This window comes from Xenopus laevis, chromosome 9_10S (assembly GCF_017654675.1).
Source record: "Xenopus laevis strain J_2021 chromosome 9_10S, Xenopus_laevis_v10.1, whole genome shotgun sequence".
NCBI lineage: Eukaryota > Metazoa > Chordata > Amphibia > Anura > Pipidae > Xenopus > Xenopus laevis.
Genome location: NC_054388.1, coordinates 71581683 through 71725861, shown reverse-complemented (window position 1 = coordinate 71725861; position 144179 = coordinate 71581683). Strand labels below are relative to the sequence as shown.

At 37.4% G+C, this 144179-nt stretch overlaps 1 protein-coding gene across 1 annotated transcript; it reads right to left on the bottom strand.

Moving 5' to 3' along the window:
• Nucleotides 1-39227: 39227 nt before the first annotated feature.
• On the bottom strand, nt 39228-123555 carry LOC121398993 (zinc finger protein 804A-like). The gene is made up of 4 exons (XM_041578722.1): nt 123141-123555; nt 51919-52062; nt 43839-43969; nt 39228-42428 (listed from the first exon to the last, which is right to left on the bottom strand). The coding sequence occupies exons 1-4, from the start codon at nt 123273-123275 to the stop codon at nt 39410-39412; spliced, it is 3429 nt and encodes a 1142-aa protein (XP_041434656.1). The 5' UTR covers nt 123276-123555; the 3' UTR covers nt 39228-39409.
• Between the last annotated feature and the right edge of the window lie 20624 nt (nt 123556-144179).

Below are 144179 nucleotides of genomic sequence, written 5' to 3'. Positions count from 1 at the left end.
GCAGTGCAGATTATCTGAATGATACCACTTTGTACTACAGAGAGAGATAAGGAATGTGCAATTGGCGACTTTAAGCAGGAATAAAGGTTACATGAACGACTCTGATTATATTTGGGTGTCGTGTAGTTGCTTGGAATACCTCCCATTAAGCCTGCTAAGTTCAAACCATTAGTGCAATATGAAAGGGTATCAAAGGATAAACCAGCATTAAGAATGGTTTGTAACGTTACGTTTTTATAAACCGTTTAATGATGGGAATGCAGAAATGAAGCTGAGCGTATCACTTAATTAATCAGTTACAAGACAGGCCCCACAGAGCGAGACCAAACAAACCTGCATATTTTTAGAAAACTGTTAACCCCTTGCTTTCTGTCTAGCCCAGAAAAATCATGCCTAAAATAAGTCAGCAAAAAGCCCCAATGGTGAGATTGTACTCATCTTTTAAAGGAGATTGAATTATTAGTTACTTTGAGTACTAAAAATAGAGTGAATTATTAGTGACTTTTGTGAACAGAAAGCCTATGTGTTCTTTAATACACACAGTGTCGGACTGGGATGCCAGGGGCCCACCAGAAAACCTTAGACTGAGGGCCCACTTTCCAAACTATTAAACCGCCTCTCCTCAATCAATCTCTTTATTCTCCTAGTCTCTTTTCCCTACATACTATACTCCATTAATATGCCTCTTTGTTCCCATAAAAAATAGGGAATGAACATGAAACAGGCCAAATGATTAGGACCAGTCCGGCACTGAATATACAGTATTGCTATATGGGTAAATGCAATGCATCTAAAGTTGTAATGCAATGTACCATAACAAGTTATCAGAATGAGCGGATAATATTGCAAAACCTGGACAAAAGCCATATTGCATGTAAAGGACTATTGAGGTTTCAATAGTCCTTTGCCAGAATTGTACTCCAGGGTACAGACTTATTGGCATTTCCAATTTTTACCATACCTAATAACATTGGTGCTTTGTTCCAGGGGAAAATAACTGCAGAAGGAAGGTATAAATTATACTGTTTGGGTTTCAGTATGGGCAAAAGTTTTCAGTCAGTGTAGATATGGGTAGATCTAAGCAAATCATTGCAGAGCCGGTTGCTCTTGGGCAAAGATGGGAAAGAGTCCAGGACAGGTCTCACTGGGCAAAGAACTCCCACTCTCAAAGAACTGCCCCTGGGGACTAGGGTGTATGTTAACTCATTGCAAACAGCCATGTTTGTTTTCATTAGTATAATTGTGTTAGATCAGTTAAAACAAACTGGCAATTAGTTGTTATGGGTTACTACTAGCCCCAGTTAAACTTTGGCCTGTGTTGCTACATAACAATAGCCTCCTAGTGAAACCTAGAGAGTTTCAAGGAATGTTTACCACCTTTTGCTGGATATTCTACAGCGGAACTAGACACTCATGCAACCATTTGCCCCCCCCCAGAGCCACCTGCCACCTATTACCAAGATCATCATCATTGACTTGCCATGCCACCACTACCACCATTGAGCTCCATGGGAGAGAGACTTGGCCCAGTTGCATCCCCTGCCCCTTCAGTAGTTATACCACTGATACTACCGCTTATTAGCGCTTGAACAATTTTCAGTACTATTCCTAGTCCACTCTTAGGTTTTTTTCAGATTTTTCCATACATGTGCTGGAGTTGTCTAACTCGCAGTCGCTGTGGGTGTTGGGCCTTGGGAACAGAGAGGCCCAGGCCACAGGTTCTACTTCCTCAATAGCTGTAAGAAAAACTCCCTCCCCAGCCACAAGATTACCTACTGGGTGCAAGTGGCCAGGTAGTGGAGGACACGGGCAGGTGGGCAGGTGTAGAAAGGGCCAGGTCGGTGCGTGCTGGGCCCCTCCAAAGAATTTTTGTGGGGAGGGCCTGGCGCACTGTTGTTATGTGAAAAGCAAACAAAAGGAGAGCACTCACCCACACCTCGCTGTGTACCGACCTTGCCGTCTGTGCTGACACATGCACGCGCCTCCAGAAGACACACTGGAAGCTGTATCCAAAAGGTATCTGAATCATGGAGCACCAGGCAGCATTAGGGTCCTTTTAAAAATCCAATTTTATTTATAATGCATCATAAAATCAATGTTGAACAAGAGTGTACCCAGCCCCTTACTCAACGCGTTTTGTGGGCTCACGCCACTTCCTCAGAAGCACAGAGCCTAGCCTCTCCCAACCCTCTAAATAGAGACAACCCACACCTGTTTAAAATCATTAACCCCTCACATCTCCGTATTTATGTAAATAATTACATAAATACAAAACTCTCCAATTAATCAACCCCTTTGAATAAATAAATATATCTTGGGAATAATAAAGGCAAATTATTTCATACCTCCCAACTGTCCCTTTTGTGCAAATAAGATACTTTGAAACAATTTTGAGACACAAAAACACAGTTTAGATAAGGAGAAATATTTTCAAACTTTCATGACCTGCCAAATTTTGTAAACCGAATATGGTAATTAGGGGGTGTGGCCACAGAAAGGGGTGTGGTCCAAAAAATTGCTGCGCTACGTACGGAAAAAATTTTTTGTCCCTCTTTTTACTTCCAAAATGTTGGGAGGTATGCAAATTGATGAAAAAAAGAGTACATAATGCATGCAATAAATTCATATAAATATCTAAAATCCTATGTAGAAAAACAAATTGTTATAGTTAATTCATTAATATTGTAATAACAATAATTTTAGTTTTAGTATTAGTATAATAAATACATAACTGGCACCCAGTAAAAAGAAGAGAAATGAATACACAAAGGACGCTAATCTGTTCAGTCACAAAAAACGGAAAATCAAATCATACTTACCGAGATTTTCTTTTCCTAGACCTGAACATGGCAGTGGACACTTTAGGGTTAATCCCTCCTGTCTGTGGACGGAACAGGAATTAGTAGCAAATAAAAGGAGGCCCCTCCCCTCTGCCGCCATCTTTTGGACTTTTCTGTAACTCCCCCATAGAGGGTTGGGAAGCCTTGTCCACTGCCATGTTCAGGTCTAGGAAAAGAAAATCTCGGTAAGTATGATTTGATTTTCCGTTTTCCTATTCCCTTCACATGGCAGTGGACACTTTAGGGACGTAAAAAAGCAAACAACAATGAGGGTGGGAATGCAATTTTACTCATTTAATACACTGTTAAGTACTGAGGATCCAAAGTTGGAAAGACTTTTTGAGTAAAGGTCAAATTTGTAGTGTTTGACGAATGTGTTCCAAGAACTCCATACTGCTGCTTTGCATATGTCCTCTGATGGTACCTGGGCCCTGAGTGCCCAGGATGTCGCTGTACCTCTGGTTGAGTGTGCCTTAACTTTAGAGGGTACTGAAGATGACTGGTTTGAGTATGTCATATGGATACATTCTTTTATCCAATTGGCCACAGTGTTTTTGGAAGGTTGGTTACCGATTCTCGTGCCTTGAGTTATAACCAGTAAAGAGTCAGTTTTTCTTATCTCTTTGGTTCTGTCGAGATAGATTTTTAAACATCTCACCACATCTAGCGTATGCCATTTTTCTTCTTCCTCTGAGTTAGGATTCTCAAAGAATGTTGGCAGGATAATATCCTGAGTCGTGTGGAATTTGGAAATTACCTTTGGGGTGAATCCTTCACGAGTTCTTAGTATGACCTTATCTTGAGAGAATGTGATTTTGTCCTCTCCCATTGAGAGAGCATGTATCTCACTGACTCTTCTGGCTGAAGCGATAGCTATCAGAAATGTCATTTTTAAATTGACAATTTTTAGGGGTGCTTTGTCCATGGGTTCAAATGGAGTAGAGGTCAAGGCCTTTAGTACTAGATTGAGGTCCCAAGGGGGAACTCTTGTTTTAGTTGCCGGCCTGATTCTTTTAAGCGCTTGGAAGTATCTTTTGATGAGAGGATTGGAACTCCAGCGGATTCCCGAGAAGTGGGAGATTGCAGTAATTTGTCCTTTAAGGGTGGAATTGCTTAGGCTTAGGTCTACACCCTTTTGAAGGAACTCTACCACTTGAGTTTCTGAGTTGGACATGGGAGAAGAATTGTTGTTCCTGCACCATTCTGAGAACTTTTCCCAGGTTTTGAAATATTTTTCTGTGGTAGCTGATTTTTTGGCAGCTAGTAGGGTGTTTATGGCACCTTCTGACAGTCCTAGGGAATTTAGTTTGTCCCTTTCAAGCGCCATGCCGTTAGAGCTAGCTTCTCCTGATGAGGGTAGTTCACAGATTTCAGTGTTAGAAGGTCTTGATGGTTTGGAAGTTTCCAATAATTCCCCTTGGATAGGTGGAGAAGTTGAGGGAACCAAACTCGTCTCGGCCACCAAGGGGCAATCAGGATCACATTTGCTTGGTCTTGAGTGATTTTTGTAATTACCTTCTGAATCAATGCGAACGGGGGAAAGATGTAAAGGGGGCCCCAATTCCATTTTATTGAAAAAGCGTCTGTCAGTGAGGCTTTCGGGTCTCTTTTCCAAGAGCAGAAATTCTCCATCTTTGTGTTGGATCTGGAGGCCATTAGGTCTATTTTGAAGGGTCCCCATTTTTTCCAAATCATTTTGAAGATTTTTTGGCTCAGTTCCCATTCCCCTCCCTTGGGGAGAGTTCTGCTTAGTTTGTCTGCGATCACATTGTCTTTTCCCGCTATGTGGGAAGCTTTGAGGAGAAAGAGGTTGTTTTCTGCCCAAGTTAGAATAGTTGTGGTCAAGGCTAACAGATTCCAAAATCTTGTGCCCCCTTGTTTCATGATGTACCTCACTGCTGTAGTGTTGTCTGATTTGATCCAGACCGCTTTTCCCTGAATGAGAGGGCTGAATGCCAGTAAGCTTAGGTGAATTGCCTTTAATTCTCTCCAGTTTGAGGATCTTTGACTCTCTTCTGTGTTCCACCACCCTAGGGTTTTGTGGACCCCCATGTGAGCTCCCCATCCCAGACTGCTGGCGTCTGTGGTGATTGTGGTCCATGAGTCTATCTGTAGTGGCATAGGTATTCGAAGGTTCTTCTCTTGTAACCACCATCTCAAGCTTTGTAGGGTCTTTTCTGTGAGAAATATTAGTTGGTTTTGTGTTTTGGGGTTCTTGTTCCATTGAGATAGGAAATTGAAGTGGAGACTCCGAGTGTGTATCCTCGACCATCTGACACAATCTATGGTGGAGACCATTTTCCCTATTGTGCTTTGGCAGATCTTGACTGTCGTAATGGGATGAAGAATGAGTTGTTGTATATTTTTCTTTAAGTCCTTTGCCCTTGTCTTTGGCAAGCTGAGGGTCATTTCCCTGGTGTCTAAGATCGTGCCCAGGTATTCTATCCTCTGACATGGGATTATCATGGATTTTCCCCAGTTTATGATCCAGCCTAATTTTGACAGGTAATGGGTTGTAGTGGTGAGGTGAGCCAGCAATAGAGGTTTTGATTGAGCTTTCAGGAGGATGTCGTCTAGATAGGCGTAGATTTGTATCCCCATTATTCTTAGATTCGCCAAGACGGGTGCTAGGATTTTTGTAAATATCCTTGGGGCTGTGGCCAGTCCGAATGGCATGGCTGTATATTGGAAATGTTCCCCCAAGGTCTTGAATCTGAAGTATTTTGTGTGATCTGAGTGGATGGGGATGTGTAGGTAGGCATCTTGTAGGTCTAGTTTTATCATCCAATCCTTTGTGGAAAGGGATAGTGCAATTGACTTTAAGGTTTCCATCCTGAAAGTTGGGACTTTGAGATGTTCGTTTAGATGTTTTAGGTTTAGAATTACTCTGAACTCCCCATTCGCCTTTCTTTTGAGGAAAAGGTGGGAGTAAATACCTTTGAATCTTTGGTTTGGTGGTACTTTGGAGATTATTTTGTTTTGTAGTAACTTTTTTATGATGGATTTTAGTTGTGTAGTTGCCTCCTTTGATCTTGGTCTGTCTGATGAGGTGAAAGAGGACTTGGGTTTTTTTGCAAATTCTAGAAGGTATCCTTTTGATACTATATCTTTTGCCCATTCGTCTTGGATTTCTTGAGCCCAAACTGCCTTGAAATCTTTTAGTCTCCCGCCTATATAAGACAGTTGGACTCTCGCACCTTCATGCTTTATTTTTATCAGTTTTGAGGTCTCTTTTGAAACCTTGGGGGTTTTGGAAGTTTTGGCTCCTGGTTTTCCATTGTCTGGTATTGTATTTCCCCGGTCTGTATTGTCTGGCGTCCCGAAAGGAATTTTTTTGATTCCTGTTTTGAAATTTTCTCTCTCTTCTCTCTTGTGGAAGAAAGGCAGATTTCCCCGCCGAGGCTTTGGAGATGATTTGATCCAGTTTGGTACCGAATAGTAGATCTCCTTTGAAGGGCAATGAACACAAGTTGTGTTTTGACTGCGAGTCTGCATTCCAGTGTCTGAGCCACAGGGATCTTCTTGCTGAGACGGCCAAACCCATAGTTCTGGCTGCTAGTTTCACATTTGTTAAGGAAACTTCAGCGGAGTAATCGTTGGCCACTTTTATGTCGTGGATCATTTCTAAGAGTTTGTTTCTTTCCACACCCGATTTTATGGCATGTTCCAATTCGTTTATCCAGATTTTATTGGCTCTGGCAACCGTAGTATTAGCTACTTCCGCTTTGCAGATGGTTCCATTAGCCAGGTAAAGTTTTTTGAGTGTGGAGTCCTGACGCCTTTCCATAGTGTCTTTTAGAGACACCCCCTCGTCCACTGGTAGAGTGGTTCTTCTTGCAACTCTGGTGATGGCTGCGTCTACTTTCGGGACATTGTCCCATATTTTTGAATCTTGTTCCGCGAAGGGGAATAACTTCTTAATTTTCCTTGGGAGTGTCAGTTTTTTGTCTGGCGTTTCCCATTCAGATTCCATACTGTTTTTGATGACTTCATGTATGGGAAAAAGGTGGTTTCTTTTCGATGAGGATTTAAACATCTTGTCTTTATTAGAGGGAATGGGATCATCTCTAAGGTTTAAAGTCTTCCTGATTGCTTTGATAAGTGGTTCAACCATATCCAAAGGCATTTCACATTCCTCTTCCTCCGTTTCCGTATCCGAGAGTTCACCTTCTGATGTGGAATGTTCTCTTTCTCTGGTCTGTTTGGAGCTGACTCTCCCACTGGCACTGTCTTGTTCAGAGTTGATGTTGGTAAGGACTTTGTTGGTTACTTCGGAAACCATGTTGGACATGGAGTTGTTAAAGGATTCCTTCATCCAATCCATTAGGTCTGTGAATTGTTTAGAATTGACACCTGTTGCTTCATCCATGCATTTTCTGCATACTTTCTTGTTTGGCACAACAGGATCTTCACAGTAGATGCATTCCGTTCTGTGAGATTTCCTCCTTTGCTCCAGTCTATTTGGGGAACTTCTGTAGAAAAAGAAAAAGTTTCCATTTGTAAATGCATCTCTCTTTTCCTCATTGCAGATTGAAGAAAAAATGATACAGGACTCACCCCCTGGAGCCTGAATGAGAGCGTCTTAAGCTCATTACACCAGTCACTGCAAAAAAAGTGAAGCTTTTAGAAAAGGTTCCGTCCTTTAGGCTCAGCGTGTATAGAATAGAAGTATAATACTTACAGATTGCACCCTCTCACAGAACAGCAGGCACTAACACTGTGTGGCAGCAAAACGAGGGGAGAACGAACGCTGAGCGAAGAATCGCAGGCGTTTTTTCCCCGCTTCCGCATTTATTTGAATCTTGCGCATGCGCATTACCTTTCCGCCATTTTGGAAGGGTCCGTCAGCGAATTTACTGCGCATGCGCCGGTTGTGTCCGGCATTGCGGCTTACCACGCTGATAGGCAACGGATGGCCAAGGACTCGCCAGTCCCTCCGGAGACTCCCACAAGCGACAGCTCGGTCCCGGAGCTTCAGTACATGAGATGCTTTCTGCACTGGCACGTAAGGGGGGAGTTTGCAGGAAGAAAAAAAGATGGCGGCAGAGGGGAGGGGCCTCCTTTTATTTGCTACTAATTCCTGTTCCGTCCACAGACAGGAGGGATTAACCCTAAAGTGTCCACTGCCATGTGAAGGGAATAGGAAACAGGAGATCTCCCAATCTCTATTCAAACCCCCATAGGTCTCTGTGGTTTTCAGCTGATAAATCCAAAAGGCTTCCAGTCTACCTAATTTATGTTTATAGTCCCCTCCTCTCACACTGTTGTTGTGCCACTGTTCGTACTGATCTACTGTAATAGCCCAGGGGCCAACAAACAGATCATAGTGCAAACCTAAATTAGTTTGTCAGCGTGGTCCTATGGACTTTCAAATATGCCCAATAATTATCTAGCAGAGATGGGCATTTTGTCCGCTGCTGTTTTCTGCTGGATGCCAGTGACAGACAAAATGTCTTGCTGGCCTTACTGTGTTTGCTGGCAAATTCTGCTCTGCACAATACCTCTATTGTTCTCCCCTCCCTGTCACAACCTTTCTAATCTCATCCCACAGCCTTTCAATATTGTGATAATCCCTAAAAGAAGCCTAATAACCAAATCAAGGCAAACCTGAGTACCCTCCATAATATTCGGAGTAAAGAGAAGAACTGAGCTGTCAGCCTGCATGCATTCAGTGCACAGGATCATCTATACGGGACATACACACACTAAAGCTGGCCATTTACCTTTGTATCCGTCACAATCTTCCGACCTTTCTGAGTGGAATTATAATAGTACTGAGAGTGGGCCCCTGATCTAAGGTCTTTTGGTGGGCCCCTGGTCTAAGTAGGGTTGCCACCCGGCCAGCATTTTACCGGCCTAGCCGGTAAAACACCTGGCTAGGCCGGGGCTGGCTTTACAAATTTACCGGCATTGTAGTTGCCGGTAATTTAAAATACCCTTAATAAAAGGCCCTTGGCCCACCCCAATTCCCTCAGTTTTTCAGGTTTCTGTCCATCTCGCGTGTTGCTCCGCCCCTTTTGCGTCACTGTGCGTGACTCTGCACCCTTTTATGTCACATCCCGCCCCTTTTTGTTCCCGCACCCCCACTGGATGGTAAAATTTTTTAGAAAAGGTGCCAACCCTAGGTCTAAGGTTTTTGGATGGGCCCCTGGTGTCCCAGTCCGGCACTGTTATCGTTAGCCAACAGAAATCTTCCAATCTGTCCGAATGACTAAATGACCGATCGCCATGGTACAAAAAATGTTGGGATGAGCTACACGGTCTGAAAATCGTATGAACCTTCGTTTCATACGACATTATCTTTGTGTCTATGGCCAGCTTTACTGTGATTAACAATGCATTTTATCTAATAGTAAAAAAATGATCCATAACATATTAAAAGAGTTTATCTTTAGTTGTATTGTGCTAAGCAGCCTGTTAACAGACCAGCACCACCATAACGATTTAAAATCAGGCTAAAATTAATTAATTAAGTTACTTTTAACTTCTCCAGTTTATTAAAGGAGAACTAAGTCCCCTTGATAATAAACCCCCCCCCACACACACAGGTGTTAACATGTGTAAATGCCCCTAAGCCTGTAATTACCCCTCGTTGCACAATTGGATCAGCCTTATGTTGTCCACATCAAGGTATATGATCAGCATCAGCATCAACTATAAAGATTCCAGGACATAAAGGTATATCACTTTATGTGAATTAGAAAAAAAAAACCAAAGATTAAAGTGGTAAATGCTTGCACTGCACCATTCACATGAAAGGCATCCATAAAATACCATATAGGCTACAGTTCAACCACAGGGCAATTGCTGATCTGATCTAAACTAGCCAAGTCCTATTTATTGCACTCAATTGAACAAGAAGTAAACTACCACTTTAATCTCTTTGGCATAAAATAAAGCATTAGTTTCAAATTGAAATGAACTACTGATATACTGGAGCACATTAGACCCTCAGGGGATCCAGTTAAAATAAGGCATATGAGACACCCAGTGACTTATTTAAGAGGAGAATTTTGGGCCTAATACATTATATTTCCCAAACATCGCAACTCCTACAATAAAGCTGGCCATAGACACAAAGATCTGATCGTATGAATCGAGGACTGTGTGTGGAGAGTCCTGACATTTTTCGTCCGGAGGAGATCGGTCGTTTGGACAGGTTAAAAGATTTCTGTCGGCTGCGGGTAATATCTCTGCGTGTATTGCCGATCGTATGATTTTCAGAGGGAGACTGTCACTAGCTTTAGTTGGACATAACTTTCGTACAATTGCTGTCAGGGGCAGAACATCGGCTGATCTGTTGTTTTGTATTTTATTTGATCGGAATGATTAGTGGCAGGTCGGGAGATAGGAAAGTCCGATCATACGATGATTCGTACAATCGGATCTTTGCGTCTATGGCCATCTTAATGCAAACAGGAAGGTTATGTTATATAGATATGTAACAATTATGTCCAACGAGGTCTTAAAGTGCAGCAAAAATTCTTTACTTATTAGATGGGAATCTTAAAGGAAAACAAGAGATGATCTGCATTCCCTAGGGAAATATTTTATGCAAGTATTTTCTTTAATACTACCCCAGGCAACTGAAAAACTGAGGTATTAAGATTTTTTAATTGTGCATGCCAAATGAAACTTTTCATGTACTGTTGTGCAAAATATTGGAGCAGAATGCCAAGGATCTGAGACATAATAAATGATAAATGATTCTATAGTTTATTCATTAACAATAATGTTGCCAAATTCAAAAGAATGAGCTGCAAAATCCCAAGCCACTAATGTTGAATAGTGATCTAGCATTCATATGAACACATGGCTGTGAGGGTGAGGAACCTATGAGATTAGGAATCAGGGGCAAATACTGCAGTTCACTGATTGTAGAAAACTTAGAGACTTTACCCAAGGTAACAGACCACATGCTTTCAGGCACATAAATAGTACAAAGTGTGTTTAAATATGGACTATTTCAAGTTTTTGACTTGAGCAACCCACTCTCGGCTGCACTGTACTGTTTCCTACTGTGCGGGGAAATCTCTGCCACTTTAGAGCAATATCAAGTGAACAGATTTGGAAAACTAGGGTAATTAAACCATTTTTAGGTGCAAATTGCCAAGTGAAAAGACCTAAGGTTTTGGAGGATTAACCCACCCTTCATCATGGTAATCCTCCCATTTGTCACAAGCCGCAGCTGAGCAAATGGGTTAATTATCTCAGTTTTTAAAGGGAGGCCGATTTCTGTCTTTCCAGGGAACCATTCAATGTAGAAACACAGTTAAAAGTGGGCTACCAGGAATTATTACAAGGAGCCTGGCCAATCAGGAGTTTAAAGGTGCCAATGATCCAATCAGGTTGGAGACACTTGACAGATTTATAAAGTTATGTTAGAATAAACACCCTTATCAATTATTATTCTTTCCCCCCCAACATAAAACCTTCCCATTCCCCTGATAGCTAGTGAATAATTGATTCATTTTATGTAAGATTTTTCCATTGTCAGTATTTGTTTACAAGAGGGGTTTTCCATCCCATTTACTAAAGAATCTTTAAAGTTCACCATTGTTACAGCAGCTTTTGAGGTATTGAAACCCATTATGGATAGAAGACTTGGGATTTTAAGAAATATTTTGTAGCATTTTCTTGCTGTACTTGAATGAACATTCCTTCTCATGTATGCAATACAATTGCTGCTGTTAGCATGTATATCCTTATGGCTTTCAACAGGCATAATGCCCAGGTATGGACATGTCTGCATGCCTCTCCCCCCTGTTACTCATATTTCCAACAATCACAGAGTAATGTAATAAAAAGTGCAAAGTTAACTAGTAGCATAGCAACTTTCTACCTTTTACATTAGTGTGCCAAGGCCCCCCCACCCTGCAAGACCGATGACAATGCTGGAGCTCGATGGCTTGTCTGCTGGAGACTGATTTACCAAACTATGGAGAAAGATTTGTTTCAATGTTCTATCCCCTTTTACTAAGCCCATTAGATTCATTAGTACATTGCAGTATTGTTTGACTTGCAGATATAAAAGAAGTTGATAAGGAATGATATAGTGGTTAAGTCACTAGACTCTTTCATCATAGAGACATGAGTTTGACTCATGACCACCTTAATGTGGCCTTTGGCAGTTGCCTAATCTTCTTGTGCTTCGGGAAACAACACTCAGATTAGAGAGGGAAGTATTGTGTCTGAACAAACAGTTACATATCAGCTATTTAATGTGGAACTTTATAACGACATGCACTGGCGTTACCATTTCTAAGCTACAATCTGAATTACAAATTGTTATTATTCATTTTAAAATAAACTCCGTTCATAATAAAAAGTATATACTGTAAATATCTGAGTAGATCTGTTAGCGTTTGTGGGAATCTAATTTGGCCATACTATTTTGGAATATAACACGGGCCTAAGCAAGTGCATCGAGAGAAGACAATATCAATGCACTGATGCTGCCCCTACCCAATGCAAATTTCTAACCTGCCTGATATTGGTTGGCAGCCTATTTGCCAGATAATGGTTGGGTAGGCCATTGGAAGGCCCACATACCAGCCCAGACTGCAATGCAATGCCAAATTTCAGGAGCACTCAAGGGCAGTCAAGCTCCTACCCATGATCACCTGCTGCAGGCTGAGGGCAGGGCCGCTATTAGAAATCACGGGGCCCCGTACAACAAAATTTTTGGGGCCCCCTGGGCCTCGCCCACCCTCACGCCCAAGCCCCACCCCATATCCCGCCCACTCCACATCACAGTTAAAAGACCACACAGACATCAGCGCCTAAAAAAGTACCCCCCCCCACAAGTTATAAAAAGCTATTGATGGTCAGGGCCCCCTTATAATTAAAAAAAAATGAGGCCCCAAAAAAATGTAAAAAAAAAAAATTAAAACATTTTTTTTTTTAAATCTTAAATTTTCTTTTTAAAAAAAAATTGGTGCCAGGGCCCCCCCTTACAAGTAAAAAAAAAAATTGGGGCCCCAAAATTTTTTTTTAAAAAAAACATTGGTGGCAGGGGCCTATAGAATATTAAAATAATACATTGGTGGCCAGGGGATTAAAAAAAAAAAAAACACAAACTGGTGTTCAGTAGAATTGAACTCAAGGCTTCAGGACTTTAACTTCGCCTCCTTTCGTGATTTCGGGTCTTTTCCCCACTTCAGGACTTCAATTTCGGCTGTTTTCGTGACTTCGGGTTTTCGTGACTTCGGCCTCGGCTGTTCGGCACGTCCGCATTCGGCATCCTGAGAAATGGCTGCATGGCCAAGGGGGGCCCGGCTCTTTCAAAAATGCAGCACTGCCGGGCCCCCCTTCAGGCCCGGGCCCAGGCCACTTGTCCCCCCCTGATGGCAGCCCTGGCTGAGGGTCTATGAACTGAGCTACAAATATCTACAAAAACAAACCTCAGCTATTGTGACTACCATGTCACCAATACAATCATTGTTGAAAGAATTATCTCACAAATTTCATTGAAATAAAGAGTAGCAAAAGACTGGCTGATAAAGGCGGCCGATTCTGGCTGTCTTTCTACTTCAGCAGGGGGGGCTCATGGGTGACCCACAATTTCAACTGCAACCTCAGATTGCAGCAGAGTTACAGAAAGCCAAACAAGGGAACCTATTTATGCTGTGTAAAACCAAATCTGCCAAAAAAACAGTGTAAAAAGCTGTGTAAAATAAATGGTGAACTTATGAAGGTGTTTGATATTTTACTCCATAACAACGCTAGATTTTCGCCATTATTTTATACTGCTTCAGACCTACTCAGTAAGTTCTGCCAGAAGTTGCTCAAAGAAAAAGCAAGTAAAAACTGCATTTTTACGTAATTTTTTCTCCATTTTTATATGGCGATGCCTGGAGGTGTGTGTATAATTATTCAGCCATTTTTACCACCACATAATAAATCTAGGTGAGAAGAGGTGTGTGCTTTAAACCCACTATACCTCCCAACTATTCAGTTTTCCGCAGAACAGTCGTGATTTTGACAACTCAGTCCACAGTCCCAGTTTTCCCTATTTTCTCTTTGATTTCCTGCACTGATGCAAGAAAAAGCAAATACAATGTTTCTGAAACTTAATTAAAAAAGAGGCTTTTGGCAGAGAGCCCAGAACACTGAGCACCTGCACTTAGATACATTGTAACTATTAATATTATTTATTATTACATTTTCCCAATTTTTTTTTAAAAAAATCAAGATTTTCACGATTTTTTCATCCGATTTTCAAGATTTTTTCGTATTTTTAACCCGAAAACTCCAAAATCTTTGGGTTATTGCACGAAACCCAGCGCACATCAAAAAGTCACTTCTCCCAATCTCTCCTCTGCAATCTGGACTGGTCTGAGATGCCTGATTTTCAGATTCAGACTTTTCCATCCTCATGGTTTAATAGATTCAATTAATTAGATTGGATTTTTGCATTCAGAGTTTAGTAAATAACCCCCCTAGTTCTGGCCTGCAAGACTGGCAGCTATCTATGGCTACTCTGAGCCTTTATAATATTCTTCTTATTCTTATATATATATATATATATATATATATATATATATATATATATATATATATATATATATATATATATATATATATATATATATATATATATATATATACACACACATATATATATATATATATACATATATATATCAAACAGGGGAAAGTTGTGCTCACCACTAGTTTTTAAAATCATTAGGCGGGGGTGCAATGAGGGTGTGACCACAAAAAACATATAGACAAATACAAGATTCCTCTGCACGCAACCCATTATCAATATATTTAAGACAGCGACATTTTGTGCATACTGCTACTGAAAAATGCCTTACCCTTTAAACAAAACAGGGATTGTTTGTCCATATATTGCAATATATTTAAGCTGGCCAACTACGTCAAAGTCATCCCATATCTGGCCAGTCCTATGCTCAATTCTATGGTTTAATTATACATTTTATAAAAGGGACGAATACGTTTTACCTGCAACTTACTAGCTGCTTTCAAAGTAAAACTCCCAAACTTGGCTGCCCTTTTATTAGACACCAGTGGGATCACCTGACTATAGTTGGAGGGGGTGGGAGCTACAACATGGAGCTGGTCACTGGTAAAACGTATTCGTCCCTTTTATAAAATGTATAATTAAACCATAGAATTCTTAATGAATCAGATGAAAATTGAGCATAGGACTGGCCAGATATGGGATGACTTTGACGTAGTTGGCCAGCTTAAATATATTGCAATATATGGACAAACAATCCCTGTTTTGTTTAAAGGGTAAGGCATTTTTCAGTAGCAGTATGCACAAAATGTCGCTGTCTTAAATATATTGGTAATGGGTTGCGTGCAGAGGAATCTTGTATTTGTCCATATATATATATATATATATATATATATATATATATATATATATATATAAAACTAGGGAACCACAGCCCACCAAATGAGATATAGAGCTTTGATATCCTACCTATCTTTCATAATTATTTAACATTACAACTCACTAATAAATGCAATAAGAAGCAGACAAATCAGACAATGTTTTTAATTAGTAGTAGTGTTTTTTACAGTTGGAGTAGATGGTCCTAAATCACAGAATTATTGGTGACCAGCATGACATCTTCAGTGCCTATTTTTCCCATGAACAATATTTTCTGGGGTGTGGTTACAGATTACATGGACCCTGATCTGATGAGAGGCCTTAGGGGCTTATTCCAGGTGCTTGTGATGTACAAATCAAAGCTAACTGCTAAAGTGTAAACTTTCCACACTCGCATTAAGACCTGGAGGGAGAGGCCCACGTGTATTTGAAAGACATGGTGAGATCTGTGCCTGGGCACGTCTGACTTAGCAGAGATGTTTTTTTATCCTTTCTAATGTCTGTACAGTATGACAGCACTGCCCTATCGACAAGGGAATGTGATAAAGACAAAGTGAAGAGCAAATAATACTTTTTAAAGGCTACATCTTGTTTCTGTAGCACAAGAATGTTTTTTTTGGGGGGAAGAAGATTGTTGGTGTGTGAATAGAACCTTCTTTACATGACAAAAAGGATTATAGTGTGTGACCTTGGGCTGATCCCAGTGTGCCAGCTCATTCTGAAAGAACTCAAGGCATTAGCTAATAGCAAAGTCCACCCTGTATGTCCCACACACACTGCTTTCTTTACTTATTTCCTTCACTTATACAAAATGTTAGGACTTAAATCAAACTTCAAAGAAACAAAGGTCAAAGGGTAGGACAATTTCCCATACGGGATCCTTCAGATAAAATTTGCTTTTTGTAGCTTGACAAATTTACCAACGTCTGGTCAGTATGGTCTCAGCTAATTGTGTGAATAAGAGGCAGTCATTTATTTCCTTCTGTTCCTTGATGGAGTTCAGTTAGTAACAGCCTTTATCACTCACCATCTTTTATTTATCCAAGCTTTTCAGATAAATCTCAAGTGAAAATGACTTGACATCATGCAGTAGAAAAAATTGTGAATATTTTCACTGTGGATCATGATCACGGTCTCCTAGTTCCAGCTGAATTAAATTTCCCAGTATGCAGTGCTGGTATTCAGGAGCTCGGTTCTGTACTTTAAGAAGTTGAACAGTCACTGATTGGAAAACACTAGGCTAATATAAAGAGGGGGATTTATCAGTACCCATCACCAGTGTCGGACTGGCCCACCGGGATACCAGGAAAACTCCCTGTGGGCCCAGGTGTCAGTGGGCCTCTTGCTTCTAAACATTTGGCCTATTTCATGGTCATTCCCTACTTCTTTTTAGGAAAAAAAAAGGCTTAATATTGGAACAATAGAGTATAGTATGTAGATATAAAAGACTTGGAGAATAAAGAGGTTTTAGGGGCACCCAGCCTATAATTTTTTTTGGAAGCACTGAAGCACTGGGGACACACAGTTCTTGCTCTCCTAATCCTCCAATTGAAACCTTTTATGGGGAGGGGGAGCATTGATAGGACCCTTTGGCCCTGTGGTGCTCAAATCAGAAATCTGTGCCTGTATATCTGATACATACTCATTTGCTGCTACAGATATTTTAAGGATTATAGCAGTGTGAATAGGAGGACAGCGTTTGATATGTGTAACCTGGCCACAAAGGGAGCTTTGACCCATGACATAAATAAGAGTATAGCAAGAATTATCATTAATGGCTAAAAGCATCAGCAAGTCAGGTAGTTGCAGTAACCAGTAGCATACTGGTCACATGTCACATGTCTAATGAATGAAATAACTCTCTTGAGCCTAGACAAGTCATCCTGACTCAAGATCTACCATCCCGCAGAGCTAACCCAAGTGTGTCCTGGCTTCAGAATTGCTCCTCTGCAAAGCTTGTACTAAGTTTATATTTTTGTATGTATATTTCAATACATTAATACAATTATTATAATAATAAATACAGAGCACAGTTACATTAATGATTAAGAGCTAAGCGTACAAAGATACAATAGGAAAGATAACTGTGCCCTGTAGAGCTTGATTTTATTCCATTTAAATTGCTAGCTGCTATATACCTAAAAACAATTAGGCAACCAACTACATGTTTAGATTCCTCTCCTCCATTTCCTAAACCATGTGCTCTACCTTTACCTGGTGCCCAGCTTCAGGGAATTCCATGGCAGTGTTATGTGAACTGATAACTGTCTATAACATTCTTTGTCCATGTGCTATACTTGTGTTCAGCTTATGGTGAGGGGCACACAAGTTTTATCGGTTATTATCGGTTATTAGAACTGCCAATCCCATCTAGGGTTTTCTTGAGAACAATGTCATACAAGAGTTTGAGACACTGTCAATCATTTTACTTAGTTTTCCTTGCCATCCCTCTTATTTTTATAGATCAGATATTAACTGGGAATTATAATATGATAAATACATTTAATGGACTTACAGAAAGAAATGAATAGCTGGATGTTTTCCCTTTGTGATTATTCAAAAAGGCCATTGTAAACTCAATTATTCAACTGTAGAGTAATCGGAAATACTCTACACTGGGCAATGTATAATAAAGAGACAGTCATTTTCCTCTTCCAGTTTCTCAAAACCTACCATAAAATGCTTGAATTGCTGTGTACTCTTTCCTAAAGGTCAATTACCCCAGTGGAACATCTCATCCATCATCCTTCTTGGATACAGCCTGAAGGCTCCCATTTGACATCAAGTCAAAGAGCTCATGTACCAACATTACAAAACTCGCACAAGTACAGAAAGAAATGGAAACCAATCACACATATGCATTTATAATTCTTGTTATATTAGACTAAACACTACTAATTGGTAAATTTGCTATAAACGCATCTTTTAACATCTGTTTAGACCAATAAAGTTAATTCCTAAACCCAGTGTAGCCTGCAGAATATATCTGAAGCCTTATAAATCTCGCCAAAATATAAAGGAGAAGGAAAGATTAAAACTAACTGGGGCTCATTTATTAAAGCAGCGCAGCGCATAAGTGGACGCAAAAGGTTGTCTGCGCCATCACAAGCGTGATCGCTAATATATTTGCGTGATATTGCGCATAACACAGAGCTTTTGCGATGGTTTTGTTTATGCGCATTGCGCAAAAGATTGGGCATTTATGTCGCAACCGATGCCGTGGTTGTTAGGGGCGTGGCTGTGGGCGTGGCTACAATGCGCTTGCACTGCGGCCGTCGCAGATTTGCGTCTGTATATGTGCAAAACTGCACCCGGTCAACAGCACCACAATTTTTACGCCTGCCTCTTCGTGGCGTAATAGTAACGCTCTTCAAAATGCGCATTCCTGCCCAGCTGCGCTAGTATATTCAAGATGAACAACCCTTGTAAAGTGCATATTAACCACGCCTTCCACCCAACATGTTTATATTGACCAAGGTTCCTTTAAGGGTATCAGGTAGGCTAAACACCTTTGCAACCAAACAAATATTAGCACAGAAACAAATGCAGATGCGTCTAAGTGAACGCAATATGCGCAATATGTGACGCAACTAATTAAAGCAGCGCATTCATACATGAGCACAACTAATCCTTACCTTTGCGGTATCTTCCTGTGCGCACAATTTATTATAAGCACTGCGACAGCTGATACGCAGTTTCACACGTCGCACCTGTCTTGTGTCTACATTAGCGCACAAATCGCACTGTTAAGGTATCGTGCGCTACATTATTAAATACTCGCATGCGCTGGGCAAATGTCTGGCCACTGCGCTCTTTTTAGCGCTGCGCTGCGTTAATAAATGAGCCCCAGTAAGCCTTATCAGAAAGGTCCAACTTAATATATCAGTAAACCCTCAAAGTAATGCTGCTCTGAGTCCTCTGTCAAAAAAATAAAATAATAACAAGGAATAAAATACCAGCATAAATAAATGCATTCAATCATATTGGTGTTTCCCAGTTCATGAATAAAAAATATTCCAGTTCCTTCTTGCCTAATATCTCTTTTATTTATTTACTTTTAAAATCTCTGTGTTTTTACAGGGTTAAGTAAATGCCAATCAGATGTTTGCTTCACCTGGTGCCCAGTAAGGGCGAAGACACACAGAGCTACTATTTATTATTATTAAGGGCAGAGACAGACGCGAAGATTTGGGGAGATTTAGTTGTCCGGCAACTAATCGCCTCTTCTTCAGGCGACTATTTTCCCCAAAAAGCCTTCCCGCCCACTTGTATCTAAATCGACAGCGGGATGGCACTCGGAGCGCTTTGTTTTCCGAAGTCACCCAAAGTTTCCTCGTGAGGCAACTCACTAGCAGCTACTTTTTGTGGCTACAAAATACCCTGCCATATACAATGCTGAGAAATTGCCTCTGCTAAAACGCACGTCATGACAAGTAGCTGCTGCTAGTAGTTCTGTGTGTCTTCACACCTGCAATAAGGGTAAGGCCACACTGGGCATTTTGAGTAGATTTGGTCGCCTGGCAACTAATCGTCTCGTCTTTGTGGCGACCAATCTCCCCGAACGCCTTCCCTCACTCTGCGCCGGCTAACGACTTCAGAAAATGAATCGCCGCGAGTGCCATCCCACTGGTAATTTTTCATTATAGCCGTGGGAAGGTAGGGGAAGGCAGTTCGGGGAAATTGTCGCCCCGAAGAAGAGGAGATTTTGTTGCTGGGGCGACTAATATCCCCGAATCTGCCAGTGTGCCCTTAACCTTAGGATATTCCGAACAGGGAGCATTAGTCATCTGAATAGTACTTGTTGTAATAGCCATGTTTGCTAACTTCATCCCTAAACCTTGATGATTTTTGTGTTTGGACAGGTTTAATAAAGACATTTTCTGCACAGATTCCTTCATAGTATTGAAGGGCCAGTTCTATAAATAATACCCTATTATTATATTATACTACAGAATAAATGCATTTCCTGTAAAAATACCTCAGGATACCTTGCAGTTTAAATGTAGTGGCAGTTTCATGAACAATACGAAAAAACACGGAGAATAATATGATGCCAATTTCATGTACCCGTGGAAGAATAATCACAATGCCAATTTTTCCAATAACACCCCAGAATACAGTACATGGTAGAATAAATGCAGTGACAACTCCATGTATAATACCATCATTTTTGTTGTAGAAAAATAATTGGTGTTGGTTTGGGGGGACTTTGGCTTCTCAAGTCTTTATTAAAATCTGAACAGATTGGAAAATAGTGGAGCATCTCTCAGATGATGTGGGATATTATACATGGAAATTGTCTGGGATACTATGGAAAATGTCTTTATTTAGCGTGATCAAATGCTACTTTACAAACTTTACAGGTTCATCAGAATTTATGGATGAGGTGAGCTAATCTGAGCGTCTCTCAGGCCTGGTAGAACCATTCTGTAACTTACTTAGAATAAAGATATGGGGGTATATTTATCAAAGAGTGAAGTTAGATATTGCCACAGTCCGCTAGAGTGAAATTCCGCCACTCTCCATTCATTTCTATGGGATTTTGAAAGGCATATTCACTTTCACTCATTGATAAATACTCTTTTAAAAATCCCATAGAAATGGGAATGGAGAGTGGTGGAATTTCACTCTAGTGGACTGTGACAATATCTAACTTCACGCTTTGATAAATATACCACATAGTGTCTACAAGCTCCTTATGAGTTGATGATTTCTTGTTTTTTGAGGAAATACACCTACAGGGGAAGTAGACAGCTGCCTCAATTTTAGGATTCAAATTTCCGAGTTCTCCAGCTAGGTCATCCCCTACCTAGACCATCTTGGCCCCCCTCAGAATAATGAAAGAAGTCAGATCTGCTGTTCTTCATTGGTCTCCTGTGCTCCGGCACCTTTCTCAACCTCACCTGTTTCTGGTAAGAATTTTCTGGTAGAGGAGCTTAGGTTAACCACCCCCATCTATGATGCCAGCTCCTATGAAAATGTCATATAGCACAGTTAGATCAAGTGATCACAAGCAACTATAAAATAGAGGATTATGGTTACCAATAAGAGTATAATTGTAACATTTCTGTTAAGTCCATAACAGGTGTGTTTACATGACCAGCCAACCTATTAACTGCTCTGTTAAAGCCTAAACATCTGTTTTATTTGAGTGTGTAGCTGTTTTACTAAGGCCCAACAAGATTTTGTGTGAATTTTGAAAATTTACCACATTTTCATTCATCTCTAGACAAACCAAAAGGGAAGAATGCACATACAACAGTATGGTCTGTTATAGGCTGAGGCCCAGCAGCATCTCAGATGCATATCCTTCTTGTTTTTATAGGAGACATTAGCACTAATGGGAAACACCATAAAACAAAATTAAAACAAATAGTACTGCTGACTTAAATTATCCTATACCATCACCACAAATGGTACTGCTGTCATTTTTACAATCATACATTCCAGATAATTAACTATGTAAACTTGAGACTTTACGAAACTGGCTGCAGATTCTTTCCACTGAGACACACTCTCCTTATCGGAGAATGAAAGTTTAACAAAGAAGTAGGTTAATAATGTTACAGATTATGTTTTGGGGTTCAATACCAATCCAGGGCAACCACAGCACTTAATCAGGGAAGATCTGCCCTCCAAAAATGCAGTAACTCCCCATATTTCTGCTGATTTACTGCTGTCAGTTATTGATCTTAGGGTCCGAACAAGATACTCAATATATATTATATATATTGTCACAATATATATTGTCACAATATAATGGCTAAGGATAATTTACTGCTTTATGATTTTCAACAACCCTAAAACGTAGCATCTCAACAGCTGCCCAGAGAACACTGACTTTGTAGGCTTGAATCATTACTTTTATAGAGATATTGAACCTTTAGGCTGGTGCATATAAAATATGGCATTTCTATCCATTTTAATTTTTATAGTTTAGGTATCCTTTAAACTGAACATGTATTACCAACCACTGCAAATTCTCCATCAGGGTTGATACTCCCCGATCCACCAGGATCAGGGCCGGAAAAGGGTATTATAGCGAGGAGTATAATGAATCTAAAATCCATAAATTAATTTTAAATATGTAAATAGTAAAAAAAATTAAGCAGGATAGGGTGGGACCCTATAGGGTGGCGTCAGTTGGTTGATGAGAACAGAAAAAAAGCAGAGATTCTGAACTGTTATTTTTCACCAGTCTACACAAATGAGGAACCAATTAATGAAGTTACCCTTCTTAATAGTCCCAATTCTAGTAATGCAACCAAAGATGCATGGTTCACTCAAGAGGAAATTCAAAAGAGACTAGAACATGTAAAGATAAACAAATGTCGGGACTGGATAGTATTCATCCTAGGGTACTAAGCAAGCTTACAAATAAAAAGCGGATCAGCGCCTATGGCAACAGAGAAACCAGAAACGAAATATGGTTCCTCTGAGAAACTTGAACGTACTACACCATATTTTGTTTCTGCTTTCTCTGTTTCTGAATTTTTTGTCCTAATAAATGACTTAATACTTTTAATCTACTTTTGTTTTTGAACTTTTGGAGAAACCCACCACTTACTTTTACTTTCCAATTGTGAAACACACCCTTGGACTGGAGTGGATTGTGGGATTCCCCTGACTATTACTTTAAGAACAAACTGCCTAATATACAAGGTGTGCTGCCTTTGTCTAACTAATTTTACTATGGGTTTAACATGCACCGATTGTTAGTTTTTTTGCTGTTTAGTTCAGGGGACATAATTACTCTTTATAAGAGGGCATTATAGATAGCTAGCAGGAGATCTATTCTTCCATAAAGTGGATCATTGGACCAGAGGCCATCCCTTTAGATGAAAAGAGCTTTCATTTGAAGCAGTGTAGGTGGTTCTTCACAGTCAGGACAGTGAGGTTGTGGAATGCATTGCCGTGTGATGTTGTGATGGCTGATTCAGTTAATGCCTTGGCTTGGATGATTTCTTGGACAAGCATAATATCCAAGACTATAGTAATACTAAAATCTACAATGAATATAGATATTGGTATATAGTTTCAGTGTGTGTGTCGGTATTTGCACTGGGTTTTCATTTGGAGAGGTTGAACTTGATGGACTTTGGTCTTTTTTCAACCCAATTTAACTATGTAACTAGGGGAAGGCAGAGTAGGCACATATCTAAAGTTTGGGGGGCACCAGGTATGTACCTTCCCTGTTGCTTACCCCTAGTTCGGCTGAGCTGAGTTTGTGCTCACTTATTGGCAGGCTCAGCTGCCTATACATGCTGAGATAGATCCAGACTGACATTCAAAATAGGCCCTGGTTTTTAAAGTACACTTACAGCAGCCCTTCTGGCATTTGCCAGAATCCACAGCTTCCAGTCCGGCCTGCCAGATGTATAGTCATCTTTAGGGTACATGCAGAGGTTCCTTAAATTCAGACATTCATCCTTTGACTGTAACTTTATTGTGTGCAATAACAACAAAGCTTTCCCTAGAATTAGATTTCCTAGAATATTATATTTGTCCTGTTGTTTTTCCCAAACTTCGTACGCATGTAGCGTGCCAATGCACACCTCCCAACTGTCCCCCTGATTTTGATCAGCTCGCAGTCACTGCTTTTTGACGCCAGAAAAAGATACAAAGTTTCTGAAACATAATTAAAGAAGATGCTTTTTGGCAGAGAGCCAAGAACACTCAGCATCTGCACTTAGATGCAGTTGTAATAATTTGTAACAATTTAAGATAATCAAAGATTCAATTGTAAAATCTCTTGGGAGAACTGAGACTCACAGCTTAAAGGGCATTTTCCCCTTCATTAGCAAAACTGTTATAACACATGGCCGTTAAATCTCAGAAATGTGTTCAGACATTCATAACCTGCCAAATTTTGTAAAATGTATATGGTAATTAGGTGGTGTGGCCATAAAATGGGCGTAGTCAAAAACGTAGCTGATTTTTTTGTCCCTCTTTCAATTTTTTAAATGTTGGGAGGTATGCCAATGCACTATGGGACACAAATACTTTTGTAGATATGTATATAACTCATCTATTCACTGTGCTGCGTAACCTGCCATTGATATTCATGATATATGAAACTGCTATATATATATATATATATATATATATATATATATATATCAAATTTGTAGACTTCTTTTTATGGCAATGGCACCCAAGCACCTAGGGTGTAGTTTTAGTGGGGGCAGCCCTTGGGTGCCTATATGGTAAATAAAAAAGGCACACAAAAAGAATCTTCATGTATGCTGCCAGATACTTGCTTTTAAATCCTGCAGTGGAACTGAAGGAGAGAACCTGTCTCTGCTGAGATCAGAGCATGCAGTTTGCCAAGTAAAAGTTATTGCTATCTATTCAGCTGAATGTAACACATTCCTAACGTGAAAATACAGAACAGGGAATTAACACTTTCCTAAACAATTAGTTAGTACTAATAGTTTTTTATTGGCATCTAATTACAGGGTGTGTCCAATTGTGATCTACTACCTTGCCTTAGGTGTAGGGGCTGGGAAATAACTACAGTTCTGCTTGATATGTAGGCTACTTATATTTTTGAAAGCTGGATAGCATTTTACATAGATTATCCTGGCACATTGAACCAGGCTCAAAGGTTTTTTATTTCACAAACGGACCCTTTCTATTGGCAAAGATGTGTTTGTCATGTGGTGATTCACAAGATGAAATCAATTGAGAGAAGAGGGTCTTGGAGTGGATGAGATGGGGGCACTTGTTAGGATGAGGCCAAAAAGTGACCGTGATCAAATAAAACATGGGCCTCTGGGGGAGAGTGAACTTTACCCCAATTACTGCTGCTCAAAGCAAAACTGAAAATGATGTAACTCAGTAACAATACCGTCTGTGATTGTCTGAACTTTTATTGGGTTCCGCTCAGGCTGTGGATTTGTTCTTTTAACATTGGGAGGAGCACAGACACAGCTTAGAGTTCTGTGTTTTAGTTAGACACACTGATGTGTGCAAGGAGAGAAGAGATACCGTCTCTAATTAAACTAAAATAGTTGGATGTCAAAAGGAATCACATAGAAAGCTGGGATTCTAATGAACAGATTTTATTATTCCTGACTGGAAATATGAACTTCACAGGGGAGAATTATGCAGTGTCGGACTGGGATGCCAGGGGCCCACCAGATAAACTTAGGCTGAGGGCCACTTTCCAAACTATTATACCTCCACACCTCATTCAACCTCTTTATTCTCCTAGTGTCTTTTCTCTACATACTATACTCTATTCTTCCATTATTAAGCCTCTTTGTTCCCATAAAGAATAAATAGGGAATGGACATGAAATAGGCCAAATGGTTAGAAGCAAGAAGCCCACTGACACCTAGGCCCACCAGGAGTTTTCCTGGTATCCCGGTGGGCCAGTCCGACACTGGAATTATGAGACCAATTTGCCACATGGATTTTAATTACACTTACCAACAGTCCCGGCCTGGGATGCCAGGGGCCCACCACAAAAACTTAGGCTGAGGGCCCACTTTCTAAACTCTTATAGCTCTTCTCTCACTCAACCTCTTTATTCTCCTAGTCTCTTCTCTCTCCATACTATATGATATTCTTCCATTATTAAGCCTCTTTGTTACCATGAAAGAGGCCAAATGTTTAGAAGCAAGAAGCCCACTGACACCTGGGCCCACCGGGAGTTTTCCTGGTGTCCCAGTGGGCCAGTCTGACACTGCTTACCAACTAAATGTGTTAGACCTGATCTGCAGAGTGTAATTCACAGTGCCAGAAGCACAATTATTGTACATTTTCAATAAACGTTGTAGTGGGGAGATAGACAGTAATGCAAGGTTTGTACAACGTCGAGTAACCTCAGCAAAAATCAATAAGCACAATTTACAGGTTTACTGTTTTAATGAAAACATATAAAGCCTAATTATTATTCACAAGCAGTGGCATAATCAATGTTCCCTCTAAGGTGTGTGCTTGTATACGCATACACAAATTTTGAGGCCAGTGAACACAAAAAATTATGGTGCGCACAAAGAATTTTGTGTGAAAACACCAAATTTTGTATTCATTTTGACCTGAGCACAAAGTTTTTAAAAACTGCGCGCACACATTTAAAGGGATCCTGTCATGGGATAACATGTTTTTTTCAAAATGCATCAGTTAATAGTGGTACTCCAGCAGAATTCTGCACTGAAATCCATTTCTCAAAAGAGCAAACTGATTTTTTTATATTCAATTTTGAAATCTGACATGGGGCTGGACAAATTGTCAATTTCCCAGCTGCCCCTGGTCATGGGACTTGTGCCTGCACTTTAGGAGAGAAATGCTTTCTGGCAGGCTGCTGTTTTTCCTTCTCAATGTAACTGAATGTGTCTCAGTGGGACATGGGTTTTTACTATTGAGTGTTGTTCTTAGATCTACCAGGCAGCTGTTATCTTGTGTTAGGGAGCTGCTATCTGGTTACCTTCCCATTGTTCTGTTGTTTGGCAGCTGTGGGGGAAAGGGAGGGGGTTGATATCACTCCAACTTGCAGTACAGCAGTAAAGAGTGATTGAAGTTTATCAGAGCACAAGTCACATGACTTGGGGCAGCTGGGAAATTGACAATATGTCTAGCCCCATGTCAGATTTCAAAATTGAATATAAAAAAATCTATTTGCTCTTTTGAGAAGTGGATTTCAGTGCAGCTCCTTCAGTCTGTGCCCCCCTGTAACCAGGCCCCCCATGACCACGCCTGATTGCAAGTGTAAGTGAAAAGCACAAAAATATATACAAATCTGCTAAGGCCTCAAAGTTACAATGCTTAGTGCTCCTAACAACTTGCAGCAGCACTAACTTGTTTGTCCAGCCTGTTCTCATTAGTGATGGGTGAATTTATTCACCAGGCGCAAATTTGCGGCGAATTTGTGCGATTCACGAACAAATTCGCAAAATGGCCGCGAAAATTAGCTGGCGTCAAAAAAAATTTAGCCGGCATCCAAAAAATGGATGCCGGCATCAAAAATGAACCCCGGCATCAAAAAAACGGACGCCGGCGTCAAAAACGGATGCCGGCATCAAAAACGAGACGCCAGCACGGTTTCACAAATTTTTTGCAGTTTCATCAATTTTGTGGGAAATATGTGGGAAAAATGGCGCAAATTCGCCCATCACTAGTTCTGATAAATTCCATGTAAGTGAAAAACTTTGTAATTATAGCCAGACAGAAAGTGACATGAGTTGTGTCAATAGGTGCTACTGATTTGTGCCAAGTGAACTGGATGCCAATGTTGTAATTAACAGCAAGAGCCAGAAGTGACACCCTTGCAACTCCAAACCTGTGGACACTATTGGGGGTTATTTATTAAAGTCCATTTTTTTTCTGGTCAGTTTTAAAGAGGAATACATTTTTCGTAGAAATTTTTTGTTTATTAATCCCAGAGGCAGCTTAAAGTCAGAATAAAAAAGTACTCCATCCCAAACTTGCCAAGATCATGTAGAAGTCAATGGCAGATGTCCCATTTACAATTGGAAGATATCCTGATCAGCCATAGATTTCGTAATAATTCAAATAATTTGTAGTTTTCAGGCAATAATCCGAAAAAAACCCAGTTTTTTCAGGGCGTCAAATCCGAAAAAAATTGTATGATTGTGGGGTTTTTTTCACCATTTTATGGTCTTTTAACTCGCACCTGATTTTTTTTAGTTAATTATTGTTAAATACAGTAAAAATGTGAATGGGAGTTTGGTCGAAGTGGTTTTAAGCAAATAATGATTTTTAATTTTGCTAAATAACCCCCTATGTCTATTGAAAACTGCAAGTAATTTCCCAACAGATACTTATTTGCATTTGTATTGGTTCATTAAAGATGTTCTGGAAAGAAATGCTGCATTGTGGGTAAAAAAAGTGATTTGCTACCAAACACTTTGCATCTTGTGCCATGGTCAATAACGAGGCTTTTAATTGGTTGCGAAGGGTTAGTAAATCTGAATTAAACGTTGCCTCTGTCAATGTAAATGGGGTAATATAATGTAAAGTTTCATAGAAATCAATCACGTTACCATACAAACAAGTTGTCAGGAAATGTTATTTGCTGATTGGTTGGTGTGGGTTACTACACCTGGTGCAAACTTTGTTACTTTTATTACATTAAGGGGCAGATTTATCAAGGGTCGAAATGAATTCAAGGGAATTTTCTAAGTTAAAAAATTTGAAATTCTAAGTAATTTTTTGGATACTTCCACCATTGAATAGGATACTACGACTTCAAATTTACTTCGATTCGAAGTAAAAATATTTAGAATATTCGACCATTCTATAATCGAAGTACTGTCTCTTTAAAAAAACTTTGACTTTAATACTTCGCCAAATTAAACCTGCTGAATTGCTATGTTAGCCTATCGAATTGCTATGTTAGCCTATCGTTTGATCGATCAACCGCCCGATTCGAAGGATTTAATCGTTTGATCGAACAATTTTTATTAGATCGTAGGATTGCCAAATTCGATGAAAAAACTTCGAATTCGATATTCGAATTCAAAGTTTTTTAATTCGATGGTCGAATTTTGAAGTTTTTTGTACTTTGAAATTCGACCCTTGATAAATCTGCCTCTAAGTCTCATGTATTTATTAAGCTTAAATTGAGCAGCTACAGTATATAGAATATCCCCATGAAAAACATAGGGGCAAATTCACTAAGGCGCGAAGCGCCGAACGCTAGCGTTAATTCGCTAGCGTTTGGCATTTTCGCTACTGCGCAAATTCACTAACGAACGCTGGCGTAGTTTCGCTAGTGTTACTTCGCAACCTTACGCCAGGCGAATTTTCGCTAGCGACGGAACTACGCAAATTCACTAACTTGCGCAGTGTACTGAACGCTACCTTTTACGCTAGACTTCCTTCGCCACCTCAGACCTGGCGAAGCGCAATAGAGTAGATAGGGATTGTTTGAAAAAAAGTCATTTTTTTTCTAAGTCCCAAAAAACGCTGGCGTGTTTTCTACATGATGGCTGATAGGCTGAAAAAGATCGAAAATTTTTTGGGGCTCCCCTTCCTCCCCCCTACATTTCCTGACTCATGGCAACTTACCTAGACAGTGGGCACATGTGTAGGGCAAAATAAAATTTTTATTTGGTGATTTGAAGGTTTTCTAGGCATTTGTAGTGCAGATACGTGTTCCTCCATTGAAATTTGAATTTGGCGCCGTATGCAAATTAGCCTTCGCTAGCGTAACTTCGCTTTATATAGCGAATCAACGCTAGCGCAACTTCGCAAACTTACGCTACCCCTGTGCGCAACTTCGGATTTCAGTGGATTTGCGGAGCGCTGGCGAAAATTCGCCTGGCGAAGTGCGGCGAAGTTGCGCCTGGCGCAACTTCGATTCTTAGTGAATTTGCCCCATAGTTATTTTACTTAGTGCCTTTAAATGTTTGTTTTCTGACTGCACTGTGGATCGCTAACTATCTCCCCTATTTTCTCTTAGTTTCTACATCTTTTGGATACTCTGATATAAAAATGGTTAGGGGATGCAATGCACCAAGGAGTTTGATTGTCTGAAATAAGATTAACAAGCAGCAAAGCATTTGTTTTGTAGATTCTATCAAATCACACAGAATAACCTAGCTAAATGTATGTTACAACTTTAACATTTAGCACAAGCTCATTTGCTCCCTTAAACAATTATCTATCATGGAAATGTTCCTGTAAATAAGATGAGGATTCCTCCCCTTTGCCCTATAGCTAGTTTGCTCTATATACTAAGCTTTCCCCCCTCCAGCTTTGTAGCATAATATTGACACAGCTTGCTTCAATAACACTTTCCTCTCTAATGTGTATTTTTATGGTTTTCACTTTCACATTTGTAACATCCCTATAAGGACCCCTCATCTTCCACTTAGAGCAGCACCAGGGAATGTGGAAGATCTTCACATTATTTTCAGCTCTTGTGCTGGGTCAAGTCATTTCATGACTCGTATGAATGAAAGTCATTGATGTCTTCCCAGTCATTTACTGCATTTTCCCCCCTTACATTCATATGCCACAATCTATATAACATAACCTTTATCAATGACCATCCTGGTTTTACAACAGATCTTTGAGTACCAAAAATATATTCATTATTTAACTGCTGACTATACATTACAGTAGTGCTTTCTGGCATAATTCTGCTCCACCACTACAGTTGTGTTCAGAATAATATCAGTGTGTTTAAAAAAGTCAATAAAGCTCAAAATCCTTACAATAGCTTTTATTTCCATAGACGCAAATGTATTGGGAACACTGCACATAGTTACATAGTTAAATTGGGTTGAAAAAAGACAAAGTCCATCAAGTTCAACCCCTCCAAATGAAAACCCAGCATCCATACACACACCCCTCCCTACTTTTACATAAATTCTATATACCCATATCTATACTAACTATAGAGTTTAGTATCACAATAGCCTTTGATATTATGTCTGTCCAAAAAATCATCCAAGCCATTCTTAAAGGCATTAACTGAATCAGCATCACAACATCACCCGGCAGTGCATTCCACAACCTCACTGTCCTGACTGTGAAGAACCCCCTACGTTGCTTCAAATGAAAGTTCTTTTCTTCTAGTCTAAAGGGGTGGCCTCTGGTACGGTGATCCACTTTATGGGTAAAAAGGTCCCCTGCTATTTGTCTATAATGCACATTCTATTCCGAGATAAAACATGAAGAAAAATGTGTTATTCCTTTACAGAAATTGAAGAAAAGGGAATAGCAGTGTTTGCATTCTTCTTTACAAACTCAAACATTCACTGTATAAACTGAAAAATGTTTCAAGATTTTGCTTTCCTTTGAATCACTAAACTAATATTTAGTTGTATAATCAGTGTTTCTGAGAACTGCTGCACATCTGTGTTACATGGAGTCCACCAACTTCTGGCACCTGTTACATTTCATAATTCTTTTGCATTTTTTGGTTTTGCCTCAGAAACAGCATTTTGATGTCACCCCACAAGTTTTCTATTGGATTAAAGGAGAATTCAACCCTAAAGTTAAAAAAACCCCTACGACACTACCCTATAAATACCCCCTCCCCCTAGCCTTAGTGTTACCCTGGGCAAATGCCCCTAACCTTTTACTTACCCCTTGATGCAGATTGAGGCATGGAGTTACCAGGGCAACATGACCTCTTCAAGTATTTTGATGTATTGCAACTTATTCATGATCCCTGGTATGTGATAATAGGCCCCAACACCATAGTATGAGAAACATCTCCATATCATGATGCTTGTGCCACCATGTTTCACTGTCTTCACACTGAACTGTGACTTGAATGTTGGGGGGGGGTGTCATCTGACAAACTGTCTGCTGCCCCTAGACCCCAAAAGAACAATCTTACTTTCATTAGTCCACAAAATGTTTCACCATTTCTCTTTAGGCCAGTCAATGTGTTCTTTGGCAAATTGTAACCTCTTCAGCACGTCTTTTTTTCAACAATGGGGCTTCAAAGGGGCTTCTTGCCGATAGCTTGACTTCACATAGGAGTCTTCTAACTGTAACAGTATCACAGGTAACTTTAGTCCTTCTTTGACCTTCCTGGAGCTGATCACTGGCTTAGTCTTTGCCATTTTGGCTATTCTTCTATCCATTTGAATGGTAGTTTTCCGTTTTCTTCCACCTTTTCAGGTTTTGGTTTTAATTTTTAAAGTATTTGAGATCATTTTAACTGAGCAGCCTATCATTTTCTGCACTTTATATGTTTTTCCTTCTTCAATCAACTTTTTAATCAAAGTATGCTGTTCTGAATAATGTCGGGAACAACCTATTTACTCAGATTTTCAGAGAGAAATGCACTAAAACCAGCATGGACAAAATTTGCTGCCTTTCTTTCTTAAATAAGGGCCATAATTGTCACCTGTTTTTCACAGAATAGACAACCTCACTAATTGAACTCCACACTGTTATTATTTTGAACAAGCCTCAATTAATACTTTAATTACACAGAATCATTGGGTCTGGTGGTTTTCTATTACTCTGCTACACCTGCTAGTAAATTATTTGCCATATAGAAATATTATTTCTACCAAAAACAGTGATTGATCAGGTTATTGATGTTGACTGCTATTATTCTGAATGTAGGAAAAATAACTGCTCGCCAACAAAATTGGATATTGCTCCTATTTTGTACTTCTTTATAAAATTCAGAGGGTTATGCCTTTTGAAAGAAAAGATTATTTATTTGATAAATTCAGTTATTGCAAAACAGGTATACAACCTCAGTTGATCTTCATATGCTGGTAATGGGAGAGAGAGAGAGCAGTCCTTGATGACAAAATCCTTTAGAAGAGTTGCTCCTTGTTATTGATGGTTTTCTCTCTCTGATCTTCTTAGCTTGAAGGTCAGTTTATATACTTTTTCAGTCCAATACAAATGCATTGAACACCTCTAGATCCTCCCATCACTTGTGGTTAAGTCCATATTAGTACTTTCCCAGAAATAGGTTGTGGTAGGTTTTTTATTTTCTTCCAAAGTTTCTACCCCTCTTGGGGGCAGTAGAGGATTACTTTTGGCATATGTCCAAATGACCATTCATTAGGATAATGTAAATGGTGTCTGATATATAAAACAATCACTCTTTCTTAAATGAATATACGTAAATTATCACAAAACCTTATATGTTCAAAATACATCAAGAGAAAACACCCCTTTCCTTATTTATATGAATAATATATATACTATTATTAAATGAGAGAAAACATCAATACATGTTTTTTCTGTACAAACTCTTTTGTGACCAGGCCATGCATCACAGTAAAAACCAAATATAGTTTCTCCTTACTCCTTACCTAAGACAGCTGTCCTGTCATTTAACACACACACACTCTACCATACAGACCATGAATAGATCTACAAGAATGTAAAGGAATGACCCTAATCCTAAGAATAGGGATTCACCAGACTGATGACCAAGGTTTTTAAATGACAGTGTCTCCTCTAAGAGCCAAGGATACTATTGGAATTAGTTCTTGTTAGTAAAATGTATAATTAAAATATAACAGAATCTTACACTGAACACAACTGTACATGCTGTTGTCCTGTTGTAATTCTAATTGGATTCTGTGCTCCATGGATACTATACATACTATTTGCAGGATGACACTTTTAGTTTAGGGTCATATGGCAAAGATTGTACATTTAATTAAAGTGTCCCATATTGAAATAAGTGTCACTGTTGTGGCCAGGCAGCTAAGGGAGAGTCAGCTGAAATATTCTGTCATCACCTTGCTGTCCCTTCTGTGTGCCTTAGTGCAGATGGGGTGATGCTGTTTTTCAAGCAATAATTATAGCCAGCTTGTTCTATCAGGAGCTTGTTCTGTAGCCCTCTGACCTCCTGCAGCTCATTCCTTCCTTACAGGCAGATCTGGACTGAGAATAAAAATAGGCCCTGGCATTTCAAGTACACAGAGGCCCAATCAGCCCACACGGAGGCTCAAACATCCCCCACCAGCCCACTAAATAGTGACTGTCTATGGCACACTACAGCAGCCCCTCTGGCATTTGCCAGAACCCACAGATTGCCAGTCCGGGCCTGCTTACAGGTAAATGTACTTTCCCACCTAAGAGCAGGCATTCAAATTTCCTTGAACAAAAAAAAATAATGTATCTTTGCTTTCAAGGCCTTTGAATTTTAATGATACAAACAGTTGCTTTAAATACAAAGAAGTCTTCTCTTTTCTAAGGCTGATGGGCACACAGCCAATGAGAGTCTGATTTGTCTTAGAAGCCCTGGTAAAATTTCTTATGTTACTTCTGTGGTTCTCAGACTCATTTCCCATCTCAACATATCTCACATAGGACACCCCAAAACTTTGAAAAATATGATTAATGTGACCTTTGCTGTAGTGACTTGGTTATCCACTTACAAAGGGCTGGCCCATGGAGAACATGGTCATGCTTAGCAAACAATGCACATAGCTTACTCACAGTGAGAGTTTTGATTAACACATCCATGCCAGACATCTGGTTAGCGGACTTGATCACCTGAGTACATAAATGTAGGCGCACATATTAGAGGTGCTACCCTGTGAGCCTGTGGATACAAAAGAACTATGTGAAGTGAATCTAATATAGTCAGCTGAATTATATTTATTTTTGTAGATGACATAGTTACTGTCCAAGTTGACACACACACACTCCAATGCTTTTAACCCATTTGCACTTGGGTACCATCCTGATCAGTTGAAAGATAAAATAAGCAGAGTAAATTGTTCTATAGGGTCCCAGATATATAGTTTAGATTAAAACCAAGAGGGTTTAATCATTTTAATATAATTTTAATGATAATTTTAATATTTTATTTGATGTGGTAGGGGTAATCTTTTTATTGATATTTTAGATGGTTCAACTTCCATCAGTCGCCAACAGTAAAAATTGTGGCCTAAAAAAACACCAATTTACCACCTGCGGCACTCCTGAAGATGAAGTTACTGGGAATCACTGTTTGTTTCAATAATGTTAGTTTCCCTGCTCTGCAGCTTTTAGTGTTGGAGTACTCCCGCTCCAAGTATATAGAAATCTGTAGTAAAAGAAATAAAAGCGCAAAGAGACAAAGGATCTTTTCTAAGTGCAGTATTTAGTTTTAGTTCAACATATCCCTGCATAAAAAGTTACACTCACAGGATAAAAAATTTCAATATTGCATATAAATTTCTTATCTGTCCGTATGTGTCCTTCTCAGGACACACACAGAGTGGGACTGAGAAGGACACATACGGACAGATGAGAAATTTATATGCGATATTGACATTTTTTAATCCTGTGAGTGTAACTTTTTATGCAGGAATGTGTTGAACTACAACTAAATACTGCACTTAGAAAAGATCCTTTGTCTCTTTGTGCTTTTATTTCTTTTACTACAGTAAAAATTGTGGGTTACCTGCAATGCCAAAAACATTCTGCGAAGCTCCATAAAATTGCAGTTGAATCGATTTAACGTACATCACATGACTCATGACAAAGAGAGTTCCTGCCCATGGATGAAGCTCAACTGAACATCCTGGATTTAGGAAGACAAACTGATGCTATGATTTGAGGCCATATATTATTTGGGCATGGTCATCGAAGGACCCATTACATGGGCAGATAAGCTGCTGTATGGTGTTCTGTTTTACATGTCAAGAATAGTGATTTGGTACTTAAGGGCTTGGCTACCTAACATGGGATAAGGAGAGATGTCCACCCTGAGTAATGCATGCCCCATGTGAGTAGCAAGGGCCCATTCTGATTAGAATTTACCATAACCTCAGGTCTTGTCAGAATACATGTGGTAATGACTTTAAGCAAACAAAGTTACATAGTTGAAATTCCATCTCCCAAGAAATAGATGAGATGTATGTCAGTGCACCACCTGTAGAAGAATAACCTAGACATTGTTGATACTTGTCTCTAACAGATCCTTCATTAACAAGCGCAAAGAACACTGCTTATTTAACACTGGAGCTGAACAAACAGGTATCACAAGGTTCATTCAGAAGCAGTGCTCTCACAGAATAACTTACCAGGGGAAATTCCGAGCACCCTCACTTAACAGCTGCCATGGGTCCAGGCTGAGTTTCCACACAGGGGCCGTCTGCATCACAATATATAGGGCAACCTACAGTATTTCATAGAACCAAGTTGGGATGTCAGCTGTGGCTTCTCAGTGAATTGCTCTGTTTAGTATGTCTCAGAGGCTCTCCAACCACTGAAACTTTGTGCTTATTGAGGTATGGGCCCAATACTGGGTGGCTAAGCTGTCCTAAAAGTCATTGCAGCAGTCATGACAAAAATGTGCTAGGAATTGGAGTGTTGATGCTAGTTAGGTTTGTTAGAGAATAAAACTAAAGTACAGATTGTCACAGGAGCATACTTGAAGCCAGCATAAGGATTCTACAGAGTGGAGCTGTAGGAAACTGACAGAAGGGCTAAGACTGAGCTACATCTTGCCCAGTATAGAGCTGGGGCTTCCAGTGGAGCTTAATCCCTATCACGTTCACACATAAATAGTGAGGTTAACCTCATCAGTCAGTTAACCTGCACAAGAAACACATACACAGGAAGAACATACACTTTACAGATGATGCCCAAGTTAGAATCAGCCTCAGGTCCTCAGTGCTGCAAGGCAGAAGTGCTACCCACTGGGCCTCAATCTTAATCTTTAATTTCAGAAAAAAGAATTCCTTATTACAGGCTCACTTTAAAATGTAAAAGATTTTTTTTTGTTGTTAGCATAACAAAGTCATCACTTTCTCTTGATAAAATTATTAAAAAATGTACTTTTAGCAATGCTTCTGATGTTGGTGTCGGTTCAGTTGTAGTAATATATGGTGCTCCCCAGTGGTATTTTTAAGTACTGCATTGTGATCAGAAATATCCTCTTTTTAGAACAGACTTGTGCAGCAGCACTTTACAGAGATTATACTGTACATCAGCCCCTGCCCTAGTGGAATTTACAATCTAAGGTCCCTATCATATTCAGAATCTAGGGTAGGGTCAGGCAACCTGCCTGTATGTTTTTGGCGAATTTGAGGAAACAGAGTATCCCAAGGAAATCCAAACAAATACAGGTAGAACATTCTTTCTTTCCTCTGGCTTTGGATGTTGGCAAAGATAATTGCATCTATACAGCTTCTTGAAACATGCACCTAGTGCTGGTTCAACCTACAATTTGCAGTGGAGGATTTCTGGCAATGTTTAGTCTGCTTAACAAAACAGCTGAACTAAATAAATGAAGATGTAAGATGATACATGTATCACTTTGCAACTATTTAGACCACATATGACCATGACCAAAGGTCCAACAGGCTTAGAGCAAGGTTTATAGTATCAATTGTACTTCAGCTCATGGTACGTTTTTATTTATTGATCTGTAATGTTGCTCACAAAACACTGATTAGACACAGATACTATTTGTCAGTTTACAAACCAAAACGTTACATTTGTTCTGCAGGAAAGCTATATTGTGTGGGATTTTACACAGCTAGACAGAATCAATTACAGTTTATCTACACTGGTATGTAACGTACATCTGGAACACACTTTGATCATACAGATGTCGCCCTGGTCATTAAACTCTAAATATCCTTTGGGTGCACTGTAATTGTGCAAATGGTACTCACAATGACTGAGAGCTGGTCTTTTGTTCACATGCATGGGCACCATCTGGTAGGGGAATAAGTGTTACATGTAAGCAAAACAATAATCTATTTCCTGTATGAAAGAAAAACATCAAAATAGTCTTTCTTTATTATTAGTGAATTGAAAATCAAGGTTACTATGCTGTGGACAGTGATAAAGCCCATGTCTATTCACTGTTACTATATGTACAATCTCTCCCTACTATACCTGCTATCCCACAGTCCCTTCCCAAAAGCTATTATCCCCACTGTTACTATAGGCACCATCTCTCCCTACTATGACTGCTATCCCACAGCCACAGACCATTCCCAGAGTCTATTATCCCACTGCTTACTATAGGCACCCTCTCTGCCTTCTATACCTGCTATCCCACAGTCACTGTCCCTTCCCAGAAGCTATTATCCCCACTGTTACTATAGGCACCATCTCTCCCTACACTACTTGCTATCACACAGCCACAGTCCATTCCCAGAGACTATTATCCCCACTGCTACTATAGGCACCATCTCTCCCTACTATCCCACAGCCCCTTCACAGAGACTATTTTTGTTTATTTACAACACCATTTGGAGCATATTTCTCAGAGCATTGTAGCTTTTGGGCGGGAAATATGGTTGTGGCTACTACTTACTGCCAAGACAAGCTGGTGTACAGCCCTGGTACAGATGAATGCAACCTTTTTGTAGATGCAATTGTATTGCCCATTTTTGCAGCTACTTCTACACTAGGCCTTAGTAACATGACATAGAACCAACTTTAGTATCTTACTACAGTTTGTAGTTGTATATGTCTTTTATTAGTTAATAAGCTCCAATGTTACCCAGCTGTATCCAACAACTCCATCTCACATCTTCTTAAAATCGAAACATTGGTGCCATGATTACTTGGTTTTGATTGGCTCCTGCCGTAGAGAGTACTGTGTGAGCAGCTGCCAACCACTTTGCTTTTAAGAGGGTCAGAGATGGGGCTATTATATACATTAGGGAAGACTAAAGCCTACCTAACTATTAAATGAACCAAAACTATATATCATGTATATATATATATCATGTATATATATATATATATATATATATATATATATATATATATATATATATATATAGTAAAGAATGGACCCGCACTCCAATGTTCTTAGTGAAAAAAATGATGTGTTTTATTCACAATGCATATCCAACGTTTCGGTCCACGCTGGGACCTTTCTCAAGGATGAGAAAAGGTCCCAGCGTGGACCGAAACGTTGGATATGCATTGTGAATAAAACACATCATTTTTTTCACTAAGAACATTGGAGTGCGGGTCCATTCTTTACTACATATGCAAAAAACTTGACCAACGCACCCATCATCTAAAAAATCCGGTAAGAGTGCGCTCACCGCAATTGACTTTATATATATATATATATATATATAAATTTATATATATAACAGCAATTGAAGATAAAAAAAGAAAAAGTTTATTGATCCAATGTTTCGGTCCCACACAAGGACCTTTTTCAAGGAAAACCTTGAAAAAGGTCCTTGTGTGGGACCGAAATGTTGGATCAATAAACTTTTTCTTTTTTTATCTTCAAGTGCTGACTTGTAAAATCCTGTGAGTGCCATCACTTTATAATATATATATATATATATATATATATATATATATATATATATATATATATAGTGAATAAAGTACCCCCTCTTGTAAAATATAAGGATATTATAAGTTACCGAGGAGTTTCATGACCATATAAAAACACGAGGCCGAAGGCCGAGTGTTTTTATACAGGTCATGGAACTCCGAGGTAACTTATACTATCCTCATATTTTACAACTGGGGGTACTTTATTAATTATAATACACAAATTTTAGTGAGTCATGTGACAGAAATGACATCACTACTCACCGTTTATAACTGATGACATCACTACTCACCGTTTATAAGGATATAATTTACAAGATATTCATGGCTTTTGTGTATTATATATATATATATATGCAGTGCTGATGTCATTTAGTACATGATTCTAAAAACAGCCTAAGGGATGGGAGCAATTAACATTTGTCTGTAGCTGCAACAAAATTACATTTTCAAATGTTTCACAGGATCAAACAACTGACAATTAAAAAATAGACTGCAGAGGAATAAGAGAGGGTTGTGGTATATGAAGAGGAGGCAACACAGTAGTGTGAGAAATAGGAGGAAAGGGCAAAGGCAAACAGTGGTGGATTGGTGTGGGCACAACCGGTGCTTGTGGTAAAGAGAAAACATGGTCCACAGGACATAGTCTAGCCTGTCCTGTAACTTGGTATAACGGAACTCTTGAATAGGCCTGAGAGAGAAATTGATGTGGAAAATCCACACTGGCTCTGTTGTCAGTGGAAGCGGCTGCAAAACAAGCTGCAGAAAGGACAGTAACGTGATGGTGTGTGAAAGTGCGTTGTACCATGGTTGATGTGGTAGAGCAAAATGGCTGTTCATACAAAACAGGATATAACGATGAACAAGACTGAGCGGCTGTCGAAGGAAATACAATTTTGAGTTTACCTGGAAAAACACAGGGCTGCAGTTTATGTCTGTATCCTGCACATGGATAATGTTTTTTAGTATAAGGATGTAAAGGGAAGCTTTTGGCATGGGGTAAGCTGACATGGGGTCGGAACTGCCCTGTGTGATATGACTGATAGTCATTGGGTATTTTCTTAGAATGGTATGCCTGCTTTGTGAACTCTAGTGCAGCACATTTCATACAGCTCCTGCTTGAACCGGGCTCCTTCCCTGTTCTTCTGTTTGGTGACAGTGACTGTTGCTCTTGTGCAGTATTGCTGCCGTGGGAATTACCTTGTTTTGCACAGGGGTCATTTGGAGCCTCAGATATTCTTTGTTTTGAAGTGATTTCATGTTTTGTGACAAGATCAGCAATGTGAACAGCCAATAAGCATTGAGCTTTATTGTCACTGATCGCCGGGAGACCATCCCATAGTTGGGCTGCCGTATTTTCTTTGCTTTTATTTATGTTGTTGAGGCACTTTGCTGACTTGAATGACATTTTTTGCCACTTGTGGTAAGTCTCTAATTTTCCATTTGTGTATTTTGGAAACTTATGCTCAAAAGATCTGCATAGGGTTCCATTAGCACTGATATCTCCTTTGATCTTGCCCACCAGTTTTCTATGTATAGCCTTCCATAATACAAAGTAATTTTGCTCAGAGAAAGTGATTTGTTGAATGGATAAAGAGAAGGGTTTCCACAGTCTGTGCTTTTTACATTGTATTTTGGGTTCATCTATAAAAGAGCTGTGTTTTCTTTTTAAAGTCAATCTACGTTGGGTATCAGCTTTTTGATGACTTGAGCTTGCTTTATTTGTTTTTAGGTTAGAAATTTTACATGAATATATCACATTTTCACAACCATGTTTTATTGGTGCCATCCCCAACTGGTAGCGTAGAGATGCCATATTGTTTTGTGAGAGGTTTTCAAATTCTGCTTTTCTGTTAAGAAGTCTACATTGTGGCTTCATCTGTAATGCTGGTGATCTGTCAGTGGTGGTACCCTCAGTTTCTGGCATATGCCTAAAAGGTATTCGATCATCTATTGAACCAGGAGACCCTTTCAAATCTACATATCGAGTACTCAAACTATTACAAATATTGACTCCATGATTGTTCATAGACCACCTGTGCCTATATTTACATTTCAATGACCTGCCTGATTTCTCTTGGGAATCATGTTTGCACCTATATTGCCTCATTTTGCACTTATGATCGTGTTTTTTGCATTTTTCTGTCTTGTTTCTGTTGCACTTCGTATCCAGATGATATATTTTGTCTAGGTAACTGCTGGAAATATGTTTTTTATTTCCATTGACAAAACAAATGACTTTATATCTTTTCATATTCCCTTCTGGTTCACGTGAAATGGAATTTCTATTAAATTTGGTATTGAAACTTTTATTGGTAATTTTTTTCCAAGTTGGACACAGCAGATTACATGGGTGAGTTCTTTGTACATTCTTAATGTTCTTCTGTTCTACCTTGTATTTTGACGCTCTGAAATCAAAGTAGAGTGGGTTGCAGCTGTAAGAGATGGAGGGTTCTGTGCATGTGTGCATTAACATTTCAGAAGGCCATTGAAGAACCGTCGAACCATCTTTACTTTGCACAGGAAAAAAAGCATGGCTTGGTCTTTTAAATGAGCCATCCTTTCTTTGTTCATTTGAATTAGTCATGTTATCACTTGACGGGGAAACAAAATGTGACACATTTTTGTTTTCTTGATGCCTGTTTTCAGATTGATTTACTGCAGTGTTTTCATTTTGTTGTGCTTTGTTTGGAACAGCAGACTCATCATAATGAGTTTCTTGAATGGTGACCTCTGAGTCAGTTGTCCTAGATTTGATGTCTATCACAGCAAACGTATCCTTAACAACTTCTTGCATACATGTTGTTAGTTTAGAACAAGTCATTGTTGCTGCAGCCCCGGAGACTCCACTATATTGAGGCACTTTTATATGGCAAATATCTGGGTCTGGGAATACATTTACTACTGACGTAAGCATCTGTTTCAGGTTCTGGTCCTGCAAGCAACACACTTTGTTTGAGGTTTGTTTTGATAAACCCGTTGTTGCATGTTGGTCACTGCTTGGGAAGAGAAACACTTCTGCTGCCAGTGCAGACTGCAGTTTAGAAAGTGTGGGTTCAATTTCATGCTTGTTGTCCAAAGAATGATTTAGAGAAACGGCTATGGATTGTTGAGTATTGCTTGGGCATTGGAGTACATCAGCTGGCAAAGCCGACAGAGCAGTGAAAGACTCAGGGACAAATCTGCTTCTCCTTTTTAAACGACGTTCAGCAGAAATGTCATCATTGAATTCATAAAAAACAGCAGCAGATGATTCCAGTTTTATTTGTGCCTTTTTAGGAAAAGCAAAAGAGAAACTAAATTTGTGCCCTTTTTTAGTCTGGCGATCAAAGTGTTGCTTGGAATTTTCTGCCAAAATCATAGGCATTACACTTGTTTTTTCATGGATGCTTTTAAAACAATGACCTTCAGACTGGACAAGGTCATCTTGAATATCTCCATGTATGTGGTTTTGGATGCTAACAGTTGTTGACTTGAACATGGGGCCACTTCCTGGGGCACTATATAAAAGAAGAAAATAAAATTATGATAAAATATTAAATATTGTATATAGAGAATAATATACCCCCATTTGTGACACATAATTATATTTGAAGTCTCGGAGGAGTTTCATGATCATAAAATGGACAACCCAGTTACACCATTATACAATTATTCCCACAAAAAAAGGCATTTAGTTCATCAACCGAGTAAAACAAAAATGAATGAAGTGCATTTTATTACACTTCATTAATTTTGTTTTACGCGGTTGATGAAGGAATAGTGGGAGTGATTGTTTTATGGTGTAACTCTAAAGAAAGTGATTGTCAGTTTTGTTTTTCAGAATCTTTTACTGAACCATAACCGTGTGAGTCACACTAACTGGGAGAATTTTTCAATAAGCTACAGAAAATGTTGTTTGTCCTTTTCCCCCAACTTTCTGATTTTAACCATGATCATAAAATGGCACAAGGGTGAGTTGTTTTTTTTTACAGGTCATGGAACTTCTAAGTGTTCTCATAATTTACAATAGGGAGTACATTATTTTGTACAAAAAGTTATAGTGAGAAATAAGTAAGAAATAAGGTTGAGCTTGAGGGACTTTTGTCAGTTACTATATTTTCTATTAAATTAATTCTTACAGCAAAAATTGTTTAATATCCCCCCCCAAAAAAAAAAGAATTACAGAAAGGCTCCCCTGCACCCAGTATTAATTTTCTGAATTTGTTGATAAAAAGAGAAAGGGATGTTTCAGTGTGCATTGCAGTATTTAAATATTACCACCAGAGGGAATGCAATCTCTTCTTTAGTTAAGAGAACCAGAATAACAAACCTCTGCCCAAAGCACCATGATTCTATTAAAGCTTCTGTAGTTAACTAAACATATACTGAGTGCTTAGCACTGAATGGCAGCACACTAGGATAAACCTCAATTGAGTAAGAGTTGAAATGGAGAGTCCAGAAAGAATGTACCTGGATACAAGTCTACCTCAACTAGTAAGAAAGGGTAAATGTGGATAAAGGTTTTACTAGGGGATGGCAATATGTGAGGTAACCCCAGTGCACTGGATTGGGCCCCAAACAACTAGATTAACCAATGAATTGGGATTTTTCTTCAACTGTATTAAGGATGCACCAAATCAATTTTTTTTTTTGAATATTTTTTTCTCCAATTACAAATTGAGAAGAAATACCACCCCCAAAATGGAATAATCTGAAATAAATTGTCACCTGTGGTTGTCTGGTGCTTCAAAATGATGTGAATTTTGGTTGAGGACTAGAGATTCCGAGCACTTTTTGCAAGATTCAGAGCATCCCTATATTTGATTTCAATGCTCGTCTATGAGGGCTTATTTAATTGGCCCAAATGATTTGCAAACTGGAAACATTCCTTATCTTTTTATGCAATGCCCATTCATGCAATATCTCACCAAGTTGCTTCTCTCTTGAGATGCGCCGCACTGTGTAGCTGGTGCAGATACTTTTTCTGTTTTCTCTCATGTTTCCGCAATTTGGATGCCACATTTCGGGCAAATTCCCTCTGTTTTAGCTCCTTGAGCCTCTGTTGGGAAAGTTGGAAGAGTGTTTGTGAAACCTCTCTTTCTGAGAGCGATCATAATAGCAACAGAAAATCAGTTTTTAACCTTATTATCACCTGCTTCAACTGGTTTTTATTTCCTTTACATTTATATCACCCCATACCCACTTCTGCTCTGTGTTTTCATGCAGCCAATGCCTAAAATTGTAGGAAAATTCTACCTAATCAAAAAGAAGCAGAGATCTTTGTTCAAGGGCACCTATCAAATACAAAATGTTTAAATCCAACCAGAGGTGCGGATTAACAGGACCCACATTTCAAAAACAGAGAAACATTGTTTTTCTACCAGAACAGGACCCACGCGCTGGCTTGGGTTTATGCATAAAAATACTATTGTTATCTCCCTAATAGAGTGTGGGCCTGTACTCTGGTGGCGGAAACATTTTCATACATTAGGTACACTTTAGTAATCAAACCCAGAAGCTGCAAGTGCTAACCCCAGCCATGTGACTTATGCTATGATAAAATTCAGTCACTCTTTACTGCTGCACTGCATGTTGGAGTCATATCATCCTCTACCTTTCCCGCCGGACGCCCATCGGCAGAACAATGAAAAGGTAACCAGATAACAGATCCGTGATACTTGCATTGCTAAAAATGTTTTCATCCCTCTAGTGCTGGGTCTTTCTTAAAGCACGTTACCAGGTAAAATGACCTGAGATGGCACACCAATATTACAACTAAAAAAATGCATTTATTGGTTGCAATCTAGTAATAAAAAGAATACCATAATAATCATGACAGAATCATTTTAAACAAATGCAGTGTACATAATTTTGGAAGCAAATTGCTATTTTTTAAAATCACAATGTTGCATTTTCCCATCAGTGCTGGCTGGGTGCCCTAGGCAATAAAGAGCGCTTAATATCCAGCACTCAGTGGGGGAGGGGGGATAAGGCCCCAGACTAGGAGTAGGTGACAGAAGAGATATGTGCCTTGAGTCACCCCCCAGCTGCACCCTTGCCATGTGCTTCTTCTGCCTACCCCTAGTTTCGGCCCAGGTTTCCCATAATTCCACTGTAACTGGAGATGTTCCCATCTGAGTCATTAAAAAAATGTAACTGTGTGTATGGTAGCGAGTTGGATGCAAGCTGTGGCTAACATTTTCAGAGTGGTGATTGCGTCACTTCCAGTGCTGGGCACTATAATTTATGTTTGTTATAAGGAACTAGATTGTAAGCTCCACTGGGAGCAGGGGCTGAAGTAAATGATGTATAAATCTGTAAAGTGTTGGGTAAATCAAAGGTGCTATATAAAGGATAATGATAATAATGCATGTGCCCATATCTGAAGGAAAGTCATTACTTGGTAATGGTAAAGCCGGAATTCTAACTTTTTCCATATCACATTGAGCACTGGATGCCAATTTTTCATTTCAGTTTATAAGGTAAGATTAAATGTATTAACATGCTCCAGCTCAGATTAACATCACAATATATCTATATAATGTTTTGGGGACCCAAAGACATACATAGGGGTGAAGTTCCAACACCCTTGCCATATCTGCCAGCATCACTGCCATGTGATAATGGCCATATTGGTTGGTGGGTGCTTAATATACTAGAAGTCATGGAGGTAACTAAATAAGGGCTCTGTTCTGGATAATTAACTGCAGATTATGGCAGCAATTAATCAACTAAGAAATGTGAGAGAGTAAATAATTTTAGGACTGCATGATACTAAATGAACTGTGAACTGATTAAGTGATTAGGGATTATGGGGTTTTGGGGGGATTGTTGAGGGATTTTTATCTGTGAGTTGATTAATGTGGTTAATGAAATTAGGCACTAATCAATGACTTGTTCATTAAGTGATGATTAATGATCACATATTAGGAACTGTGCATTGTGCTGACTGATGACTTTTTTAGGTTAACAGTTTTTTTCTAATTACAACAAAGATGATCTTAAGGGACCCTTTTAAAAAAATATGTGTTACTATAATACGTTTCCAGCCAAATAATATTTACTGTATAAGCATACTGTCATTAGCATGACTTCATATTTTCTTTACACACATGCAATCTACAGTAGATCTACTTGAATACAATGGAAAAAGTCTAAAAAAGGGGTCCCATGACATAATGTTTCCATAACCAATTCCTTACTATTGCTCCTTTATCCACACAATGCATGTTTACTTTTGCCGAAGTACTGGGGCATGTTTTGTGGTTATCTGTTTACAAGGTATTTGATCAAGTCATAATTAATCACACTGATTCTATGGAAGTTGCTCTATTACTAACCTTGAATTAGAATCCCTTAGACAACGGGAGCACTAGATGTTGTGTATGGGAATAGTGAAGTGTTCCTTCAAAGAGGCAAGCAAGGCAGTATCCAACACTCTTATGTGTCAAAGTAAAAAATACAGAAAAGGAATGTTCTGTGAGAACATTAAGATAAATAATCAGAAGCTGTACCCAAAACATTAATGTGCCACTTTGAAGAAATGTAAGCTGTTTGTTCCCCTGCCCGCTATTTGCTAATTTTAAGCATTTTTCAATAAAGCCGCATATATTTTATCATATATTTTATCATATTGGTTTGCACCCGCACTTGACTTTTTTCCGGTTGAGTCCATCATCGCCTGATTTGGACCGTTAGAAATGTAACGACGTGAAGAGACTGTTATGTTTTGGGTAGCTGAGGATGAGTGGAGTATAACGGTGCTTTATTAGCAGTCTCTCATGCAGCCATTACACAACACTTACCTTCACTTTCACTTTTAAGCTGTATAGAGTATGCACAGTATAAGTCTGGGCACAGTGGCATCTACAGGCCATTTGTATAAACACCACATATTCCCCCTATAGTAGGAAAGCATTTGGGCAAATGTAATTAACAACAACAACAACGCATCTTAAAGCAATAATATACATTATTCACATCACACAGTCCTGGGTCCATGCAGGTAGTTTTTTGATTCTCTCAGTACGCCTTATAGGTTCACTTTCTTCAGGCCTATTGCAGTTGACATCAGGAGTAGGAAAATGTCCTTCATCAAATGGAGCTTCTCCAAAGTCATATCTAACAGGAGCAAGACGACTTGTGTCCATCAGACAATTCATATGTATATGGTCCTCGCTGGCGTCTCACTTCAAGTGGTGTAGTAAATTTAGATTGTCCTTGTTTCAGTAATCCTGGTTTCTTAATTCTGACTAAAGATCCAGGTTGAAAGTGTACTTCTCTTGCACCACGTTTTCTGTCAGTATAAGCCTTGCATTTGGCTTGTTGACGTTTCACAATGTCAGCAGTAGATGATTTTGTAGGCACAAAATGTTGTGGGAGTTTGATGTCTGCAACATGTAACTTAGTGCGCATCTGTCTGCCATGTAATAATTCAGCCGGAGATGATTGGGTTGTTGCATGGCGTGTTGCTCTGTAGTTATGTAGGAACTCTGTTGTAAATACTTTCCAAGATTACCCAATAAGATTTGCTTGTAGTGCTTCTTTCAGACTTCTGTTGAATCGCTCGATTTCTCCATTTGCTTGTGGGTAATACACTGAAGATTTCCGATGCACCATATTCCTCTCTCTCAGAAAGAATTTAAACTCAGATGAGACAAACTGTGGTCCGTTGTCTGATATTAACTCCTTTGGATTACCTTCCCTGCTGAAGACTGTAGACAGAAATGTTATAACTGTAGCTGATGTTATATGAGAAACAAATGCAATTTCAGGCATTTACTGTAATAGTCTATCAAGGCTATAGCAAATCTGCAGTCTATAGGAGCATCTGCAAAAGGACCGACAATATCAATAGTAAGTTTTTCCCATGCTGAATCAGGGAATGGTACTGGTTTTACATCCGGTTTCAACTTAACTTTGTGTACAAATTTCTTTGCACAGCTCAGCAAAGTGTTGCTTTGTGGTGAAATTTTAGCAGTACCCTTATTCACAATTTAAAAGTCACATTTTGCAGTATTTGATTCAAATTGTACAGTCACTGGCAAGCAACCAAGCACAGGGATTGGATCCTTTAAGTAACTGACCAGTTTCAGGGCAGGTGCAACAAGCGGATCTTTTGCAAAGTATTTCAAGAAAATATCCTTTGGTAGTATAGAAACAGCTGAACCTCAAGCATCAGGTTAATGGAGTGTCCCTTGTCAGCAGAAGCAGTACTGACACATATAAGCTTGTCTGGAATAAATGTACCAGCTTTAGCCACACTAAATACTGTGACATCTGTAGTAGTGACTTCATGAACATCTTTAGCAGAACTACGGCAGATCTTAGCAAAATGTCCAACTTTTGTGCATTTGCGTCACCGTACCGTTTTTGCAGGACATGTAGCATAATTTGCAGTGTGTTATGTTGAACCACAGCAAAAGCAGTATTTTCTATTTGTATTTGCTGCATGGTTTTGCAGTGTAGGTGAATCCCTTTCCTTAGCACTGTATTTTGCCTGTGACTGTGCATTATTAGGCCACAATGTTGAATTCACAATCTGTACATTCCCAGCAGTTCCCTGACAGAGTTTTAGCCTCTGCAACTGCTGTTTCAATTTGGCTAGCAACTGTAATAGCCTTTGCAAGGGTTAAATCCTGCTCTAGGAGCAGTCTCTCTCTAATGCTGTCTACTATAAAATATTCTATATGAAAGTTCCTAAGAGCTGGCTGACACTTGGTGATTCTCTCTGATGAACATGTGACTTCATGAAACTGGTCTTTTACTCATCTTAAAAAGCATCTTGTGAACTGCTAATGTAGGAGCCTAAGAGCCCCAGAGGCTTCTATATTAAAATGTGATCATTTTATTGGGCCCTAATCTATATGGTGCAACTGGCTAATAAAAATAAAAATATTGGCTGAAGCAGCCATAAAGGAAATAACATTAGTAGTCCAAGATGCAGAGCATGTTTAAGATGTAAAATTCCTGGCATCCCCTAAGAGAAACAAGGCCTAAAGCCTAGGTGGGAAAACATGAGACACTTCTGCTTTCTAAAGTTGCCCAAAGTTGTGTTGTGAGGAAACATTAGGAGACTTCAGAAAACGGAAGTGGCGCATATGTTTTCCTACTTGCTATTTATATAATTGCCAGTCAGAAAGCTTTTGCAGGAGATTAGTTGCCACAAAAGACAAGATTTATCACGGACAACTAATCACCTAGTGTGCTATAGCCCTAATGGCCGATAATATAAATATATTTCAGTTATTTACTGATCACGTTTCCCTAGGAAAACCTTGTTACATGGAACTTGATTACAAAGAACCTGCTGGGTCACATCTCTGTGCATGTAATTATAGTTTCATAATCATAAAAATTATTATGTTTTGTTACTTTAGATAATTGCATAACTGTAACATTCTCCCCATTCATTTGTTACATTAATAAAGTGTATTAGACTTTCAAATAGAGGCCAACAATCCACTCAATATCAGCATTATTAAGGAGGGTCCATAAGTTTAGCATTCATTATGCCTCATCTGCAGAGCTAACATTAAACAACCAAATAAATATGAGATGCTTAAGGTTTATGTAATAAATCTGTGTGCATCTCGGTTAGTAAACATATAAAATCTGCTATCTGGAAACGTGTTATCCAGAAAGCTCCGAATTATGTAAAGGCCATCTTCCATAGACTTAATTTTAGTGACATAAGTCAATTTTTAAAAATGATTTCCTTTTTCTCTGTAATAATAAAACAGTAAATTGGATTTGATCCTAACTAAAATATAGCTATATATACTATATATACTATAATTTAGCCTTTTTGGAGGCAAAACAATCCTATTGGGTTTGATAATTTGTTTAGTGGACTTAAATTATGGAGATCCAAATTACAGAAAGACCCCTTAGCCAGAAAACCCTAGGTCCTGAGCATTCTGGATAACTGGTCCTATGCCTGTACACTGTTCTCACGTTTCCTCTATAATAATGTAGAAAACTCCCCTCCCCAGATGCTCTCCTAATTGAGAGCTAGTGGGGAGCGACGAAAGATTGCAGGTAGCGGGGGCAGTAGGCCTGGATTTGTGGAAAGGCCACCAAATTTCCCATGTGCCAATCCCCAATCCTCCAGTCCCAATGAAAATGATCACAAATAAAAGGGAGGGGACAGGGACAATGAACGTCAGCGGGCCTAGGTTTGTAAATCTGGCCCTGGGGGGGAGGGCAGGTCAGGGGTGGCTGTACGTGCTGGGCCCCTCTTAAAATATTTTTTTTGGCATGTTTTTACACCAATGCAAGTAAGAAAACATTGCATTATGTTGATTTGCTCACCAGAAGACTTATAGGGGGTTATTTATTTACGTTAGAATTCCCAAAACCCAAAAAATACACGTTTTTTTTACTATAAAATCTAAATTTTTGGTGAAAAAAAGAATTTAATTTTTCGGGATTTATTAAACCTCGAGGATGGAAAAATTCAGAATCTGAAACCTGCCAAGGTTGTATAAGTCAGTATCCAGAAATACTGATCTGTGCTAGGTTTTGTGGTTTTCTGGCAAAAATCTGGAAAAATTTGATTTTTCTGGCGAAAAATCCTTTAAATTAGTACAATTAGAATTTTGGTACATTTTTCAAGATTTTTTGAGTTTTTACCCGAATTAGAAATTTATGGAAAATGTATTGGGAAATAACCCCGTGCAGATTTGGTCGGAGTATATTTCAGAAAACAATGAGATAAATTTGGACTTTGATAAATAACCCCCTTAGAATATGAAATGTGAAATCAATGTGTACAGTATGATATCCCTCACCTGGAAACCTGCTATCCAGAAAAGTCTCAATTATGGGAAGGCATCTCCCATAGGGTTCATTACAGGCAAAAATGTCAAATTTTTAGAAATGATTTCCTTTTTTCTCTGTATCCAGAAGACCCCAGATCCCAAGAAATCCCAATTATCTTCTTTGCTTTATCTATTATTGTTTAAAATGTATATATGATTTACCTTTTTATGTGAGATTCTTTGCCAGGAATATATATTCATAAAGAGATTAATTAGTGTTATCTTTTACATTCCGTCAGCTTTCTTTATAATTACTAACTAGGACATACGTTTATTTTGGGAAATAAATGTGGAAATCAATACAAATGATAAAAAAAAATATCCTCTCTGGTTTATAAGCAATAATATCTTTCACAGGTTGCCCTATGTTTAACTCTCTATTTCATGCTGTGGTCATGGAACCCAGCTTGCTTTCCAACCAATACTTAAATGAAAATATGCAGTTGTGCTTGTTAATTCTTACGGGCTTGTTTCTTAAATGGAAGATCTCCGTTGGACAAGTTTCCAAATATAAACAGCTTCTGTCACCAAAGACACTTTCCCTGTATATCTTGTTTGTTTAAATAAAACAAAAACTCAGCTCTTCAGAAATAGTAGCATCCACTATAGCAGCACACTGATGATCCGAAATTTCTCTCACTATCCATCAGCCATTTTTCAAAGTATTGAATAGCACTCCTGCGGATATATCCATTCAAGTATTCCTACATGCTTTATATGTGTAGAGAACCATGATTCCAATTTATTCTGAAGTTCCTTCGGATATATTCCTTTTGTATAGCTTGGCACAGTTGTGATGATGATTGCTTCATTCACTTGAGTGGATTATTTTGGCCGGTAATTAAAACATCAGATATTCACTTGATCACTATTTGGTGTCATAAATCCATTTCTAGTACTTTACACTTGCGTTCATAAGCGAGTCTTTATGGAACTATAGCCAGCCTGGACCTGATGGTACTTTCAGGTTCCTTTTATGGGTTGCATCCATGGTGGACAGAAATGACTTGCACCAAGAGAACCTGATGCTGATGCCATTATCGATGCCGCATACATATACACACTGAAAGTTACACCATCTCAGAAACTGTGAATTTTTAATAGTCACATACAGAGGGGAATAACAATAAATAACATCAGTGTTCTGACAATGAAATTGAGAAGGCATCATGGGATAAACAAATACCTGCTTGTGTGCATGATCATATGAATTGATGTGGTTGTCAAATTCCTGATGCTTGTGGTATTGCTTGTCACAAAGGTCACAATAGAAGTTGGCTTTAAGATCCTTGAGTGTTTTTGATCTCGTAGTTTCCTTTTCTGCACAGTCCTTGAGCAAACAAATAGAGATACGTCAACTTTATATTTCACATCCGTTATTAAAAATGCTGTTAGATAGTTGATATATTGATCATATAAATAACAACAATATCAGTGCATTTGATCATATTATTGCATGCTTAGTTTACGTATTTATTGTCTGTTCACTTTGGCCTTGAAGAACACTACATTTGGTGCTAAATATGATCAAGTTTTCAGCTGGGGGTGACATAAAAATGCCGCAAAACAGCCATTGAAAACAGTGCAATATTAACCAGTTCACAGAAATCAATCTAGATTACTTACACGTCTATAATATTTTATACAATTTCAGTCACTTTTTTTCTTTTAAATAAATTTAATCCATTTCACCTTTTATTTGGAGCGTACATTTCTTAAGCATTAACAAAGCAGAGTGATGTTAACCCAATTTTTCAGTGTTGTACAATATTAAAGGAGAAGGAAAGTCGTTAACTACTTGGGGTGCCAAATGTTAGGCACCCCCAAGTGAATATATTTACCTACCTACTTACCGGTGGAAAACTGCACCAGCCCGGGTTTATTCCAGCGAGCACCACGGAACGCTTCTCTTCCGATGTCCGATGTAAATACATTCACTTGGGGGTGCCTAACATTTGTCACCCCCAAGTGGTTAACGACTTTCCTTCTCCTTTAAATCAAATGTGTGTAATTAATTGTACTTATTGTAATTAAAAGAATGCTGAGGTAAAACACTAAATATACATAAAGGAAATGACTGTAAGCGCAGGTTAATTAGCTTCCTGCTGAAATTACACTTTAGTTCTTTTGATAGTTCATTATTATTATTATTGAGTTTCTTGCAAATAGTAGCTGAAAGCTATTGACCGCTAAAGGAACCTATTATGCTGGTGTTAAAGTTTGGCATGCCAACATGCCTCCCCACATCCTACCCCTCTTGAATCAAGCACTTGATTCAAGGGTCATGCTGCAGAACCCTTTTCTTTACTGTTGTGTTGCTTTCTGGCTTGTGTAGGGCTGATACCTGTCCAGTTTTTGAAGGGCTTTTCGTGTCCAAAATGACTGTCTGTTTTTCCAAATTAGGAAAACTGGGCAGAAGTTCCTGAGATTGACGCAGCGATTGGCCGATTTCCACATCAAAGCCCAGCCCCCAGATGGTACAGTCCCGCCCCCATACATCATGCCCGCCCCCTGTGTCATGGCCCGCCTCCCCCCGGAGTTCATTAGGGGAAAAGGTGGCAACCCTAGGCTTGTGTGAGAAAGGGCAAGGAAACCATGCCCCTCATGAAATATTCACAGTTATTACTACAGGTATCAAGGAGGTTTCAAGACCATAATAAGGCACAGGGCTGAAGGATGAGTGAATTCTAAGGTGCCTTCTAATATCTTCATTATTTCTTTTATGATTTTTATGGTGTTGTTCTAAATTACACTGTTTACATTCAATCTACCATATACCATTTTATTCCTGAACCAATAAGTGTTGATGTATTTTGAAATAAAATTGTTTTTTATAACAGAATCACAAAAGTATCTATGAGGCATGCAACATTCCCAAGCATTGTTTATATCAGATATCACTGTGTGTATATATAGCTATAATACACAAAAGCTATGAATATCTTGTAAATTATATCCTTATTTATAAACGGTGAGTTCTGATGTCATCAGTTATAAACAGTGAGTTCTGATGTCATTTCTGTCACGACTCACTGAAACTTGTGTATTATAATAAATAAAGTAGCCCCAGTTGCAAAATATGAGGATATTAAAAGTTACCTCGGAGTTCCATGACCTGTATAAAAACACTCGGCCTTGTGTTTCTATTTGGTCATAAAAACTCCTTGGTCACTATATAATCTACAGTCTGGTCATTTCCCTATGGGACCAGACTGTACATAATATCCTTATAAACGGCACGTTCTGAAGTCAGAACGCGCCGTTTATAACAGGGGCCCCCTGGCTGCCGACTTTGACGCCGACCCCTCGCGAACCCCCCCACAAAATGTAGATTATAATGCATAATGTACCCCCTACTAGAAATTCATAAAGATATCAGAAGTCACCTCGGAGTTATGTGACCTGTATAAAAGCACTCGGCTTGCGGCCTCGTGCTTTTATATGGTCACATAACTCCTCGGTGACTTATAATATCTTTATAAATTACAGTAGTACATTATCCACTATATATTTTACAGGTTATTCTTATTATAAAAATACAATGTAGATAAGGAGACCTGATAAACAATGGTATCTTTTTCCCTATAAACAGCACAATAATCCTGATTAAATTTAAATTGATTGATTTCTCACCATCGCTACTTTAATGTTTATAAAACACAAAATAACATCAGTGATAAGATATATTTTATTATGCTAATATTCAATCAATTATCAAGCATAATTTATGGTTTAGAAAAATATAGAGTGAGAAAGCAACATTCATCGCCTCTAATCATTATGCCGAGTGAGTAGTGCATTTTCAAAAAGCACTTTACATTTTTGCGGATTTCTAATATCTTCGAATTGTTCACCCGTCACTGACTAAAACTGCCGCTGCATAGAGGTAGCACAGCAGGAGCACCAATGAACGTGCAGCTCAGTCTCTTTAGTTGGAAACCATTATGTTCTCCTTATAAGATAAATAGATCACCGCAATCTTAGCTTCTGTTAAACATACGATTTTTGAAAGGGTAAGGTATAAAATTTGCGTCATATGATAAATGAAATAAAAAAAAATGTATATATAAGATTTTGCAATATATATTTTTTGGCTAACATCTAGAATGCATTTTTATTTAACTCTATGTAAGGACAGTACCAGTGGGACACTATTAACCAGCAGTTCAAGAAAATGAGATCTCCTTGAAAAACTGTAGGGGTGCATAGTGAATTTTCTAGACTGCTTCAGGCAGGACCATGTCCAAGATTGTAGATATAATATATGTGGCGCAGCAGATAAAAACAGAAAATCATAAATAAGTTAAACTGCCTTCTCCTCCGAATGACAATGGATATTAAACTGTTTCCATGCTGCTGTCATTTATCATTTTTAAACTGATTGTGACTGCATGTTGTTTCCAAGTAGGAAGTCGGGAAAAGTCTCACCGAAAACAAGCTCAGCAGGGAGCATAGATTTCATTTCTGCCTCCAATGAATATTTTCCACGCATGCAGAATTGAAGGTTCACACAAATAATCAATGGGAGTCAAAGCGTCACGTTGTAAAAGTGGAAAATACAAATGCTTAGACATTTTTAGTGTATTCGTTTATGTTCTGAAAGGGGAACAAAATCTACACTGCTCTTAAGGCAGCCATACATAGACTGATCCCATATGATATCCGAGGCTATATAAAAGAAGAGGCTAAAATAAAAGAAGTTAGGGTATAGGTAATGAATGAAAAGTCCGACTGTCAACAATTCGAAAAATTTGAGGTTTTTTTTTTACTATAAAATCCGACTTTTTAGTGGGGAACAAAACACATTTTTTTGGGGGGATTTATTGAAGTCCGATGCTGCAAAAAGTCAGAATCTGAAAATCCGGCATCTCAGACCTAACGAGGTTGTATATAAGTCTATGGAAAAGGGCTCTATCCTATTTGGAAGTTTCTGTGGTCTGCTCTGGAATTAGCCCGAAAATTCAATTATTTTGGACTTTTCGGGCAAAAAAAATGTATGATTCAGGAAAAGTCATAAAAAAAATTCCTTCTATATTTTTTGTACGATTTTTTGGGGTATTTTTCCCAGACCGATTCATTTGTGCTTTTTTAATAATAAATAAGATCAAATCACGGATTCTAGTTTGGTTTGACTTTTTTAATTTAAGTAATCAGATTTTTAATTTAAATACTTTGGATTTTGATAAATAAGGCCCCCCCCAAGTTAGTTTCTGATAAGCTAAATTTAGAGGAACAGTAAAACCAAAAAAAAATAGTTTTAAAGTAACTAAACTATAATGAAGTGTTTCCCTGCACTGCTGCAACTGTGTGTTTGCTTTACAAAAACTACTATAGTTTATGACAGGGGTCCCCACCCCTTTTTACACATGAGCCACATTCAAATGTAAAAAGAGTTGGGGAGCAACACAAACATGAAAAAAGTCAACAGTACATTATTATGTAATTACTTAAAATACTATTATTTTTGATGTTACTGTTCCTTTAAGTTCAGTGTAAACATAAACAGATTTGCCTATAATATGTGTAAAGTGATTGGATACAGTATGACAAACTACGAACCTCCTGCCAAATGACTAATTACCTAACAGTTCAATAGAATTATGTTATTTATCAAAAATTTGTTTTAGAGAGAATCACCTCTAGTTTTATCTTTGTAAAGCTCTTGTAGAATATGTCAACACAATATAATAAAATAATAATGGTATTAATTAATATTAATGGTAATAATAATAATAATAAATTAAGCATACTGTATATAATATCAGTCAAAATAAAACAAGACCTTATAAGATTTAATGACAATAATGGTGTTGGGCTCTTCTCGATAGATCCTTGTTTCTGAAACCTAAAATTTCTTGTGCTGTAAATAAATTTGATTCCAAGATTATTTCTATACAGAATGTGAAAATATACAATTACATGCAGGTTGCCCCATTTATGATTAAATACTGAACACTATAATCATACCATACATCATACAATTACATAGAATGTGGCTTATGATTGAACGCCTTCTCAGGATTACAGCATTTACCAGCGAACACAGCTGCGTTGATATTTGATACATTTAACCATAATTGTAAACAATTCAAAAGTGAATAATTCATGCCCACATGATACCAATATAATATTGCTACAATATGCAATTATATTTCATGAGGCAAGCATTTGGTTTGAAAATGCAATAAAAGATTAACAGATCTAAAATTAACCCGTAGAGTAACATCATTACACATCAAAGAGACAAACGCTTGGGGGAAATGGCAAAGACTTGGCCAAAAGGAAAATATTCACACAAGCAAGTAAACAAAAGAGTCTTCTTGTGCTGTCTGCTACGCTGCAACTTCTATTCAATCTGGAAAGTATAGCCCTTACACATATAACCCTGAAGCACAGCACAAGGATCTTATTTATAGACAAAATAGCCCAGGCCTTAAAAATACCTATTACAGCAGAATTTCACTCTTGACCAGGCTAGACCAATGTAGGCTGAAGTCCCAAGGGCACACCAGAGAAACTGACCTCCAAGGCCCCAATGCCATAGACCAGCCTTCCCAGCCAGTAAATTGAGTATCCCTAAGATCAATCTAAAATGGTTTAAAATGTTATATTTTGCTCAGTGTGACAGGAGCAATAAACTGAGCTAAGAAGCATCAGAGGGCGCTTACTGCTTCAGTAAATTAAATCTGCTGACTATTTGATATGCAGTATGGGATCCATTATCCAGAAACCCATTATCCTGAAAGTTCAGTATTACCTGAATGCCATCTCCCTTAGGGACAAATTTACTAAAGGGCGAAGTGACTAACATGGACAAAAAAAATCGCCAGCATGGCGTCATTTTGGTACTTTGTCGATTTACTAGTGGTTGCTGGCGTAACTTCGCTAGTGAAGGAGATAGCGGTACTTCGCTCCCTAATGCCTGGCTAATCTGGCGAAAGGACGTAACAACACAAATTCACTAAGATGCAGATTTTACTGAAGGTTACCTCTTGCGCCAGACTTGCCTTCGCCAGCTCAGACAAGGTGAAGTGTAGAGTAGATAGGAGTTCCTAAAAAAATAGTTGAACATTTTCCTAAGTCCAAAGAAACGCTGGTGTCTTACCTTTTTCAGGGTGATAGGCTGAAAAATAGTGTCTTTTTTTGGGGGTAACCGGCTTCCCCCCTACATTTCCTAACATATGGCACATAAACTATACACTGGGCTCATGTGTAGGGCAATATAACAACTTTATTTTATTAAGGTTTCCCGGGCTTGTGTAGTGTAATGAACTTGCTGCAACATATACGTCCATAGAACTTTAACTTCCTGCCGTATGCAAATTTGGCAACGCTAGCGCAACTTCACTTTGCTTGGCACAGCAACGCTAGTGAAACTTCGCCAGCGTTTGGCGCCCTGGACGCAACTTCGGATTTTAGTGAATTAGTGTTGTCCTGGCGAATCTACGCCTGGTGAAGTGTTGCGATGTGAGCGAAGCCGTCGCTGGCGAATTTTCGGAGGTTAGTGAATTTGCCCCATAGACTGCATTTTAAGCAAATAATAGCAATTTTAAAAGAATATTCCCTTTTTCTCTGCAGTAATAATACAGTACATTGTACTTGATCCCAGATATGATATTATTAAACCTTATTGGTGGCAAAACTATCCTATTTGGTTTAATGTTTGGGAGGCACATTTATCAAGGGTCAACTTTTGAATTGAGTTTTTTAAACTCCATAAATTCGAAATTCGACTAGTCATAATTTATTATTAAAATCAAATTTTTCCAACTCGGGACAAATTTAAACGACCCGATCGAATTCAAACTTAATTCAAGTTTTTTCTCCAAAAAACTTAAATGTCAGGAAGGCTGCAAACATCTCCAAATTGATCCCTGGACCTCTCTCATTGACTTAAAAGGCAATTTGGCAGGTTTTAGGTGGCGAATAGTCGAATTTGAATTCTTAAAGGGCCAAAGTATGATAAATCTCGAAAATCTAATACGAATTTCATAAAAAAACTTGATTTGAATTTGGATACCTCCCTAGTCGAATTTGACAGTTTTGACATAAAAGAATTCAAATTCAAAATTTCAATTCAACCCTTGATAAACTGAGGTATTTTTTTAGTAGTTTTAAGGCATGAAGATCCAAATTACAGAACAATCCCTTATCCAGAAAACCTCAGGTCCCAAGCATTCTGGATAACAGGTCCCATTTTCACTTGCCAAATTGTTGTCACTCCTCTCCTCTGAAAGACTTGTTTGCTGGAAGTTCACTTTAATAGCCCTATATAATATTTTTTTAACTATAACAAAAGAATTTCTTAAATCTGTATTTCTGATATTTCTGCCTTATCACAGCTGGGTATTTTCTTTTTTTCCAGACACTAGCCTTATAGTTGATATTTACTGCACTTTCAAACACAGCATGCTAAAAGCAAAGCAAATAATATTAATAAAAAAAAATAATAGTAATAAAAATAGCAAAGCAACTTTGAGCTGAAAGCTATTACCTATAAAAGGTAGCACAGCATGTTTTTTTTTCTTCTACAGATTTTGCTTTTGGGAAATTGGGAGATATGTTTTGAAAATATAAATATATGAAGCAAGTGAATGAAATCCAGACATAGTGAAATAATCAGCATTTATGACATTCTGAAGACTATTATCAAGAACATGCTGTCCTGTATCTATGATCAAAACATACCACAGCTACATCACTAAATGATTATAAATCATAATAACAGCAGGGATTCCCTCCAATTAATTGTAATATGCATGTGATATAGAGATTGGTTAGTTTGCAACATAGCCTTATACAGATATTGGACCTATAATCCAGAATCGGGCTTTCCAGATAAGGGGTCTTTCTGTAATTTGGATCTCCATCCCTTAAGTCTGCTAAAAATCATTTAAACATTAAATAAACCTAATAGTATTTTATGCCCCAATAAGGATTGATTATATCTTAGTTGGTATAAGGTATTGTTTTATTATTAAAATGTAAAAAATATGTCTATAATGGTGTCTATGGGAGATGGGCTTCCTGTAATTTGGCGCTTTCTGGATAACGGGTTTCCGAATAACAGATCCTATACCTGTATAGTTAAACATGTGCATGTATTTATATTGACACAGGCCAATGTGCTGTCATATTGCTTAAATGGCAAGAAAAATGTAATTTAATTTCAGTGCCCCTTGTTATCATGAAGGAGAGTGTGTTTAATGGTGAATCAAGAGTCAGAAGGCTACAAAGTATGAGAGAAAGTAAAGATGTCAAGCTTGTCAGAAAACGTTTCAATCATGGCCTGTTATGCCCAGAGCATGACCCTCTAAACTACCAATTATACCCTTTTACACCCCAGCTGTATTACTTGCTTCACACAAGTTAAACAAAGATACAAACACCAGTCTGACATACCTAGTATAAAGGCATACAGTAACAACAGTACTATTAACTAAAGCATTACAGGGTAAATCATGCATGTGACCAAGACCTGCTTTTTGTGCAGGTTGGACAAGTCCAGAAACACATGCAAAATTCATTTGAATTGTCATTACAAACACTTGCAAAACCTTGTCATATTCAACTGCGCAACATTGCACGAATACGGCCATATCTTAGTTCAGAATCAACCAAAACACTTCAGTCTCTTATCATCTCCCTCCTTGATCTGGAACTCTCTGCCGCAAGAATGTCAGACTTTCTCCTTCTTTCCAAACCATTTATTCCCTGTTTGTTATAACTAAGGTAAAGCACTGCGTATCTTGTAGGTGATATAAATAAATGGTGGTGATGATTAATCATTTTCTGGTTTGGCCAATATAAAGGCCCAATAACAGTGTAAGTGATGGAGTGGGAAAGTTCGGTAGTGAGGAATGATGAACATGTTGGAGATAAGATAAAGTTTAATTAGCAGACAAGAGCACTGGTCTCGTTTTCAGGAGGGTGACGTGTAAAAGAGGTAAAAATAAAATAATTTATTTTGATTATGTAAATAGTTAAACTATTCTACAGTGCAGCCAGTATGTGGTGCAAAGCCCATCTGTGAGCCTATATAAGACAGGGCCTTGCTGAGACATCTCCTCATTTTGGCCTGTAACATCAAGAAGCAGGAGCAGCCAGACCCGTGGGAAGGTTGGTGAGTACACTTAGTAGTGAAAGATAGAGAGGGCAAGTGAGCATGGACAGCCTGTTGTCCCAACAAGGAGTAATAGTTTTGGTTAGTGCCCTGAGGTGTTTGTACATCAGAGAGGGAAGTGAGTGTTCAGGAGTAGGTTAAAGGAGAGCCTACATGAGAAGCTTGGGCGTGTATGCAAGGACACAGCAGAGACCAGGGGTTATAGTCCATTAGGCAAGGGAGCCCCTGACACAAGCCATGACATAGGACACAGGCCCTAGAGGCTTCAGTGGGGAGAAGGCTGTGGTGTACTTGAGTAACTGATTTGGTGTGAAGAATACCCTTCAGGAACCAGAGCCCCAGTCTCACTGTAAACTAAACCCTGTAGAAGGCTGCAAAATTTATAAAACTTGTTTGAGTTCATGGCATCCAGTGAAGCATTTCCTTCTACAGCAAAGGCCTAGCTCTATCAAACATCTACGTGACAGAGGCCTACTAGCCACGAGGGGTCCTGTTATAAACATCTATGCTGGAGACAGTGATTCAGGTAGTGGCACTCCCTGTGTTGGATGCCCAGCATAGCCTGCAAATCATGCTTCCATACAGTCCAGAAGTCGTTGAATTACATGAGTATAATCAGATCGAAATCCACAGCGATGTACCTGAGCTTATGTCTATTTTCCACAGGTTGATCCATGACTCTTTGTATTTTTCCAATTAGAAAACCCTCTCCTTATAAGTTAAATTATCAGCTTGTTATATAAGAGAAGTCTAAACAATTAGTTATATGCAAGCAGAATTTTATTTGTTAATATCTCTGTAAATCAATTCCCTTTTGTACGTACAATCTTTACAGCAAATATCTGCCCAACCTTGCTGGAAAACCTTTCTGTCTGCGATGATTTTGAAATAATTTCACTTTGGTTTTGCTCAGTTAATCTGTAATTAGATGGGTTTTATATGTCGACCACTTTCATTATTTACATTTATTCGCTTTAAATCTCTTTAGAAATGGATTTTCTCAGTAAAGCAGAGTCATCACTTTGCAATTTGCATAATTTACAGAAAGATAAAAATATCGGCTTCTCACTTTAACTCTATCGTCACTCTATGTTATGAATAAAAAAAGAATAAAGCTTAGACCAATCCCAGTCCTCCACTTTACAGGGCAATGTCACTTTTATAACAACATTCTGCTTTGTTTTGACCAAATTACAAACCTTTTCCTCTAGTCCAAGTGCTCTGAACCTATAGATCAGTACTTGATGATGTATCATAAGCCCTCTTAATAAAATCAAATTAAGGGACAGATTTATTAATGGTCGAATTGAAAATTAGAATTTTTGAAAAACATTTTTTATGGGTTTTATGGTCAAAACTGTCAAATTTGACTAGGGAATTATCCAAATTCAATTAGAGTTTTTAAAAAAATTCAAATTCAATTTTCGAGATTGATCATACTCTGGCCCTTTAATCCTTTCGAATTTGACTATTCACCACCTAAAACTTTACGAATTACTGTATAAGTCAATGGGAGAGGTCCAGTGACCAATTTTAAGATGCTTATAGCCTTCCTGACATTCGAGTTTTTTTCAGAGAAAAAACTTGAATCGAGTTTGGTCAAATTCGAACTGAATTCGATTCGAGTTATCGGGTCCGTAAAATTTGTCAGAGTTTGGCATATTCGATTTTTTTTTAGAAATCTCCCCCAATGGAATTTCGTGTAAAAAAACTCACATGAATTAGAAATCCGACTCTTGATAAATGTGCCTCTAAATGTAAGCATTTTAAAATCTTTGGCACAATATAAATCTATTGCCTTATCTTTCCAGCATAATCTTATAAAGGTTAATCATAACTGTAAGAAACGTTTTTTTTTTTACCAAATAAGATATTATGTGATAACTTTAACTGCCATTATGGGGCTTTTACTCTTTGAAATCACACTAACATACTCTTTTTCACATTGAGCAATAGCAATGGAATTATCTCCCCTATAATCGTACTTTTTCACACCTCAAAACATATGAAAATCAAAGAGGCGTCTGATGTTTCTCTGGTCAATTCTAAGCAGAGCAAAATCACAAGACTTTTCTTTTCTCATGAAATTCATTTTCAGCCCGCTGTAGTTCGTATCTGGTGCTGCGGTTTCAAATATTTTGCATCAGAAGTTTAAAACTGCTAATATTTTGAAAGCTATAAAACATGTATGTAAATGCATTTTGAGCACTTTTTACAGTTATCTGAAAAGACTTTACATATCCTTAAATTCCTCAGAAGTGGTTACTTGAACTGGCACTTTATAGATTAATACCTTTTTAATTATTTCCTTTTTTGACTATTCTGGTACATTTTGTCAATTATTGTTCTCTTTACTCCTTGGCTATAATTTTCTCGGCTACAATAAAAAAAAAGCCTGGTCATCCATTGTCTGTCTGTATGTAATTCTCCTTTAGCTGATTTGATAGCTTTTTCTGAGAGTTTCTGAGAGGAGTATCCCTGCAATGGTATTTATTTTATATTCTCTTTATAAAATTCTCACTTTGTGTCTCAAAGGTCTTTGTGCCAATGTATTCCCTTTAATGCTTTACTGAGCTTTCTTGTTCTCTTTCAGTCTGTATTTTTGAACATATATCAAATGATCTCACATTTTGATGGCCATTGTATATTCATTTAAATGGACAATTGACACTAAATTGGTTTTTATCTTACAACAACAAATCCAAAAGATGTCAGTTAATGGGTAGACAACAGTGCACCAAGCTTTGGTGAGCTCTCTAAATGTCTTTTTTTTCTTTTTACTTAGATGCTTTAAGCACTTCAGTTATTTTTGTTGGTTCTTTTATCATTACTGCCTGGTTCTACCCATTAAAGTAGCATTTTTTATTTCCAACATCCACATCCTCCCATGGTATTGGCTTTAAAAAAAGATTTTCATCTGCACCAACTTTTCTATCTGTCCTGTGGTGTATGAGGTGACATATCCTTTTATTTTATTGTCTATTTATTAGACTCATCCAACTAGGTCTCTTTAAAGGAATTGTTTAATGTAAAAATAAAAACTGGGTAAATAAATAGGCTGTGCAAAATAAAAAAAGTTCTAATATAGATAGTAAGACATAAATGTAATGTATAAAGACTGGAGTGACTGGATGTCTAACATAATAGCCACACCATTACTTCTTTGCAGCTCTCTTGGTTTCCACTGATTGGTTACCAGGCAGTAACTAATCAGTGACTTGAGGGGGGCCATATGGGTCATAACCGTTTGCTTTTGAATCAGAGCTGAATGCTAAGGATCAAATTCAAATTCACTGGATAGTTATGTCCCATGTGGTCCCCCTTAAAGTTGCTGACTAACGTCGGGGCATATTTATCATGCTGTGTAAAAAAAAACCAGTGGGATAATACATCATACATCAACAGGCGTTACCGTCTATAAAACCGCATCAAGTTTGTATGCGTTTTTTCTTGGAGTAACTTCCACCAGAAACAATGTAAAATAACAGCATTAAATCTGGCGTTCACATGGCATGAAATAACACACACCTTGATAAATACGCTTATACATCGTTTTTTGTTTTACACAGCATAATATATATGCTGGCTATAGACTTGCAGATATACCTTCAATGTCGGAAAAACAATCATGCGTGCAATCTCCCGACCTGCCACTAACCTTCAGTTTAAATAAAGTGGTAAAAGAACAGATCAGGCGATGTTATTCCCCTGACAGCAATTGTATGAAAGTTATGTCCGACAAAAGCTGGTGACAATCTCCCACTGATATCGTCAGATTGGCAATACATGCAGAGATATTATCAGTAGCCAACAGAAATTTTCTAACCCGTCCGATTGACTGAATGATCGATTGCCATGATATGAAAAATGTAGGGATACTCCACACAGCCCAAAAATCAAATCTGTGTGTCTATGGCCAGAATAAGTTAGAGAACTGCAAAGCAGGAAGTTGGATTCTGGCTATTATGTTAGCAGTGACGGAACTAGGTGGGGGCGGGCCATGCAGTCGGGCCCCGCCCCCCACCCTCGTCCGTGTGGCGCTGCAGCCGACTCCAGCCATCGTGACTGCCGGGGGGCCCTGCGGGGGTGCGGGCCCTGGCCCAATTGCACCCCCTGCTCACCCAGTAGTTACGCCACTGTATGTTAGACATCCAGTCACTCCAGCCTTTATAGATACATTTTTGGCTAGCTATATTAGAATTTTTTTTTGCACAGCCTATCTATTTATCCAGTTTTTATTTTTACACTGAATTGTTACTTTAAAAGGTAATTAAACCCTGTCAGAAATGCAGATTTTTATAATCTTGTTATAGCCCACTGCTATCTAAAAGAGATTTGGCCAATTTAACTTTTGTGAATTGCAAGCACATTCCACCTCTTGTGAATTCTGGACAGAAGGAGTTTAACAGGTATTTCATACATACACAGTGGTGGTGTTCTGCACACTTGGGGGTGTATTTATCAAAGAGTGAAGTTAGAGATCTTCACAGTCCGCAGAGTGAAATACTGTCTCTCTCCATTCATTTCTATGGGTTTTTAAAAATGTATTTGATAAATAAGCCTTTAAAAATCATATAGAAATGAATGGAGAGAAGCTATATTTCACTCTACAGACTGTGGAGATCTCTAACTTCACTCTTTGATAAATCTACCCCTTGGGTGGACTTTTTTGCTCTTGTTCGATTATCAGAACTATTATAAAAGTAACCATATATTGTCACTGATTACCTTGTACAAATACAGACATGCAATAATGAGGCTGAATGTTCTAGATTTTATTAATGTCAGTCGGCCATCATTAGTGTATATTAAGCTTTTTTAATCTTTTCTCACAGCAGCATGAGAAGCAATATTGATAGGCATCTTTAGAAGCTCACAGTGCATTTTATAAACTTCCAACTCAATTCAGATATAAGAGCTTGTTTAATTCTCAAAGACCCTTTGGGCAATAAATCCATTTTGGAAAAATCTAATGAAAGAACATATGAATATACTGGGAGGAGAATGCATTATGATAATCTTCCATTACCAACAAATGTTCTTATATGCTTGTGGCATATTGGCCAGCACACAAAACATTATAGCTGTATGGACGTGAATAGATTTGAATTAGTGACAAGCTAAAAAAATGGCTTGGAATGTATATAATTTACTTTATTGAATAATTTCAGCTGCTGAGGCTAAAAAACAATCTGCTATTTTGCTATGGTCATGTATAATACATATCTACATATAGAACACAAGCAATAAAAGCATAAAAACGGTCTTCCCAGCATAACCTCAAACATGTAAATTAGACAGTTTTTCCCATAAAGTGACCAAACGTTCACCATGCATAGTAATCCCCTTCACCATGCATAGTAATCCCCAGCCCAAATGATAACTGCTCTCCACTAGCAAAATGTATTTGCTTTTTTGGAATTGCTAAAAAGTATCCAACAGGACAGTCTTGAGTGCAATCAGGGGAATGTTCTCGATTAGGTCGATTATAGGCAATTTTAGACTCCCTTAAGTAAAAGAAACTATTTTTCCACTTTTGTTTAAAATGGAACCACCATCGTATGCGGATTGCTAAATAAAATACTTGAAAATGATATCCCTGAGCTCCAAATTTCCTTACCTGATTAAATATACCATTAAGGACCCATGGGTTGAGTCAGGCTATTTAATTAGCTGTTTGGCAAGAGGTACTTTAGGGGCCATAAGATTTTGTCCCAAGCCCTTGGCTAATTGATTTGGGTAAACCCTCACCTACCTAGGTGCAACAAAATAAACACAATAAAAATACTTTCTATCCCTCCCTAACGGTACAAGCACTCAGGTTTCATTAAATGGTGCCCTTCAGCATCAAGAAAATGATTCAATTTCCAATAAACTGGTTCTATGTGGGATGATAATCGGGTATCCAGTTAGGCATAACATATTACTCTCCCCCATGCCTACATAAATATTCAGTGCTCCAAAACCTTATAGAATTAAAATTGTATTAGGGAAGTAAATAGTTAACTTTGCAACAGACTTAATCCCAGCATCATCCACTTTCTAAATACTGAAGCTCTTGGTGAAATGAAACTTGTACTTATTTGCTATTTTCTTGTCAGGAACATGTTTTAAATGACTGATGAGTGTTGTTGCCAGCAGGGGATTCTATCTTGAACATATTAACTTGCCAGTTTTCTTTTAAGAGTGGTACGATCCACTCACAAATGTGATACAATAGATGGAGAATAAAAGAGAATAGGGCAGGCATTTAGAGAAGGCACTGGAAGATAAGTGGGGAATGAGCCATCGGAATGGACCTAAGACAATATGTCACAAAGTGTTACAGAAAGTTGCACTTTCATTAAAGTCTAAAGCTGTTTTCTATTTGCAGTGCCAGTTACATTACTGGGCATTATTTAACATCAGGGATTGCAGACCGTTGTGACGATTATTCCAACAACAAAAAACATCTATTTTATTTTCAGTGCAAATGCGGACTGAGCAGAATTTAGATATGCATCCGCTGGTTAGCTAAAGTACTTTGCTTCCCCTACAATTTTAATTTGGACTGCAATTATGAAAACAAACCATATATGTACTGTACACAGCAAAGCTGACATTTTAAACACACTTGTTTTAATCAAAGAAAGCATTACTGTAAGGCAGAAAAGAAACATTTTGGATCTCTTGCTATCAAGCAGATTGGACTTAAAAGTGATGCTGATGCTGAAGCTGTAAATTAAAGGAACAGAGTTAGCATCATCAAAAACAGTGCACCCCCAACATTTTATAAAATCTACACCAGCACTTCTTTTCCTATGGGGCCACAATCCTTTGGTCCTTGTCTATAGGCTGAAATGTGCATGTAAGGAGTATAACTAGATCAAAATATAAATATAAAGTATTTTTCAAGGCAAAAATATCAATGTCTCAATATAGCTGCCCCATGTCAACTGTAATGTCAACAGGTAAGTATTATTGTTTGTCTTAGAAAATATAAAGGGGGAAATGTAATTAAACTGTAACAATACTAAAAGATGAACTACAACCCACATAAAATATAAGAAGGGGAGTCCAGTAGAGGAATGGTAAAGGGCCCTTGAAAATCAGAAGTGCTTGAAGGGGCATAATCATAGACTGAGCCTGGTGTTACAATGTTTGGGATATAAAAGGGGACTTATCTGGCTATGAGGTAGATTTAAAGGAGAAGGAAAGCTACTGAAGCAGTTTATTGCCAATAGATTAGCCACTATAGTGCAACCTAAACACTATATTTATTCTGCAGAATGCTTTACCATACCCGAGTAACAGCTCTAGAAACGCTCTCTGTTCGTTTAGGATAGCAGCTGCCATATTCGCTTGGTGTGACATCACTTCCTGCCTGAGTCCCTGCTCACTGATAGCTCCGGGCTCAGATTCCAGCAGAGAAGGGAGTTGGGAGAGAGGAGCAAACTGAGCATGCTCATGCCCGGGGCAAGGAGGTTTAAGCTGAAGGCAGGAAGTCTGATACAGAAGCCCATGTGTACACAATTGAAGGAAAGAAATGTGGTGTTTCTTTTGACAGAGGACTCAGAGCAGCATTACTTTGAGGGTTTAATAGTGTATTTATACAGCAACAGCTAGTTATATCAAATTAAGTGGCAAATTAAATAGTCTTAACAAACTGGTATATATATTTTAGCAAATATTGCCCTTTTACATCTCTTGCCTTGAACCACCATTTATTGATGGTCTGTGTGCTGCCTCAGAGATCACCTGACCAGAAATACTTCAACTCTAACTGTAACAGGACGAAATGTGGAAGCAAAAGACAGAACTTTGTCCATTAATTGGCTCATGTAATCTAACATGTATGGTTTGTTTGGTTTGTTTGTGAGCACAGTGAATCATACGATCCCAGGGAGATGCCCTTATTTTTTAAAATGGCAGTTTTCTATTTATGATTACCCAATGGCACAAACTACTTAAAAAAGTATATTATGAAAATTGTTTATTTAAATGAAGACCTACATTGTTCAGGGGTATAGTTTTCCTTTAAATTCTTCTTCTTCTGCTACTTTTTCCAGTTGTTAGAAGTGGGTGTTTGGAGTCTGGCCACAAAAAGAGCTGTAGCTACATGCAGGAAATGAATGCTTCAAACAATATATGTACCTTCCCAATCATTATCATGCAAGGATTAGTGAGAAATGTAATTAAAACTTAATTTAAACCACAAATTCTTTGGATTATTGTACGAAACCCAGTGCAGATCATGATGTCTTCCAATTGACTTCTACTGACCTCGGCAGGTATGAGAAAAAAAAATTCCTTTTAAATTATGACCAGAAAAAATCGGACCCTACCGCTCACCCTACCTATCCATTGGATATCTCTATTACTTTAGTACAGTGTATGTCATTCATCCTACCTTTAAAGAAGTGCCAGGTGAGGAAAGGAAAGGAAAAAGTTCTTCTTGATTTTAAATGCATGTTATAATTTAACCTTACTTCCTTAAATGAGAAGGATCTAGGGGTTTTTGTAGATAACAAGTTGTCCAATTCTGGGCAGTGTCATTCTGTGGCTACTAAAGCAAATAAAGTTCTGTCTTGCATAAAAAAGGGCATTAACTCGAAGGATGAAAACATAATTATGCCTCTTTATAGGTCCCTGGTAAGGCCTCATCTGGAGTATGCAGTGCAGTTTTGGACTCCAGTCCATAAGAGGGATAAGAGAGAGAGTGCAACAAAATTGGTTAGAGGGACGGAAGACTTAAATTATGAGGGTAGACTGTCAAGGTTGGGGTTGTTTTCTCTGGAAAAAAGGCGCTTGCGAGGGGACATGATTATACTTTACAAGTACATTAGAGGAAATTATAGACAAATAGCAGGGGACCTTTTTACCCATAAAGTGGATCACCGTACCAGAGGCCACCCCTTTAGACTAGAAGAAAAGGAATTCCATTTGAAGCAACGTAGGTGGCTCTTCACAGTGAGGACAGTGAGGTTGTGGAATGCACTGCCGGGTGATGTTGTGATGGCTGATTCAGTAATGCCTTTAAGAATGGCTTGGATGATTTTTTGGACAGACATAATATCAAAGGCTATTGTGATACTAAACTCTATAGTTAGTATAGATATGGGTATATAGAATTTATGTGAAAGTAGGGAGGGGTGTGTGTGTATGGATGCTGGGTTTTCATTTGGAGGGGTTGAACTTGGTGGACTTTGTCTTTTTTCAACCCAATTTAACTTTTTTCAACCCAATTTAACTAACTATGTAACTAATTTTAGTTCTTCTATAACAATTGCAGTGAGCAAGGTATAGTTCTACTCTACTATCACTTTGCTAGATGGGGTCACTCACCCAAACTATTGCTTTGTGAGGCTAAAATTATGATTATGAAAACCAGATGCAAATACTTTTAAAATATGAATATTTATTGTGGGGCTTTTACAATGGGCAGCCCAATTAACAAAAAAAATAAAAAACACACTTTTCTCCATGCAAACCTAATCCACTGAGTGACATCCTGATGGAAGTGCTCTTTGAATCAGCACTAAGAGGTGCCTTTTGTGACCCTTTGACCCTGGATGGAATGAACTCTATGTAAATGACCTAAGATTGTAAGCTTCACTGGAGCAGGGACTGATATGAATGATGTATAATTTCTGTAAAGTGCTATGGGATAGGTCCGTGCTATATAAAGGAAAATAACAATATGGGTAGATTTATACAGCTTTAAAATAAATGTATCTATTTTAACTAAGCAACATTTACTACACAATCAATAAAATAATATTGATCTTAATAGCTTCCACAGAAGCAAATTAAAAAACTTTTGATGAACCTATAGTGTGAATTATTTTCTTCCCAACACTGATATGCTGCAGTTGTGAAGATGGAAGATGTTAATGATTTTAAAATGTTGTCTTACTCACAGCAGCCTGGAGCAAATATATTCTCTTTAGATGAAGCTTGTTGCTATCTATTACAGCATTCATCACATACAAACGTGCTCTTCTGTTTTTGTTAAGTGAAAAAGGCACATAAAGCAAATGGAAGTCATGCTCAGTAGAAATGACTAAAATTATATATTACAGAGTGGGCACACAATGCCTGAAAGCTTATTCATGATACTTGATGAAAGGTGCAGGCACCACAGAAGATTAATTTGCTTGGTGGGGGGGGGGGCTCCTGGCTGCCTTTATTTTTTTTCTCTAGTGTTGGTGATTGCTTGATAAAACCCAGTATTTGGCCTACAGATCACAGAAATGCAGGCCAGCAGGAAGATTCGGTGGCACAGGACTTACTAGGGGAATGCAAACATGAGGTATGTGCCCTGGGCAACTAGTTTAGCCAAGTGCCCCTTCTTCCTACATCTAGTTCTGGCCCTGATGAAACCATAGTAATATAGCGACAGTCTGACATGGACTTCCCAATTGCAATCTGCTGGACTGATCATATGCTGGCAGAAAGCTTAGAAGATGTAAAATTGCTTGAGCAATCATAACAAAACATAGACTTCATATCTTGGCACAATTTATGGCTCAGGAAAATAAAAAATAATGTTAACTTACCTTGTTAATTTGGGTTCCGGAATACAGAGGTAACCACTATGCTTTTTAAATTACATTTTGTAAATATACCCAAATGCAATAAAGCAATAAATAAGCACATTTGTTTTTAAAAATGACTTGAAAGAAAGACTTTTTCCAATTAGATTCTATTATTTATGAGTGGCTGTTTTTCTAATATTGAAGTGTAAATTGTAATTTTTCACCTTCTAAGGCAGCTCTGGGAAGGGGGGGGTCACCGACCCTGTAAACTGTTCTAAATCCATACATTTAATTGAAACATTCCTTTTCTTTGCCCCTGCTGAGCAGAATCCCTGAGTTTCATTAAAGGCAGCTGTTGGAATACATAAAATAGTTGCTAATACTCCAGAGATGCTGCTGAGAAATGTATCAACTAAATGTTGCAAAATTTTTACAGTTCAGAATCTGCACCTGAATTACTGAGCTGCCAGACTGAAACACCAGAGACACGAACGTTCAACTTTAAACTTAGATTTTGGAAAAACAGAAAAAAATAAAAATGGAAAGTAACTGTAAAAAGTCTTATTCTGGTAAACTATATGAAACCAACTGAACTGGAAAAAGCATTGGACGGTAAACAACTCCTTTAACATAAGCGATTTAATTAGCTGATACTATTTCCTCTGCAATTCTCAATAAATGCCCAAATTGAGTGCAGCCTAAAAGATAGCAAATAACACGTTAAGCTTATAGAAGATGCATTAGCAGAGAAAAGCTTTTAACGGATCGGATACAAATGCTTAATTACTGAATAGTGTCGAAGTGCTTCTCTTTTTTGTTCTAACTGGAATCTGATTATTTTGGTAGGTTTTGGTTACACATTCGCACACTACTTAAAAAAAAACACCAATTGATATGTACTAATTGCTTCATGAGCATGCAAACTGAAGAAAGTTTCCAGATACTCTTAATCAGTCAATACTATTGCAACAGAACAGGTTTCATTAGTGTGAGAAGCCATTTCCTCCAATACATAATGCATTTCTCATTTAGGAGCACTGCTCTGTTAATAATGATTTTCCGTTCTGTTATGCACAATAAAGAAACACGTTTTTTTCTAGGAAATTCAAATGAGAATAAAATAGCAATATAGCAATTATGGTTCTTAACCACTAACTCACTCCAACCTAACTGCATCCACCCAACAGCAGAAAAGTGCAGCGTTCCACTGTACCTGGTGGCTAAAATCAGAACAAAACCCTAAAAAAAAATATAGAGAGAAATTCCATATTTTATTTACTCAACTTGTTGTGTCAGCCTAAAGGTATAGTAATGATCCAGGCTTACAAAGTTATCACAGGAGCTCTCCATCTCTGATCTGGCGGCACATACACTCTCAGTGTGCTCTGAGCAGCTGTAGAGAAGCTAAGCTTATGTTTTTTTTCTATTAATACAGCATATTGTGAGTTAGTCCCTAAGCTCAGGGACAGAAGCACCACAGCGTTCCACCAACCAGAAGCATAATCATCATCAGCATTTTGCACAGTTCTTTTGTGATTTTTTTTGCAGAAGGAACAGTGGTACTGATACTGCCCCCAACAAGCATTTGTTACACATCCAGACTTTAATGGCATTGTGAGAGATCCCAAGAGCGTAATAGACAAAAGAGAACCAACAGGGCCCAGTGCCTCTTGGAGCTCAGTATGGAGGGTCAGCACCCTCTACAGAGGTCCCCAACCTTTTTTTACCCGTGAGCAACATGCAGATGTACAAGGAGTTCGGGAGCAACCCAAGAATGAATAATGTTCCTGGAGGTGCCAAATAAGGGCTGTAATTGGCCGTTTGGTAGCCCCTATGAGGACTGGCAGCCTACAGGAGACTCTGTTTGGCATTACACCTGGTTTTTATACAACCAAAACTTGCCTCCAAGCTAGAAATTCAAAAACAAGCTCCTGCTTTGAGGCCACTGGGAGCAACATCCAAGGGGTTGGAAAGCAACATGTTGCTCACGAACCACTGGTTGGGGATCACGAGCAACATCCAAGGGGTTGGAAAGCAACATGTTGCTCACAAACCACTGGTTGGGGATCACTGCTCTAAATATTCTATATAAGACGAGACGAGATACTGGCACAACAAAGTATCTGTGAATAGGAAGAACCCCTGTTTTCTTAATCCATAAATCTGCAACATTTTGGAGGCGTTACATACCATATACTTTGGGAGTTCTGTACATATTAGTTAGTTAGTGGTGAAAACATTCATATACACAGTATGATGCTTTTTCTTTCTAAGGAGATGAGGGACATATGATGCAGTAAAATAGATGAAAACATTGCAACATTTATACCATCTACTAACTTTGAGAATGTAGTTGGGATCAGAAAGATATCTGCATATTCAGCTGTGTTGAATGGGCCAGAATGTGTATATTCCAAAAATGTGTTGTCTTCTGGGGTCAGTTTACTGTTAGGGATTTTTTTTAACCTTGTAATCCAAAGTTTGAATATTTCTGGCATCCCAGCTAAAGTTATAAAACCTACAGTTTTAGGTGGGGGGTGCCTCAAATCATTGGAAAAAAACAAAAATCAAATCAAAGCTGCAGACTGTGCATATTTGTGCTTAGTATTCTTTAATATACTTGATGTATTTACTGACATTATTTGCAGTCTATAATGTCACCCAGGGGTATTAAGCAGGATACTTTGGAAATCTACACTACAACAATTATGATTTCTAGAAATTATATGGAACCCACATTCAGTTTAGGAAAATCCATTGTCCATACAGTTCAACTCTATTCTCAAAAGTTCATTAAGAGTAACTTTTTACAATTATTTGGTCAGTTTCGTTAGTCTTCCTCTGCAGTAACAGACAGATAAGACCCCTTCTTATCTTATTGTTTTCCTATGTCTGTCCTTTTCCTAATAGATTGTAAAGCTCCCCATAGACGCCATAGAAGCGACGATTCTTCTTGCCGAACGACCGATTTTAGGGAAGCCCGACCAATGCTTCGAAATTATTGTGCGGTTAGTGGGATTCGAACGATCGTACATTTTTTGGCCGACATCTGTCAGGAAATTGATCGGCTAGGTCAAAAAACCTTTGTCGGTCCCAGTGCAATCTATCTATGTTTGCAGGGCCAAGCAGGCAGCTCCCCTTTGTTTTCCTGGCAAATTGGTCTTTTTAGTTGATGGTAAATTCGTACGATCATACAATCGTTCTGAGAAAATCGTGGTCTCACGATCAGGATCTGATCTTTTAAAAATCTCAACATCTATGGCCAGCTTAAGAGCTAGGGGCAGGTATCTCACTCCACCCCTATATTGAAATTATTTTCACAAATTTATAACTGTACGTATTTGTGTTTATGCCTTGTAAACCACTGTGTACATATTTTGTGCTATAAAAATAAAATACAATGCACAAGCATCACTCCAAACAACCTTCAACTCTATGCCTGATGTGCACTGGTGCAGTGAAAATGTCTGTTTATTCTGATAGACAGCCTAGCTGGAATTATTTCAGATGCAGGGTATATTAGCTCAATGTGATGTACTTTGTCTACTCTCCCGAAACAGCAAATTTTCAAAAGAATAGTTCTACTTACACATAGTTACATTAACACTGCTAACGGAGTGATATTTTTATGATAGATTCAAACACATGTTACTCCTTGCTTCATTAAATTAGGAGAGATGGGAGAAGTATTGTAGTTAATATGGAAAGGGGGAAAGACAAATAAGGTGTACTATATTGAGCCTTCCATTTGTGTCACAAAGCTGCTGGGCTGCAGGCAGTTTTCTGCTGGAAAGTTCAGTTGCTCCTTTGCACACCATGTGTTCCTTTTTTTAGAATATGCAATACTTCATTGCTATGTACACAGAGCTAACACAACTTTTTTCCACTTGTATAATTAGTAAGGACATACTTCGTGTCCTTTTAAAGGAAAAGTTAACCAAAAAACAAACTTCTAAGGAGCGATTGAATCTAAGCATCTTATGATTCTCTTGAGAGGCTTGGCCTCTGTCCACTCATTAATACTTTGCAAGAACCATTTTTGTGCCTGCCAAACATACTTCCACTGCCCAATGCATTTTGCATGAGTGCATGAGATATAGGGGCAGATTCCCTAAAGGGCGAAGTGACTAACGCTAGTGAAGGAGATAGACGCTAGCGTTACTTTGCACTCTGTCAGGCGAATTTTCGCTCTGGCGAATGGACGTAACTCCACAAATTCATTAAGATGCAGATTTTACTGAACGTTACCTCATTTGCCAGACTTGCCTTCGCCAGCTCAGAACAAGTGCAATGGAGTGCATAGGACCTATTTCAAGGTCCCAAAAAACGCTGGCGTCTTTTCCTTTTTTCTGAGTGATAACCTGCAAAGGTCCATAAATTTTTTTGGGTAGCCAGGTTCTCCCCTCCATTTTCTAACATATGGAACATAAACTATACAGTGGGCTGATGTGTAGGGCATTATAACAACTCTATTTTATTTATTAAGGTTCCCTGGACTTGTGTAATGTAATGTATTTGCTGCAACATTTTCGTCCATGTAACTTAATCATTTCCAGCCATATGCAAATTAGGCAATGCTAGCTCATCTTCACTTTGATTGCCGAAGTAACGCTAGCGTAAATTCACCAGCTTTCGGTGCCCTGAACGCAACTTTGCACTTTAGTGAATTAGCATTGTCCTAGCGACAATTACGCCTGGCGAAGTGTTGCGATGGCTGCAAAGCTAGGGAATTTGCCCCATAGTTCCATCAGATTCCAGGATCATTTGAAACCCATAACTCTTTCAGACTCCTTCTTTTGTGATAATAAGACAGTTCCTTGAGTTGGCAACTCTATGTCTAGGTCATATGAAACTGGATTCAACCTTAATGGGGCAGTATGGAAATATGTATTCCCTTTCAAAATGGTTCTCCAAAACTACCCAAAGAAGAATCTCTCTTAACTGCTCTACAATGACTGCAAACCAACAACCACAGTTCTTTTAGCCAATACACCCACAGTTGTTTAGCCATCATTTACATTTAGTATAAGATCATATTCAGAAAAATAATAAGAATGCCATATCAGCGTCTTATCTGCAGCATGTTACATTTCCATACCTCCCAACTGTCCTGTTTTAGAGGGACAGTTCCTCCTCTTTTGACAGCTCAACCCGCAGTCCCTCATTTGTACTGAAAAGTCCCGTTTTTCTCTGCACTGAACAGCCAGAAAAAGAAACAATGTTTCTAACTTAATTGGCTTTTGGCAGAGAGCCCAGAACAGCCGCAGCCGCTGATAAGATACTTTTGTAACAATTTCAAGATAAGCAAATAACTAATTGTAACAATATATGATAACAGGTCCCTTGGGAAATGTTAAACTCACAGCTTAAAGGGCAATTCACCTTCATTAGCAAAACTAATAACTGATAAAAACACAGAAATATGTCAGAACTTTCATAACCTGCCAATTTTTGTAAAATGAACATGGTAATTAGGGAGTGTGGCCACAAAAATGGGTGTGGTCAAAAAAAAATTGGTGCGCCGTGCACGACAATTTTTTGTCCCTCTTTTTATTTACAAACTGTTGGGAGGTATGCATTTCTATGTGCATAAGATCAAACCATCACTTAACTCTTAATAAAGGGAAACAGAAATACAATTCACAACCTGTATTTTTCGGTTAGTCAGGCTCTTGCTAGTGACAGCAGATCAGCAACATCCTATATTCTGATAGTCTGTAGGAGTTATTTAACAGATACAGCTGAGCTGCCAATTACTATCTACATTCTTGTTTCCCTCTACTCAGTGCCAAAAATGTTCTGCAATGTAGCATGCCAGCCAATTTAACTTATTAATGCACTGATGTTTGAGTCACTATAGTAAGTATAAATCCTTAGTAATTTCTTTTTTTGTAGCCAGCAGTAATCAGCTAATTACATTTCTTAGTGCAAATTGACAGACTTGACACATAGGTGCGCTAGTGCCAAAAATGATATTGCTTTAGTGCATAATGAGTTATATCAGTGATGCCATAGGCCATTTTAGCTTCATTATCCCAGAGTAGAGTGTTGATCTATTTATGGTGTAGTAATATCATCCTTGGAATATATTAGAGCAAATTGTGCTAAGACCAGTGAGCTGCTTCCTTAAATTTAAAATAATTCTGAATCTGATTTGAAAGAAGAACTTTAGGTAACAGGTTAAAAGGTTACATGTTTGCACAGCCCTTTACACAAATACACCCCCCCCCCTGGTACCAATTTAATTGGATTAACCACTGTTGTTATGAATCATACATAATGCAGGGATACATACTGAACATTTCAGCACCCTACAGTTCCATACATGTAGGCAATTGGCAGAAAACTCTAACAACAGAATATAAAAATAAGAAAATATATAAGGAAAAAAAATAAATAATATATACAGTACAGTTATGGGACCTGTTATCTAGAATGCTTGGGACCTGGGGATTTCCGGATAACACATCTTTCTGTAATTTGGATCTCCATACCTTAAGTCTACTAGAAAACCATGTAAACATTACATAAACCCAATAAACTGGGTTGGTTTCCAATAAGGATTAATTATATCTTAGTCTGGATAAAGTACAAGCTACTGTTTTATTATTACAGAGAAAAACAAAATCATTTTTAAAAATTTGGATTATATATATCAGTAAATGGACTCGCACTCCATGGTGAAGTGAATAAATGTGTCTTTATTCTTCAATGCATATGCGACATTTTTCATCCTTGAAAAAGTCCCTAATGTGGGCCGAAACGTCGGATATGCATTGAAGAATAAAGACACATTAATTCACTTCACCATGGAGTGCTAGTCCATTTACTGATATGTTCAACAAAAAGTTGACTAACGCACCCACATTTGTTCCAGTCCGGTAAGAGTGCATACGCTGCATACAAGTTATATATATATATATTTTAAAAACTAGTGGTGAGCACAACTTTCCCCTGTTTGTTATAGTTATACAGAAGCAGTGACCAGCTCTATGTTGTAGCTCCCACCCTCTCCAATTATAGTCAGGTGATCCCACTGGTGTCTAATAAAAGGGCAGCCAAGTTTGGGAGTTTTACTTTGAAAGCAGCTAGTAAGTTGCAGGTAAAACGTATTCGTCCCTTTTATAAAATGTATAATTAAACCATAGAATTCTTAATGAATCAGATGAAAATTGAGCATAGGACTGGCCAGATATGGGATGACTTTGACGTAGTTGGCCAGCTTAAAGATATTGCAATATATGGACAAACAATCCCTGTTTTGTTTAAAGGGTAAGGCATTTTTCAGTAGCAGTATGCACAAAATGTCGCTGTCTTAAATATATTGATAATGGGTTGAGTGCAGAGGAATTTTGTATTTGTCTATATGTTTTTTGTGGTCACACCCTCATTGCACCCCCGCCTAATGATTTTAAAAACTAGTGGTGAGCACAACTTTCCCCTGTTTGTTATATTTATATATATATATATATATATATATATATATATATATATATATATATATAATTTTTTTTATGGACAAACTTTCAAATATGTATTGTGCAGGCCATTTTAATAGCCCAAACCCTTTACCCCCTAGAACAGTGTTTATAGGAACTTTTAGGACAAACCCACTTGCAGGACAAACATTTTGGCAGGCCCTCCTTAATTCACAACGAGTTTACAGATATATGGAAACAGTAATTTATCAGACATTCAGTTAAAATTCCAATTATAGAGAGCAAATTAATGTTCATCCCAAATTTTACCTTAAATGACCTTCAGACCTAGCAAATAGCCAGTCTCCCAAAATCTGAGCCAAAGTGGCATTAGGACTGCCCATCATTTAACCACAGCTCTGGGCCCTTGAATGAATAAAACTATAGACTAGTTGGCATTTGTAAGGGTTGAGAGACAAACAAGGACAAGGCAAATGACTGGGATGCAAGAGGCTGGATGTTCAGAATAATGAATCTGGCTGAGATCGCTCTAATTATTTAGTTAGCCAAACAGAAAAAAAATCAAAGGATATGAACGTATTAAACTGTAAGTAGGAATGAATCCTAAGATAACAGAGTGCTTTCACTGGGATAAAGGGAATCAGTTTAAGGTTGGGATGAGTGCCTGAGTCGACTTGAAATAGGTAGGCCTTGTCCCTAGTTAACTTGTAGGCCTGAGAAATTTCCAAAATTAGTGATTTTCCTTGTGTGAGCAGTTACAAGTGTGAATTGTTAATATATATTTGGCCAATCCCTTTAAGATCGAATTCTTTTAATTTTATGCTTTATACAAATATCCATTATTATCATTAACTAATTTTATCACAATATGTTTTCGCTACAATATGAGTAGACTAAATATGGATTGTGTTGGACAAACTTTCTACCAGTTGTTTGAATTAAACAATTCTGTACAGTTTTCTTTTATCTGCTATGTTAACATGAGCCTTCCCTTTGATGGCTACACAGTAGCTTATCAACTGTATATACCTAGGGATCCTGTCATCGGAAAACATGTTTTTTTTCCAAACACATCAGTTAATAGTGCTACTCAAGCAGAATTCTGCACTGAAATCCATTTCACAAAAGAGCAAACAGATTTTTTTATATTCAATTTTAAAATCTGACATGGGGCTAGACATTTTGTCAATTTCCCAGCTGCCCTGGTCATGTGACTTGTGCCTGCACTTTAGGAGAGAAATGCTTTCTGACAGGCTGCTGTTTTTCCTTCTCAATGTAACTGAATGTGTCTCAGTGGGACATGGGTTTTTACTATTGGTCTACTTAGGTCTACCAGACAGCTGTTATCTTGTGTTAGGGAGCTGCTATGTGGTTACCTTCAAATTGTTCTTTTGTTTGGCTTCTGGGGGGGAAAGGGAGGGGGGATATCACTCCAACTTGCAGTACAGCAGTAAAGAGTGATTGAAGTTTATCAGAGCACAAGTCACATGATTTGGGGCAGCTGGGAAATTGACAATATGTCTAGCCCCATGTCAGATTTCAAAATTGAATATAAAAAATCTGTTTGCTTTTCTGAGAAAAGGATTTCAGTGCAGAATTCTACTGGAGCAGCACTATTAACTGATTTGTTTTCCCATGACAATATCCCTTTAAGTTTCTGAAGCAAATTCCCAGTACAAAACATTTACTGGTGCAGGATAACAAAAATTATATGTATGTTAATAAAAAACGTTTTAGGCCAATGGTACACAAGGTGATTATACACCCTTGATAAATCTCCTCTTCTACCGGCGACTAATCTCCTCCAAATGGTTTACCACCGGCAATTTACAGTATTGCCATTATGTTGTTACTGGTCCTTTATTTCTATTGTATCTTCCCTAAAACATGGTATTCTGTAGCACAAGGAGGTTAATAAATGTTAGAGGCATAAAAAATTAGCAGCAAATATGCTGAGTCAGTGCCAAAGACATTTCCAACGTCAGCTGATAATCAATGGTTCTTTGCAGCGGAATATGGTATAGCTAATTGCATTGCACTAATAGGTAGCATTATCTGGTACTGAAAGCACAGAGTTAGCAGGAAAGCCACAGGTATCAATAATGTTGGATTAGTAAAAAGCAGTCAAAAAAATTAGCAGATTGTATTGAAAGTTGCATTTCTGCATATTCAGAAACTAAGACTAAGCAATTAAGTTTTATATTGTTTAGCCTATTTTGATAAAAAAAAAAACGTTGGCACACATATAGCAAAAGGCTTTTAAAAAGTATACATCAAGATGTTCAGCTTATTTTACATTATTTTACAAATATTTTCCTTTCCAAGCCACATGCAACACCCCCTGGGCTGTATCTAATCTTAGAAGAATATGGAGGCAAAAATGTTGTTTTTAAAGGGGAAGTTTCACTGTTCTAAGAATCCATTAAACTGTACATTTAATAAAGCTGTTTAACAAATAGGTTTTATGATTGTTTTTTTACAATCAAGTGCCCCAGCATGCTCATTATGTGCATACATTTGACCTGCTTCAGGCCTGCATAGTGGCACCAGTAACATAGTTTAGGAAACCACCTTAAGGTGGCCATACATTGAAAGATCCACTCATTGAGTGAGGCCAACTTTAGAGTTTATATGTGTGATTCTGGTTAGTTTTGTTGATTTTATTGTTCCCTTTGTATCTGTGACTATATAGGGCAGTGGGTTACAGCTATAGAAAAGCATGGCAGTGTCCATCATTTAAAGGAAAACTATACCCCCAAAATGAATACTTAAGCAACAGATAGTTTATATCAAATTGAATGACATATTAAAGAATCTTACCAAACTGGAATATATATTTACATAAATATTGCCCTTTTACATCTCTTGCCTTGAACCACCATTTCGTGACTCTATCTGTGCTGCCTCAGAGATCACCTGACCAGAAATACTACAACACTAACTGTAACAGGAAGAAGTGAGGAAGCAAAAGGCAGAACTCTGTCTGTTAATTGGCTCATGTGACCTTACATGTGGTTTGTATGTGTGCACAGTGAATCTTACGATCTCAGGGGGCGGCCCTTATTTTTTAAAATGGCAATTTTCTATTTATGATTACCCAATGGCGCATACTACTAAAAAAGTATATTATTATGATAATGGTTCATTTACATGAAGCAGGGTTTTACACATCAGCTGTTTTACTCAGTATCTTTTAATAGAGACCTACATTGTTTGGGGGGTATAGTTTTCCTTTAACCAGAGTTGCAGAACTATATAGGACATAAAAAAAGCTTTCACCCCAAATATCACTCTAACCAGCGGCGCAACTACCAGGGGAGCAGGGGGTGCAATTGCAACAGGGTCCGCTCCCCCTGGGTCTTGCCGGAGTGCTAGCCACAGGCAGTGGACTATTTCACTGGCACATCCACAGTTTGTAACTCTCACCTCCCCAGCCCCCCTGCGTACTGCTTCACTGGGTACAGTTATCTCCAGGGCTCTTCCCCCACATCTCCTTGTGCAACTATTTTTAGTGTGGGGAGGTCTGGCCTAGGAGCTGCACATACTGGGGCCCCTTATAGGCTGGGAGAGTGTGGGGGAGAGGGACCTGTTGCTTGTGCAGACAGTGAGTCAGTGTGCAGTGCACAAAACAACTAGAGGGAGGCCACAGGCACATTTTATATATTACTTCTATGGGATTAGGCAAAAGCACAACTCCCAGCACCAGAGGATTGCTTTTGGGGGTGGCTGGATGCTGGGAGTAGTAGATCAACAGCAGTAGTCTGTTCTTTTTTTGTTTTGCAATGCCTTGCTATGTTACATATTTATACGAATGAGAGTGAAGGTTATAAAAAAGGTTAAAAGTCAAAGTTAAAGTGAAGTACATATCATTTATTACGTTTACAATTGGTCTACAGAGCTGTCAGTTTGACAATAATGGAGGGATCTGCAGCACACATAAACATTATGCAGACAATTTTGTGGATGTGTCCTATGGGAGTAACAAATTGCATCACAGTGCATGCACAGACCCTGTCCCCGTCACTCAGTGCACACTGCACATAGGCCTTGTAAGATAACTAAATGCTTACTAGGGTAATACCTTAGCATGATGGGAGTCCAAGAGAAGGAAACCAAAACCGTGTAACGCCTGAGGAAAAAGGGGGAGTTGACAGATATGGGCCTAGTTAACCAAAGCAATGAATCCTCAGGTAGAATTTATCGGTCAGCTATTTGTACATTTGGATGCTAAGGTGGATACATTCTGTGCAATAATAAAGCAGACAGCTTTGAATAGCGACAGTGCCATTCCCATAGCATTCTAGTTAAACAAATATTTTTGCACTTCTTTACATCCTCGCTTTTTTTATCGAGTGCGTTTTAACAGCAAGATGACAAGGGCTTTTTTTTGGATTTTAGAATTGTGAAAAATGTGCATTGTGCCATTATAGGATTTAGTAACATTAACAATAACCAAACTAAATTCAGGTGACTTTATTTAAAGCCGTGATAAAATAAAAGGGTTAATTTGTAGGTGTGGTTGTGCTAAAAAAAAAAACCACATACATTGTGGACAGTCCTGCAAAAAACGGGACAGTTGGGAGGTATGTGTTTACAGTATTTTCCTATTAACAGTAATAAACTGCATATTTTTTTTCAATTACATGGGATTGGCCATTTTTTAACAAAAATATTTCCGTTTTCTAGAAAACATGTTCTCATAATGCTTTTGTGTCCGTTTCCCTGGTTTCCTACATTGTAAATTACAAATTACATAAAAGACCCCCTTAGAATTACAGAATAATAAAATAATAATTTACATGAGCACCACGGTCTAAGCATTTCTAATTCCACAACATTTAGAAAGTATAGCAAACTATGTATTTTAATACATAAGCTTTTTAATAATTTCATAGGTTGAATGAATTAAAGAAACAGTTCAGTGTAAAAATGTAACTGGTAAATATATATACATTAAGGGGCATATTTATCAAGGGTCAAATTTCGAATTGAAAAAACTTCGAAATTTCAAAAAGACCAACCGAAGTGAAGTCGAAGGTTTTTTTGGGTAGAAGAGGTCCATATTCGGCCGAATTCTAATTGTATGATCTAAGGAATATCACATTTGATCGAACTCGATTCAAAGTTTTTCCCCCAAAAAACGTTGATTTCTCAAAGTCCACCTATTGACTCCAAATACCGTATATACTCGAGTATAAGCCGACCCGAGTATAAGCCGAGGTACCTAATTTTACCTACAAAAACTGGGAAAACGTATTGACTCGAGTATAAGCCTAGACACAACTACAGCCCTGTCTCCCAGCAGCACACATTCCGCCAAAGCGACCCCCCAGCCATCAACCGGACTTCTTTGCAAAGTTGATGGTGACAGAGAATTGCCAAACGGATTACTGTGTGCATTGTCCCACTACCATGTGCAGAGGGCGCTGTGTGATATTGCCATCACTGTTAATCCTTCATATAACCAACAGAGGGCGCTGTGTGATATTGCAGTCACTGTTATTCTTTCATATAACCAACAGAGGGGGCTGTGTGATATTGCAGTCACTGTTATTCTTTCATATTACCAACAGATGGCGCTGTGTGATATTGCAGTCACTGTTATTCTTTCATATAACCAACAGAGGGCGCACGGTTATTCTTTCATATAACCAACAGAGGGCGCTGTGTGATATTGCAGTCTCTCCCCAAGCGAACTGTTGGTATAGGAATGATTAAAAGTGACTGCAGTCTCAGCTACTGCCCACTGACTCGAGTATAAGCCGAGGTAGACTTTTTCAGCACATTTTGTATGCTGAAAAACTCGGCTTATACTCGAGTATATACAGTAGGTACTAGGAGGTCCCCCATAGGCTAAAACAGCACTTCGGCAGGTTTTAGATGGCGAATGGTCAAAGTTGAAGTTTTAAAGAGACTATATGATCAGAGTATATGATCAATTTCATTATTCGAATTTCAAAGTTTTTTTCAAATTCGAATCGAATTTGGACTATTCCCTAGTCGAGGTACACAAAAAATAGCTAGAAATTAGAGGTTTTTAACTTCAAATATTCACCTCAACCTTTGATAAATCTGCCCTAAATTTTATTGATTTGTGTTTGGATTTGATTACATATTTAAAGTGGGGAAATGACTCTACATGGTTTAAGATACACATACCTTTCATATATATATAACTTTAACTGTGCATCGCAAGGGTTGGACTTGCAGTGGAAAAATTGGCTTCCATTTTTATAATAGAAAAGAATTGTTATTCTACATTGACATTCTAAGCACAAATAAAACCCTACATCGATGAAAGCTCATTATACTTGATTGCGTTACTGCATTGCTTTCACAGACTGCAGTTTTATACCTGTTTTATGTATTTAGTCAAATAGAAAGCTAAAGAGTGAAAGCATGGCTGCCGAACAAAAAATATATAGTTAAGCGTCATAAAAAAGTCTTTGAGTGCTTAAGGTTCTGTTCATTTAATGAATGCACAGCACCAAACTGTTGACAAGAGATTTATTCAAGTGTACCCTGACCATTCTTGCATGAAGTTTTGACTAGACTATAGATGTAAAACCCAGTGCCAGTGTAAATCCTAGTGGATTTGTAAACTCAACACTTCAACATGGAAGGGCTTACTAAGTTGCCATAACTGTCTGCCCTTTAATCTTTCTGTGCATTATTTTAACATTTTGTATGATCCTTATGCCACATTGACAACTAACGGCCAGGTTATTTTGAGTTTAAAGTCATGTGTTTTACTAACATCAGTTGCACAGATTAATTTAAAGTTTTTTCCCATTTTCATTACATTTGAGGTTTGTATGCTAGCTGGGAGAATCCACTCCATTGTCACCAGTACTGCAATAAAGTTATTATTTCTAGCACCTGTGTTTCTACATTAATTCATCTGTTCTAAGAATCCCAGAGAAAGAAAACATCATTTATCTGTTGCCTTGGTTGTAAGACATCTTCCTTAATAAAGTTCCATTTTCTATTCTAATAGCCTTCAATATCTAAAAGTTAATCTGCTGTAGAGAGTTGTCCATCATATTATTTTGTGTATTGCAAAAATAATAGAGTCCCCTTCTTGCAGTGACTATAAATTCTTTTGTGACTCTTCATCTCCCTGACCCAAATAGTTATACCGTCTCAGTTCTCCTAAGGGTAAGATGACAGGAGCCAAATGGATGAATGCTGTCATGTAGCTGTTCTTAAACTGGGACAGAAGATATTGGGTGGTATTTGTATAGCTATAGCCAAAACCCCTAGGTGCATTTTAAGGTCCCAGATTCTATTTTTGTGTGACTGTCCTTAATTGGTGGTAGCAAATATGTTTGGACTTTCAAATAATTTATATTACTGAATACATATTTGCCAAAGACTTTTGCAGATTTCAGCTGCCTTAACTACAATACATATAATGTTATACATAATACAAAGAGTAACATGGCAGGAGCCAAAAGGATGGAGGTTTCTAAAGGTCAAATAAAACAAAATACATGGATAAACATGGATTCATACTACACTATTTGGAGGCAATGTCAACACACAAACACTTATGCATGATCTCACAGAATTATGTCATTCCCTATATAGATTCCCAACATGAATAAAGATAATATGGCAATTTATTGCAACATTTTACACAATTCTGGCTATGTCCAATGAAATTACTAGAAGAAAGAAAAAAGAAGAAAGTAGTGCAGAAAAATACTGTACAGGTTGTAGACTTTCTTCTTCAATGGCAATTTCTATGCAAGTTTATTTGTAGCTTAACAGTTTTTTACATGGTGTATGGCAGTGTAAAAAGCAGGACTGTAAACTATATTGGTGCACCACTTTTTACACTGCCTTTAGATTTATACAGTATATCTTATAGTGCAACAAATCAGGTCTGCAATAAGTAAGTGCTGTAAAAGCCACTAATTGAACATGTGTTATCAAGGTAAAAAAGACACACATGGACTGTTCAGCCAAGAACTTGAAGACAATGTCCCATGTCTTCTTATACTGTGCTTCCCAAAGGCATTCTTCCAATACAAAACATGAATATATGACTGTCATGGGAAGTGGCAAAGTATGACCTGAAAGGCCATGACTTTTTTCCTATACAAGGGTGTTCTTTTACTAGCCCAGTTGGTACCTAACGCCATTGTTAATAATATAAATTAAAAAAAAAACTGATTAAAAGGTGAGCGCACAAAACTTAGACATAAAACTTAGACATAACCCTAATGCATGACCATTTGCCTATTCAGACTGAGACAGATGATTCATTTTCATATCCTTGCTCCTTTGATATACTTTCCTTTTAAACACATTATGACTAAATCATTTCCCACATGACCAGTAATACAAAAAATGTAACGATTCATTCTCTTTGACATTCTGGCTTATTGTCTTGAGCACGTATTTTTTTAAAGTTCGAGTACTATTTTTATTGTAGTGTGTTTTCTAATTCGCCTGGCTGTATGCACAGTACCAGGGTGTAGTATCATGTTAACCACTGATAAAAACCATAAAATATAGTTGGAGATACCTTTTATTGCCTAACTTAATTGATTATAATATGTCAGGGGACTACTTAAGTGAAAGGCTTGCCAATGTTTTCCCCCCTCCTCTGTTACATTTTCTGGATGTATATAGATTTATATACATCCAGAAAATGTGTTGCTTTGACTTACCCATTAAATTTCAGCTGCATTATGTTAATAATACTTTTAAAGATAAACACAATCCTCTAACCCTTATATATCCTTATTAGATACCCAATGACCCTAGTGATATAGCTAAAAAATTGAAAACTTAAAACACAGTTTAATCTCAAATAATAAATAAATAAGTAATGGCTGGCCAAGTGCCCCTAGTTTTTTATTGATATTAACATTCTGCCATGTATAAATAATCATGATTAAAACTTATCTGTGGTGCCCAGTGAGGAACACAATTCACCTCCAAAATCAATATCCATTAAGCTCATGACTGTTAATGGTAGCATTCATTCATGAAAATGCAGCAATAAGATCATCATCATTATATAAGATGATTATTAAAGGGAGCACATAGGAAAATTAATCAGAAACCTAAACATATCTACACATCAGATAAGATTGGTATAGTAAAAAAAAAAAAAGTGCTGTAAAAGCATAAATGTGTCCCGTTTACTGTCCCATATCCACCTTTGGCCCCACGGTCCTCTCAATGCCTTTTTGATTTGAATTAATCTGTTTACACTTAGGGGCAAATTCATCAAGGGTCGAATATCGAGGGTTAATTAACCCTCGATATTCGACTGGGGAATGAAAATCCTTCGGCTTCGAATATCGAAGTCGAAGGATTTTGCACAAATACTTCGATCGAACGATTCGAAGGATTTTAATCCAACGATCGGAGAATTATCCTTCGACCAAAAAAAGTTAGGCAAGCCTATGGGGTACATCCCCATAGGCTAACATTGGGTTCGGTAGCTTTTAGGTGGCGAACTAGGGGGTCGAAGTTTTTTCTTAAAGAGACAGTACTTCGACTATCGAATGGTCGAATAGTCGAACGATTTTTAGTTCGAATCCTTCGATTCAAAGGTCGAAGTAGCCCATTCGATGGTCGAAGTAGCCAAAAAAACACTTTCGAAATTCGAAGTTTTTTTTCTTCTATTCCTTCACTCGAAGTTAATGAATTGGCCCCTTAAAGTGATGTTGACACAAAAAAATTTCTTTTCAAAATATTAACCTACATTTAGGGGCAGATTTATCAAGGGTCGAATACCGAAGTAAAAATACTTCGAAATTCGACCATCGAATTAAAATACTTTGAATATCGAAGTCGAAGGATTTTTCACCGAATTTGGCCATCGAACGATCTATGTGTAAAGACTTAGAAAAATAGTCTAGAAGGTCCCCATAGGCTAACATAGCACTTCGGCAAGTTTAATTTGGCGAACTATTGAAGTCGAAGTTTTTTTTAAAGAGACAGTACTTCGATTATCGAATACTCTAACTATTTTACTTTGAATCGAATTCGAAGTAAATTCAAAGTCGTAGTATTCTATTCGATGGTCGAAGTATCCAAAAAATTATTTTGAATTTTGAATTTTTTTACTTCCCTCGAATTCACTTCGACCCTTGAAAAATCTGCCCCTAAAAGTTACCTATTGGTCATGCTGATTTTCATGCCGTTTTTCACTGCTAGTTCTGCTTTTGTAAGTAATTGTTACCTGAAGTTCTTAAACCTGACTGTTTTGCCAACCTGACTGTCCCTTCTCAACCTGTCAGTTAGAGTTTCTAATGCCAACAGACTCCTTCTGCACAAATATGGCAGCCCACTCATAGAGGAACAGGGTAGTAAGAAAGGTAATGTAAAAGCATCCGGCAAATACTTTTATGGCAAAATTATAAATAGCATTCAAAGACAATTTTATGATAGATATAAAAAAAGGTAATTTGCTGGTGTCAGTATCTCTTTAAGATGATAGCACAGACTTTTTCTCACTATATTATTTTAAAAAATTTGCCCAAACTCCCAAACCAGAATCCCCTTAAGTATTTTTGAAAAAATTATGCGAGAAAACAAAATTTGTGCAGCAAACTAAATTGTGCGACTTTTTAGATTTGCACTCGAATTGAACAACTTTCGACAACTTGAATTTATTGGATTATAGAACGAAAACCAGTGCAAACAGCCTGAAACTATTGTGAATCCAGAAGGTTAAAAACATGTTACAATTGTTAAAGGGACCATCTGCCATTGGCTTCTACATAAAGGTTTTGGCTGGATTCGGATTAAAATTTTTACCAGCTTCAAAGCATAATAAAATTTGAGTTTTTTTATTTCCTCTAAAAATTTCCCCTTTAAAAACTAGACCAGAAAAAATTGAGGTTAAATAAATAGGCCCCTTAATGTTGACTAACTCAGTTTTTTCTCTGGCTGTCTTGGATTGTTCCAGAAGTCATGCCTTGTTCTGATTTTGTTGCCCTGTGCCCCAGCCCAGCCTTAGTATGTGTCTAAGCCTGTGATGCATGTCTCTGAACCTGTTTGACCCAGCACTGTGTTGTGTGAGACACTTGATGAGGGACACTAAGGGGGTTATTTATTAAAACTCAAATTTTTCTCAATGTTTGGCAAAAAAGAAAATTGGACCAAACTCCCAAACACAAATCCCCTTTATTCACTAATAAAAGTTCTTGAAAAATTTGCTGAGAAAAAATGTTGCAAAAAAATTGAGCATCAATGCGAATCTTGTGACTTTTTCGAACTAACTCTCGAAAACGAAAACTCAACTTATCGAGTTATCGCCTGAAAAACTTGAATTTATCAGATTATAGAAAAAACTGTGAAAACAACCCAAAAGTCTTGAGTATACTGAAGGTAAAAAAACATGTATCAAAGGTTAAAGAGGTCACCTGCCATTGACCTTTACATGATTTCAACAGGTTTTAGCTGGAGTATTTTCGGATTCTAATTTTTAGCAGCTTCAGAGCATAATAAATCTCAAAACAATTTGCGGTTTTGTTTTCCTCTAAAAATTTGGATTTTTTTTCTCTTTAACTCATCCAGAGAAACTCGACATTTAATAAATAGACCTGTAAATGATGCTGTATAATGGTATGTGTTCAAAACTTATCATCAAACTTTATCATTTTGTTTCAGAATATTGTCCAAGCTGCATTTTAGATATAAACCAATGTCATGAATATTAAACACTGGTACCAATGTACTCCAGTACCTACATAATCATATAATGAACTAGATCAACTAGTTTCACTTATTTTATCAATACTTATATATATATAAAAGGTAAGTAAGGGTACTTAAAGGATGGACTGGTGTTGACTGAAAACTACCACTACTAGATCAAAGATGCCCTGCCAAATACAATTCTAATTTGCACAGTATGGGAGACACATTCAAAAAGTTACCTGTCTATGTTCCCTTAAGGCAATTTTCAGTTAAAATGTCAGCACAAAAACTCTTGCATGGGAGCCTATTTTTCAGTTTCACTTTGCATAAGTAAGCTTGTCTTCATTATTTAATAAGATGATGTGCATTTGTAGGTAGGGAATTTGAGCCCTTGAGGGCCCATCAAACCTTAACTTTGAGACAAACATGCAAATGCATAGAGATAACGAAAAGCTGTCTCACACAGCTCCACTATAGTAATTTTGTTTGCCTCTCTGCTTCAACCTTCAACCTTTAACTTCAAATGTTAATATTAATAAATATTGGAGGCGTACTGAAGTGTTAATACTTACACACCACCAAGATTAAAGTATGATTAACAGAATGTGAAAAGTCAATAGTTTTAGCCATTAAATCCCATCATTCAAAATATTTATGAGACAAATGTAAAATCTGTTGAACCAGGTCAAGCATCCTAATGATTTAAGTCTGTTTAAATGTCAAATTCTCTCTCTCACTGCACTGGGAATATATCTTTCTTTCACCGCCAAATGAATTACTTATGACGGAAAGCGAATCTAAAAAGCCAAAGATCTATTCAGTGTAAAAATTATCATTATATCGATTCCCAGCAACCCACCTGGGTCACGTCAGGCACAGCTGGCTAAGGGAAAATATGTCTTATTTTTTACAAACTATCAATTACCTAGAATGTAACTTAAATAAATGACTTTACAGTGCAATAAAAAGGGTTGTGCTTACTATGTGTTATAGAGAAGCTGCCATAAGAGGGAAAAAAATATTTCTTTATCCTAAATGGCTCACTGGTTTCATCAATGCACTTTTCTCTTATTTTGTAAAATAGATGTGGTGATCTAGATGCTTTCTGAATTTTAAACAAGAACCAATATTAAAGTTGTATCATAGTTTAATTCAAAATTAGAAGCACTGGACCATATTTTAAATGGGATAGTTCAACCACAAATAGTTGTATCCATTTTGTGGAATTTACAAATATTATGTATTTACTGAATAACTTTGGAGGCCTGTATCTAGCAGGTAGGCCTCTAGTTTGTTAATGTTCCTGTATTTCAGATCCCAGCATGCTCAGACAGCCTTTGGCTACCAAGAGACTGGAAGCTAATGGTTACTGGAGTCTTGTTCCCCATGCCTAATCATTCCTTCCCATGGAAGTTGAGTTACCAGGCAACTTTCTAAATCCTCTCACAAGTCCTCTATTTTCCTTGTACTAACTCTTATCAAAGTTGCCCAACTGGGTGTGCACCCATCTACTATCAAAAGCAGAGGACTATGGTTGCTTACACGCTTCAGAATAGAGTTCTTCAGCATTTATAAGATCCATGGGAAAATAAGAAGCCTTTATTGTGTTTAGACACTGTTCTGCCTTTCCATTTTTGCCACAGGTCTCTGATTGCCTTCACAAACACAGCAATGACTACATTAGTCAGAGCTAAATTGGTGAGGGGTGGGGGAAGTGGGATGTGGTGTAAGGACAGTGCTCGTCTGCACCACCTAAACAATTTTTGTGTGTGGAAACCCATGCCAGGGGTTTAAATGAAACATAGTAAAAATCAAAATGTACTTTAAGTAAAAATCACAACAACATTGCCTGCATCACCTGAGCTCTGCTCTTTGTGCCAAAATCTCTGGTGCTTTCTCCAGGGCTCCAGTTCCAAGTGAGCACTAAGGGACATGATCTTGCATCGGTGGCATAACTAGAAACTGTCATCCGCCTGCAAATTTTGGAAGTGTCTAGCACACAATGGTGCCTCCTTAAGGTGCCTCCACTCTTGCACCTTCCTGCCACAGGTAATTTGTGGCTGGCAGTGAAGTTTTATGTTAGGGAGGGGCTGGAGAGTGTGGACTACAATACAACAAACCCTGAGGTCCAGCCCCCCTTCCTGTAGTTACACCAGTACTGGGGAATAGAAAATGAGACGCACCTAATTGCAGATTTGGTTAAGGATTTCGAGCAATCCAAGTGGCTGCCCAAACTGAATACAAAGCCTTTAAATTTTACAAAAGATTTCCCCCTTGGATTATGCTATTTGGCATTTATAAATTTGGATTTGCATTTGGTTAAGGATTTGGTCAAAAGATCTGCCACTCATCCAAATCCAGAAAAAGTGGATTTGTTGCACCCTAAATATTGGATCTTTCTAAATGATGGGTTTCCAGATTATAGATCCCATAGTCTTTACTGAGAAAGATTTCCTAGTCACATAATTGCCACCTCTGTGGAAAACAAATACTGGGCTTTTGACCTGGGCAACTAATACTGAAATAGAGACTCACTAATACTACTACTATAATGTAACAAGTTAGTATGACTTTCATTTCTGGAGCAATTAAGAAAATGTTACTTTTATATGTATATACTACAGGTATGGGACCTGTTATCCAGAATGCTCGGGACCTGGGGTTTTCTGGATAACGGATCTTTCTGTAATTTGGGTCTTCATGCCTTAAGCCTACTAGAAAATCATGTAAACATTAAATAAATCCAAAAGGCTGGCTTTGCTTCCAATAAGGAATAATTATATCTTAGTTGGGATCAAGTACAAGCTACTGTTTTATTATTACAGAGAAAAAGGAAATCATTTTTAAAAATTTGGATTATTTGGAAAAAATGGAGTCTATGGGAGACCGCCATTCCGTAATTCTGAGCTTTCTGGATATCGGGTTTCCGGATAAGGGATCCTATACCCGTAGAAGGTTATTTTATATATAAACAATCTCTGTTTTAGCTGAAGTTTTCCTTTAATAAAAGATTGTACATTCGTTATCCATACATTTTTTTTGCACTTCTTTTATTTCACTCTGCATGAGTGAATCACAAAATCAGTGTAACAGTTGCCTGGACAGATGGAGTCAATCAAATTGTTTCACTTTGGGCATGATCCAGATTTTTAGGTTGAGTGATGTTTTAACCCTTCTAATTAAGCCAAAGATAAAACCCACCTAATCTCCTTCTGTATTTGCAAATTTCATGCAGCTGTTTTGCTCAGGTTTTTTCATTAATGGAATATTATTGCCAACTGCTCCGATGTGGAGTGCACAGCCTTGCGAAATGTGCAGAACATCTATTCAAAAGTCTAGCATTTTTACAAAAGAATTATAAAATGATGTAGTCGACTAAACAAATTAAAGTATTTACACCAACATTAATCCTGCAAGAGCAGCAGATGATAAATGAATTGGGTGATAAAACTCTAAACAAAAGTGTTTGAGTCTAAGAGTTCCCACATTTAAAAACTATAATTTTTTTATTATTGCATGTATCACATTACTACAATAAAATCCATATTTAAAGGGGAACTATCGCGAAAATTAAAGTTTAATATAAGCTTCCTCATACCGAAGTAAGAAACTTTCTAAATACAATCAATTAAAAGCTCTGCATTGTTTCTGAAATAATCACGTTTATATTCACTACTCCTCTCTCTATATCTGTTTTTCTTCATTCTGTCTTCATTCAGCAGTTGGGTATCATATGAACATTTTTGGAAGGAAGTTTAAATGGTATATTAGTATGGAGATCGGAGTTCACGGGAGCTATATCAGCAATATCCATCCATTTCGGAGTAATTGTTCCAACTGTGCATGCGCCGCACCACCAGTCTCATTCTCAGATTACCAAAGACCTGGAAGATGGCTGCCGTGAACTCCGATCCCTGAATCTGCACCGAGGGGTAAGTAAAAATTTAGGGGCATTTGCCTGGGGTAGCAGCTAGGCTGGGGGGGAGGGGGTCGATGTGGGGTAGGTGGTGTGAGGGCTACTCACCCTGGTGGTCTAGTGGGCCGACGGGGACACCCGCCGCGCTCTCGGCGGGGATGCCCGCCACGCCGGTCTTCCTCCTCTCATGCGCCGGTTCTCTAGTGCACACGCACCTCTGCTAGAATTAAAGGCGCAGTCGCGCTGGCGTGATAACGACAGCATGCATTGGCGTAAAATTCAAACACCTTAAAAGGGGAATCAGTGTGTATAATCCTTGCCTGTTAGAGGATCTGTTCCTAGTGTGTTTCCTGGTGCCTCTGTGCTGTATAGCTTCTGTGACCCCTGCCTGTTTTTGGAAAGATTCTGACTTCTGTAATCCTGACCCTGCCTGGTAACCGACTCTTCTATTCCGTATCCCTTCTGATTGATCTCCTGGTTTGACCCTTGCCTGTTTAACTCCGCTTGTACTCTGCCTGCCCCAACCCAGCCTGATCTGTCTACGATTTTCTGTCTATGCCTTGTACCGTGACCCATAAGACTTTGCATTACCGTCATGCCCCTTTGCTCGTTCAGAACTCTTAGCTTGGCACCTCACTTAATAAGACCTGGCGGCATCCAATTAGCCGAGGGCTCCTCCCGAGGTGAAAGGCTGCTGTTTAAGGCGGAATCGAGAGCCGAGAACAGGGTGCTTAGCATTGGTTCTGAATTTAGGGTGCTGAACATGATGGGGGAGGGGTAGGGTTTTTTCTAATAAGGGGGTTGTTTCTCCTTTAAGGAGTTAGGCAGCATATATGTATATAAAGGGGAAAAATGTGTAAACTCACTGTCAGAAATGTAGGGTTTAGGTGCCAAGCCACAAACCCCAAGCCATAGGGAGTGGATTAAACAGGAAACTTATTTCAACAAGAATGAGCAGGCACTCAAAAATTCCAACATGAAAGGAAAATAGGAATTAAAAAAGTACATTTTTATTTAACTACATGTCCTTAAAAGCCTTACACTTTTCATGCCAACTTTCAGTTAGTCATAGGAGCATAAGAGTGCCAGTTGCCATGAAACGTGTAAAGCTTTTAAGGACATGTAATTATTTTGTTACTTCTATTTGCCCGTCACATTGGAATTTCTTAGTGCCTGATCAATTATGTTGAAATAGTTTTTTTTAAATAATTTAGCACACCATACCATGGAATGTTGAATTATATTATATCCTCTGAAGAGTTTATGCAGGTGCCAAGCCCAACATATTCTAATTACAGCACTGCTCCCAATTCAGTTTCAGAATTATCGTTAGACTTCAAAGAAGTATTTCCCATCAAACTGAATCTGACTCATAGGGCTCATTTGCATCCCCATAGGCAATGAGCAAAGTGCAATTTTGAGCACAATTGTTTTTTTCCCCCACAATGCATTGAATCCAGTATCATTGCTTTCAAACGGGGGTGATGCACTTGCTGCAATTGTGCTGTGCCTACCTCAGTTACATCTGAGCAATCACATTTCATTGCAAATTGGACACAATTTCAAAGAAGTCTTTCTGCTATCAATTCTGGTGTTCGCTGTGCAAGTGATGCATGCTGAAAAATCCACTTTGACCACTGCACAGTGTATATAATTGCCCCTGTTGCTAGCTTCAAAGCTGCTTAACAGCTAGAACTGTTTGCCCTTGGATCAAAGAGTAACCTGAAAATGTAAATTCCAAGATTTTAAGTGTCAGGTCCCTTAAGCTGGCCATAGACGCAAAGATCCGATCGTACGAATCAACGTACGATCGGACTTTCCCATCTCCCTACCCTCCACTAACCATTCAGATCAAAGTCTTTACCATTCCGATCAAATAAGAACAGATCACCCAATGTTCTGCCCCTGACAGCAATCGTACGATACTTATGTCTGACAACACTAGTGACAGTCTCCCACTGAAAATCGTACGATCGGCAATACACGCAGAGATATTATCGGCAGGCGACAGAAATTTTCTAACCTGTCCGTTCGACCAAACGAATTTTCTGTCTATGCCTTTCTCCGACGGATGAAAAATGTCGGGACTCTCCACACATGGTCCGAAAATCGTACGAATCCACGATTCGTACGATCGGATGTTTGCGTCTATGGCCAGCTTTACAGTGGCTGCTGTAGAATTAACATTTAAATCATTTAAATCTACAGCTGCCAAGCAGTTTTGCATGCAATCTCTTTCCCTGGCTAGATTAAATGGTTTGGCAAATAGTCTTAAAGGACATGTAAAGCCTACATTTTCCTACCATGTATATAATTTGGGCATATCTTCGCAACCTAAGCCACAACATTTGTATTTCATATATAGCCGCTTTCAGCCGGAAGCCATTTTCCCTCTGACACATCATCAGTAACACCATCTGCAAACAGGACATGTATGCTGTAAAGTTCATGCAATGCAGAATTCAGGCTTACACAGGCACAGCATACTATGATAAAAAGTTCTGCTTGGGTTGAGCACTGTGATGGTTAAGCTGTGCTCAGAAGAGGTGGTTAGGAGAAAATAATAGGATCTAACAGCTAGTTTCTACCGGAACCAGCAATGCTGTCTCTTCATTGGCTGTTAGACTAGAGGGTGTGTTTAGTAATCTGAGCTGAGAAGAACTGAGCATGCTCATGAGCCAACATATAAAGTACATTCCTGAGGGAGGGGGTAGAGTGGAATACCAGGTAACTTTAATAGAAACTGGCACAGGCCTGGAACCCACGAAGTAGTAAAGCCAGAGTCAGATAGTAAAAGGTTAAAAAAGCTAACATTTTATTTTTCCAAAAATTAAGAACCAAGGCCTGACGTGTTTCGTGTCTACCAAGGACACTTAGTCATAGGCGTCAGGCCTTGGTTCTTAATTTTTGGAAAAATAAAATGTAATTTTTTTTAACCTTTTACTATCTGACTCTGGCTTTACTACTTCGTGGGTTCCCGGCCTGTGCCAGCCTCTTTTGAAGTTTCCTGCTATTTTGCTCCCCTTGCTGAAAGTCTGGGGTAGAATGGGTTAGGGGAGGGTTAGAGGAGGAGAAGGATTTCTTAGTGATTAAGGGGATGCTGCAGCCTTACTGTTAACCTTTTAACAACCAGAGCGGCAGTTATCTAAAGATTTCAAAGAGGTTGTTCACCGATTACATTTTTGTGAAGGGGGTTTACATGTCCTTTAAAGTTTTTCTTCACCTTTAGTTATTCTTCTTAGTAGTGCTGGTCTCTAAGTACTACAGTTTACATTCTGAGGGAGTATATGTTGACCAATTTCGTATGGATTATGAGGCACATTTATCAAAGGTCAAATTTTGAATTCATGTCAGATTTTTTTAAAATCCTTTAAATTCGAATATACTCGAAATTCAACAGGGAGTGATTTAATTAAAAAAACAAATATCTAAAACTCAGCCAAATGGTACCGATCCAAAAATTTAAATCAAACTTAATTAGAATTCGACCAACTTGAATTTGCGTTTTTTCTCCACAAAAAACTCGAATGTCAGGAAGGCTACAAACATCTCCAAATTGGTCACTGGACCTCTCCCATTGATTTATACATGAATTCAGCAGGTTATAGGTGACAAATAGTCTAATTTGAGTTCTTTAAGATAAATCTTGAAAATCTAATTCCAATTTTTTTAAAAAATTTGAATTGAGTTTGGATAATTCCCTAGTCGAATTTGACAGTTTTTACCATAACAAAATTCGAAAATTTGAATTTTCAATTCAACCCTTAATAAATCTGCTCCTATATGTTTGTGTACTTCTCATACTCTTCATCAAGCAGTATAGTAAAAAGCTGGATTGGGAGAACTTTTCCAATACAATAATTAACCCAGTTTTATTGGCTGTTTACCTTTTCCAGAGCATTTCTCAGCAGTGCGGCTGCCTTGTAAATTCTACTGTGCATCTGGGGAAATCTTGGAAGAGATAGATGATTTCCCAACAGATGCACAAGAGAACAAATCTGCTTTCTGTAGTATATATGCAGGAAGACATTGCTTCCGATGTGCTGCAACAGACACTATTTATGCTGATCTTGGTTAAAACAAATCACATGGTAAGACTTCTTCAGAGACAGCTGGATGAATATTACAGATATCAATACTGACTCCACTCTGCACCATACAGGAGACATATAACATGAAACATTTAAAAAGCAGATTGAAGCCTCTTATTTAATCCCTGTGTTTTGTAGTGTTTCACTTTTATAGTACAGTACTGTCAAAATGTATATTTATATTTTGCATTTAAGATTGCCCTACCCTCCTGTTAATTTCAGGACAGTCGCTTCGATGTTGTTGGTTCCCTGTTCTATACTTGCCCTGGAATGTTTATGGTACTTTTATGTGGGATACAGGTATATCATTTATCTTAAATACTTGGAATTTGGACTTTTCCAGATAAGGAGTCTTTCAGTAAAGAAGAGCCCACTAACCAACATATGTAGTAAAAGGCACTACATCTGCCCAGGAGCAGTAACTCATAGCAACCAATAAGATGTTTGCTTTTAAACAGGTAACCAGTAAATGTTACCTTCTGATTGGTTGCTATGGGTTACTACTCCTTACTTAGTGGCTTTTATATAATGCCTTTTATTATATAACCCCCTAAGACTTTTTAAAGGTGAACTAAACCCTTAAAATGATTGTAGTTAAAAATGCCATTATTTACACTGAACTTATCGCACCAGCCTAAAGTTACAGCTTCTCAATAGCAGCAATGATCCAGAACTTCAAACTTGTCACAGGGGGTCACCATCTTGGAAAGTGTCTGCAACACTCACATGCTCAGTGGGCTCTGAGCAGCTGTTATTATCCAGCAGAAAATGAGGTTTGTGTAATATAAGCTGATGTTACAAAGCGGAATATGAAATTCTGATTATACCGTAATTGCACTGTTTTTTGAGCTGACGTAGTATTTATCTGTATTAATTACTAATCAGCCTTATATTGTGAAATTTATATACTATGTGTACTGTATATTTTGATTTGGTCCCTAAGCTCAGTAAGTGACAGCAGCACAGAGCATGAGCAGTGAATCAGCAGAAAAGAAGATGGGGAGCTACTGGGGCATCTTTGGAGACACAGATCTTTACTGCTAAAGGGTTGTGGTTGTCTTGGGTTGGAACAGTAAGCCAAAACATAATGTACAACATTTCTAGCCTGCTTCTTTGGTTAAACTTTAGTTTTCCCAAACATTAAAGAAACTAATAGGATTGGTTTGCAATTGATATGGTTGTATGCTAGTTTACCTAACAATGTACTAGTAAGTGAGAGGGGGGCAAAACTGGCAGATCAGAGGGGCCATGTGGACACAGCAGCAGGGATTGGAATTATTGGAATGTGGCTGGGAGAATTGTGGCTGCAAATGTGGCTGCAGACTGTGGTGCAAATGGGTTGGTGGGTGCAAATGGTATGCAGAGAACCTGGGGGTTGAGGGTGGGAGTCTTGGCTGGCAAAACTAATTGGCCCAGATCTGCACATAAGGCATTTTCTAAGGTATGCACTTTCCAAACTACATTGTCACCTACTAGACATGATTGTTTCATAAAGTACATGAGAGCCCAACTTAAACGTTAGGCATATACTGTACCTCTATATCATAGCTGAAATGCAGTGCAATACTGAAACAATTCTATTTAATAAATTTATCATACCGATTCATTGTAATATAGTCAAATATTTCTATTTGATAATCACATTTCAGAGATGCTCAAATCACCACTTATCAGATAGATAAATACAACACGCTTAAACATGGTAATTAGTGGTTTTACTGTTCTAATTATTGACTTCTAAATAAACGCTAGCAGACAGCTTTCCTGAGATGGTGGCAGACAAGTTCCTATTTAAGAAGCAGAGCATCTGCTTTGACTAAATAGTTCATCTAAAACAAAAACATATTCTTTGATGTCTGGGACATAAAATGTCCTGGTCATTATTAATGCCAGCTCATCTGGATAAACAGGCATCAGACTTTTACTTTTTTACATGGACAACTTGAAATTTCTTTCCTTTTGATTAGTCCTGCACCATTAAAACTAACTGACAGCAGCTCTGTGGGGATGAAACATATATTTAATCGTTATCTCTACTCTGTGTAGTAGAATGTACAATATGCAAACGTTGTAGGCAACTTAAAGGGATACTGTCATGGGAAACATAATGCATCAGTTAATAGTGCTGCTCCAGCAGAATTCTGCACTGCAATATGTTTCTCAAAAGAGCAAACAGATTATTTTATATTTAATTTTGAAATCTGACATGGGGCTATACAAATTCAGTCAGTTTCCCGGCTGCCCCCCAGTTATGTGACTTGCACTCAGATAAACTTCAGTCTGCTGTACTGCAAGTTGGAGAGATATCACTACCTCCCTTTCCCCTTCCAGCAGCCTAACAACAGAACAATGGGAATGTAACCAGATAGCAGCTCCCTAACACAAGATAACAGCTGCCTGGTAGATCTAAGAACAGCACTCAATAGTAAAATCCAGGTTCCACTTCGACACATTCAGTTACATTGAGTAGGAGAAACAACAGCATCCTAAAGTGGCTCTTTCTGAAAGCACATGACCAGGCATAATGACCTGAGATTGTTGCCTACACACCAATATTACAACCAGGCCCGGATTTGTGGTGAGGCCACAAAGGCCTAGGCCCTAAGGAGCACTGGTGGACTAAAAGCTCCCCAGTCGTTCCGCAACTCGAGATCACGTGCACGATGGAAATTTTTGCTACCTGGAGGCTGGCGCGAGGACCATTCGGCACCGTGTGGGGGTGCACGCTTGTGAAGCGTCCGGCTAGGGACAAAAGGCCTTGGGGCACTGTTACTTCAAATCTGGCCCTGATTACAACTAAAAAAAGAATTTACTTGCTGGTTCAGGAATTCAATTTTATATTGTAGAGTGAATTATTTGCAGTGTAAACAGTGTAATTTAGAAATAAAAACGACATCATAAAAATCATGACAGAATCCCGTTAAGCTTTACTGTTTCCTAATATTTCAAGGTGCAGTACATTTTAAAAGGAAATTAAATCACATTTGTTCAGAATGCTCATCTGAGCCATTCTCAAATATTACATTTCAAATAGTCAGTTTTGAATTGTTTAATTCATATTCACAATTTAATAGTGCCAAATGAAACTTACTGCTCAGTAGCTTCTCTCTGAGGGCTTCTAGACTGTTGCCTGCAGGATAATTAAATATGCAGGAAGCGTCTCCAATGAGATACCTCACTGTATATCGCTCAGTTGGTCCCTGAACTGCAATTATTTATCAAGGGAAAGAGTACCTAGAATGTTTTTAAGAAGCAAAACTGAAAACTGGGAGACGGGGTATGATGACAGTTGTGTGAAAACTTGGCCTGCTCTAGGTCCAACCTAGTACAAAAATAATAAAGAGTAACATCAAATTTTGTGAATAGTAAATTAGATCATGTACTCCATTCCTTGTATGTAGCTGGATGGATGTGGGGGGAGGAACTGGTAACTTAATATTAAAGGGATACTGTCATGGGGAAAAAGTTTTTTTTCAAAATGAATCAGTTAATAGTGCTGCTCCAGCAGAATTCTGCACTGAAATCCATTTCTCAAAAGAGCAAACAGATTTTTTTATATTCAATTTTTAAATCTGACATGGGGCTAGACATATTGTCAATTTCCCAGCTGCCCCAAGTCATGTGACTTGTGCTCTGATAAACTTCAATCACTCTTTACTGCTGTACTGCAAGTTAGAGTGATATCACCCCCTCCCTTCCCCCCCCCAGCAGCCAAACAAAAGAACAATGGGAAGGTAACCAGATGACAGCTCCCTAACACAAGATAACAGCTGCCTGGTAGATCTAAGAACAGCACTCAATAGTAAAAACCCATGTCCCACTGAGACACATTCAGTTACATTGAGAAGGAAAAACAGCAGCCTGCCAGAAAGCATTTCTCTCCTAAAGTGCAGGCACAAGTCACATGACCAGGGGCAGCTGGGAAATTGACAAAATGTCTAGCCCCATGTCAGATTTCAAAATTAAAAATAAAAAAATCAGTTTGCTCTTTTGAGAAATGGATTTCCGTGCAGAATTTTACAGGAGTAGCACTATTAACTGATGCATTTTGAAAAAAATTATGTTTTCCGATGACAGGATCCCTTTAAGGCCCACCTGTCAATTTTTGCTGGTTGGACTTTTAAAGGGAAAAAACACAATCTTTTCATAGAAAAATATGCAAAATTTTTCAAAATGTATTAAACCCTGATGCTGTTAAAGTCCAAATAAAAAAGTACTCCAACTCAGACCTGCCAAGTTTATGTAGAAGATAATGGCAGATATCCTATTAACATATTGAAGCTATCCTGATCTGCTGGATTTCCTTCAATAATCAGAAGATTTTGTGGCTTTGGGCATCAAATACGAAAAAGTCCCAGGTTTCTGGCATCAAATACTAAAAAGTCACAGTTTTCGGTGACAAATCCGAAACATTCGTACAATTCAGATTTTTTTCACGATTTTATCAATTTTTTTCCTGCACAAGATTTTTCTGAAAAATGTATTGATAAATGAAAGGGGGTCGTCAGTGCAGATTTTGTTGGAGTAGTTTTCAGAAAATAGTGACAACTGAATTTTGATAAATAACCCCTAAATCTACTAAAAATCATTTTAACAATAAGGAGCCTATGGGATTTTTAAAAGCATATTTATCAAATAGTGAACTCCATTGATAAATACAACTCTAAAAACCCCATAGGAATGAATAGAAAGTGCATCAGTTTTTCTATGGTGAGTCCTAATCTGTCCCTAAATAAACCAGAAGGATTGTTTTGTCTCCAATTAAGATTAATTGAATCTTAGCTAGGATCAAGTACAAGGCACTGTTTTATTATTACAGAGAAAATGGAAATATATTTTAAATGCCTGAAGTATTTGATTAAATTGGAGTCAAATAACTTGGATATAACTTTTTAAATAATATATATTATTTTTAACAACACAATTGTTTGCTTAAAATGGACACTGTAGGATATGGCCTTTTGTTTCGCCTACAGTTAACGCCCACACAATTTGATATTTTATGCAACACATTCAGGGATTACATTCAAATCTGTTTTACTCATATATAAATGTAAATTGGACATGCTTACTGTTCCTGGATAAAAAGTGCATAAACTGAAGGGATCAAAACATAATTTTACCTCTTTATAGGTAAGGCCTCATCTGGAGTATGAGGTGCAGTTTTGGGCTTCAGTCCTTAAGAGTGACATAAATGAGCTGGAGAGAGTGCAGAGACGTGCAACTAAACTGGTTAGAGGGATGGAAGTCTTAAATTATGAGGGTAGACTGTCAAGGTTGGGGCTGTTTTCTCTGGAAAAAAATGCTTGATAGGGGACATGATTACACTTTACAAGTACATTAGAGGACATTATAGACAAATAGCAGGGGACCTTTTTACCCATAAAGAGGATAGCCATAGCAGAGGCCTCCCCTTCAGACTAGAGGAAAATAACTTTAATTTGAAGCAGCGTAGGTGATTCTCCACAGTGAGGGCAGTGAGGTTGTGGAATACACTGCCGGATGTTATCGTGATGCCAATTCTGTTAATGCCTTTAATGGATAAGTAAACATTTAAAATAAGTGAATGTAAAATTAATGAGGGTGTTATTCTAAGCACTTTTGCAATGTACATTCATTATTTATTTTGTCTTAATTCCAAGATATTAAAGGATACTGAAAAGTTTCACTAGGAACAGAACAATCAGGAACATTTCTCATTGAAATGAATGACAGATGGCAGTCACTTATGCTTTTGGTTCCTTGTCAACTGAAATAAGAGAAAACCCCATGTGACATAAACCTTGTATCTTTCAGATTGCCAAAGTTAAGGTGGCCATACCAATATTATCATAAGAAAGATTTTTTGCACAAAGCAACCGATCTCGGTAAAAAGCCTTGGATATCAGTCGCCTCTTCTATCAGGCAGGACTGAAAATTTTAAAAGGTACCTAAACATTGTAATGTAAATGCTGAATTGTCAGATAGAGCTAAAGATTTTTTTTTGTTTTTACCTGCATATCTGAAGATTCAGCTCTTAACTTTAGTAGAGTGGAAGAAAGATCTTTCGTATGACCAATGGCCATGGGAAAGATCATAATTGTAGCATGTATGGCCACATTTAGATTCCATTGTAGCAATTCCATTGTATCACATTTTAAAAAGAAGGGATCAGTTCCCTTAAAAATTGATTCCTAATTCTGTATGCACAATAAATAATTTATACACAACCTTCTCATCTCAAAAAATGGGTCTAAAATCTGCTTATTGAATTGGGCAATTTGCTTGGATGTTATAGCAGTAGCGGAGAGACAGAAAAAAGCAAAGTATGATTTTCATTTCTTTTTTCACATGGAAATTTGTTGGGGCTCCTTCAGACATTGGTCAAGGCAGATGTAAAATTAAGTCTTTATGTGGAACAGGGCTAACCACGCTAACAGAGCCTAACAGAGTCACTGGCTGTTCCAATTGTTGATCCAAGGTCAACTGCATGGTGGCACCAGACTAGACCTATCACATGCATGGCCAAATCAGGTAGATAACAATTGATGATGATGGCCACAGCAAATCACAGGATATCCCTATAACTTTTGCTTTGTTCTTCTGCATGCTCGTACACTTTTGTTTCTCTCTTTTGCCTGCGCATACACTTGTTGACATTACTTACATGACTCCTGATAAATGGCATCTAACATCTAAAACATAGATTATGATGTATAAGAATATATATCTTTATCAAAGGGAAACACTGTAGATTTATTTTACAGTTATTCTGTTTTTAAAGTTCTGTCTGGCTTTAAGCATTAATATTGAAAATACTATACACTGAAAGAATTCTGTATCTTCATTTAAGAAGCCACATCTGGGTAATGTAAAATCCCACACCACTTTTCACACAACTTCATAGATATTAACTTTATAAATTTATGCTTGTGGGGATCAGATACAATTTTATTAAATCCAGTTAAATTGTTCATGTGATTTATTAGAAAATGAATAGCGATTCCCAATGGATTTAGAAACCAACCTACTGTCCTTTAAACTTAAAAATTATTTTATTCAAAATGGAAGATGAACTTAAAAGTCAACTATAACCATGAAAAAAATGTTAAATACTTGCACAGTATTTACCAAAAGAATGTCAAGCCCCTATAAAATAATGTCAGCCGGTTATTCATTGGATTTATGAAATTATGAGATTTTGTTTTATCATTTTCTCTTCTTCTTTTAATCCCTTGAGGTTGTGGACACTTTGTAGTCAATCCTGATTTAAGATCTTTCTTAACAATTGATTTAAAGTTCATATTATTTGTCAATTACCAAAATAATTAGGCATATAGTTATTAATATGGCTATTATGCTGTAAAACATAGATTCCTTAATGCTTGTATGATGACTTAATTAATGTAATATCTGAAAATGTTGACACAAATCTGTTTACTCCATACATGAAATTTCAGAAAGCTATAGTGCAAATATTTTACAGAAGTATTCAATATGTGATTTAAAGACATAATGTATAGAAAAAACACAAAAGTACAAATTAACAAATCATGGAAATTATACATTAAAGTTATATGGATTAAGGGCAATTAATATAAAATAAATCTGTGTCTACAATTATGTTGCTATTCAAACTGTTCCAACCCCATTGTTGAGTTTATTAATTTGGGAAAAGAGATAATAGAAGATAGATTAATGATTTCCACTAGAAGTTATTATACTGCATAGGCTGAATGTAGTCTATTTATACCACATTGTTTTCTTTAACAAGAAGCAACGATGAAAAAAATCTCCTATTTCATTATTTATGTTTAATTACTGTTTCCATTATTCAGCAGCTACAATCTCTATTGCATTTTTCTTTCATAAAAAGTCTATGAACAGTAACTAGAAATACCTCTCATTAGAAGGCAGTCGAACAAAAAATGCCATGGTTGAAAAATATGTAAATATGATAAGAAATATGTTCATGAGGATTATTGCTTGTATCCAAGCAATTATCTAATTTAGCATTGAGTCATGTACAGTATTTTAAATATAGCTAGTTGTCCAAGTCTAGTTTAGTCCTATTAACATTTATCAGTGAATATTTTTTGACCTTTATTCTTGAACCTTGCTAATGCTAGTGACAACAACATCACCAACAGTTCCCACCAATCTCTTATCTGTATACAGAGGGATTTGTTCTAGGTGAATCTTGCCCTATTCACCTGGAACAAATAATACAGCATTTTCATAAATCACCATGGTGTGCTATCTCAACAGAGCACTGCATGTTCTTATATTAGCCAAGCAACAAGCTGCGACTTAGGAATCTATTCACTATATACTTACAGTATAACCTGTTATAACCTCAATCAAGTAATAGATTGAAAATGTAAGCTTTCATTAAAGCCAAACTCCCTTTTGTTGGTCCCCAGTGTATGAATCCACTCCTTTTAGCTTTGGAGCAATTTATTGGCTAAATTCTCATCCCATCCATCTCCATGAACACAATCTCCATGACCACCCACTACTCCTATACATTCTTTACTCAGCTGGCATTCATGGTTTACATCTTATTTGTCTGACCATTCCTTTAAAGTTGCCTTCTCTAACTCTACTTCTACTACGTTCCCTCTCTCTGTTGGAGTTCTTCAAGGCTTTATTCTAGCCCCCCTGCTGTTCTCGCTATATACTACTTCGCTAGGAAAACGTATTCAGTCGTTTGGGCTTCAGTATCACCTCTATGCTGATGACACTCAACTCTACTTTTCTACTCCTGACCTCTCTCCTTCTGTCCTTTCCCAAGTTACAGACTGCCTCTCTGCTGTCAGGTATAAAAGTAGTTTTAATTTCCTATATGTTCAAATATCTACAATCTACAATATCTACATTTGCAAATATAGGTGTTAAGGAGCTTTAGCATCATATGCAGGATGTGCTATAGCTAGTTCAACATCTCTCAGCCTCTTATTTCATATTCACATTGTTTTCACATTCAGTTAATATAAATGTTACACTGCAAAAGGGGACTTGGATAATTTATCAAAATCGATTTAAAAGATAAGAGAAGGTAATTAGCCAACTTTGGGGTTATGTAATAAAATGTGCAAGGTCCAATCCCCCATATTAACCAATCAACATGTTACATTTACTGGGCATCTGGGCAAATATCTCATTGGTTGCTTTAACTTGGCAAACTTTCCCCTAAAATCCCTGCCATTAATGAAGAAAGTCCAACATTTTGGCCTCAGCCAATTAATACAAACATACAATGCTATACAAAAGAACAAACATTACTGAGAAACAAATTTACTGTGCTTCTGTGGTCACAATTTTACTGTGCCTCATAAAAATCTTTATATATAGTTAAATGTTTAGTTAGAAAACCTGTAGAAAATCAAATCATTGCAGCAACAGCAAATAATACATTAAAGACCCTAGTTGAATAGCTGCAAATATCAAATTATGGTGCTAAATACACACGGTAGAAACTTCTAAAGGTCAATGATTTTTTTAAGTGATATTTAGATGTATACCCAAAAATAAATGTTCATCTTCCTGTTTATTCTGCTCTTTCATTTTCCATAAATCTCTGCTGTTTTTTTAAATTTAAAAACATGCAAGAACTTATTGTTGTAATATATTTTTTTTTTCCAGATTTGATATACAGATATAGAAACTGTTATCCAGAATGCACAGGACCTGGGGTTTTCTAGATAAGGGATCTTTCTGTAATTCAAAACTTTATACCTTAACTCTGCTAAAATGTATTTAAACATGAAATAAACCCAATAGGATTGTTTGTCCACCAATAAAGATTATTTATATCTTAGTTAGGATCATCTACAAGGTACTGTTTTGTTATTACAGAGATAATGGAAATATGTTGTAAAATTAATTATTTAATAAAATGGGGTCAATGGTAGAGATCTTCCCGTAATTTTGAGCTTTCTGGATAATGGGTTTCCAAATAAGGGATCATATACCTGTATTTGCAAGGTGATGACTAATAAGACTGAAAGATATTCAACTCTTAACATTATATTGTTATACCATTGCAGAGAAGAGAGGACAGAGAAATGCAAAGTGGGCACTTCATCTCGTTACCAAAGCTTGAACATACATTGGCAGTGCTCAAGAGTCAGCTTGTCCCTCCAAGGTTGGAATTTGAAAATCTTAAGCCTTTGCACTTTCACTCTAGTGGCGGAACTTCACTATTAACTTCAAAGAGTGAAGTTAATAGTGAAGTTCCGCCACTAGAGTGAAATTCCGCCACTCTCCATTCATTTCTATGGGATTTTTATAGGCGTATTTATCAAAGGGTGAACTTTCACTTCACCCATTGATCAATACGCCTTTCAAAATCCCATAGAAATGAATTGAGAGCTGCGGAATTTCACTCTAGTGGCAGAACTTCACTCTTTGATAAATTTACCCCACTGTATGTAAATTTGTCTACATATTGTTTTAAATATTGTCCCAAATGCAGTAGAAAAGGAAGCACCTGGTAAATTTCTATTCCAGATGTATACTCACATGGGTAAAAAGACCACTCTTCCCTGTAATCAATTCAGTCCATAGTCCTACTTGCATATAAAGTGAAAGTGGCTTTTTAGAAAAAAAAACAGAGGTCATGCTAGGTAAGGTTTTTTTTCCTAAATATTTAACCAAGGTGCATTATAGCCATTCTAGTTGAAATTCTGGCAACCAATACTTATGTGATAAATAGCCTTATGTATACAAGCACATAGAGGACTTTTCAAAGGAAAGAATATGTCTTCCACTTGAAATGGTGATTTGCAAATTGTTGGACTGTTGGCTATTTAAGTGGATGGGGAACACACCCACACTTATGGCTAGAGCTGGAATGAAGGTTTACTTGCTGTCCTTGATAATCCTAGAAGATTAACTTCAAGGCCAGATGTAGTAATATTTGTGGTCAACTTTCATTTGCTGCCTTAGATATTTTGGAGTTATAGAAGGACACATTATACAACATCTTCAATGCACACAGGTACCTTCCAGCTTCTTCCTAATACTCTCCACTACCTGGAGCTTGCCAAACAAGTCTGGGACACTAATTTGATGATTTAAATCCTTCTCACTATATCCTTTCCTTTTAGCAATACAGGCTATAAATGAATTGATTCAATTTTGCTTTATACTTCAAAACTTGATTGTCAGAGGATTTTCTTACATTGTAATAGAGACGTGACTCAGAAAATTCCTTGTGTGGCGGCACAGTCAGCTCGGTAAATGAATTAGTAGTGGCTGATTTGACAGTGGAAAGCTGCCAATTAATGACAGAAAGATTTCCGGCAGGTACCTAAAAATAAATGAAAGCAAATTGCAATTTAAAAACATCCCTTAAACCTACTCATAATAAAGTAACAGCAGTCCAATGATAAAGAGTCACGCTCTCAACAAGCCATGACAAAGGTACAGGGAAGTATGAAGATATTTTCAGCACCAGTGTGTAATGTTATGCATAAAACACCTCCACTCTGTTGAGGACTTTATATTAAACTTTATCTTATGCAGTGACATGGAAAGTAAAGCCCATAGCAGGAATCAAACTGTAACTAAATTTATTAAGGATCTATAGCAAAGCATAATTGATACTTGGAGTTCTCCAGTTTAAACACGTTAAAGGCCATTTTGTGAGATATATTTAATGAGTATGTCTCAAATTAAAATATTAGGAACTGGAGTAATTACACTGGCGTTCTTAATATTTTATTATGAACATTTTTAAAAAGTAGTCTTTACTCAATATTTACATAACTCCCCCACAGCTGACCAATCCCTCAGAAAACAGAATTTGCAAGAGAAACTAGTGATCTGTGTCACCTGCAATAAAAGAGTATGGAGCATTAAAAATGCAAATTGGCTTCATGGTGGAAATCACAAAAGTTCAGAAACCATGACCTTGGTATATAAGTACCATGATCTCCAGTGATCATCATGGAGGAAGATTCATTAGAGAGTACTGTAATGTTTATTTTGCATAGTACCAAGTTTGTGTAAATCAAGTATTCTGTTATCATAGACAAGCCCTGTGAGGCATACTTAATGTTCCTTTGAATTTATAGGCATGCCACAAAGATTACTGGACTGTAGTGATAATGAGATGCAAATGATGTACTAATGATCCAAGAATTCAGTGATGTGGCTTATATACATTAAAAGCCAAGACATACGTCTTCATTTGAGATTTACATGTATATTGGACAATAAGGCTTACATATACACATTTCTAGCTTATAACAAACACATCTTAAAGATAATGTCAAGAAATTGTTTTATTTCATAATTTATGACTGTTTTCATTTTAACATTATTGGTTAACTTTCCCTTACTCTCTCATCTGCTGTAAAAGTACATCTAGCAATTTTCAAAAATCATCCTTATCATGTAGGTATGATAAATAATATATGGTGCAGCCTTTCCTTATTCTTTCATTTCATGTGACACTCTAGATTCCATTTATTTTTAATATTCATGATTAAATAGTGTGAAATGTTCTATTATATAATCAAACAAAAAAAAGCTATTTAAAGGTTATAAAATGTGTTTGCCTTCATCTTTGCTTTGTAGATCTTCATTTCAATTGAGATTTCTAAATTAGATTAAGGTTCCATGACCCTGGACTCTGGTCTAAAGACTGCTGCTCTCAGTCATAAAGCAGTATAGTACAGGTATGGGATCATTTATCCAGAAACCCATTATCCAGAAAGCTCCGAATGACGGAAAAACATCTCCTTTAGACTCCATTATAATCAATGATTCCAAGTTTTTAAAAATTTTCACTGTAAAAATAAAATAATGCCTTGTACTTATAGGAAGCAAAACAAGCCTATTGGTTTATTTAATGTTTACATGAGTTTATAGAAGCCTTAAGACACAAAGATCCATATTACTGAAAGATCCGGAAAACCACAGTCCCAAGCATTCTGGATAACCAGTCCCATACCCAGACGTGTTTCAGGGTCTGAGGCAGCAGCCATGATGCCACCAATGTTTTTTTTAAAATATCCTTTGGGCCCCATTTTTTTTAACTTGTAAGGTGGGCCCTGGCGCCAATGTTTTTTTTTTAAAATATTCTTTGGAACACCAATTTTTTTTTAACTTGTGAGGGGGGCCCGGGCATATGCATATGCAAATTAGGGGTAGGAAGGGGAAAACATTCTTTACTTCCTTGTTTTGTAACAAAAAGTCATGTGATTTCCCTCCCTGCAAATATGCAAATTAGGATTCGGATTCGGTTCGGGCAGGCAGAAGGATTCGGCCGAATCTGAATCTTGCTGAAAAAGGCCGAATCCCGAACCGAATCCTGGATTTGGTGCATCCCTAGTTCCTAGTGCAAGGTCACTTGAAATAGAAGCTTAAGTGGAGCAAGATGGTGCCCAACAGCCCACTGTGCTGCGGCAGTACTGGAGGTTGCAGTGGAGATGGCAGGGAGCAAGGCCTCCCCAGGGGTACTAACTTATATAAATATCTTTAGTTCTCCTTTGAACATTTTTAGCACAAATAAAAACATTTTAATTTTCATGACAGTATAAATTAAACCAACAAAGCAGTGTCATATTGGTATTTAGTCTTATATTAATACATATTAAACAACAGTTTTCATTTATTACTTAACCAAACAACATCACAAAAATTACTCTAAAATGTATGCACCCCCAGAGCAGCACTACACAACTTTTACAATGCTATGTTTAAAGAGAGAATAAATCTGAAACCAGAGCTTTCAACGTGGCTACATTTGAATCAACATTAAATATTGCCATCTGCAGAACTGAGACTGTTGTATACAGCAAACACATCCATAAAAAAAACGATTTCACTGAAGCATGGAAAATTGTTTCCATTTAAAATGCACTTGTCAATTGTCACACAAATGTAGAGACTAAAGAAACAGGAATATTGCACATTTAACTGCTGTCATTTTGGCATCATTCCTCTACATTTCATAAATTGTCTTGGAAAAAAATGTCAAAATGCAGTCAACATGAAAGGATTTTTTTTATCCAAAGCATTAAAGAAACACTTTAACAGAACAGTGACACATGCATTGAGAATGAGATCAGAAGTTAACCTGGAATTGCATAACCCTATAAATGCTGCAGATTTGTTTTGATACAGATCACGGAAATCAGAGGTGGCATATACTATCATCACATTTTGCAACGCACAAGTTTTTCTGGATCGTGAAATACATTACTAACAACTGATAACCTCACTAATCAAGTTTTATATGGATGGATTTTACAGGTTATTTGTGGCTCTTCTGCATTACTCACATCTGTAGACCATTAAAGGAGACATGTCATGCGAAAACAAGAATATATCAGTGCATTATACTCTTTAAAAGTAGTGTTTCTGGTTTATTTATTGAAACTTTCTGCAAAAACCATACTAATCTCACCCATCTGTTTCATTTCCTGTTGCCTCCTTTCCCAGGCTGTGCAGGGGAACCAGTAGCACTCAGCACACTGCACTCTAGTATAAGAACCAATCAGCTATGCTGACCTGATAGGAAATTGGACAACATTTTGGGGTATGCATGTTATTTCTCAAAATGTATTGAACACCCCATCATAGTTTTGTAATTTTGACCTAAATGAACCATTCATGTCAACTGCATTCAGTCTAGACTCTGAATGAAAAGAGTTAATGGTGAGCATACACTGCCCAAGGTGAGATACAACCTTCCAAGAACAATTGCTAACAACAAATAAACATTATTAGTGCAATCTAACCACATAGGGAAGCAAAATTGCAATGATCTAGGTCAGGATAAAAGGACCAGAGAAAAAACACAAAATCATGAGGGGGCTATAACAGAGAGTAAGGTATCAGTTACTCCCCAGAGAGGGAGGGCTGTGGCTTGCAGAATTATAGCTTACTACTGGTATGTGGATGGCATGCTGTTATGTGGATCTTCTCTCTTAAGAACTTAAATTCTGACTTGGGAGGAAAGAAATGCTTACACTCTTATTTTATATACCCAACCAAAAGAATGTATAAGGGGGTGTCCATAGACAGTGCTGATGGTAATATGTATCTAATAGAATAGATGATATCCATTCTTCTTTTCTAGTCTTTGCCCCAGTAGCCACGGACTTTGTATTGTAAGGCATACTTCCCAATTAACAGGAGGGACTGATGCACACTCCTTCTGTTTATCCTTCCTGTGAAGCAAGCTTAGCAATTGGTTACTTCTTGGTTATTGGTTACTAGGTGGTAGACCATTTTTCAGGAGAAAAGCTACCATAATGCGTGGAAAACTGATTCTATACAGATTTATAAATAGCACTGTCTTGTGTGATGTATTCTCATTAAAGTGGCAACTTGGGAAATGTTTCCAGTAATATTTCAGTATAATGTCAGAGAAGCATAAATGGTTATCATAAATAACTTACGTTATCATAATAGCTTAAGAAACCCATTATAAGCAATTGTTAACCTTTACCTTTCGTGTGGGAGTATTAAATGTGCTCATAAATGTTACCAGCATCTACTGCTTAGGATCTTCTTCTTAGCAGAAGCTGTTAAAGGGACCAATGTAGTACCTTCCAAATGTTAGTGAATCCCAAAGGGGAAGTGCACTAAGCAGTAATTAAAAGGGCAGTTTTTTTTTTTTTAAAGTATACCATAAATAAACCCTAATTAACCAGACAACTATTTGTCTACTTCATATAATTTAACTAATATTTAGGTTTAAAAATGTGTTTATTTCATTTTTTTCTCGCTCATATAAACCCTGTAAGCTACAGGAACCTTCTACACTGTTAAACACTGTATACATTTCTCAGCAGTATCAGATAAATTCCAGTAACTACTTCATTAATAGTAGCAAGCGCTCTGTGACACTGTATAGTGTGGGCAGCATGCCCAGCAGGGGCTAAAAGGGCAGTACGCCCTCTTTTTTCAACATGACGGTAATGAATAGAGCTTAACATATTAAAACATATTTTTTTTTACCTTTTTTGTTAGTTAATATGAAAATAAACAATATGAATATACCTATTTGTAAATTTGAAAATATGCTTGTAAAAATATGTTTGTATTTTTTTTTGTTATTTCTTGCACTAAACAAGGCAGAAGGCCGTAGCTGGCTGAAAAAAAAGTCAATCACTGATTGGTTGCTATGGGTATAAATTCCTTCTTCCTCTTTCTTCATGTGGCTGCGCATGCAAAGTAGAACGAAAAGCTGAACTTAAACTAAAAAGTCGGCTATTTTGTTCAACTGCGCATGCGTCTGCCCCTGGAAATTTGAAGAAAGAAGAAGCCGGAAGAGGATCGCTCTGTGGTGCTCAGTGGTGCAGTTTTCTGCTGATAAGAGCACTGACCCGGGGTTTCAGGTGAGTCAATACAATCACTTGGGGGTGCCTAACATTTGGCACCACCAGTGCCAAATGTGCCCAAGTGCACAAGGCCTTTCCTTCTCCTTTAAGCACCTGACTCATAATTCCAATGCCAGGGTCTGACCCATTACCATGGCCTATGTAGGGGAAGTTATATACTTTTTCCCACCTTCCAAACTGGAAATTACGCAGGCCAACAAAGCACTTGTTTATGCTCTCTGGTAATGTGTTTTGTACCTCTTTTTCAACAGACCATTGCAGGAAACATGTCATGTGTTTAGTGTATGATCTTCTTCATGATTCTGACTGATTTGGCATTTAAATGGGGCCTATTACTATTTTTATCCACTGAGTAATTTAGAATTGCTTGTATAATATTTTTTGAGCATCCAGTATCCTGGCACATGTTTGTTACCTAAAGGTAGGTATGACATAAAGGCAATATACTAGATTTAAACCGTAAGCAGACACAAACACATGTGCAAATAAAAGAAAGATTTACAGAAACAATCCTATGCTCACCTATTTATATCATCTAAATAAAAGAGTATACATACAAAATGTTTATATAAACACATGGGGCTTTACAACTCTCTGAAGAGAGTAGATACCGTTCAAGAAGTAGAAATTGTGCAGTTTGCTTTGATTATCCTTAATTAAATGATAGCATTGCTATAATGGTTTGATTTATGCTAATTCAAAATGCTTTCCTTCAGGCAATGTATTATCTACACCCACAAGTAAAAAAAGTCAATTAATGTATTTAGTTTTTGTCTATGTAAAGGCTATGAGGAATAAAACCTTCAAACAAAATCTAATGCATTAAAATAGCTGATTAAACAATCTCTGTGCCATGCTGTACATTTATATAGTGAAACAGATAAAAGACATATTCTGACATACTCCATGTTACGCCTGTCATTTATTTAGCAAGGACAAAGGGTTTGCACTAAACCAGTTGAAACACCTTAATAAAGGATGACAAAGTTAGCAATAGCTGGTCCCTGTATTCTGGCAATTCTGCCCTTCCAGACTAAGTCAGGAGCTTATTGGATAGTGCATGGGGCTAAACTGACAGCATACCCAGTCTAAGGGAGGAACTCCACAATGCGTTTGGTTCCGACACGTCACCATGTGACGAAACGCGTGCAACGTGTCGGATGTTGTGAAGAAACAGGAAGTGAAGGAGAATCGCATGTAAGAACTACATTTATCCGACTGTGTTTTCATCCGACAGTTGGATAAATGTAGTTCTTAAATGCAATTCTCCTTCATTTCCTGTTTCTTCACAACATGCGACACGTCGCTTGCGTTTCGTTGCATGGCGGCGTGTCGGCACCAAACGCATCGTGGAGTTCCTCCCTGACGGGGTAGTGTGTGCATAATTTAAGAGAATGTAATATTTTTAAACTTAATTCTGAATGTAATAAGCAATATCTGTCTGGCTGTGTAAATTTCCTGTACAGATATGGGATCCGTTATCCAGAAACCGACGAATTACAGAAAGGCCATAGACTCAATTTTATCGAAATAATCCATTTTTTTTTTAATGATTTCCTTTTTCTCTGTAATAATAATATGGTACCTTGTACTTGATGCGATCTAAGATATAGGCATGGTATCTGTTATCCAGAAACCTGTTATCCAGAAAGATCTGAATTATGGAAAGGCCATCTCCCATAGACTCCATTTTATCCAAATAATCCAAATTTTTAAAAACAATTCCTTTTTTTCTCTGTAATAAGAAAACAGTAGATTGTACTTGATCCAAACTAAGATATAATTAATATTAATTGGAACCAAAACTAGTCTGTTGTACACTTAAGGTATGAAGATCCAAATTATGGATACGTTATCCAGAAAACCCTATGTCCCGAGTATTCTGGATACAGATCCCATACCTGTATTTTTGACTCCTGAAACAATGCAATGGAAGTGCACAACATTTTAACAGCCAGCCACTGCTTTCAATAGTAGAAAATATATTTAGAAATGAGGTAAGTGTAAAATCATTGAAACCATTGAAACTATTGTATATTGGTAAATTCCTTATAATTACATGTTTTTTAATATGCAAACATAACTTTTTTTTGTTCGAGTTCCCCTTTAATTTGTTCAACTAAAAGAATATAGGAGTGAGCCTATACTTGCCCGGCAAGATTTTATACCCAATTAATAATGAGTGGAGGGCACACCAGAAAAGTTCAAAGATTAGTTAGAGGTGCAGAAACAAGTGTTACCCCTACCTCAGGTAACCCACATTACTGATTCATCTGCATGTTTGCACACTCAAAACAAAGACAATTTGGCAAAGAAGGTGATTAAAAAAGTCAATTTTTACTATTTGTTCAGAAAAACATTTTATACAGACAATGCCTTACAAAATCTGGCATGATTTAGACAATATTAAAAAGTAGCAAAGAGTATTAACCACCCATTAGTTATATGCAGCAAAAAAGAAATCAGCAAGGGAGCGGATACACCTACCAGAAAAATGAGAATGACCCCAACGTTTCGGCACCAAGGCCTTTGTCAAGGGGATTCGAGAATTTTGTAAGGCATTGTCTGTATAAAATGTTTTTCTGAACAAATAGTAAAAATTGACTTTTTAAATCACCTTCTTTGCCAAATTGTCTTTGTTTTGAGTGTGCAAACATGCAGATGAATCAAGATTTTATACCCAGCCAGAAGATATCTGTATGAACCCCATCACATATAATGTAAAGCCAGAATTAAAGCAATGGACTGAATAAATTAGGGTTGGAAAGATTTAATTTGCAGATTAAATGGATAAAATGGGTATTATCATTAGAATTTATTACAAACCTTCCTGAATTAGTGAGGATTATGAGGCTATTACAGACATAATATCAAAGGCTATTGTGATATTAAACTCTATAGTTAGTATAGATATGGATATATATAATCTATGTGAAAGTATGGAGGGGTGTGTGTATGGATGCTGGGTTTTCATTTGAAGGGGCTGAACTTACTGGACTCTGTCTTTTTTCAACCTGATTGTTGAAGTGCACCTGGTTAGAGCAGGAACAAATTTGGTTGTGGGTGCAGATGATGTGTGGGTCCAGCCAAACAAAACAGGTCTTAGTCTTGCTATACTGTCTGTCTCTGTGTTTGTTGAACTATACTGTTTGATTTTTATTATACAGGTATGGGACCTGTTATCCATCTCAAGACCTGGGGCTTTCCAGATAAAGTATCTTTCTAGAATTTGGATCTTCATAACTTAAGACTTCTAGAAAAGCTTGTAAGCATTAAATAACCCCAATAGGCTGGTTCTGCTTCAAATAAGGAATAATTACATCTTAGTTTGGGTCAAGTACAAGGTACTGTTTTATTATTACAGAGAAAAGGGCAATTGTTTTTGAAAATTTGGATAAAATGGAGTCTATGGGACATGGCCTTTCTGTAATTCAGAGCTTTCTGGACAATGGGTTTCCGGATATAGGATCTATACCTATACTTTTCTTTAGGTGCTCTTGTGCTATACATTTTACCCAAGGTTATTCTGGGTATCAATGTCCATCCAGCTTCTAATCTCACAGTAGCAAAGTGTTTATATCAGTATTTATTTGGATGTGTTGCTTGTAGGTATTCTGATTCCAGCTGTATAGATCTGCTGCCACTTAATAAATATTACATTATATTACTTGGAATACTTGTACCTTTCATGTGTGGGTTGTCCATCCACTGAAAGATATTACTCAGCGAAGTTTGATACGGATTAGTATAGATTTTTTGGACAATTTCCAGCAAGCATCATATTCAGAAAGGATTTGTGGCTTGGTTAATGTCATACAGAAAGATATGTCAGCAAATTTTGATATATTTAGTATACGACAGTCCGGAAATTATGTCGTCTATTGGGTAAGAGCGCTGTGCTGAACTGTTTGGACCTCTAAAGTATGTTTTCACTAATGCACAGTGGTAAAAACCATAAAAAATCTTAATGTAAAGAATATAACTTGTGTTTTTCCTGTTAGGATAAGTGTAAATTACCCAAGTTATTAAGCCTGTGCGATACTGTGCTTATTATATAATTGTGCCATTAAAAACAGGTAGAAGGATGGATGGATGCATCATTAATTATACAATTTTAATATGGCGTAGACAGGAGTTTTTTTTTATTAGGATTAGGATTAGGATTATTTACATTTACCAAAAATGCAAAGAAATAAAGAGAAAAAGGAAAAGCAAATAAGACAAAAGAAAATAAAGGAGAAAGAAAGAATTAGAAATTAAAAACACTTTACACTTCAATATTATAAAAAAGGATCACAAATAAAAAAAATAAATAAAAAATAATTGGAAAAAAATCTTTATTTCTGATGAACTATCTGAAACCAACTGAATAGGAAAAAGCGTTTGAAGGTGAACAACCCCTTTCACCCAAGTTCCTCAGGACATTTAAACACTTCAATTGACAAAAAATAACCTACCCTTATGTCATGCAAATAGTCACATCTCTCATGCTTTTTTTTCTAAAATATTTGTACATTTAAATGTTACTCATTTACAAGTGTACTTGCTCAGTAAAATTAGATTGTACTCTCTCATTTATATAGTTGAACTTTGAGGTTACACCTATTTTACTATTTCTGAGCACAATGGTCCTTAGTGAAAGAAAAATGTTTTGAGAATTCAGAATAGAAGACTGAATAAATAATACTACCAGAGAATAAAAGAATCATGCACAAAGTAAAAGTTGTGTTAGGTAAACAAAAATATAAGAAATACATTTTATTATCTTATGGCACATTCAGTACATGATATTATAGAACAATGCAAATATTTAAACATATATATTAATATTAGAGGTGCGCTGAATCCTCTTTTTTGGAATTCGGCAGAATCCCAAATTTTTTACTCAGGATTGAGTGAGCGAGTGGTAGAAACTTTTGCATGTTTGCAACACATGCCAAAAGTAGGTGCAAGGCCAGCTCGTGTGACAAATCTTGCGCTTTTTCTTAGGCTTTGGATTTGAAGTTTGATTAAAAAAGAAAGCCTAAATCCTGGATTCAGTGTATCTCTAATTAATATATAATTGCATCTTGATTACTTTGCCCCCTATTAATAAATAGTGAAAATCATTTATATTTTTAATGATCATATTTTCAATTTGTGAATAAGGATATACAAAATCCACTATTTTGAGGTTTCATGAAGGATTTGGTGAAATCCCAGACTGAATCAGGGCCCTAATTTGCATATGTAATTTAGGGTACGGTAAGGTGTATAGCTATGGTATAAGTATAGCTATGGTCTCTATAAGTCCGAAGAGAAATCTCTGCCATTTGTGAACCTACAGCTGCACAGGTCATTCTGAGCAGGTGAATAAAGCATACAAAATGGCATATTGAGACATTACTGTGCATTTCCCCAATGTGGGTATATTAAACACAAAATAAAAAGGTGCTGTGGTATGGTAGATGCTGATAACATAGGGAATACATTCAAAGAAATTAGGCTATTTTAAAAATATGGGCATGTATAATATATAGTAGTGCATATAAAAAAGACAGTACCGGTACTTTATATAGCACATCAAACAATATGTAGGCTGTATAGGTTAACAGTGTTTTGGTTTTTTATTTTTTATTACTGCTGTCACTGTCTGTGTTTCTAGAAGAAAAGAGGAAATGCATAATGAGCCACAAACTACTTCTGTGCAGAGTTGCACAGTAAAGGTTACAAACAGTTATGGGAAGCTAATGCATTGGTATGATAAATTGATTCTATTTAGAGGTGAACCCCTGCCAACTAATACATTTCACATGTAGCTATTTTATATTAAATTTATATTTCTTGCATTCTGTGATAACTAAAGTGCAAAATCTCCTTACGGTAATATATATATATCTATATATATATCTATATATATATATATATATATATATATATATATATATATATATATATATACTGTATATATATCTATATATATATACACAGATATGTATTTGTGTGTGTATAATATAATTTCCAAGGGACAGGGGATATTTGGAGTTTGAGGGAGGCCAACTCCTTGGGGAGTATGGGAAAAAAGTTCCCACACAGTTCACTACTAGATATTTTTTATGCTGCAGAATATGAAGTCAGACTGACCACGTGAATGCAACTGAATAAAAATTGTACGGTACTGGTCCAAAACGATACTGCACAGATGTAAAATTGTCCATTGACAGTAATTTTTTTTTTATTGAAAAAGTAAGCTAATCACAAAAAATATAATAGCAGATACAGTTATATAGGATTTGCACCTCTATCCATTTTCCTGGCAGTTGCAGAACCCAGAATCCTACAATCTACCTCATTCTGTAACAATCCGAGCAGTAATGTAGATTCTGTAGTCTCCTAGAATGCAGCAGCACTGTTCAGTCCACCACTTTCTGGTGAGGTCTGTACCACTTCAGTCCTGGCACTGATTTCTCTGCAAATTTGATTTGTCACTTCTACTGAACAGTTGTCTCCAATTGTGTTGGCAATGTAACTTTGCAGTGTTGAACATATTGCAAATATCCCTGCTGCAGGGCACAGAATCATCAAAGCTGCCTTTTTAATATATACTTGTCCCCAAATTTCAATTTGCCAGTTAAAAAAAAGTTTCTGTACTTCAAAGCTGACACTGCCTCCTACATAACTAAATAGAAACATGGTGAAAATGGAATCCATATAATAGACTTCTTCTGCCTTCAGATCCAACAAAGTAGCCCTGTATGAGCCTTTCCTTAGGTCCACACCAATTTCACTTTGGCTATAGATTCGATGCTTGCTGCAGCCTGTGTGTCAAATTGATTTTCTCGAATATATAAAATGGGAAGTTGAGGGAGGTAAGTGACATTGACCTCATTCCGAACTGCAGATTAATCCCAGTGCTCACAAAATCCAAAAGCGTGAAAGGTAAATTCAGTGCCTGGATTAGGCGGAAATGTCACACACACACAGGAAAGAAGTGGATAAATTAACCCCCTAGCAACAAGTATAGGTGCAGCATATGTATTTTGTTTCTTAGCAATAAATGATGATGCTTTGCTACAGAAACATTTTTGTAACAAATTGCAGTGCGCTCGCTTTTTACACTATCAGGCTCAATTATTAACTCCAGGCAAACTTGCACCTGGGCAGTTACTCACACCTCATGTATAAAAGCACAAAGAAAAGAGCTGCCATCCCCACCACAGGCACTGAAAGCATTAATGCTTAGGAGAAACAATAATCAGTGTCAGTTTTGGTTTCCCCAATATCCCATGGGTCGCTTGTGAAGGAAAACTCTAAATAAGTACAAAAGCATATAGATTATGGATAGATGATAGATAGATAGATAGATAGATAGATAGATAGATAGATAGATAGATAGATAGATAGATAGATAGATAGATAGATGGGTTGTAAAATCCAATTAAGGTCTAGAATCAGCTCAATCATGTATGCACCCCATTTTCATTACCATCAACTTTTATTTTCAAGGTTATCATGGGGACCTGCCCTAAAAGCACAAAAAAAAAACATTTTCAGGTCCTGATTAACAGGTTTAAAGGATAAGTAAACCTTTGAAATAAGTGAATGTAAAATTAATGAGGGTGATATTCTAAGAACATTTGCAATTTACATTCATTATTTATTTTCTTTTTATTCCAAGATATTAAAGGATACATGTTCCGTTAATATGAATGAATTTTGTTCCAACAACGCCACCTACTGGTCAGTTTCCGACCACTGACCACCAAGTAGTCAAGGAAGTGGTCAGGAGAAAGAAAGAGGCTGCTCTGATGTTCTTTTGTTAAGGAAAACAATTAGAAACCTTTCTTAAATCTTTCCTAAGCAGAACATCAGGGCAGCCTCTTTCTTTCTCCTGACAACTTCCTTGACTACTTGGTGGTCAGACTGGTGGGAAACTGACCAGCAGGGGTCATTGTTGTAGCAAAATTCATTCATATTAACAGCACATGTATCCCTTAATATCTTGGAATAAAAAGAAAATAAATAATGAATGTAAATTGCAAATGTCCTTAGAATAGTCCTCTCATCAATGTTCCATTCATTATTTGAAAGGTTTACTTATCCTTTCAGAAACCTTGAGGTAGACAGGCAGATACAGTCCTACAGACATGCAGATTGATAGACTGACAAATTCAATCTAATAAATAACACAATTGCTTTGTTTCTATCCATGCTTAAACAAGGTACCTCAGTGCTCCATAATCTTATATGTTCTTTACCTCTCAGCTGCGACTGCGACTCATCAGGTAGAACAGGCTACAGGCTGACTATAAGTAAGAAAGGGTAACATTTCCTACCAGAGTTGTGGAGTGAGTGAGCGGCCCCCTGAACACTCCCTTGATGTTCCTGAAGTGGCCGTTGCTGAGGTGGGAAGAGCTGATGACAATGTAGTAGCACTCCATGGAAAGTGATGCGAGGGACGTCAGGCACATGTGTGGCCGCCTCCGCTAGTGCCAGTAGCAGCAGCAGCAGCCTGAGAGTTATTATACCGGAGCGCCGCGTCGGTCCATTGCAACTGATTGAGCCAATGGGAGGGAGGCGCTTGGGCTGCAAGAGATTCCTGTCAGGATGGCGCTTATGTCGCACGCTGCTCTTATTTGCTGCTCTTTTGTACAAAGTGAGAGCGGCGGAGCAGCAATTCAGTCTCTGCACATAAGAGCAACAGAGAGTTTCCTCCCCCCAACAAAACTCAATTTTCTGTATATATATTCCAAATCCATGTAGCATCTCAATCGTCTTCCCCATTTCGTCTGCCACAGCATTTGCTACATGGCTTACACTACTGTGTTGTTATTATAGCCTGTATTCATTATAAATACCCAATGAGAATTATCCTGTAACTTACCCTGCAACACGTGTCCTGTATTTATGCTGAGAAAAGTCTACTTGCACTGCTGGATGATATTTTTAAGGTGGAACAGAATATACATAAGTAGATGTATAAATATATCATTTAGGCAGGTTAAGCAATGAGACCACACTGAACACACAACAAAAATCAATCAAAGTGGCTTTGTGTCTCAAGTATGCATTTCAACTTCTCTTCATGGTTCCAACTGGGCAGCACTGGACTTGAGTCTAAATAAGGCCCTGGCATTCCAAGTACAGAGAGGTCCAAATAGCCCCCCCACAGCCCACTAAAAAAGTGATTGTCTATGACATCTTACAGCAGCCCCTGTGGCATTTACCAGAACCCACAGATTGCCAGTCCGGGTCTGCAACTGGCCATCCATACCTCTTGTACCCCACGGGCAGGTCCGGATTGAGAATTAAAATAGGCCCTGGCATTTCAGGTACACAGAGGCCCAATCAGCCAACCCAGAGGCCGAAACAGCCCCCACCAGCCCACTAAATACTGAATTTCTATGTCACTTTATAGCAGCCCCTCTGGCATTTGCCAGAACCCACAGATTGCCAGTCCGGGCCTGCCCAGGGGTGGCAGAATCTTTTTGCACCTGAGGAGAAGATTTACACCTTAGTTTATGTTTTTCAATAAGCAATAGCCCACAAATAATCTGCGTGCCTTCTTCTCTTTTCATTGCTTGGAGGATGTATTTTGTCAGGGCCCTGGCTGGAATGAGACAAATGAGCTGATTTACTAACATTGATTCTAAATTGTACAAGCTCAATTTACCGATAGCAACCAGAAATTAAATTTGACTTTACATTAAATGAATGTTTTTGACCAATATAAGCACGTAGTGATGGGCGAATTTATTCGGCAACTGAGAACTCGCGGTGAATTTCCGCGTTTCGCCGCCGGCGAAAATTCTAGGAGCCCATTGACTTTAATCGGTGTCGGAATTGTCGCCGGCGTCAAAAATATTTAGACGCCGGCATCAAAATTCACATTAACCTATGCCTATATGAATCCAGGTGATTCTACTAAGCCCAGTGTCCCCATCACCCCGGACAAATGTGTATTCACCACTGCCACTTAAACTAGGCATGGTTGGGTCCGGTGTCTATATAGAAAAGATGTCCAAGTCTTACATCCTAAAATAGAATAAAAGTTGCTACAAGTATCAGTTTTAGTACTAATTCTACTCCACTTCTAGTAATCAAAAGGTGGCAATTATCTTTCTGCTGTCTGAAACATTTGGTTTGCCAGATAAACATTGCTTTAGTACTTTATGTCCATCTCTATAGAAGGGTAGGAGAGCATATGCCTGCGGTAGCTCACAGTAAGATTTTATGCAAATTCCCTTTGTGGCATTCAGAAGCTTAGGCTCTCTATTTATAATTTACAAGATTTGCCTTAATTTTCTTTATTTAACATTTGAATAGAACATGAATAAATGATGGAGATAAGACATAGTGTGGCATACAGTAGGTGGAAGGCCCTGCATAAGAAAATCAATAAACTTTTTGCCAAGTCATTGACTTCACAGCTACTATTATTTTCGTTGCCTGCCAAGTAAGTAGCACACTGGCAGCTATAATCTCAGCTCCACAAGAGTCTCTGCTAAAAGGAATGCTCGCTAAAAGGCATTAAAAACGTTTCTTTGACTTCTGAAGAAATAAATGGCAAGTGTAGCTGAACAGGACAATTGCACAATCTACATAATTCATAGCATCCACATAAGTGAGAAAAAATAATGTATAGGGTCTTTTTCCCAATAATGCCTTTTTCTCTTAGTAGTTCAGTCTGTGAATATGAAAATGCTCTTTTACTTGGTGTAATGTACTAAAAATCTAGCTGGGAACCTCGCTGAAAAATACAAATAATGCCAAAAAATGCACTTTTTTTTTAAATAATAAAAACTGAAACTTATATTTGCTTAAGGGAACAACACACTGCATGGGAGCTCATCACATTGAGAGAGGAGAGCAAACAATCAACTGCTACCGGTAAAAGCCAATCCACTATGGTCAAGTGGTCAAACATAAAGGATCATCGGAAGGGCACTTGCGGCTTACAGCGACATATGCAGGACCTGTAAATATGAGTGCTTAGCTAAAACTCACAATTTATTGGAAATTCTGGATTAAACCATTGCTGGATATAAACAAATAAAACGGCTGGGGGAGAGCACGGCTTAACGTGTTTCGTAACTGTGCTAGTCACTTCCTTCAGAAGCCAACACGCCCTCTGCGGAAAACGGGCTTATATAGCCACATATATAAAATCATTGGTTAAAAAGATTTATACACAATCACACAAATTTGAAGTATCATATTAGATGTTGAATACAATAAGTGTGAAACCATGCCATGGTAAATATTAGATAAACCGATACTGTTAATTGCCGTATAAACATTGTTTATCTAATATTAACCATGGCATGGTTTAAACACGTATAGCCAAAGTAACATTCATGTTTCATGTATAATCTCCAAAAAGAACCAGCAACAACGGGATATTTGTAAAAATAAAAAAGGTTCATATATATACACGATAGAATAATAGCAGTTCAAAATCCTTATAATAGCCTTTATTTCCATACTCACAAATGCATTGGAAACACTGCATATTCTATTCCAAATCAAAACATAAAGAAAAATTGATTACATTTGTTTTATTCCTTTACAGAAAGTGCAGAAAAGAAAATATTTGGCTTTTCAAAAAAAATAGCAATGTCTGCATTCCTCTTTACAAACTCAAACATTCGCTGTATAAACGTAAAAATGTTTGCTTTCCTTTGAATCACTGAACTAAAATTTAGTTGTATAATCAGTGTTTCTGAGAACTGCTGCACATCTGTGTTGCATGGAGTCAACCAACTTCTGGACCTGTTACATTTCACAATTACCATTACCTGTGTTACATTTCATGACTGTTGGGTTTGTTGGTTTTCTATTACTCTACTAAATCTACTAGTAAATTATTTGCCATGTAAAAATATAATTTCTACCAAAAACAGTGATTGATCAGGTAAGTGATGTCGGACTGCTTCAACTGTATATGTGCCTAACAAAAGCAATTTTACTCATTTTACAGAATAAGAAGAGGTGGTGGCAGTATAATGGTGAGAGGCTTCTGTTAAAATAGAGATAAGGAATAGAAGGTACTGTACAAAATACAGGGAAATGCATTTCCACCTCTTATATAAAACATTTTCTACATTGTAATGATCCAAGAGACAAAACCAAAGGTAATTAGGATTAGCTCAATTACAAGAAGGTGAATCTCCTCTTAACCTCTATAATGTGACACTATTTTAAAACTGAAGAAACCTCCAACTAACTTGAGAAACCTGAAGTCCATCTGACTGTAAGACTGGACCAAAATCACTCCCAAACAGTGTGAAAAGCTGGTAATACTTACCCCAGAAGACTTAAGGCTGTCATTGACTCTGCAAATCATTAGGAGTTGGGAGCCTGAATGCTTAAAGGAACAGTTCAGTATAATATTAAAACTGAGTAAACAGATAGGCTGTGCAAAATAAAAATTGTTTCTAATATAGTTCATAGGCCAAAAATGTATTCTATAAAGGCTGGAGTGACTGGATGTCTAACATAATAGCCAGAACACTACTTTCTGCTTTTCAGCTCTCTAACTCTAAGTTATTCAGTGACTTTAAGGGGGGCCACATGGGACATAACTGTTCAGTGAGTTTGCAATTGATCCTTAGCATGCAGCTCAGATTCAAAAGCAAAATCTATCACCCATGTGCCCCCCCCCAACCAGTCACTGATTGGTTACTGCCTGGTAACCAAAGCCTTTATACATTGCATTTTTGGCTAACCAACTGTATTGAAAACATTTTTTATTTTGCACAGACTATATATTTACCCACTTTTTAGTTTTATACTGAACAATTCCTTTAAGCAAACAGCATATTTATGTTTTTATTCTTCTTAAGATTTTTCCAGTGTAAAATAATCTAATAAATAAAAAATAAATTAGAGTTGTAGTGCTTTTAAAAATCATCACAAATAATAACATTTTAGTGCAGATTTGTTACTCAATTCAGTTCCCTGTTTGCCGTATGTAATCTTGCTTGTCCTGCTGTCGCTCCATAGAATATATAGGAGATTAAATAAATGTGCAGCCCAGCTCTCTTCCTATTTAGCCTTTATGCTAGAATTATTATTGTCTTTTACATATATAGTGCCAATGTATTCCGCAGCCCTCACACACATCAGTCACTGCCCCAGTGGAACTCAATTCGTATCACACACACTATGGTCAGTTTTATCAGAAACCAATTAAAGGAACAGTAACACCAAAATATGAACATCTTTTAAAGTAATTGAAATATAATTGTACTGTTTTCTGCACTGGTGTATTTGCTTCAGAAACTCTACTATAGTTTATATAAACAAGCTGCTGTGTAGCCACGGGGGCAGCCATTCAAAGGTAAGAATGGAGAAAAGGCACAGGTTACATGGCAGATAAAAGTAAAGCTCTGTAGTATACAATGGGATTCTACAGAGCTTATCTGTCATCTCCTAGGTATCCTGTACTTGAATGGCTATACAGCAGCTTGTTTATATAAACTATAGTAGAATTTCTGAAGCAAACACACCCAGGGTTGAACTGGGGGCCCGTGGCCCATCAGGGCTACTCCTTCAGGGGCCACAGCAGCAAAGACTCCTCGGTCCCCCACCCAAACCACAACCCTTTTCCGTACCATTTTTTCCTGCTTGTAGCTGTGACCAGGGGCCGGGAAAGAGGTTATGGGGCAGCTGTAAGAGCGGGTCTGTGCTGACAGGGCCCAGTCAGAACCTGAATACACCAGTTGTACTAGTGCAGGGCAATACAATATCATATTTTGGTTAATTTAATACACTTTCATTTTTTGATGTTACTGTTCCATTATTCTGCCTCTATGTTTTTGGCATGCAAGAGGAAACTGGAGTTCCAGAAGGAAACCTACACAAGCATTGGACTTTTGTGAGTAAGAAGGACAAGGTAATATATGTTCAGCAAGAGCCAAATTAATAGAAGTATTAAAAATGTGCAAAAGCAATGCAAAATGCATTTCAACACAAGTCCTATTCCTTGGGCACATGTGAAAGGGATGGTTCACCTTTAAGTTAACTTTCAGTATGTAATAGAATGGCTAATTCTAAGCAACTTTTCAGTTGGCCTTCATTTTTTTCCTTTTTATAGTTTTTTAATTATTTATTTAAATGTTTGCCAAATTCCTCAAGGAATATGACACGCAGAGGTTTATATTTTTTTCATAGCAACCCTTAATACTGCCCAGGTTTTCATCACTTAAGTCCTTATCACCTACTCTGTTAACAAACTATTAATACTTTGTGACTAGGGAATTTCCTAATATTACAACTGTTCCATGATTCATAATTCATAAAAAAGAAAAGAGAGAAACCCATAATACATATTTTGCAGTATGAAGCTACAGAATTGACTTACACATTTAAAACATTCACAATTTACAATTAGCATCATTATTCAACATTACGAATTGTCCTAATATCCCACCCATTTAAATGTGCTTAAAATTTTCTGCTAAAAGAAACTTTGGTGCTCTAATGATCTGATCAACATTCTGTAGACTGCAGCTATAATAAATGAGATATACCACATAACTAGCACAATAATTCATACAGTATATCTCCTATTTGTAACTGGGTAATCCATCACTTGATATGCCAAATAAACATCAATGTTTTCTACATTTATACATCTTATTTGATTTCTAAACTTCTTAAACCACAAATTACTAATAATAACCTTTTTCTTTAATATATTTCTGGTTGCAATAAAACTATATACTCATATATTTTCTAGATACTATGCGATGTCTCACCAAATGGCCAAAAGATGCAATCTGCCTTGTGGTGACACTATTTATCACTCCAACAACGGGCCAGATTCAAATCAAACTTTATTTTATGATTTATCGTGTGAAAACATATGGGCAAGATTCAGTTTGAGGAGAAAAAAAAACCTTTAGTTTTCATTTTCTTACAGACTTCAATAGAGTTTTCATGTAATACACAGTGAGATAAGTTGTTCTTGTTGAATTGCATTTGGTTCTGTATAAAAATCTCGAATTTAAAGATAATACTTTCTCATCTAAATAATCTGGCCTAATATGTGCTACTGCTCCTTCTGAATAACCCATAACCCAGTTAAACATATTTCCAATCTCAATATCCTCAATATGATAACATAGAAAAACATTGCTGTCCACTTTTTTTTCTATAGTTCCTGGATACCATATGTGGCAGGCTCATACAGAATAAATGTCAGGACAGCAAGGGGCATATTTATCAAAGGTCGAAGTTCGAACTTCGAATTCAAAAAGACCAATTGAATGGAGTTCGAAGTTTTTTTGGGGTCGAAGTGGGCCGTATTCAGCCTACTTCGAATCATACGATCGTACTTCGAATCGTACGATTGTACTTCAATCGTACTTTGATTCGAAGTTTTCTTCAACTTCAACCTTCGATCTCCTAAACTCCCCCAATTGCCTCCGTACAGGTTATAGGAGGTCCCCCATAGGCTAAAACAGCACTTCGGCAGCTTTTAGGTGGCGAATGGTCGAAGTTGAAGTTGAATTTTTAAAGAGAAAAAAAAAATTCGACCTTTGAATTTCGACGTTTTTTCAAATCGAATAGAAGTATGTCTATTCCCTAGTCAAAGTACATAAAAAATAGTTCGAAATTAGAAGTTTTTCACTTCGAAACTTCACCTTGACCTTTCATAACTCTGCCCCCAAATGTCTCTTAAAGGAAAATGGCTTTTATACAGCCAGCAGCAGTAGACGATTTAGCACAATGAAATAGCCTTCTGCGGCTGTAAAATACACAAAAACACTTTTTCTCTAAGACTCTCTAAGGCTTACCAGCCAGGAATTGAAAGCCACCTAAGGATTATCATATTCAGCTGGTCAGCCTTAACTGAGACAAAAACTCCAGCAATGCATTCCTGGAAAATAATTATGGATTGGCTAATTGATATTAAGATCATTTCCATCAAAGGATCCAGAATGAAAAAAAACGCAGTTGGGAAAATAAATAATATAGTATAGTATTTTGCATGTACTATAGTACTACAGGCTCCCAAAGAATACAGTTTTCACTTGAATCGAAAGATATATATATATTAATAGCCAAAATAGGGAATATGTGAATAAGATAATGTGTTTTGTTTTGACTTCCAGTTTAACAAATCACAGACACATACTCTTTAGTTCCTCTTACTGTAGAATAATATAATTGTATTTGAATTATCATGCTGTATATCACATACTCGTTGCCTTGATATGGTTTGAAAGGTGAACAGATGGCATTTCATTTTTAGCTTACATTAACGCAGACCATCCAATATTCACTTGAATGATGCACCTCATAATGTAATAACACAAAAAGCTGATGTAATGCTACGTCCCTGAGTTCAACACTACATTTTCCAAACGTTAAGGGAATAAAACCTTTTATCTATTTTATATTTTATATTTATATAGAGTGTTTTAAAGGATGCCTAACAAACACATTCAAAGCAAGACTCAACATTATGCAATTATATAACTTACATACATAGGTAGTGGAAAAGATCCATTACACAATCTTAATTCTTATTTTTATTTATTGAGCCTGGTAAATGGTGCTGTTTGTGCAAACGTCTATTCAAATGCATTTTATATTCAGGAGGTTTGAAAAAGCTAAAATCTAAAACCAAACGGAATAAAAATTACAGTTGTAAAATAGCAGTATGCTACATCATGAGCAAAAGTAGAAACCAACAGGGACCTCATGTCAGTCCTACATCCCATATAATAATGAGAACATTTGTACCATGTAGACCTCTATGGGAGCTGTCTATTGCATTTTTAAAGCCTTGTTTCAATACACGGTTTTCTTGAACATGATAAATTCAAGGTATTCTTGATTCTTAATTATTTTGACTTTTTAATTAAAAAAAATGTATAGTTGATTTTATTTTCATTATAAGCAAATATTTGAGTTTGATAAAAAGTTTATTCAAAGCAGAAAAAATGTCTAAAATTACACAAATTCCCATTTTGATAAATAGTATTCTCTGTGGTCAATGGGATATAGCGAAACAAGTAATGTGAGATTTGGATCAATAATCACTTTGACCCTATCTTTTTGTTGGGAGGAAAGTGGTTAGTAAGGTAGGAGAAAATAGGTAACCACAGTTTAAACAATGTCTCCAGCCACTTATTTTTTCATCCTACTCAAAAAATTTAGAAAGGATCCCTAAAGAGATCCACGTTAGGGTGTGTATCTTTTTTTTTACTATTCCCCGTCACTACCTTTTTGGCAGTGCAGGGAGAAGGGCAGAGGTAGGATCTTGACTTGCCTAAAACAAAGATCTCCAGCTAGAGCCCAATGAGCCAGATAAGGCCCTCCAGTCCATTTTTATGGCTCCCAGTCTACTCAAGAGCAATGATGGGCGAATGTGACCCGTTTCACTTTGCCAAAAATATGCAAACCAGTGAAAATTTACCAAAATGCATTGAAGTCTATGGGCAAAATGTTTTTTTTGACAGCCGACAATTTTTTTCAGCCCTTACAGTCTATGGGCTTTATTTTTATGGTGAAACTTGGCGAAACATTTCTCTCATCACTTCTCAAGAACTCCATATACGTCTTTGTATAACTTCATTACAATTAAAATGTACTCATTAAATTACATTGTTACTTGTTTGTATGAATTTTGTCTTAAATAACCATGTGTTATGGACCAATGTTCCCTCTAATTCCTTCTTGGCTATGATGCTCAAAACTTTTTTTGCGCACATTCTAAATTAGTGTGCAATTTTTAAAAATTGTGTACAAGATTCTTTTGTGCAGATGCATATATACAAATGTGGATGCACATACACAAATGCTACCCTACAATGGAAATAACAGTCTGTACACATCATTTTTGGAAAACAAATCAAAATTTATTGAAATAAAATCTAGTCATAAAATATGTGGCATGATCAGGGAGCCAGCTTCAGATCAATGATAAATGATACTGACAGTGTTATACATATATATATAAAAAAGTACACCTATTAGCACTCATAGCCTAATCAGAACAATTTTTTAATAGTGCCAAACAAAAGTGGCAGATTAATCTGTCAAATCTCATTTCTACATGGAAATGTGAGAATTTATTTTTTAATTGGACTGTTTTTTCTTCGTGATAATTAGTGAGGGGATGTTAGTGCCATTTTAACCATTTGCTATTTCAGAAACATTCTTCATTCTACATTTTTCTAGAACCTAGATCCATCACTTACAGCACATGTGCTATTTGATTTACAGACATTCTCGTTATTTTCTCTCATAGAACATTCTGGGAGATATGTGCCTTCCCTCTAATGTTTTCCCAGACACTGTGCCACATATATATATATATATATATATATATATATATATATATATATATATATATATATATATATACATATACATGCACATATATTAAAAAAAATAAATAAATAAATATATATATATATATATATATATATATATATATACACTTATCTATACTAAACTTATTGGAATTGGATATAATGCTTGTTCAAGAAGTCATTCAAGTTACTCTTAAAGGCATTTATAGAATCTGCCATCACAACCTCATTGCCTTCATTAAGCTCATTAATATATATATCTTAAGGACTACACCTTAAAACTGCACTATACACTCAATGAAAACAGTACTGTAACTGCCACTATTACTACATGTATTACTCAATAAACCTATTTTCCAGTAATATGTATCTGCAGTAACATTGGATTGAATCTCCTCCCAAATATGGAAGGTCCCCATTTTGTTAATTTGAATTTATCTATACTTATCCATGTATTTATTTAAGAAAGGTCTCAGAGGAGACCAAAAAGTTGGTCAAATAAAATGCATTTTTGTTTATTAAAAACAAAGTGCTGTTTTGTATGATACAATTATAATTTTCTGATATTAGCACCTTTTCATTACCATATTACCAGAATAACACTGCCATTGTATCATATTGTAATATTTTCTATTTTTAGTAACAATTCAGTTCCTGTATGCTTTTAAACTACATGGTATATTACACATAGTTGTAGTAATATACTTTCTTTCTTACAAACTACTGTGGATTTTTTCCCATAGGGATTATTTATAGTCTCATCAATCACATATATACTTTAGTAGGGTTGATGTAAAACCTTTTCCCATTTGCCTTGTTCTTTATGAACATGTTATAACCTTGGAGATTTACCACTTTTTATTAACATGTATTTATATAGCGCCAACATATTGCGTAGCACTCTGCCATTAGACTCATCCAGTCATAATGTTATAATTCTGACTATATGATTACTCACTCTGTAATTATTATTTCTAGTTCAGCCACACTTATTTGAAAGATTTCTGGCGTTTCAAATTTATATAATTTTATATTTATTATTATTGATGTGCACAATTTTTTTTATAAATTGCACTGAATTTTATAAATATGCTCAAACATTTTTTTTGTAAAGATTCATTGACCAACACGTTTTTTTCTTTGCAGTAAGATTCTATCCACAAATTAATACTATAGAATTTTTTTTCGTAAATATTGTAGTCACTGTGGGGGACAATTTTTAATTGTGAAAAAAAAAATGCAGCTGAATTCAGAAAAAAACTTGGAGATCAATCTGTCTATAAATTACACAGTACTTACACAGTACTTATGAAATTATATAAAACAGCCAATAAGTATTCAACGCCAGCTTGCTCCTTTGCTCCCTGTGGGGTCATCCCTACAAATTGGGAATCTCTGCCTTAGGTTTTTTGGAACCCTGCAGCAGATTGGGTACTTGCAGGTTACCCGCAACAAAGCAGGTAACCTGTGGATTACAAGTAGGACTTTAGGATGCGGATTGGCAGGTTTGTGGTCATGAGTCATGGTTCAGGTTGCAAGTTTTCCTTCTTCACACATTTTTAAATGTTTTTTTCTACCCCTGCTGTCATAATGATGTAATTTCCACTTTACAACAACAACAATCCCTGTTTAATGGTGGTCTCAATGGTGATCAGAACAGAAAGCCGTGGATTGGGCTGTGGATAAGGCAGCAGCAGGTTGGGTCACAGGTCAAAGCAGGTAAAAATGAGTGTTGTTGGTCTGGGTGCAGGTTGTGGGTTTCAAAAATTTGTTCCGCACAAGTGGTAATGCTACCAAGCTATATGGCAAATACTGACATTATGAAAGCAAAAGAAATACCAATAACAAGAATATCATTACATTGTTTTTATATGTCTATTAGAAATTAGAAATGAGGGTTCAAAATTAACTTTTAATGTTCCATAAAATTGTCTCATAACTATTTTTTATTAAACTGCATATTGTTCCTGTGACATAATGAGGCAAATACCCAGTAACTATTTACATTTGCTCAGCCTGGTGCAGTTACTGTTACAAGGCGTTACTACAAATATACTCAGTTCTACTATCGAAGACTATTAAAACATAGCAATATTGCTTTTTTAAATGACCATTGATTTTCTGAAAAGATTTAAGTTTGAGTAGCATTTCTTTTTACATTGCCTAAATTAAGTGAACCAGTCCAGTAATAAATATATTAGCAGCTTAATGTTCTCTCCGCAGATTCAGAACAGCAACTTTGTCTAATCAATCCTCATTACACTGTCAACATATATTTATAAGATGTGCAGGCAAGACAATCCTGATTATAGCAATTTGTTGTCAATTCCCTTTTTGCATAATTACTTATGCTTTACTTAATGAGGAAAATTATAGACAAAATATTAGATGTACTAAATATGCAAATTAAATTAATTCCAGCTAATTAATAAAGCATATCAATGCAGGGGTATTTGCATAAATTAACATGACAAGATTGAATACTCTGTATACAAGAATCTATTTTTTAAGCTCACATTGTAGTAGAAGGAAACTCTTTAAAATGATCACTTGCTTTGTAGTATTTTTTATTCCTTACTCCAGTTTTAAACTCAGTTAAAAATAATTTGCTATTATGATGAGTACTGGAAAAAAATGCTTTTGTTCACTTGGCAGAGCCTTAGAGATTAAAAGGACACCAAGCTGTCTTTTATAAATGTTAAAACAGTGCTTCAATGTGCAGCACTTTGGCAAGAATTTGCACTTTGTAACTTCTAGTATCAAAAGTTATGGGACACCAGCTCCAAACTGGATCAAAAAGTGAATTATATTTCACAGCTAAATGTGTATGCAGTAGCGTAACTACCTTCCACATGGCCCCCCACAAATACATATATAGGCCCCCAACCCATTGCATCTGCCAAGCCCTGGCCCCAACCCCCCCAACCACGCACTCACTCAGTGGCACAATATAGCAGACCCTGTGACTGGTTCAGAACCCCTTTGTCTCTGTCCCCCACCCCCAGGGTCTGCTGTATGGTAGTTATGTTACAATACAAAAGTAATAAAGCAAGTTACATTATAATTTACAAATGTCTGTGTTTTTTAATACATGATTCACATACTTAGTGACAATTTCTTTTTAATCCATGTTTTACATACTTAGCGACAAATTTGGTTGAGCTAAAAAGAGCACAATGCTGTGCACTAATTGATGCCCTTCTTTTGATACTTTTGTCCAAACAAGCACCTTGCTTCTTTTGCTCATTCTTTTGCAAATGCACCATTTGATACTGGGGAACATCAGGCAGCAGGCTGTGTTAACAGACTTACACCAAAGTAATCATACACTAATGGAGTTTTAAAGCCATCTGCCAGAAGTGATGCAATCAATATTCTTAAATGCTAGCTGCATTTTGCACCCAATTTGTACACACACAACTTAGTTGATATTGGACTTCTAGGGAAGTTCCATTATGGAAAAGGAACTTGGAGTCTTTGTAGATAATAAACTTGGTTGCAGCAAGCAATGGCAGTCACCAGTATCAAGGGCAAATAAAAACTTGAGCTGTATTAAAACGCTTATAATACCAACAATTTATTCTCACTTCTCAGGCGTTCATATCAGCCCTCCTCTATGCCTTTATATAATCACAAATTGTGAGTTGAAGTTCAGCAGTATACTGTATGTAAAAGGAACCCTCCTTCATCCCTATGTGTAGTCAGTGTCGGAGTGGCCTACCGGGATACCAGGAAAAGTCCTGGTGGGTCCAGGTGTCAGTGGGGCCTCTTGCTTCTTAACATTTGGCCAATTTCATAGTCATTACCTACTTCTTTATGGGGAAAAATGAGTAATAATGGAATATTATAGTAAGCAGATGTTACTTTGTTAAACATCTTTGCAAGGCCAAGACTACGCACATGCTCAGAGTGGTCTGGGCTTCTGTTGGGAGGTTAAGCTTAGGGATCGTCATAAATTATCAAGACAGCACAAGTTAAATAATTTCTGCCATAGTAGCAGATACAGCAAGACTGATTAATAATCAGAATATGCAGACTGCACTGGGTCTGCGGATACAAATCTTTATACGGTCGCCAGCTGCTCTACAGAGAAACAAACAAAGCTGCTCGAGGTCAGGGAAGTAAGGTGTGGGTGCTCGCCCCTGCCGTTTTAAAGTATGATCGTTTCCCTGCAGAGCAGCTAAGGACTGTCTAAAGTTTCCTATCCTCGGCAATCAGAGCAAGTGAATAGGATCACACGTGAGAATGAGCGCACAAGCAAGTAGGTCTCTTTCTCTAAGTGGTGAACAGACCAGCACTAGTGAGGGGAGTGGAGACAGTGAACTGAACTAGGGATAGGCAGCAGAGAAGGTACGTGCCTCTTCTACCTACCCCTAGTTCCGGCCCTGCATCTTGCATTTTGTTAGGATTGTCAGTGACATGCTCAGTATGTTCTAACCTAAGCTTAGGGGCTGTTGTAATTCATCAAGCAGAAAATGAGTTTCACTTGTCATAGAAGATGATACTACAGGGCTGTTTATTAAATTCTGATGCTAATTAAGCTAATTTGGAGCTGCCATGTAATGAGAATTTTAATTCATTATTAATAGAGCATTCAAATTCTATATATACAATATTTCTGAGTCAGCCCCTAAACTCAGATAACCGAAAGAGCATGTGCAGTGAATCAGCAGAAAAGATGGGAAGCCACTGGGGATATATTCAGAGCCACTGACAAAGGGGCGTGGTTGCCATGGGCTGGTACAGAACCCCAAAACATAATGTGTAGCATTTCTACCCTATTTTATTGTTATGCTTTAGTTCTCCTTTAAGTATGTCTTCACCAAGTGAAAGCCTTTCTTCATTGCTGAGATATGTCTTTGCAGTTATCAACCTTGTTGCCTATCTCTTGCATACCTTTCATTTCAGAATGTCCTTTTACTTTGTACTGGAGAGTAACATACTCTACAAGGAGCCTTTCTAGCAGTGCTTTGAAAAGGGATAGCTTTCATACTCCCCCTGTTGGGTTGTTCAGCTGTCTCCAATATAGGACAATATTTTGCTGGCCCTTGCTGTTGCTGCCTGGCATTGCTTGCCACAGTTAAAGGAGAACTAAACCCTAAAAATGAATAGGGCTAAAAATGCCATGTTTTATATACTTAACTTATTGCACCAGCCTAAAGTTATAGCTTCTCAATAGCAGCGATGATCCAGGACTTCAAACCTGTCACAGGGGATCACCATTTTGAAAAGTGTCTGCGACACTCACATGCTCAGAGGGTTCTGAGCAGCTGTTGAGAAACTCAACTTAGGGGTCATTACAAATTATCAAGCAGAAAATGAGGTTGGCCTGTAATATAAGCTGATGCTACAGGGCTCATTATTAAATTATCATGCTAGTTGCACTGATTTCTGTGCTGCCATGTAGTAATTCATCATATAAAATTACTAATCAGCCTTATACTGTGACATTGCTATTCTATGTGTACTGTATATTTTGAGTTGGTCCCTTAGCTCAGTAACTGACAGCAGCACAGAGCATGTGCAGTGAATCAGCAGAAAAGAAGATGGAGAGCTACTAGGGCATCTTTGGAGGCACAGATTTTTACTGTGGTTGCCTGGGGCTGATACAGAAGCCAAAAACATAACATACAACATTTCTACCTACTTCTTTAGTTTAACTTTCCTTGTCCTTTAAGCCCACTATCCAGTTGTTTCTAGTGCAGACTTTGACTGAGACATACAGTATGCAGTAGAATAAAATCTGAAAATTTTAATCCAAACCTTCCTTTCCAAACGACTGTAGCCCATCAGCCAACATGACCAGCAGGCGGCACTGTCATTATTAAGTCATTATATCAGTGGTTTAAAACTTCTAATATCTTGAAAAGATTGCAAAAGTATTTATACTTCCTTTAAGTTGATTAGAAACTGAGTTTAAAAGATGTAGTAATTGCAAACATCACTGAACATATTACTTCACTTTGTGAGTACCAGAAGAGGCCAGCTGGTTGTAGAAAATTATTATATAATACCCAATGAAATAATTATTATACTATACCCAATGTAATGATTTTAATAACCAATATTTTGACTTGTTTCACTGAAATTTGTGTTAAGTCATGTGCTAAGCCTAAAGTGCTTGTAACATTTTCAACCAAAGTGAATATTATTATTATTATTATTTTTATAATAGTAGACGTGATATGACCAGGGGCAGGTTTGGACAGGTTTACAAATGATGGAAATGTTGGATTCAATTACTCTTTTTGTTCTATGGGAAATCAGTTGTAATTAGTGCTATTTTTCACTGCATATACTGGAGCAGAAATCTCTTCTCTAAGGTATATGGTAATGGAGCTAATAAACCTCCATGTTGGTAAGTTGATAGAATGCCACAAGGCAAACTTGGTACTGAGAGACATACAAACGATTATCAGATGCCTGGATCTTTGTGGATACATGAGCAATTAATGTATTTCATTTCAATGCATTTCAGAAACCCTGCAACTGTTACTTTTTTGAGCAGTACTGAGAACCAATTTCATCATTATTTGCCTACAAAAGAGAGAATCTTTTCAGGTGATAATTTTGTAAGAAGCATGTAAGAAAAAATAGTTATTGTTACTTTACTTTCATAAGAGCCAGACAAGCTGAAAGGAAGTATGAATTCTTGTTTTGTCTGTGTTTCAAATTTTGCAACTGAACAATCTCTTGAAAGGCTAAGTAAAGTAAAGTAATGAAGGAATATATGAAAAGGAATGGAACCAACCACCATGTAATGCATATCACCTTACAGTAGACTATAAAATATAAGCAATGAAACAAATGATTTATAACACTTCAGTCATCCCGAACAGCCCTCAACTATGTGTCACTGGTATAACTAATCTCTCCCATAGATCCTCCTTGTGTTACATGGCCTTCTGCAATATGGCTACTGTACAGCATATTGAGGCGATCAAGAAGATTCTTAAGAGACTCAAGCCAGCAATGATTACTGGGGCTCATCTGGCAGGAGTTAGAGCAGATGAACTAGATGTATATTTTTTGATGATGAAGATGATGTTTGCATAAAAACCTGAGGAATAAATATCACCAAGGGTAAATAATTGAGAATAATTAGGAGCACATTCAAAAGTATAAAGCAAAATATAGGAATATGCCAATAGGTTGACTGCAGATATCAATAATGGGCATATATAGGAAACATCATGAAGGGCAGTCCATTGTAACTACCACCTATGGATACTACAGTTAGGTTGCAATGCATAAACCCCTTATTACACCAAAAATGATGTAAGAAGCAAAAAATTGTAGAAAACACCAAAATGATGTAAGAAGCAAAAAATTGTAGAAAACATGGGCAGATTTATTTAATACAAAATTGAACATACTCACAATGGAACATACTCATATGCTCAAAAAGCAAATGTATAAGTCCACACTCATCTTATATAGTAAATAAATTACAGTAAATCAAAGGCATTGTGAGTGTTCACATCCAAACTGTATTAATGCATTTCTATCATTAAGGGTGTTAAATGGAGGAAACCAAAAATCAGCCAGTGGTTATCCCAAGCAACAGGTCCCTGCCCTTCTGAGCATACATGTAGGTTTCCCCAAGGCAACAAGTCCCTCCATGACAAAATTTGGTTCACCATCCTAAAATTTCAGTTTAAAAAATTGTAAACCAAGGAACCACAGTGAAACTTGGTATTTCCTAGCACGAGTAAACATAATACTGTATGTACTATCATGGTTGAAACAAGCATATTCCCACCTTTTATAAACATTTGGCTTAAAAACAAAGATTTTTGATTACCATAGTTTCTGCTATTTAAACAGATGCATGCATATAATGATTTGGCAAGATCAAATTCTCTACGCCTTTAGAATATATGCAGTTCTGCATATAAACATTAAGGGGGTTATTTATTAAAGTCCAAATGGTACAAACTTGAAAAAAAGTTTTTTGTACTATAATATATATATATATATATATATATATATATATATATATATATATATATATATATATATATATATATATAATATAGAATTTTTCGATATTAATTATACCCTGAGGCTGCAAAAAGTCTGAATCTGAATATAATATTTAACTTGTTGAGGTCCTGTAGAAGTGAATGGCAGAGATCCTATTTCCAATTTGAAGATATTATTGTCTGCACTGGGTTTCATACAATAATCTGAACATTTTGGCCTTTCCTGCAGATTTCACGAAAAATTGAGATGGGTGTCAAATCCAAAAAATTCTGATTTTTCATGCAACAATCCAAAAAAGTGTCAGTATTTGGTATTTTTCATGATTTTATCGAGATTTTTACAGTACAATACATTTTCAGTAAAATGTATTGATAAATGAGGAGGGGAAATCCGTGTGTATTTGGTCAGAGTAATTTTTAGAAAATTATGAGATATTTTCGATTTTGATAAATAACTCCCTTAATGTCTAAGCTCATAACAAGCATAGAAAAAGATTAAACCAGTTCCAGACATATTCATTCCACCATTTTTTTTTCCACCACTTAATGCATGTAACTTTCCTAGGTTCTGCTTGTGGTGGTTGAGTCTATTATGGGGTCATGAAGTGACTGAGGACAAATGAATTGCTACAGATAAATTGCAGAATCCAGATATACTCTTAATAATATAAGGCTGGTAGGGGAAATTTCTCAGAAAGAAATTGCAAAGTGTATATTGAGAGCAAGAGATAGTAAATTCCCCAAACAACCACATAGTCTGAATTGTAAATAGCACAGGGATAGGGAAGCCTGGTACAGCAAATTGCTGACTGAGGGCTCATGATTTGGGTGGGACAAAATAGCCAGACAGGGGTTAATAGTTGGGTTTTAGGGGTCCGTTTACTAAAGTGCGGTAAATCTGACTTTAAGTTTCACTGAGAATATTTTTCTGCCAGAATATTCACAGCGACTAAGTTTACTAAACAGCGATGCGCTCAGAGGTCACTGAGATCACTTGCGGTAACTACTTTATGGAACCAGCTTACGTTAGCAGTAATTTTAGCAAATTGCGACAAATTACGTTTTTGCAGATATATATGCCATAAAATAGTCTTGTTTTATGGTGGCCCAGCCACTTCATGGGTAGATGTGCGTCTTCTAAGTTCCTGGCGCTTGTGCACATGTGTGCGGACGCTTGCACACTCGCGGGTGAGGGAGGGGTCAACTTGGAATAGTGAATATTTGCCGTTATGGTTAGGCAAGAGTTTCAACGATGATAGACAGCAGCAGGTCCCTGCCAATGGCGATAGTTTGATGGCAGTGCAGAGTTTACCTAGTCCCATGTTTGTCATTGGGACATGGTTGGATGTTTCCTACCTAAGAGCGTTGGTCTCTCGGAAACCTTGCCTCAGACAGCTATGCCCACAAGTTACCAGGGTTGGCAAAAAGCCAAATTTCTGTGGCAAGATAAGGTAACAGAGGTGAGGAATGGGGACGACATCATAGGATCCATCTCTGGCCAGCTTAGGACCCTGAATCACCCCTGATTCTGTTTGTCTCTACTGTATTGCTCTTGGCTCTCACACAGCTTGTACAGTTCAAGCAATAATGCAATAAACAGAACACACAGCTGCCCACACTCCTGAATATGTCTTTTTGTAAACTGTCAATCTGGTTGCTGTGACACCTCTATAAATAAAAAGTTCCACATAGACTTCAGTAAAATGGCAACTAGTGGGCAGAAAACATAGTCTTCACAATCAGTTACATTTGAACAATGGCGGTTTCCCAAACATGTGGAGACCAGGGTTTCCTCAATAAGAAAGAAAAGGTTTTAATGCTGTGGTTGATATTAGGTTTTCTGGTGGGATTTTGTTGTCCCAGGAAAAAAGGTCCCTTAATTTTTGGCTTCGGACTGTGTTTTCAGAGACATTCCTGAGGTGGCTGGGCTCCATGAGAAAGTTGCCTAGTTGCCTGAGCCCTAACTAACTAAGCTATAACTTTTTTCTAGAATACTGTTAAAATGTGTCCAGTATATTGTGCCTACTGTATGTTAGCTATCAACAAGAGCAGTCGCCACTGCTGTGCAAATCAGGCAGCAGTATAAAACAGATGTTAATATAGTTAGTCAACAACAGCATTGGATTACCAACTGGAAAACAAAATGGAATTCGTTGCCAATTAATTCATTATCCCTTATGCTTTCAGTGTCACTGTCATTTAGTCCTTACATGTCAATGTCTCTTTTTAGCTGTTAAAAGCCCATTTACAGGGTTACTTCCTTTACACATAATCTCATTTCAATAACTTTTAGCAATGGTTTGCGTAAAAAGAAAAGTAAAAAATAATTCTCATTACCAAACAAACGTATGTGAGATGCTTCCCTACTGTTTAAATGACACTAGCATATGTTTTGGATATAATTGTTACATTCAGCCTTTTCTTTAAGCCATAATGAAATAGCAAGGCACCTGTGTGTTAGATTCTAAATGAGTTTCTGATGATAAAGTGACATTCTCAATTACAAAAATATTCCATTTACATCATGATTATTTTAATTAGTTCTCCTTTGCAATTGAAGGTTGTTTTGTTTTTTTAATGTTATTCAAAAGTTGTTATTTTAGATTTTCTTTTACTTTTACAAGAATATAATTAAAATCACATCATAACATGCATCCAATAAAATATATTATAATGTTGTTAACAAACTAGAATGCACACATACATGTTGAATATGCATTCATATCAGTCAGTGTAGCATACAGGGACAGGACCTGTTATCCAGAATGCTCGAGACCTGGGGTTTTCCAGCTAAGGTATCTTTCCGTAATTTGGATCTTCATACCTTATGTAAACATTAAATAAACACCATAGGCTGGTTTTGCCTCCAATAAAGATTAATTATACCTTAGTTGGAATCATGTACAAGGTACTGTTTATTATTACAGAGAAAAATCTTTTAGAAATCTGGATTATTTGGTCTATGGGAGAAGGACTTTCTGTAATTCGTAGCTTTCTGAATAACAGGTTATCGGATAATGGACCCCATACCTGTATTATACATTGAATGAAATAGGCAATA

Bases quoted from the DNA above. Each gene is read 5' to 3' on its own strand.
- LOC121398993 (XM_041578722.1), bottom strand. From the start codon at position 123,275: ATGTGCCTGACGTCCCTCGCATCACTTTCCATGGAGTGCTACTACATT. The intron at 43,970-51,918 runs GTATTTGTTTAT...CTTTCCCAACAG, and splicing joins ATGATCATGCACACAAGCAG to AGGCTCAAGGAGCTAAAACA. The intron at 42,429-43,838 runs GTGAGATATTGC...TCTTTTATATAG, and splicing joins CTCAAGAGAGAAGCAACTTG to TGCCCCAGGAAGTGGCCCCA.